Source organism: Dryobates pubescens, chromosome 25, assembly GCF_014839835.1.
Source record: "Dryobates pubescens isolate bDryPub1 chromosome 25, bDryPub1.pri, whole genome shotgun sequence".
NCBI classification, from domain to species: Eukaryota; Metazoa; Chordata; class Aves; order Piciformes; family Picidae; genus Dryobates; species Dryobates pubescens.
In genome coordinates, this window is record NC_071636.1 from 2,691,033 (window position 1) to 2,833,687 (window position 142,655).

General features: G+C 48.5%; 1 long non-coding RNA gene across 1 annotated transcript; it reads left to right on the forward strand.

Annotated features, from left to right (window-relative positions):
- Positions 1–26,718: 26,718 nt before the first annotated feature.
- Positions 26,719–88,513, forward strand: LOC128898530 (uncharacterized). The gene is made up of 3 exons (XR_008462875.1): positions 26,719–26,867; positions 81,671–81,798; positions 88,328–88,513. It is a non-coding gene; the product is annotated as an uncharacterized LOC128898530 (long non-coding RNA).
- The last annotated feature ends 54,142 nt before the right edge of the window (positions 88,514–142,655 follow it).

Genomic DNA, 142,655 nt, shown 5'->3' on the forward strand with positions numbered 1-142,655 from the left:
AAACAGGTCGAGGAAACCACAGGAGCTGGGGCTGACAGGGATAGAGCTGGTGACTGAGGGGAAGCAGACAAGTGTAGGAGTCACAGAGGAGAAGTCACTCAGTGCCTAGAGCCAGAGCTGCTGTGAAATGACTCATTTTCACTTTGCATGTATGATATTTGCATGCAGAACACACTCTGCGACCCGTCACATGGGTATTCTGCTCATGGGTTTTGATCCAGGATGAAATTTCACCCTTTCCTCCAGCAAAGTCGTTTATCTTTTCTTTCAGGGAGGAGGGAGGAAGTGGGAGGGAACTGCAGAGAGACAGAAAGAAGTCATCCTGCAGGCATAAAATTCAGGGACTTATCCCTCAACAGGGTCACTCTGCTGCTTCCTCGCATGGGGACAGAAGTGGGAAAAGCTGGTGAGAACCCAAGGTCAGGACAGAGCTGGTTCTTGATTCTGCTGCCTCCATCTTTCCTCTAGACCAAGCTGGAGCAATCCTAATGCTGTCTATAGGATGGGACTTGGAGACTTTCTACTGCTTTGGCTTAAATTCAGCTAAAAATCTCCTCTGGAATGAAGTAAAACTCCAGAATTAGTCCCATGGTGTGTTCTGGGAGTCTCAACATGTCCAGGGGTGTCCCCCTACTGGGACAGAAGGGCTGATTTGCCTTTGATCTACCATTTGGGAAAGGTTTGCAGCATTTTGCCTGGTCAGTCTTGGCAGATAATTCAATCTGGGGCCATGATGCTCTTCAGTAGGTGAGGACCCTGCCATGCTCTGGTGCTGTATGAGGACAGTGTGCCATGCTGCCTCTGCATATTCCTCCTTGACCACAGAAAAAGTTAGAGGCTTAGAAAGTTCTGAGAGGGATGAACCCAACTATCCCCCTGCCTAATCCTGTCCCTAGGCTGAGCTTTACACCAGGGAATGCTGATCCCTCCGACTTATTCTAGCAGCAGCCCTCACTTTGGCTGCTCTTCCTGTTAATTCCTTCAACACATCTCTTTTACTGACACTTAAAGGGTTTTGCCCACTGGAGATCTCCCGAGGCAGCTGCAGTGTGTGTCCTCTGCCAATGCTGTGGGGCTTTGTGCTGGCTATCTCCACTACCCTCTACTCTACGTGCAGCCCAGGAGGAAAGTAACTTCCTGTTAAGGGATCTTCACCACAGTTCTGGTGTTGTACCCCACTGTCCTTAGTGCAAGATCTGCCCTGGGCCTTAGGGAAGATTTTCCTGCTCATTTTTGGGGTATTTTTGGTGCTGAATACTGCTCAGGAGTACCTATTGAGTAGCATGTTCTTAAGCCAGCATGCTTTGAGGGAGCTTCTGGGTCAGTCCCAAAGACTTCTGTGTGAGAGCAGGTATGCTGGGCCATGTCTTGGACACTGTTGGGCCCAGCCTGGAGTGAAATAAATCCAAGATAATCATGGATTTCAGCTTTTTTAGATGTTTGGTGTATGTTTGTGGCTGTTTCTCCATAGCCCATCTGCAGAAGGAAGGAAGGGGTCTTAGCAAAGTGACTTGGATCCTCAGATCCAGACAAGTGCTGGGATGGGCTGGATGGCCACCGCTCTCATGGGCAGGCTAATCTCTAGACTGGGAATGACTGAAGAGGCTCATGGCTTAAGTAACAGTAAACCTAATTCCAATAAATGGGTTTGCTGGTTTTGGGCACCAGCATTTGGGGCTTGGCCAGACCTCAGTGTCCTTCTAGGAGCAAGTCTGCAGTAACCTCTGCTTCCTTCTGTGCTGAAGGGATGGCGTTTCCTTAGATAAAGATTGCATTCATGAAACCTATTAACCTTCTTCTGACGCTTTTTCTCTGCCCCTGCCCATTTCCACAAAACATATCCTGATGTTAATGGCAAACCTTTGATGCACTGGTGGTGCCAGCAAGTTGGCTGGGTTTGTGGGCAGCTGCTGTTTGCCCTTCCAAGGGCTTCCTAAGCAAAAGGAGGCAGAAGCCAGAACCTGCCTTAGCAGGAGGTGTGCCGCTTTCACCAGACCTCTGTTCTGAGGGTTAATAGCCATTTAACTTCATTTACTATTTACACATGCAAAGGAGTTTCTTTGGCACAGCTCTGCTGTGGTGCCCTGTGCTTATGAGCGAGATCCTGCTGGTTTTGGCATGGCCTGCGGGGAGAGGCACGGTCTGAATGCAGGCAGCTTGCCATCGTGGGCGTTGGGTTACACCGAGCGTGCTTGTGCTGCCGGGAGCCTTCTCCCTCCAACCAACAGCAGCAGCATCTCAGCTCTGAGAGCAGGGACAGGAGGGCTGTGTATCAGTCACCTTGGGGCTGTTTCATCTAGAGAACAGAAGACTGAGAGGAGATCTTGTTAATGTTTGCAAGTATCTGAAGGGTGGGTGTCAAGAAGGGGCCAGCCTCTTCTCAGTGGTGTCCTGTGATAGGACAAGGGGCAATGAGTACAAACTGGAACACAAGAAGTTCCACCTCAACATGAGGAAAAACTTCTTTACTGTAAGGGTGACAGAGCCCTGGAGCAGGCTTCCCAGAGAAGTTGTGATATCTCCTTCTCTAGAGACTTTCAAGACCCATCTGGGTGTGTTCCTGTGTGACCTGCCCTAGCTGATTTTGGCAGAGGGGTTGAACTCAATCTCTGGAGGACCCCTACCATTCTGTAATACCACTTAGCAGTGATGCAAGCAGATGCCTGGTCCTGTGCAGCAGATGATGGGCATCTGAAGAAATTGTGAGGGTGGGTAAGGAGCTACCTTGCAGTTGTTGTCCATATTCAGGGCCTTTACCTGCACAAAATAACATCTCTGGGGCGTACGTCACAGAATTAAATGTGTCCAGTCACTCTTAGGACACACCTGGACTCTTAGGACACACTCCAGGACACACCTGAACTTTATGCTGTGTGCAGACCCAAACCTGTGCTCAGACCAGACTAGCTGTCTCTGTTCTGAGTGTGGGCTGCTCTCCAAATTGGAGAGGTGATGAGTTTTGTGCTTCTCCAGCAAAGGGGAACCCTGAGACCAACATTCCCCTTATTCTGAGCTCAGTTGTGTGGGTAGGGAAGGAGGTTGTGCACAGACTGGGTGCAACCAGCCATGCTGGGTGCATGCTGCTGCTTTTCCAGTGAGGTTGCTGGCATTTTCTAATAACCAAACCAGCATGGTCCTAGCAGAGCATCAGAAGAAACATGGAATCAAATCGCTGCAGCAGTCAAAAAGGCTTTGAAAGGACCTATTTTAGTGCCAAGGTAGAGAAAGGGCATCCCAGAACAAGTAAACAGAGGTAGGACAACAGCCTCTGGCACCATTCTCTGAGCCTGTGATTTTTACAAGGACTTCTACCCTTTCCTATCTGTTGGGGGACCTTGAATCCTGAGTTGGAGGTTTGTGTGGGTAAAGGAGTAAAGCTGCAGCATATCAGTTCATTTCCCCTCCTCATTAAATGGAGTTTTCTCAGAAAGCCAAGTGAAGAAGGAGGGAGCATCACCTGGTAAATAACCCTGAATGAAGGCTGTGCTGCTGGAAGTGTTTATACATTTGGCCCCAAAAAACAGACAAAGGGTATCGATAGCGTAGCGCAGAGTTCAGCTTGTGCAACCAGAGTGGGTGTCTGCCTGTGGTGGTGTGCAAGGTATGTCCTTCCCTGAAAGCAACTTTTGGAAAGCAGCTGCTGGCAGGTGAATTCCCCTTTAGAGTTCCCTGAAAGATCCCATTTTTGATGTTACAAAACCAGGAGGAGTGGCTTACACCCCGTCAGCCTGCGCTGCAATTCAGTGAGACCTGGCAGGGCTGGGTAGCTGGGCAGAAGTGACCCTCATGAAGTTCAGCAAGAGCAAGTGTAACCCCCTGCACCTGTACAGGCAAGAGGCTGACCTGCTGGAAAGCAGCTCTGCAGAGATGGAGCTGGGAATGCTGGTGGGCAAGTTGTTCCCCGTGGGCCAACAGTGTGGCCTCATGGCCAAGAAGGCAAATGGGGTGCATTAAGAAGAGTGTTGACAGCAGGTTGAGGCAGGTTCTCCCCCTTTACTCTGCCCTGGTGAGGCTGCACCTGGATTATTGTGTCTGATTCTGGGTTCTCCAGTTCAAGGACAGAGGACTACTGGAGTGAGTCCATCAGAGGGCCATGAGGATGGTTATGAGAGTGGAGAATCTCTTTTATTAGAAGAGGCTGAGAAACCTGGGGGCATTTAGGGCATTGGGGGCATTTAGGCTAGAAGAGAAGACCCTTTGAGGGTGCTGGAGCACCGAGGAAGGCTGCCCAGAGAGGTTGTAGAGTCTCCTTCTCTGAAGATTCTCAAAAGCCACCTGGACATTGTGATCCTGGGCACCCTGCCCTGGGTGGCCCTGCTTTAGCAGGGAGTTTGGGCTAGATGATCTCCAGAGGCCCCCTCCAACCCCTATATTCTACAATCCATCTATGCTTAGTGACTGGGAACAGCAGTGATAAACCCCAGCACTTGTGTATTTCTGCCTTGGTTTCCTGATGGAATTACCCAGGCAGATGTGGAGGGATGTGTGCATAATCAGTCCAATGAAGATGTGCTGGCTGCAGACATGGTTGGCAACCCAGCATGCGTGTTCTGGATCTTGTGTGTGCCAAAGGAAGGATCTGCTTGGTGGCTCTGTGGAGTTTCCGGATATCTGGGTGTCCAGTCAGAGTGACTGCACAGATCAGTATCCTGATATCTCTGTCTTTGCTGAGACTGATTTTAATCTGTGGTGAAAAACAGAACAGACAAGGACATCTGTGGTGTGGTGACCTTAATTAAGCTCACAATCCAGGGCTGGAGGAGTGTCAGAAAGGCTAGGGCAAAGCCCTTCATTTGATAGTAGAATTTTAATGAGATGATCTCAGGAAATCCTGATGAGAGGTTTTGGCTTGTCCTTTTCATTGTGCCAGAACACCGGGGAGAAATGCCAAATATGCTGCTCTTAAATGATGCCACAGAGATGCATTGGGATGTTGGTGAGGAAATAATAGATATGTAGCGCTGCCCCTCTGTGCCAGCTGCTTGGTCTTGGATGGAGGTGATTCTCCCCCTCTACTCTGCTCTTGTGAGACCCCACCTGGAGTACTGCATCCGGTTCTGGAGATCCCAACACAAGAAGGATACAGAACTGTTGGAGCAAGTCCAGAGGATGCCACAAAGATGATCAGAGGGCTGGAAAAGCTCCCCAGTGCAGATAGGCTGGGAGAGTTGGGGCTGTTCAGCCTGGAGAACAGAAGGCTCTGGGGAGACCTTAGAGCAGCCTTCCAGTACCTGGCTACAAGAAAGCTGGAGAGGGGCTTTTTACAAAGGCTTGTAGTGATAGGACAAGAGGGAATGGATTGAAGGTGGAAGAGTGTAAATTTAGACTGGATATTAGGCAGAAATTCTTTACAGTGAAGGTGGAACAGGTTGCCCAGGGATGTTGTGAATGGCCCCTCCCTGGAGGTGTTCAAAGCCAGGCTGGATGAGGCCTTGAGCAACCTGGACTGGTGGGAGGTGTCCCTGCCCATGTGGGGAGACTGGCACTAGATGATCTTTAAGGTTCTTTCCAACTGAAACCATTCTACATCAATTCAATGATGATGACTCTAATATGACAGAAAGAACTGGGAAAGTTGCAGCCTGGCTGTTCCCAGTGAGCCCTGCAGTTTTCAGCCTTCTCCTTGCTCTGTGTTGCTTTTCTCCCCTCAATCTCTGTTACCCCCACTTCCATATGCAGAGGAGCACACTTCTTATTTGCTGTGCCCTCCAAAGTCATGTGTGTTCCCATCTTCTGCTAAGAGACCCCAAACGTAGCTGTCCCTGCGGCGCTGGAAATCTTTTCAAATGAAAGATTTCCATATGAAAATTCCTCTGTAATTTAGTCTGCTCTGGGAAAAAAAATAGTAGTAATTGTGGAAACGCCTAAAGTCAACCAAGCAGCTTTACAACTTGGGTGGCCAAGGGGTAGCAGGTGGGGTGCCATGGTGAACTAAACCCCAGCCTAATTACAGAAACCTCTGTCAGAGAGCTTCTCACACGCACACGTACGTACATGCGTGCACTTATCTCCTGCTAGCAGGCTTCTCGTGAGGCTCGGAGGAGCAGGGTGAGCTGAAGCACACCAGTTACTCCTCTTGCTGCAAACTGTTTTGCTGACTCAGTCCTCAGGATCCTGGTGTGAGCAGTGCCAAATTGTACTCTGCTGCTGCTCTCGATTCAGTCGCTGCAGCGCACCAAAAAAACCCTAAGTTATATTAGGGGATTTTTCTAGCAGACGGCTGAGAACCTGAACCTCGACTTTCTATCCGTTGCTGTGTTTACTCTCTTGCACCTGCTTGCTTGGGGAAGGCACCTCCACAGAATCATAGAATTGTTTCTGCTGGGAAAAGACCTCTAAGATCATCAAGTCCAACTGTCAACCTAACGCCGCTGCGGCCATTAAACCGTGTCCAGAAGCGCCGTGTCCGCACATTACTCGAACACCACCACACCTTTCCCCGAGCGAGGCTCCTCTGATGGGCAGGAGTAACACAACTGAGTCAACAGCATCATCCAGATTCCAAAGTGTGGGTGGAAGAAAAGAATTGCCCTTTGTTGCCGAACCTAAAATCCCGAAGCTTTCTTCACCGTGTAATTTGTTGGTGTCAGCAGATTCCGGGTGTTTTACTGCCAGCAGTCGGATTGAACTTCCTTGAAGTTGCAACATCAGGAGGGTTAATTATGTACAAAGTGCTGGCCAATGCTGAGGTCTGGCATGCAGGGATCCAGCTGTGCCGGAGAGATGATCCAGAGGTGATTGTCATGGCCAATGTTTGCGTGTTCCTAGGGACTCTGGGCCGGGTTTGTTCCTATTATGGGGTCGGTGAAGGCGGGGGGAGAGCAGGCAGACTCTGGCAGGGGCTTTTCTTTCTGCACAAGGTCCTGCTTCAAAGGAAATCACGTTAGTGTGGGGGGGATTAGCATTCCCAGGGATGGAGCTGCGATCCTTCTGGAGTTAATCTGGTTCCTTTTCAACTCTTCCTAGGGTTGAAAATGCCATTTCCAGCCATTACAGACATTTTCTTTTTAAAAAGGAAGTCATCTCGGGGATGAAAGCAAAACATTTTCATGACTTTTGGGTTGGGTTTTTTTGTATGGCTACATGGTGGCTTTACAGTTGGACTTCTTGGGCATTGGGAAATAACAAGGGCTCGTTGCGATAGAATGGGAGAGAATGGATTGGAGCTTGAGGAGGGCAGATTTAGACAGGGGATTAGGAAGAAATTCTTTACAGTGAGGGTGGTGAGACATTGGAAGAGGTTGCCCAAGGAGGCTGTGGATGCCCCCTCCCTGAAGGTGTTCAGGGACAGGTTGGGCAAGGCCTTGAGCAACGTGATTTAGTGGAAGGTGTCCCTGTCCATGGCAGGGGAGATTGATCTAGATGGCCTTTAAAGTCCCTTGCAACCCAAACCATTCTGTGATTCTATGGACTGTATTCAGCTGAAGTGTGGAAATTTTTCTCAAAGGCATGAAGTGAACTTGGTGTGGAGGAGATTCTCCCTCAGGACTCCTGCAGTCCGTTTCCTTCTTGGAGGACCCAGCTAACTAATTGCTCCTGCTCCTTCCAAACAACCTGTAGCACTGCCAAGCCTCCATCCTCCCCCTTTCCAGCAACACTTAAAATACAGTTTGTGGATTTCCCAATATTTGTAACCTCGTCAGTCAGGGCTTATCTCCCTGATAAATAAAAGGACACAAAGCACACAGAGGTCTTATCGGAGAGCTAACAGAGGGCTCGCCTCGCCTCGCTGAAGGCGAAGACACGGGAAGCGTTCTGTCAGCAATTCAAACAGTGCTGTTAAAGTGCAGATCGATGCCTTTTCCACTTGCACTCCTTTCACACTGGTGCTGCTGAGGCTGGTTTTGACACCCAGCTTAGCCATGATAGTGGTACCCATTCTTAAGGCATCAAATGCTCTCCTGTCTTCCTTCGCCTGGCAAAACCGCAGGTACCAACTCCAGGCACGCTGCTCAGCCACTTAGTCACTTTATCACACAGTCATTTTGGTTGAAAAAGACCTTTAAGATCATCAAGTCCAACCATTCTCTGTCATGGCTGTTGCTAAACCATGTCCCTCAGCACCACCTCTCTGCATCTTTAATTATCCCATGCAAACTCTTCTTGATAGCTCTCAGTTTAAGGTCCTTTGCCTGAATGCCTGAATCTTCCTCTCCTTGCCCTAATAAAGGGCATTCCAATGTCCTCACTGATCATTTGAAGACAATCTTTACTTAATTATGACACAATGGAGTTACGACAACAGCAGCGTTAAATGCTTCGCTGTCCTTTGTCTGCCCTAGGTCAGATGTCAGAGCCGCCAAGTGTCAGTGTTGCCAAACAGGGGTGGGGATGGAATTTAAATACAATTTAAAGCACCCCCCCCCCCCATTTTTGGTAAATTGGCCGTTTTCCTTTGCATTACAGCAATATCTGAGTCCTCTGTCCCCCATTTTCCCAATATAAACACCCAACGTGAGGAAGCACAGTTGTTTGTGCTCCCAGTGGGTGACTTAAAACAGTAGGAGAACTTGACTCAGTTCCTGGCTTAGATATGTGCAGTGCAACCATCTTGCGTCTTCTCCACTCCAAAGTGAATGGCTGTTTAATCTCCATCCCATGAGGGGAAAAAAAGGGAAAAAAGATGATTCAGGACATGCTGGTCCCCTGAGATGGGCTCTTTAATTGCTCTAGCTTGACACTCCAACTTCATGTCCTCATGGCCACTGATTGATTTCAATTAACATTCCCATGCTCCAGGCGCTATAAATAACCCTTGTCTGGCTGGCTGCTTCTCCACTGCCAGCTCAACCTTTCTCCTTTAGCTGCTGCTGCTGCTCATCTTGCTTCTTGGCTTGGCCTCAGGCTCAGTCTATAATTCTTTCCAAACTTCCCTGTATAAAATAATCATGTACATGAAGTAAAACAGGAGTCTCATATACACACTTAATAACTCTTGTGTACTGTATGAGTGGGAATTCCACTTTATAACCCCCAGAGCTTTCAAATGGTTCTCATTTTCGGCAGCATTCCTCCTGCGAGATCTAAAACTTCCCTTTTTATCCCAAGCTGTTTCTTTCCCTTTCAACCTTTCTGTTTCTCCCCTACATTTTGGGGGGGACAGGCAGCTTTGCCTTTTTTCTGAGCTATGGTTGCAGCAGCGAGGCAGCTAGGAGCCAAGAGCACTGCTCTTGATCTTTTAAGCCCAAATGTCAGGGTTCTCTTCCCAGTGCCACATTTTCCACATTAAACCTTCAGCTCTCTTGCAATTCCCAGCAAAAGGCTGCGAGTCAAGATTTAGACCAAACTGATAAGATAAGCTTATGGGGACCTAGAGCTAATATTCCACATGTGTTGGTCTGTCTGCCTACCTGCTATCTCTTTCCCAGTGAAAAGAGAAGAAAGAATATTGCATGTGTTTGGACACATAAGTGCATGTGACAGATAGATAACATCTGTATATATATGGGTGCAGGAGCAAGACTGATAGGCAGAGAAGTGAGAGGTAGCAATCCATGGATTTGTAAGGCCAGAAGGGACACTTACATCAAAGGCACGCAGAGTTGGAGAGTTTAAATTTGAGGGGGAGTGTTATTTTGATGATGTTTTGAAAGCCATGGGTAAATAGACACCTCTCTGATAAAATGCACATGTATTTCTCTATTTATTTCTTTTTTTTTTCCTGCCAGCTGTGGTTGAAGTTTCCCAATCTCGAATTTAAAAAGAGTAACCAAACAAAAACACCAAGTTCATGATTTGTTTTTATTGCATCTGGCTTCTTTTCTTCTTTTTTCTCTTATTTTTTTTTTTTCCCCTCTTACCCAGCAAAATATCCAGGGGAAGATCTCAAAACACCCTGGTCCAGTGGCACTTGAAACCGGGAAGGCTTGCGTTGATTTCAGACTCAAACACAGAATCACAGAACACCAGGTTGCAAGGGACCCCCAAGGATCATCTGGTCCAACACAGGTATGGAAGAGCTTCATGGGGTGATAGGTGCTGCCTTCCAAAACCAAGCCCTTGGTGGTTCAGAGGTTTCCTGACCTGCTTTAGAAAGGGGCAAGATGGAGACTACACCAAAAGCAAAGGCAGGAGCTTCACATCATTTGGTGTGGTTGTCAGAGCCACATATGGCATTGGTGAACCCCAAGAGCGCAGGGGAGTGGGGAAAGCTTGCACGTAGAAGGCAGCCATGGGCAGCCTCCTGCCTGGCGCTGGGACATGCTGCCCATGCCCACGCTGGCGAGGGTGGGCAGCCTTTGCTGTGCCAGCTGCTGTGACTTTAATCTTCCCTGATGTGCCACGATCCCGGCTGCGTGCGGAGCCCATGTGCTCCGTGCATGTCACGCAGTTGCTGGTTACTCATGCTAATTGAAACATCGTTTTCCATGGTACATTCTTTGGCTTTGGGTTGTTTTTTTTCCCTCCCCTTTTTCCACTTTTGGAGCCTGGCCTCCGTCCCTCTGTTGTGTCCCTGACTTTATTTGCTGAGCTCTATGGCAGTGCTGTATCTCCGTGGCAGTCAACGCCTGGCTGAATCGAAAGGACCAGAAACTGCAGAAAGGTCAGGTGGCTGCAACCCCACCAGCTCCTTGTGTTGTCCTATTCACAGCAGGTCAAGAGCTGGAGGCTCTAGTCTACTGGAGTATTGCGTCCAGTTCTGGGCCCCTCAATTCAACAGAGATGTTGAGGTACTGGAAGGTGTCCAGAGAAGGGCGACAAAACTGGTGATGGGCCTGGGGCACAGCCCTGTGAGGAGAGGCTGAGGGAGCTGGGGTTGCTTAGCCTGGAGAAGAGGAGGCTCAGGGGAGACCTCATTGCTGTCTACAACTACCTGAAGGGAGGTTGTAGCCAGGTGAGGGTTGGTCTCTTCTCCCAGGCAACCAGCACCAGAACGAGGGGACACAGTTTCAAGTTGTGCCAGTGGAGGTTCAGGCTAAATATTAGGAAGAAGTTCTTCACAGAGGGAGTGATTTGCCATTGGAATGTGCTGCCCAGGGAGGTGATGGAGTCACTGTCCCTGGAGATCTTTAAGAAAAGACTGAATGAGGCACCTAGTGCCACGGCCTAGTTGATTGGATAGGGCTGGGTGATAGGTTGGACTGGATGATCTTGGAGGTCTCTTCCAACCCGGTTGATTCCATGATTCTATGAAATATGGTCTCAGCAGTGCTGAGTAGAGATGGATAATAATTTTCTTTCATCTGTGGACCACATTCTTTAGAGGCAATGGTTTGCCTTACATGATGGAGAGCACACTGCCAGTTTGTGTCCAGCGTAGTGTTCACTGCAACCCTTCTGTCTTCTTCAGCAGGGCTTTTATTTGCACTGTGGTTTGCTGACCATGCTGATGCTTGGGGTGATTCCAGGACGTTCTGCTTTGCCTGCTGCAATGACAGATGTTGGATCCCTGACCCATGTCTCAATCATAGAATCCTTTTGGTTGGAAATGACCTTTAAGATCATCAACCATTAACCCAGCACTGCTAGGTCACCACTAAATCATCTCCCTCAGCACCACATCTCCATGGCTTTTAAACTTCTCTAAGGATGAATGTGGACTCCACTACCACCCTGGGCAGCCTGTTCCAGGGCTTGACAACCCTTTTGAGAAAGAAATTATTCCTCATGTCCAACCTAAACCTTGCCTGGTACAATTTGAGGCCATTTTCCTGTTCTCTACTACTTACCACCTGGGAGAGCAGAACAACTCCTGCCTTGCTTCAACCTGTTTTCAGGGAGTTGTAGAGAGCAACAAAGTCTCCCCTCAGCCTCCTTTTTCTTCAGACTGAACAACCCCAGTTCCCTCAGCTGCTCCTCACCAGACCTGTTCTCCAGACCCTTCACCACCTTCACAGTCCTTCTCTAGACACACCCCAGCACCTCAGTCTCCTTCTTAGAGTGAGTGGCCCAAAACCAAGCTCAGTATTTGAGGTGCAGCCTCACCAATACTGAATACAGTTGGACAGTCACTGCCCTGGTCCTGCTGGCTAGACCAGGGCTGACACAAGCTAGGAAGTAGCTAAGCTGTCCCCTTGGTGATGGGATCACCTGCCTGGTTTACTTCTGTTGAGGATGTGGTATTAATAGCAGTGCAACACACTTATGAAGGTACTGCTCCACATTCTTAATTAAGGTTCATTTTTCTACCTGTTACTTTAACAAACTCAGGGCTCAGCACCAAATGCCTTCAGCTTCTGTTTTATAGCTGGTGTAGGGCAGCACCAAGCAATTAAAGCTTCATATTAACAAACCTCTATATTAATATAATGGTGATTGAAAAGAAAAGGAAAACTTGAGCAGTGATTAATTTGGAATTAAAAAGAAGCAAAAAAAGAGTGAAATTTCATTTGGGCCTGGTACAGTGGCATCTTGACATTTTAATTCTATTTAATGCTATTCAAGGGGAGAAAAAAAAATAGACAAAAGGAGAAGTCTTTAACCAGAAATCATCATTTCTGAAAGTGCTGAAATTTGCCAATTTGATGGTTTGGGATTTAGCAGAAAACAATAAATGCCGAGCCCCAAAGTCATCGACATCAACGTGCATTTGTGACACATTGTCATGCTGAAAGACCTCTCTTTCCCTCCCACCCCTCCCTAAAAAAGCAGTGTGGAAAAAAAAATTCACCCAGGTCTAATCACAGGATCTCCCAAAGCTATTAGTGGATATGCTCAGAGATAAACAAGAAACAAAACATCCTGAGACCAGTGGGAGAAATAAATAGATGTTCTGGAAGGGAGAGTTGAGTGTGAGAGCAAGGGGAGTAATGGGGCAGATGTGTGGAAGGTTGAAAACTGGTTTTTGCATTACAGGATGTCATTTATTTAGCTTGAAAAAACATGTTTTTACGGCGTTATTCTGTGCCTTTCCGAGTTCTCATGTGCTGGAAGCTGACTTCTGTGTCAATGGGCACTTGGGGACTCCAAGCCCTGAGTTATTTGACTGTCAGATGCTGTTACTAAGTCAATGGAAATCACTTCTCTCTCTCTCTTTTTTTCTCTCTCTCTTTTTTTTTTTTTTCCCCCCCCGCCTCTTTTTTTTTTCTATTTCCTCTTTTTCTCTCCTTTTTTTTTTTTAAACACCATTAATTTGGTTTACTCTGAGATGCCCAGAGCAATCATTTCTATTAGAAAGCTGCGAGTGGCAGGAGAACATCTAAAAATAGCACATTCCAAAAGCTCAGATACTAGAGAAAAAATGATTTCCCCCTTCTATTCTGTGTTGTTTCTTAACCTGAAAACTCCAAAATAGGTGAAATGTGGCAAAAATCAGACAATATGCAGCTGCACATGCAACAGTCGTGGCATTTCTGTCACATTAATCACAAAATGTTGCTGGGCTGGTTCCTTTTTCACTGGTGAGGCTGCATCTCAGGTACTGGGTTCAGTTTTGGGCCCCTTACTCCAAGAAGGACATTGAAGCATCCTGGCCACATCAGCAATAGAGTCTCCAGCAGGAGCAGGAAAGTGATGCTGCCCCTGTACTTGGCACTGGTGAGGCCACACCTCGATACTGGGGTCAGTTTGGGGCCCCTCACTCCAAGAAGGCCATTGAGATGCTGGAGTAGATCCAGAGAAGGGCAACAAAGCTGGGGAAGGGTCTAGAGAACAGGTCTGGTGAGGAGCATCTGAGGGAACTGGGGTTGTTTAGTCTGGAGAAGAGAAGGCTGAAGCGAGACCTTATTGCTTTGTACAACTCCCTGAGGTAGGGGTTGGTCTCTTTTCCCTGGTATCAGGTGATAGAGCAAGGGGAGGGTTAGTTTGAACATGAGGAACACGGGTTGTCAAGCCCTAGAATAAGCTGCCCTGAGCAGTGGTTGTGTCACCATCTCTTGAAGGATTAAAAATCTGCATAGATGTGGTGCTGTGGATCATGGTTTGGTAGTGAGGAGCACCTCGGTGTCCTTCTTGGAACGAGAGACCCAGAACTGAACTCTGTATTTGAGGTGCGGCCTCACCAGTGCCAAGCACAAGGTGACAGTCTCTGCTCTGGTCCTGCTGCTCACACTACTGCTGATATAAGCCAGGATGCTCTTGGCCACCTGGGCACACACTGGTTTATACTCAGCCAGCTATCAACCAGCACCCTCAGGTTCTTTTCCACCAGGAAGTTTTCCAGGCACAATGCCCCAAAGACCAGGTCTGATCTGGTCAGACTGGGTTGAATGGGCTGCTCTTCTCTGGCCCTCTGATTACAAAGGAAAAGTATCAGTCTGTCTGTTGGAATCCTCTAGGGAGGAACACACCTCTGTGGTTATCCTCAACAGGCTTTGGGTTTGTTTCTGAAGGTTCATAAACCTGGCTTTTCTGTTGGAATTTGGAGGTGGGATGAGCTCTGACCTTAAACTAAAACTTGGCCCCAGACCTCTGGTTTTGCCTGGCTTGAGGGCTTGCCCCTGGTTCATGGGGACCTCTCCCCAGGCTCTCAGAAATGTGGCCATGCCAAGCTCACAAAGAGGCGTGGAGATGGGTCTATATCCTGACCCACTTGCCCTGGGTTTCCTTACATGAATACTTCTGTTATGGCCTTCACACAAATCTAGATAAAGTCTGGGCCCTCTTCCAACACCTGGAAACCTCATTCAGAAGGAAAAGAATTTGACTTTTTGTCTCTGGTTATGGACTTTCAGCATCCCAGTCTTTCTTGGCCAACTTCATTCTGGTCATATAAAGCAATATCAAGAGCCTGACTAGACATTGCTCACTTCATGCCATGCTTCATTTATAAGCCTGGATTATGAGTTTGTCCTGGACATCTTGCCCTACCCTGAAATACCAGCACTCCAGATGAGAGGAAAATCAGATGAAATGTTCCCACAGCCAGAGGGCTGAGACCTGGTGCGAGGAGATGCTTCCGGTAACAGCCAACACCACTGCCAAGCCAGCAGCTGAGCAAGAGCATCCTGAGCAGTCAATGCAGTCCTGTGATCTCATCTCCAGTCTCTGCCCCAGCTGCCTGTGTTGCACCACTGGCTGCTCCAGCATGAGGTTTGGCTGGCATAGGTTGCTGGGAACCTCCTTAAAGCCAGAGGTCATAAAGGAAATGTCTAACAAAAGTTCAGCTCTAGTAGTGAGGCTGCTGAGTAGTGAGTCTCTTGGTGGAGCCTTAAGTCTGTGACTCACCTGTTTTAAACTGCTTATGACTTTGGGGAAGCTAACTACTATCTGCACAGCAAGGGAGCTGAGAACTTTCTTAGCTCCCCATTGAATGGGATGGGTGCTTTCCCTGCAAAGCCAGGCTGTGGGCATGTTTTTGGGGAGAGTGAGATGCTAGTGTTCTCCAAAGCAAGGTGGTGCCTGAGCTTTAGGAAGAGCATAGCAATTGGATTTGCCAGAGCAAAGTTTTGTGGGCATGCTCTTGGGGAGAGCATGGCCTTGAGAATTGCTAAAGCAAGGTTGTGGGCATGCTGTTTGTGAGACCACGGCATGGGAACTGTTAAAGTGAAGCATTGGGAATGCTTTTGGGAAGAACACAGCACCACAAGTTGCAAAAGCAAGGCTGTGGATGTGCTTTGGTGGGGAGAGTGGTGCTGGGAAGTGCTAAAGCAAGGTTGTGTGCATGGTTTTGGGAAGAGCACTGTTGCTGTTGTTCACCAGAGCAAGGTGTGCACTTGGGACCTCAGCTTTGGCACCAGGGATTCCAGGAGCAAATTTGTGGATCTGCTTTTGGGTAGAATACACCCTGGGAAGTGCTGAAGCAAGTTTGTGGACGTGCTCCTGGGGACGGTATGGTGTCAGGGACTGCTGGAGTAAGACTGTGGGCATGCTTCTGAGGAATGAGGTGCTGGTGTTCTCCAAAGCAAGGTGGGGCCTGCAAGCATGGCACTGGGAATTGCTAAAGCAGAGTTGTGGGCATGTTTTGGGGAGAGTGCAGTGTTGCAGCCTGCAGAGTGCCAAGGCTTTTCCTTTAGTTGTGAATGATCTACTGCTATGAGAATACCAGATTTAGTACCTGAGGCTGCACTTGATGATCTCAAGTGGAGGAAGGTCCCTGTGGTGGTAAAGGGGAGAAATTCCAGCAGGTGCCCTGGTCAGCAGGGTGCAGCTGGTAACCTGTTGCCAAGGTCAGGTTGGGACTCTGCGAACAGTACAATGAACTTTGTGAAATGCTGAGCATTGTAAAGAAATCTTCTTGGTCTTTTTTGATGCTAGCATGAGTCACATCCCTTCTTCCAGGCAGGAGAAAGGGAAAAAAGGAAAGTTTGGTCTAGTTGGAAAGCACAAGTATGGGGAATAGGGACATGCCAGTGTTGGAGTGAAAAGGGGGAGACCAACCCACCATTGCCACCCTTTGTGTAGCATCAACCCTCCCAGCCCCAAAGGGAGGAAGAAGAGAGACAGCCAGACCCAGCTTTGCTGCCCAACCCCGCTGGGCATGGCACAGTGTGAGCTGCCTGGTTTCTGATGTCAGGCATTTTCCTTTGAACCCACAGAGGAAAAGTTTATATAGGTTACTGGACCATTTTGACCTTTTGTTTGCTCTATCAAAGGTCAGAGAAAAGATTTTGTGGTTTATTTTATGTAGGGCTAGAGACTGCCTGGCCATACACATTCATGGCTTTGATATAAACTGAAGTCCTAGCTGAAGCAGTTAGTTAGTTAATTTTGACAGCTTGGGTACATATTGCTCTTCTCATTCAGTAGCAGCTGAGTGACTTTTCCACTTCCAGCTGGGTAGTGGCAAAGGGAAGCTTCAAGTTTGGGCAGTGCTGGTGCCATGCCTAAGCACAAAGCCACTGGGACATGCCACCTCCATCCTGCAGCAGGACAGGGCTATATTGTGGAGCAGACCTAACAAGACTTTGCATGACTGGTGGCGTGGATGCAGTCTGCAGAACACCGTAAAGCTGCATTGATAAGTTGCACCTCAGAAGGTCTTTCTGATAGGTTGTTGTATTTCTGGAAGTGAAAAAAGCTTCCTGTGAGCTTTGGATGCCTTGGTGGTACCTCTCATGCACCATGTGCAGCCCTGTTCTCCCACTGTCAAGACTCAATAGGTGCAACAACAAAAAATCTTTACTATTTCAATTTCTCCTTTTTGATTGATAGTGAAAGTATCATTTTAACAGTGTACAAATATTTCCTGTTTTCCTGTGTATTAATCTTAAACTTCTATGTCTGTGGAGGTGCCTAAAATATTCAGCAGACAGACTTGTGGTCCTCTTGCAGGGAACCATATTTTACTCTCTTCATTCCTACCTTCTGCCCAGTTACTCACCATTACCTGTGAGCTTTTTTCACCCATCCTCTTTGATGGTGATTTCAAGCCCTTTGCAAAACCAGTCAGCTTTTCTATACCCAGGGTTCCTCCCATGTTCCTGGAGGTGGTCCCCATATTAATCTGGCAAAGTTTTCCCTTTCTGCAGGAGTTTCCTCAGCTGACTGTCACCCAGCTCTCCTCTAAATCCCAAGGCACATTGGCTGAAAGGAAGAAGAATCTCTTCATTTGCTGACAGGCATGTCCTTAACTTCCCTTCAGTGTTCCAGTACATGAAGTGGGCCAACAGGAAAGCTGGGGATGTGAGTTTAACAAGGGCTTGTTGTGGTTGGACAAGAGCAAGTGGATTTAAGCTTGAGGAGGGAAGATTTAGACTGGAGATTAGGAAGAAATTCTTTACAGTGAGGCTGGTGAGACACTGGAACAGGTTGCCCAGGGAGGTTGTGGATGCCCCCTCCTAGAGATGTTAAGGCTGGATGAGACCTTGAGCAACTTGGTTTAGTGGAAGGTGTCCCTGCTCATGGCAGTGGGGTTGGAACTAGATGATCTTTAACCTTCCAACCCAAACTATTCTATGATTCCTGGGCTGGTCAGGAGATGTGATCAATCACATGAGGTGTTTTGTTATCACAGGCTGTGTCTGTTTCCCCTTTCATAGGATAGTGCATGTAAATGTCATTTCACTGTAATTCTCTCATAAGATTGGATGAATTCTTGGCTGGTCATGAGTTGAGTTGCTGAGAGTGTTCTCTCCTGGGATGTGCTGTGGATTTGGCTGACAGTGACTTGATGTGCCTGTCAGTGATGGAGATGCTGGCAGGCTGTAGCCATCATTTCTTCCTGTGATGTGTGGTGGTGGGCTCGTTCTTGTGCTTCTTCTGTCTCCAGCTGCTTATTTATTGTGGTCATTGTGTTTTCATGTTCTGAGTTTTGGTTATCATGTAGTCGTGGAGACCACCACTGTGCTCTGCCTCCCGTTGTTGTGGCTTCCTGCTAACCAGTGTTTGCTGTGGGAGATAATATGTGGTGGTTTTTATGGCTTGTTCCTTTCCTCTGACTGCTTGATGTTTGTGTTGTAGCCATAGATTTCCGTGGTAAACCTTTGGGCTCAGAAGAAAAGAGAGAAAAAAATAACAAATGAGCTTTCCCTTTCTAGTCATTTGTGTAACTCAAACATGCTCTTGTTCAGTACGACCACGAAAACTTGGAGATCAAGCTCAGTAAATTGAAAGTGTCCCACAACACACAAATCCTCTTCTTCTGCTTTTCTCCTCTTGTCTCTCCACAGCCAGATTCCTCCTGCCAATTCCAAGCAGAAGGGAGATTTGCCTACTGCTGAGAGAGCTTCTTGTGCTCCTGCTGAGTGGGGTGGGATAGGAATGATGGATCATCACCTGAGCAGATCTTTATCTTTGGCAGTAGAAGATTTTAGGCCCTAAATGCCTTTGTCATCCTTATGACTCCATAAATCCATTATTTCTATCGTGGAAGAATAAGGTCTGTGTCAGGGAGATGAAGACCAGGGATGGTGGGGCAGAACTGGGTGTTTATATCAGGTTTTCCCATGAAAAGAAAGATGTCCTTTGTCCACAAGATCCATTCCATTCCTCTTGCTTTCCCTACTGTTCCAGGGCCAAAAGTGTCCCTTTGCCTGTACAGACTGGGAGGAGGGGGGACAGAATTCAAACTTTTATGAACCTAGTATTTCTCCTTAAAGTTAAACCTACCTGGATAGCCAGGGTGGGAGAGGAGAATCAGGAGGGGGAAATCGGAAGGTGCAAGATATTTAAAACTAGACATTTGAAAGCTCCTTGCTCACTTCTACCAAGTTGTTTCTTTCTAAATACTTTGAAAGCCCCACCCCCCACCCCCTCCTTTTCCCTTCCCTCCAAATCTGATCAACACCACCAAAATTCAGACAGTTGTAATCAGCTCTAATAAGAGCAGAGAAGCCAAGTGCCGTGTGTTGTTATGCCTCAGCCTCTGTAGTGCCGGTATCCGGAACCTCACTTGTGCTGGGCTAACAGTAACCAGATGTGAGGGCAGTGGTTGTGATCCTGAGTTACCCTTTAAAAATCCAGCTTGCCCCATGGATTTTTGCAGCTCTTGTTAAGGCCCCTTCTTTCTGAAAGCTTTCTCTCTCCCTTTCTGTCTCCTTTCCTGCAAGGTTACTTTATTTTTCTTGCAGGATCAGCTCCCTTGGCTGATTCACCGTGTGGCTCCATAAATACTTGGATTGGCATAATTGAGGGGTGGATGGGATTTGGAAGTGAGTGGCTGGTGATTGAGAAAGGAGGGGGAGTGTGATGGCATAAGCTGGGCTTACCACTGAGAGCAATGTTTGTGGAACCACGGCTTTTCCACAAGGAGCCACAAGTCTATCGGAGAAGCAGAGGAAGGCTACAATGGCTGGAGGAGTGAAACCCTGCTCTCTGGGCCAGATGCTGATATCATCATTTTGGGCCCCTCTCTACAAGAAGGGCACTGAAGTACTGGAGCATGTCCAAAGAAGAGCAGCTAAGCTGGTGAAGGGCCTTGAATATGGGTCTTACGAGGAGCAGCTGAGGGAGCTGGGGTTGTTTAGTCTGGAGAAGAGGAGGCTGAGGAGAGATCTCACTGCCTTCTACAATTACCTGAAAGGAGGTTGCAGTGAGGTGGGGGTCCGGCTCTTCCCACATGAAAGGAGGAAACTGCCTCAGGTTGTGCCAGGGGTGGTTAAAGTTGGGTATTAGGGGAAAAAATCTTCACAGAAAGGATTCTCAGGCATTGACACAGGCTACCCAGGGAGGTGGTGGAGTCACCATCCTGGGGGGTATTTAAATATCCATAAATGGGGTGCTTAGGGACATGGCATAGTGGTAGTGGCTTAGCAGTAGTGGTGGTCTCCAAGATCTCTTCCAACCTCAACAGTTCCATGATTCTGTGATCATTGCTGCAACAGGACTGGCTTTGGCTTTGAGTTGCTGCAGATGTGCTTACCCATAGATTAATTCATGGGGCAGTCACTTTGGAACAGGAATAGACACAAGGATCCTGTTGAAGTATGCAGGGTGATACTGCTCTAAATATCTTTGACATCAAGGCAGAGAACCCCACTGGCTGCTTTTGTGTGTGAAATACCTGCCTAAGGTGCTATGGAATTCAGACTTCACTCCAAAACCAAATCTATTGATTTAGAAGAGAGGTAACCATTTTATCAGTGGTGGGATCAGTTCCTCACTTCACACTGATGCTTTGTCTGTTGGATGCTCGTGTCAACAGAAGAAAAAGGGTGAAAAAAAAGTGCTGAGAGGAGGAGCAAGCGATGGGAGAACAGATTCCAGACCATTTTTGGTCACTTGTGAGGTGCAATCCCAAACATTTGGTCTCTCAAGATCCAGTTTGGGGTGCCATGTCCCCACACACTCCCACTGTCTCCCTCATGTTGTTGTCTCTGCCACAGAGTGAGCAGCTAATCAGTAGTTAATCCCACGAAAAATTAGCCTGAAAATGATCCAACTTCTCCTGTTGGATCAGCTTGCTGATCTGATCCATTCTGCACCTTCACCACTGCCAGACCTGACCCTGGAGAGCTCTTCCCAGGCAGAGTAGTGGGAAGGTGAGCAGACAGTGGTGAGCTCTTCCCAAGCAGGGACAAGTTATGTGTGCTGTGAGCAGAGCAGGGTGAGCCTGGCCTTTCCTGGTGACTAGCCCAGCAGTCAGCATGCCAGCACTTGGTTCTTGGCAGCTTCACTTCAACGTTGTCATCAGCTCTGCCCACTTCTTTGCAGGCATCCTAAAATGTTGTAATTTGTAGGTGTAGTATTTTTAACCACAAAAGCAGTGTCTCCAGACACACCGTGCCCACAGAGCGCCTTCCGACAGAGCCACGCGGACAAACACCAAGGATTTGTTTTGGTTTGCGAGGGCTATTGAGGGGCTTCCTCCCTGGAGGGGGAGGGCCACTGTTCCTGTCCTGGAGCTCACTCAGCCGTGAGTCCACAGGGAGAAGCTGGGGAGCTGGGGCTGTGTGTGTGGCTGTGGGCAGTGACGCATCGCTGGGGCATGTGCAGAATCCCCGCGAATGACCACAGCACTTTGCTGAACAACTCTCAGAAGGTTTCTCACCCTTCCTCGAGGGAGGATGCTGTGTTTCCAAAAAAGACTCCCAACGGATGTAACCGTATTCATCCGGTTCTCTGACAACTGGTGCTCTTCCTGTGGCTGTTTTTGCTCTTCATTATCTCCCTGGGAAGAGGTTGTACTCTTGAGCAACAATATCCCCGAACCAGTTTAGCTTCTGCCGTGTCCATATTTAGTGAGACTGTTTCTTATTTAGAAGCAGCTTTTGCATGGGTGTGAAGATGCTCTGCACCATGTGAGCAATGTTACGTGGGATCTGCCCCCCTGGTCTGTAGCTGGAGAAAATGTGTGAGAGATTTCCTCGCTGCTAATGAGCATTGTGTTTGCCTTCCTCTTTGGGGGTGGGATAAATTTGGGGAAAGAAGAGAAGAAGAAAAAAAAAAAAAAAAGCAAAGGAAAAAATCAAAAAAGAAAAAGACCTTCCAGTGGGACGTGAATGTTTCTGCCTGTGTTCCCACATTGTTCCCAGCCTTCTGCCAGAGTCCAGCTGTATGACACAGGCCTCCAAAATGTAAGCGAGATTCCCCGATGAATGACGCAGGCGATCGCAACTCGCCGCTTGCGTGGACGCGGCGGCAGCCTTCTCGTTGGGTGGCAGAGCACGTTTGCCGGTGGGGAAGCGGGTGCCAGGGGCTGCATGGCCTTAACCAGCAGCATGAGTTGGACCCTGGGCTCCTGCAGATGTTCGACTCGGACCCTTCTATGGCTTTGAGTGCTTTCGTGGAAAGGCTTTTAACTCCCTGACAGCCTTTTGAGAAATGTTTGCTCCTCTGTAGGTAGCTCCTGGAGGCCGTCACGGTCTGACAGGTACCCAAGGGTTTCTTGAGAGGAGACCAAGGGGAGAACTGGGCTCCCAGGAGGTGGGAGTGGAGGAGCAGCCTCCAGCAGGAGCAGGGAGTCTCCGCTGCTAATGCTTCCAGGGAGGGATTTTGAGGAAATGCTTGGATAGGAATAAGCAGAGCTGGCAACAAATGTGCATTTCATTTTATGAACATTTCATGGTGAAACTTAAAACTTCCACAAAATTTGGGGGACTGGATAGCTCAGGGGATTAGTAATGGGATACAGAGCCTTTCATCTCACCAGTGCCTTTTCAACTGCAGCTCAAGTCAATAGCAGCAACTGAAAGTTGTTACCATCTGATGGCTTATGTGTAATGAGTTGATGGTCTCACTCCATTTCCTGGTAGTCAGGTATCTGCGGCTGACGCACACAAACACACCATAAAGCCTGGCTGCTTGCCAGCCTTGTTGGCAGCCTCTGCTGGTGACTGGATGAGTCCAAGAGTGAAATATCCCAGTTGCTTCTAGCTTGGAGCTTTATCAGGTAGTGTCCTGGCATGTGCAGCATGTGAGAAACTTGTCAAGTGGGGAAGCAGTGGGCCAGTTTAGAGCACTGAGTTCATGTAAACATCTTCCATCTCTGCTGAGATGGAATCGCCTTTTGTTGCAAGGATCGTGGAATTGTTTCAGTTGGAAAAGACCTCTAAGATCCAGGCCAACTGTCACCTAAGTCCACCAGCTGTCAACCTAAGGACCACCTCTACAGATGCTCAGCCCTCAGCAAAGCTGTGATGTACATGAGACATCATGGCCCAGGGCTTTCTGTTTGAAATAATGTCACTGCCTTTCTCCCCCACTGCTTCCCGAAGTGGTTCTGAGTGGAACTTGGAGCCCATTTGACAAGCATTAGGTTATTAATGTGTCTGTGATGTGACTCAAGTGCATCGTTCCCTTTTCCTAGTTGGGGAAACTGAGGTAGAGAGAGAAACCAAATGAAGAAGCAGATATTCCAAGATAAAAGATTCAGGAGTTTGTGGGTGCTGGCCCTGTGCCAGGTCTGGTAATGGATTTAGACCATCAGAACATTTTCTGCTTCTCCCTCTGGACATCTGCCCTTGTTTTTTCCATTGTGGATCTAAAAATGGCCCTTCAGATGAAACTTAAGGAAGAGGCTGTTGCTTGAGAACTGTGTTCTTTGACCATTTTGTGCCCTAGAGACCTCATAGTGAGGACACAGTTTGGAATGAGGTGACTCCTAGTGCAAGTGTCCAAGTGTAGATTTTGTTGGTTCCGTTCAAAGCCATGGTAAGGGATGGTGATGAAATGAAGAACCAAGAGATGACTGAGCCATGGGAGTCTCTCTCACCCCAGTGATCCACGGAGGGTACTGGCTCCCCCATGGGGCTTTCATGACTGAGCATCCATCAGTACATTTGCAGGGATTACTAACCCTAATAGGAGGCTTGCCTGGCCCTGTCCACAGGGAACAGGCACAATCTGGCTGTCATCTGTCCCCTGCAAGAATCTATGGACCAAAGTGATGGTGGAGTGAGGCCCCATGTGCCCTGCTGGCCTTTCCACAGCTAGACAGATCCAGGTCCAAGCAGGCCATTAGTAAACAAGTGATGTCAGCTCCCAGTGGTGTTGTTTTTAAGCACTTTGTGTATATTACTTGTCTGTATGTATCTCTGGGCTGTTCTCTCTCCCCCTCCCACTGCCTCACAATCACCCACAGAGCTTTTTTTTTTTTTCCCTTTTGGTTACAACCAACATCTGTAGGTTTGTTCTTAACAAAAATAAAGCCATCCATCTCCTTTGGCCTGCAGTCGTGTCATGTGAGCTCAGGAAAACTGGCTGGGTCAAGGTTTACAGTAGCTGTGGCAGCCCATGGTGGGAAAGGCACTTATCTGTCAAGGGAGAGTGAGCAGTTCTCAAGAAGGCATCCTTCCCTTGGACCGAGGGGGTGGCTTTTGTTTATCCTCTGGCACACAATGAAATGATGGGAAAACATGCTTGGATGCACTGCAGTAGTAAGGTGGGGCAGGGCAGCGGTTAAAAATGGAACGGAGCCTTTGATCCCTGGCCAGAGCAGATGACTCCCAGGGTTTGGGGTTTAGGGTGGACTTCATGTTCTTTCTCTCCATCTCCATGTACAGACCGAAGAGTTCCCCTCCTACCCAGAGAGAAGAACAAAGTCTCCTGGGCAGGTCTGGGGAAAAGAGGGGTTGCAAGTGGGGATGGAAGGAAGAAGGGGAGTTTGGAAAGCCCAGCTGGTTCCACCATCACACCTGGTTTAGGTGGGTGCTGGAGGAGGCGGTGCAAGATTGAGCCAGCCAAGGAGGGGAGCCTGCAGCTAAGCACGGCTAGCATCCTAAAGATCCCCCATGGAAACAGGCTGAGAGAGTTGGGGCTGTTGAGCCTGGTGAAGAGAAGGCTCCAGGGAGACCTTAAAGCAGCCTTCCAGTACCTGAAGGGGGGCTACAGGAGAGCTGAGGATGGACTTTTTACAAGGGCTTGTAGTGATAGGATGAGGGGCAATGGCTTTGATCCTGAAGAGGGCAGATTTAGAATGGAGATAAGGCAGAAATTCTTTCCAGTGAGGGTGATGAGACACTGGAACAGGTTGCCCAGGGAGGTTGTGGATGCCCCCTCCCTGGAGGTGTCCAAAGACAGATCAGATGAGACCTTGAGCAACCTGGAGTAGTGGAAGGTGTCCCTGCCCATGGCAGGGGAGTTTGAACTAGATGGTCTTTAAAGTCCCTTCCAGCCTAACCCATTCTATGCTTTCAAAGCACCACAGCAAAGAGCATGAGCTGAGCTTCTGAGCTGTTGCCTTGTTGGGGGACGCTGGGGCTTGCTGGGGCCAAGCAGTGAGTCATGGCAGCGGCTGGGGTTTGTGACAGCATTTTTCCTGCTAATCTCCCCCACCATCTCCCCCAGCAAACACAATGGAAACTCCATAATCCAGGAGATAGCCTGGGGCATACCGCAATTCCAGAGGGTCCTCACAGGAGTCCTCCCCAGACTTCCCAGCAGCCAGAGCAGGTAGTAAATAACCACACAAGTCCCAAAGATGGAAGGGGAGTGATAGAAGTATTACGTGCTTGCACTGAGTCCTGCTCCATGCCGGCTCTGGAGCGGGGCGCTCAAAGACTCCGGAGTGCTGACTCCTCGGAGCCAGAGTATATCATCTGTTAAGTCTCTGGCACGCCAGACTTGCTTCAGAGTGAGCAAATTAAAGGTCGTCTCTCAAAATCTGCTTAATGCCACATGCCAAAGTAGACAGAAGGAGAAACAGGGGGATGATAGATACTTCAATGTGCAGCTCAATCTATGGCTCAAGGCGTGTTTGTTTCTTCCTCAGGTTTGTCTCTGCAGTCTTGGTATATTGTTTGCATTATTTATAGTGTCGAGGGAGAGTCATCCTCTGTGTTTGAATGTATTTGCTGTGCTATGTGGCTGATTTGGATTGTGTCCTCTTGTGGGGGGGGGGGGGTTGGAGTTTTGTTTTGTTGTTTTGTTTGGTTTGGGTTGTTGGGTGTTGTTGGTTGGTTGGTTTGGTTTCTTTTGGGGTTTTTTTTTAGGGGGTTGGGTTTGGTTGGTTGTTGTTTTTTTTTCCTAAGGAGCTTGGCAAGCATTTGGCACTGAGTACAGGAAAAATAACACAAAGTCCCAGGTTTCTGTTAACCATTTATCACAGAATCATAGAATGGGCTGGGCTGGAAGAGACTTTAAAGATCATCTAGTTTCCACCCCCTGCTATGGGCAAGGACACCTCCCACTAGACCAGGCTGCTCAAGGCTCTGTCCAACATGTGCTTGTACACCTCCAGGGAGGGGGCATCCACTACCTCCCTGGGCAACCTGTTCCAGTGTCTCACCTCACTGTAAAGAATTTCTTTTTAACATCCAGTCTGAAACTCCCTTCTTCCAGCTTCAGTCTATTCCCCCTTGTCATATCCTTACAAGCCCTTGCAAAACTCTCCAGCTTCCTTGTAGTGCCCTTCAGGTACTGGAAGGCCACTATAAGGTCTCCCAGGAGTCTTCTTTTTCTCCAGGCTAAACAAACCCAACTCCAATTTACCTTTGCAGCACTTAGCCACTGCACATGTGCTGCAGATAGCTCAGGGACCCTGTGTGGACTTGATTTAACAGGTCCTTGTTGGAATTCAAGTGCATGCCTGAAGCTCAGAATGATTTGCCAAGCGGTGGACACAGGAAGGATGGTTCTGGCAGAGGCAGCCAGCACTGCCCCGGAGATGGAGCACAGCAGCTGCTGAGCAGCAGCACAGGAACCTCAGCCAGCACTGCAGAGGGAGCCAGCACAGAAAAGAGGATCCATTACATTGCAAGTTAGCTTGAAACTCACTTCAGTGCTTTAACATGAATCATTCATTCCATCAGTGAGATGACTGAGGAGTCTGGGTGAAAAAATGAAAAACAACACAGAGCAGTGCTGCAGAGGAACATCTGAAGGGATAGGGGGGTGGGACTTGGACCTAAGGACTTCAGTGGCTCAGGGGCATCCTTCAAATGCTTAAGCAGGAGTCTTGCTTTTCTCTTGAGTAAGAAACTCATGATTCTGTGCTGGTTTTCTCTTTGCAGTAGTGTGTGTCTGTATCCCTGTGGCTGGCAGGACCCAAAATGATACCCAGGGGCTTTACTTCTGGGTTGAGCCACTGCTTCTCTGCCTGGAGCTGTCTCCACATCTTCAGCAGCTTTCATCTGTGAGACTTGGGAAGTCCCAGGAGGAAGAGCACAGTGGTAAGGCAAGGAGGGAGGCAGTGCGAATTCTATATTTGGGGTACCAGAAGCAGGGAAAGCTGCTTCTGTAACACTCTGAACAGGGATTAGAAAGGTCCCAGTGCAGATGTTAACATGGTACTTGTCCCTTTGGTTGCACAGTTGAACTTGAGTCAAGAAACTGGAGCACAGCATGTGTGAGAATATGGCTAGGGCAGGAAACTTGTCTCTTCTGCAAATGTCCTAAAAATTCAGGACTCTGGAGGCACTGAGCACTGAGTCGTGTGGCCCTGGACAGAAGACAAGGGTCATCCTCAAAACTCAGAGCCCCTCAGCAATTCAGTTCTCTAGTGAATTCCTCCTTGCACAGTGCCACGTGCCAGGGATTTCCCTGGTCACGTCTCCTCTCTACAACTTAAAGGAGCAGCTCAGGCTGCCCAGCCAAAAGCCAAATTGGACACATGTCCTCTGAGCACAGGGGACAGTTCTGGCCAGTTTACATTTGCAAAAGTAGCCGAAATGCAACATGAAGGCCAGGAAACCCAAGCCACATAGCCTGGAAGCTTTGCATTGTAAATGGGCTGAGGCATCATTAACTCAGCTGCTTTGCTCGCCCGTGGGATTAGCTGCGCTCGTTTTCCTCCTGACGTGTAAAACTTGACACTTGGCTATTTCTGACTTTGGAGCTGCACTGAACCTGAGACCCAACCTGCTCCAGACACATACAGTTTGGCTGGGTGGATGCTTCAGTAGAAGCTGGAGTTTGTGGGGTTGTCAATGCTTATAAATATTTCAAGGTTGGGTGTCAGGTGACTGGGACCAGTCTGTGGTGCCCAGGACAGGACCAGGAGCAATGGGCACAAACTTGACCATGGGAAGTTTCATCTAAACTTGAGGAGGAACTTCTTTATGTTGAGGGTGGTGGAGCACTGGAAAAGGCTGCCCAGAGAGGTAGTGGAATCTCCATCTCTGGAGTCATTCAAAACTCACCTGGACACCATCCTGTGCAATCGGCTCTAGGCGAACCTGCTCTGACAGGGGGGTTGGACTAGATGATGATCACAGAATCATTTCGGTTGGAAAAGACCTTTGAGGTCGTTGAGTCCAACCATTATCTAACTCTACCAAGTCTGTGTCTAACCTATTTCCCTCAGCAGCACATCTCTGCAGCTTTATACACCTCCAGGAATGGGGATTCAACCACTTCTATGGGGAGCCTGTTCCAGTGTTTGATCTTCTGAGGTCCCTTCCAACCCCTTTCATTGTGTGACTGTGAATTGTCCACCTTAGTGTGATTTCTTATAAATTGGACTTGGGGGATTTTTATTTTATCATTACTGTGCATTCAGGGCAAAGATACTGCTGCTGGTTCCTTCTTTATCTCTTGTATTGCCTCATCTCAAAGATATTGGAGGGGAAGCAAGTACCTGGATGCTGGGGTTTAAAACTGTGCAACATTGCCCTTCCTAATGAGTTTTAAGGTGTGTGACTGTCAGCATCACCACGTGTACTGGGATTATTTTCAGCATCTAATTGTTGGAGACAACAAAATTCCTGCTGATTTCATTGCTGTTGTGCAAGCAAACTATCTCCATGCAGGGTGGTGCAAGGAGGCAAAAGGTGCCCCTGACCCACTGCAGACTTCGTGGATGTGAACCTACTCGGTCATGGGCAGAGGAACTTGGGGCTGTGCACCTTTGTTTTCATTTGGAGGTACCCTCCAAGTTGTATTCATGTTTCTGTGGCAGTACCCAGTACTATGGGTCTCTGTTGAGTGTGTTCCCAGTGAAACTGCTCCAGCTTTTCTTCCCTCTCCACTCTGTGTAACAGGTTACACTGAAAAGAACAACCAGATTTGGGCTAAAATCAAAATGTTTTCCAAGACTGTCAGCTTCCACTAAATTTTCCAGCAGACAAAGTTGGCATGGCTTCCTGTAGCTTTCATGTTTTGTTTGGATAACTTCAAAAGGCTCTTGTTTCAGTGGACTGGGATCTTGTCATTTCAGCACTAGCATTTCACTTCCTCTTGCTTTCTTTATTATAGTAAATAAACTTTCTGGTGTTACAGTAAGCAAGGGTGACCTCACACGAGGTGTAACAGACCTTTAAAGGTGATGGATGTTGTCTGTGTACCTCTTCCCAAAGGGACTCAGAGACAATGGCTTTGTAGGGTGACTAGAGGTAGGGTAGAACTTCCCACCACTGGTGGCTTAGAGAGAGAACATGGAGGAGGAGCTGGTTGCCTTTACAGCCCTTAGTATTCAGCACCAAACTGTAACTGAGATGTTCTCATCCATGGGAGGGCTTTGGTTTTGCCAGAACAGTCAAGATGTGGTTTTCTTCCTAATGAAAAACTCTGGGATATTTTACTTTGTAGAAAACTTCAAAATCTTGGCTGCTTTTCTCCAAAAGGGACTCTGAAGTGAGTTTTGTCACACTGGAGGTTGTGACAGATAGGGGACATTGCTTTCTGCCCAGCTGCAGTGCCCAAGAGCAGTTGGTGTTGAAAACCCTGACATGCTCCTCGGGAAAGCTGCCTTTGACTACAGCAAATGGTGTTTGTTTGGGTTTAATTCCACAGAGACATGTTTGGAACAAAGATACTTCCAAGGCTTTGAGAAGCACAGCTCCCCCAGCTTCGGGGATGTTGAGAGTCCCGTGGGTGATGCTGAGCATCCTTTATTTCATCCTAACCCTCTGCTTCAAGGGGTTTCTTTTAAATGATGCTTTTTTAAATGCATGAAGTTTCCTTAGGAGAATAAAGAAAGATTCTTCCCCCATGTTCTAGATGGGGGTGGGGGGAAGACAAATCTGCTTGAAGATCAGGTGAAGGGTCCTGCATGAAGTTGGAATGACTTATTGTTGCTCACTCTTTCAGGCTCATTGGTGTTTCCAAACTAAAGCCCAGAGGATGATTTTCCCATTTATGAAGCTGAACTGCTTGTCTGTGATCCGAAATCCATTCATTATATGCCTTTGCTTCTAAGCTATCAATGTTTCTCAGCAGGTACTGCTGGTTAAACCACAGACCTGTGAAAGCACAGGCAGTTCTCTGGAGACACTTTATCTCCTTCATCTGCTGGTGGGGAAGGGGAACTCCACTGCTCGCTTTCTTTCCTGGCTTCGGTTCCAATCTCTTCTCACGGCTGTGGGCCATTAAGCAGGACATGCTGCCTTCCCTCCATGTCTGAGCTCCAGGGTTGGGTTTACTCAACCCAAAGATGTATGGTTGCATTTTGAATGAGAACTACATCTGAAACCAGTTTTATCAGTTTCCTGGAAGATGACAGGGAGAAAATATGTGAAAAATGTCTTTTCACTGCTGTTGAGGGCTTTTCTTTTTTTTCCAGTCCTTTGTAGCCCATTGCTTCAAGCTTTCCTTATCATTTGACCATGAGAAAATGTTTTCACCCAATAAGAGAGGCCAAACCCTCACAGGTTCACCAAGGGGTGACTGGAGGTACCTGAGGCAAGAGGAGCATCAGCTTTAGTCCAGCTTTTATTTGCTTGCTAGTGATGTTAGACTGGATTTTGGGGGAAAATTATTTCCTGCAAGAGTGGTCAGGCTGTCCAGGGAGGTGATGGAGTCATTGTTCCTGGTGCCATGTAGACATGGCACTTCAGGATGTGGTTTAGTGGAGCTGAGTTCATGGTTGAACTCCATGATCTTAGAGGTCTTTTCCAACCTTGATGATTCTGTGATGCTATGTTTTGGGACAGGGATAAATAGGTAAGTTTCTCCTGCTGAAGCCAGGTATGGTTGGGTGAGCTCAGGTCTGCTTGCAGATGAATGAGAGGATCAGCTAGCACCCAGATGAGCTCCTCCTTTCCCCCATCACAGGGACAGGAAAGAGCAGCAAGCTTTGTCTCTCATCTGCACAGGAGCTTCTGGTATGAGGAGCCACGCAGAGGGACAAGGGGCTGTTTCACAGCTTGTAACTACCTTGCACAAAACCAAAGCAAGGAACATTCTCACTTTCAGTGAGGACATTCCAGTCCCCACTAGGCAGTGTATTTTTTCCCATTTCTCCCAGTGGATGCAGCTTTCCTATCTGCATAACAACACATTAGTTAGGTCACTTCACAACTATGAGGCAGTTGTGTGGCTTCCCTCTCTTCTAGGAATACTGCTGATGAATCATCAACACTTAAGGCCATAGTATGATGTCTTTATTCACACTTAATGCTAGTACTTGGCTGCAAAAGTAATCCCATGGAATCCAATGGGACTAAGTGTGGAGTTATATACTATTAAATCTTTGGCCTTTTAACAGAGTCATGGGTTACAGCCAGATTTGTGAATCAAACTGAAATGCAGTCCTGGCTTTGGGAGGGGTTAGCAGTAGTACAGGGCAACATTTTTCATGAGGAAACCTAGACCCATGTGAAAATTCCCTGTGAGCTGGCTTCGCTGTAAACCCTCAGATGTGATCCTAGGGGAGGGACAAGCAGTCAAGCCCACCTGGCCTTGCTTCTCAGAGCAACCACTCGAGTTGGGAGCAAATTACATCCCAGGTTGGGACTTTTTGCCAGGGTATTCAATTTATCCTTTTTTTCATCTGTTCCCTATTCTTGTAATTAAGATGTTTCAGGGCATAATAAATAATTGTCTTTCCAGAATTACAGCTTTTTAATGCTGGATGTGATGGGGCATCATCACATTGTGGGCTGTTGGGAGATGCAGTCCCAGGAGATCAGAAGAGGTTTTGGATCCAGTGGTGCCATTGGTTTGTTATAAAAGAGTATTGCTCAAGCCTCCACTCAAATTTGAGGTGGATTTGCTGGAGCCTTCTCTTTTCCAGCCTGAACAGCCCCAACTTTCTCAGTCTGTCTTCACAGGAGAGGTGCTCCAGCCCTCCAGTCATCCTCATGGTCCTTCTCTGGACACCTTCCAGCACCTCCAGATCCTTCCTGTAATAGGGGCTCCAGAACTGGACACAGTACTCCAGGTGGGGTCTTATCAGAGCAAAGCAGAGGGGGAAAATCACCTCCCTTGACCTGCTGGCTATGTTATTTCTTCCTAACCTCCAGCCTGACCTTCCCATGGCACAGCTTGAGACTGTGTCCTCTTGTTCAGTCACTGATTGCCTGAGAGAAGAGACTGACCCCCACCCGACTACAACAGCCTTTTAGGTAGCTATGGAGTGTGATAAGATCCCCCCTGAGTCTCCTCTTCTCCAGGCATGATTCTATGATTATGAAGAATGTTGCTGCAGGAAAGAAAGGCATGAGGAGTGCTAAGCATGGACTTTAACTTCCCATGGAGCTGATGAATCCATGGAGGAGAATGCTTAGCCAGACCTCCAAAGGGAGGAATGCAGCCATGGCCTTGCACTGCTCTTACAGCCTAATGGATCAGAATGAGAGCTGCTACCTGTCCCCTGCAGCAGAGTCTTTATTCATGTTGTAACCATGCAACAAGGGGAGCATCCCTGCTTCTCCAGGCTCCCCAAAGGATAAATTCACTCTTGGAGAATCTTTTTTTTTTTTTTTTAATTAAAACTTGCTATTTTGATCTGAAAAGCACAGGTTTTTCCCACCAAGCAAAATGATAGTGATGGAAAGATTTCATTGTAAGAGCCACCCCTGTGCTTTATTTTATGAAGTATGGATGGGTTTGCTCTTTTTGCATGGAGGCAAAGCAAACCACGAACTGCAGCTGTGCATTAGGAAAGATTCTTGGGAAGTAAAGTTATTTTAAAATCCCCTCCTTTCACCACCACCTCCCCTTTCCCACCAGATCTCTCTCTTTTCCACCCCACCTGCCCCGTTTTCCCCCAAATCCCAAGCACCTGGGCTCTATTGGAGTCTCCTCCCACCCCAGGTGTGGCCACTTTGCCCTCCCTGCCCACTCCCCTTTATAATGCCCTTCAGAAAAGGCAGCAGCCCTAAGCTGAGCCCATCTGGGCTGGAGGATCCTCCTCTCATCACTGGTGAGTGCCCCTGGTGCACACTGGGTGTTGGTGGTGGTGACAACAAAGGCCGGGGGGCCTGGTGGCCCCCCGGTTGTTAGGGCTCTGATTGATGACTCCTCCGGTATCACCCACAGGCTCTGGCTGGGGCACTGGCTGGGGGGAGCAGGAGCTGCATTGGGAAGATGAAGGCTGGTGGTAGCTTGGGGTCATTCCTCTCATCCTATCAGCTGCTACTAGGGAGAAGCATCTGAAGCAGGCCAAAGACTGCCTGCTGGAAGTCCAAGGTGGCATTTCAGCTGACCTTTTTTTCCACTCCTCCAGCAATTGCAAATTCATCATTTCGTGGTCACTGTGCCCAAGACAGCCTCCAAAACTTTAGCTCATCCCCAAGTCCTTCTCTGCTCAGAAACAGCAGGTCCAGCAGGGCACCTTCCTTACTTATCTCCCTCACCAGCTGTGACAGAAAGTTCTCCTCCACACATTCTGGAAACTTCCAGGACTGCTTCATCTCTGTTGTAATGTTTCCCCATGAGAACAGCTGGACATGGGAATCATCTCCCAAGGGAAGCAGTGGATTTCCCTACACTGGACAGTTTAAAGGCTCAGCTTTGCAGGGTGCTAGGACAGCTCAAGTCAATTACACCATTAGCTAGAAAGGTTGGGCTAGGTGATCCTTGGGGTCCCTGTGAAAACAAAACAAAAAGAATAGTTGTTTGGGAAAGCAGCAGTAGTGTTATTGGTCTCAATGCTGTAGTGATAATCTGGTGCCTGATGTAACACTGCTTGAGGTTGGGAGTGCTGGATGGAGAGTTTTGCTGGAAGAAAACCCTTCCAGCTTAGCCCTTATCAAAGCAGGGATGCAGTTGGTGACAGATATTGATTGTGTGCTTTCCAGGGTGTCAGTGGGCCAAAAAGCACAGGAGTCCTGCTTCCAAAGAACACATTTTGGTTTGTTCCTTGCCATCAGCTGCTCCACTGAGGAATGGGGAACAGCAGCACTCCCAGCCTTGTCCCCTCAGAGCCAGGGAGGATCAGCTAGTCCTCTTCTGTGCAGGTCAGACTGTGAGCAGCTTTAACACTGCAAAAAGCAAAAGGGACCCAGTCCTGGAGAGCGATGCTGTTCCTGTGCCTCAGAGCTATCTAAGGAAAACAGAACTAATAAGCAGCTGTGGATCACAAAGCTTCATTCAATGAGCTCTTAGGAGTCAACCTCAAGAGCCTCAGTGAGGGAAGGGAGGGATGTTGTTCACCAAGCTGTGTCTTGGTGCCACCAAGTCCTGCCCAGCCCTGCTCAGCTGTGAGCAACAGCTTGAGTACAGCCCTGCCCCAGGCACCACGAGAGCCCTTTTCAATGTGCCCGAGAGGAGAAACCCCAGCGAACAGCAGAGACACTCCAGTGCAGCTGTAGAAAATTACCCTGCAGGGGAGGAGGGTGGGGAAATTGGGAACAGCCATACATCCTCCCTTGGACAGAGCTTGCTTTACCCTGCTCCACTGAGGATTTGTTTTCTTTTATCCTATATTAGATCATGGCAATGGGGGCTGTACATGAAAACATCACCCAGCACAGCAGCCCTGTGGCTCACAGTGCTGTTTCTCCCCTTGCCTGAGCTTCTGCAAGGACCCAATATGGAAGCCTTGAAGACTCTCTCTTCCTTCAGCCTCTGCCTGTCCTTCCCCCCCGGTTCCCCTCCCAAGGTGCTTTTAATCCCTTCAGTTAATGTGAAATTAAGATAATGAGTCAAATAGAAGAGAGGACTGGGAAGGGGGTTGGCAGGGAGCAGGGAGGAAAGGGGAAAGAAAAGAAAAGAGAGATTCTTCTGACAGATAATTAGGGAGATTGGTTTACCAGCCAGGGACTAATGCTGGCTTCCCAGCTCAAACAGTCCCTCGTGACTCATTCTGTGACTTTAATTTCTGTGGGGTTCCTTAAGCAGGTGCCCTCTGACAGGTAGTCAATAGAGGACTTCTGGCTGAGCACCAGCGCCTCTTTGGAGAGGTCACATTCGGAGGTCAGAGAGCAAGGCCTGGGAGGTTGGCAGGTCAGGAGCCATCACGGTGACAGATGAACCTAAACGTGTTCCCTGCTCCCGGGCTGTCCCTTGCAGAGCAGCAGCGCTGGCGTCTCTGGACACCAGCCCCCTCTTTGCTAAGAGACGCTCCTGTTCGGCTCGGGCTCACACCTCTCAACTGCTCTTCATTAGCCGGGGGATAGGGCTTGTTCGTGGCACTCCAGCCGATGGCAAGAGGGTGCTGTCTCCATACCTCTCAACTGGTCCTCATTAGGTAGAACAGTCCCCTTTTGTCCTGCATGAAGCCCCCTTTGTTTCTCAGCCGCAGCAGGGCTGCGGGAGCAGAACCTGATACAAAACAATGCAGCATTATTTAGCCGGAGCCTAAAGTCAAGGAGGGAGCAGTGTTTCGGGAAGCTCTTGCTGCCTTCTCATGTGTAAACACCCACAGATTCAAGCTGTCTGTCCTCCCTGCTCTGAGCTTGGTTCCTCTAGCTGCAGTTCACACCATCTCCCAGCAGCCCGTGTTGCAGGACCCCTCCAGTAATGTATTTCTAAGGCGGTGGAGCTATGAGGAGTCCCTTCCTTTGATTTTTCTGCTGTCAGAGAGCGGCTTTTATTCTTCATCTCTGCACTCTGGGGAGGGCTCAGCGCTCCCCCCTTTCCTCCAGCCATTTGCATGAGGTCCTCTGCTCTGGCAGCATCTCCCTGCTTGGTGGGGGAAGATCCATGAGCATTTTGCTTTGCTTTCACCCCTCCCAAGCTGCCTCCCCTGCTGCCAGCAGCTGAGGTTGTGTTGGCTGGAGCCTGATTAGTCATTCTGTCTGAGATTTCTTTCAGATTGAGGATAATGATGGCAAAAAAAAGAAATTAATTTTCTCTGTAATTGGATTCCCACTTTTCCCTGAAGAGCTGCTGTCTTTCTACAAAGCAGCATCTCTCACCTCTGCCTTGGTGGCTGCAGTGCTGCTGTAAAGTGGTATCACCACAGGAGCGTCTGGTAGGTTATAAATCGGGTGGCAGAATTAAATGCTTACATGCTTGGAGTGCCAAGGTCGAGTCCCTGATCCCATTAGCCACTTCTTTCGCCTCGAAACAGCTGGAGCAGAGCTCAGCATCAGCTGCAAGATACCTCCTTCAAATCCAGACTGCAGAGGTAAACTGCAAAGAAATGAACACAACTGTTGTGCTTTTGGGTCCCATCCACTGTTTAAAGGGGGGGGGGGGGGAGGGGGAAGTGAGAGGACTGGGATTGAACAGTGTCAAACCTCCGAGAAAGGAAACAAAGCCTGATTTATTTATTTCATTTTCTTTTTGGAGCAACTGTGGAGCCAAAGTGCTGCTTGCAGTGAGTAGCATTTGCAAAATCAAAGTCATCTCTAAGCTTAAAAAGAAAGAAAACCCAAGGTGGATCAAGCCCACAGCAGAGCTTCACAGAAGCAGGAGTGAGGACAAGGAGCTCATTGTCCATGTGCCAGTGATCCAGAGAGAGGAACTTCTCTGTCCTGTGCCAGAGCCTGGATACGAAAGTCCTCTATAAATCCAACCTGATTTGTGAGTTAATTGGGGTGGGGAAACCAGGACAGCAGTATGGAGAAATAGGGCTTTGTGGGTTTCCTGGTAGACCTCTGCCAAAGAGATCCTCCTTCGTTTGGGTAGTGTTTCTGTGGCCTGCAGGGCAAGCATTTGCCCTCCCTCCCAGCTCTGTGCCAAGCCGGTTGCGTCACGTTGGTCAAGGTTTGTTTTGACACAACCGCAGACGGCATCACGTGTTGCACAACAGCCAAACCCACATTGCAGCCACCTCGGGAAGCCCTTTCTTGGTGACCTCAAGCTCTGCCACCAAGCACAAAGGGCACTGTGGGAACTGAAGGGATGCCTGTAGGTATGCATTCTGTTGGGTCCTGGATGTTCTCACCCTGTTGTGCATTCAAATTCTCTGTGAACTATGCAGAGAAACTGGTAGAGGTGCCCAATGGGCTGCAAAGGTGATTAGAGGATTGGAGCACCTCTCCTACGAGGATAGACTGAGAAAATTTGTGGGTTTTTAGTCTGAAAAGCAAAAGACTTGGGGGGGATCTCATAAATGCTTGCAAATACTTCAAGGGTGGGTGTTAAGAGAATGGGACCAGTTGTTCTGAAGTGGCACCCAGTGACAGGACAAGGGCTAACAGGCACAAACTTGAACATAAGAAGTTCCATCTCAATATGAAGAGGAACTTCTTTACGGATGACAGAGCACAGGCTTCCCAGAGAGGTAGTGAAGAGATCCAAAACTCACCTGGATGTGTTCCTGTGTGACCTTCTTTACGTGAGTCTGCCTTAGCAGAGGGGTTGGACTAGATAATCTTCAGAGGTCCTTTCCAAGCCCTGTATGACACCGAAAGCAGTGACACACATGGGATCAGATGTCTCTGGCAAGCAGATGTTTCAGTGGGCAGCTAAGAATTTTGTTGTGGGGTGGGGAGTTGGTGTTTTTCCTGCAGAAACCTCCAGCACTGTTTGCAGAAGGGTTGGAAGTTCTGCTGAGTGGCTTGAGCAAGTGTCATATCCAGCAATTTGATTGCAGGCTGGTGCCTTGCTTGCATTTTGTGCCCCCCTTGTGCCACCCAGATGACAGATGACTGTTTCGGCACCATCGGTGCAGCTTGTGTCAGAATCTCAGGTCTTGCCATACCAGCAGCAGGGTGATGGTCCCAAGAGGACTAGAATCATAGAAATTTTTGTGTTGGAAAAGACCTCTGAGGTCATTGAGTCCAACTGTCAGCCTGACACCACCATGGCCATTAAACCATGTTCTGAAGTGTCATGTCTGCATGTTTCTAGAACACCTCCAGGGATGGTGACTCTACCACCTTGCTGGGCAGCCTGTTCCAATGTCTGACCACTCTTGCAGCAAAGAATTTTTCTGTTTTCCAACTTAATCCTCCCCTGACACAATTTCAGGCCATTTCCTCTCCTCCTACCCCCTGATACTAGAGGGAAGGCTGATTTCATGCAGCAAAATGGGAACTGTTTGCTCCTGGCAGCTGAATTTGCTGTGTGCTCAAGGAAGGCAGCTAGCACAGCCAAGGTGGAAGTCCAGCAGAATGCTGGGCTTCAGGACTGCTCCCACTCCATGGCTCTCTCTGCATTCAAATGCCATAGCAGGGTGGGACTTTCAGCCCTGCGATGGAGGGGTCTGTGTTTTGTTTCGAACTGTAAATATAACACAATTGTGTTTATGTAATGCAGTTGTGCGAGATGCTGCATGTGGGTTTTAAATAGAACAAGGGTTAAATTTAGCCTCTGTATTTTCCTCTTTTTTTTTTTTTCCTCCCATTGATTTTGCAGAGATAGATTTGTGTTTGAAAGACTTCTCACCCTCCAGTTTACCGGCCTCTGTTCTGCATGATCTCATTGCTAGTATCTCACCCTTTCTCCACCCTTCCCTCCCGTTGTTTGCTATTCCGACTGAAGATGAGACACAAAAAAGTTAAACAAACTCTTTTTAAAAGCAGGGAAGGCATCATCCAATGTGTTTATGCAGTATTAAACACAACAAGATCATTATCTGGAGACACTGGAGACCGGATTCACTTTGGTTATAAATGAGCAAAGTTCCCATCGAGTACATGATTTACACCAGCGAGGGGTTTGGCGCCAGGGTGGATAAAGATGAGCAAGACAAAAACAATTCAGCTTTGCAGGCATGTAGTTCTTAAGCAAGCAGACACTTCTTACTACCCTCCAGTGAGGGAGGAGGGGGAGGAGAAAACACTATTGGGAAAATAAAACAAATAGGCCAAACATAATGCCAAGAGCAAACTTTCAAATTATGAATGTATTTATACTTTATAAACCTGACCTCGGTTCTTTTCCAGCCAGCAGCACACTGATGGCCTCAATGACCGGCTCTGAATTTCCCCACTCCTTGGAGGACAATGCTTTGGAATTTGCTTCCTATGAAGAGCTGAATCACTATCTGGGATGCAGATCCAAAAGCCAGAGATGCAAAGGGTTATGGAGATTGTGCTGGCTTTGTCATGTGGGATTTTAGAAGAAGCTTTGACCTCTGCTGAGGTAATTTTGAAGGGTCCATTGTGATCTCCAGGTTTTAGGATCTTTGCAGAAAATTACTGTAATTTTATGCTTGGAGGCAAACCCTCAGTTCAACTAACCCAACTCTAGCACAAGCAGCACTCCATGCTTTTAAGGCTCTCAACCAGCAGCATCACCTCAAAACCACTTTGCTATAAAGTGACTTCAGGTTTACAAAAATATATAGAATCATCAAGGTTGGAAAAGATCTCTAAGATCATCAAGTCCAACCATCAATCCAATACCACCATGGCTACTACACCATGTCCTGAAGTGCCATGTCTAGGGATTTTTTTGAACACTTTAAGGGATGGAGACTCTACCACTTCACTGGGCAGCCTGTACCGATGCCTGACCAACATCTCTGAGAAAAAGAGAGCCTTCCAAAGGCAGGCACAAAATCAGAAAAGGATCCCAGCCCACAGCTGTCCTGTCCAGCTGCTTCTGACTTTTCCAGCCAAACAAATCTTCAGGCCTTCTTCTGGGACACCATAGTCACACTCATAAGAAATTCCCTTCTTTTATAGCATATAAAAGAAATACATTCCCTGCTTAACAGGTGAGGAAGCTGGGGAGTTGAGGTTAAGCCAGAGATACTTCAGAGGAAGAGGAGAAGGGATGGGACAACCTTGTGCCTGCACCTATGTGCTTGACCTATGATGGATTCTGTGATCTGGAGCACACCTCAAGTGTGCTGCTGGTCAGGTTGTCATTAAGCAAGGAGAGACAGCAGAACACCATGTCCCCATAATGTTGTGCTTAGAAGGTGTAACCTGGGTGCCAGGAGGCAGGAGCTCTGCTCCTACTGAGCTTTCCTTGCACTCTCCTGAGTGATTTAGGCAAAAATAATTTGCTGAAGGATTGGGGAAATTCTAATTTCTCAAGGGTTTAAAGACTGGCCTTGTTTAAAAATATTCACTTCTCATCTCAGATAATCAACACTTTCAGTGCTAGAGACAGTGGGTCTAACCCTACCAACTTCTTTAACCTGCTGGCTCTGATATCCAGTTGAAAATCAAGGTGAAGTGAGGTTTTCTGCAAGCTGATAGGTCCTTCTGCAAAAAAAATACATTGAAAAGCAAAATGCTTTGTTGGTGTTTATTCTCTCAGAAAGCAGAATAATTATCCAAAAGAGACACTCTTGAAGGGAAAACTGACTGGTCAGCCAAATTTCTGATCTTAACTCATCCACAATTCCCTACAGCCTGGAAGTGTCTTCCAGTTTGTCACTGGTCCTTCACTCAGGTTTGTTAAATACGTGCCGGTGTGAACTCTTCCAGCTCTAATGAGGGTGGGAGATACATTAGGAACTCAAGCAGGCAGCATGAAGAAGCAGATTTTTTTATCTAGTATGGATGCAAGGCTTAAAATAACCCATCCACCCTGAGGACCTCTCTGTTATCTCACTCTTCCTTCAGGAGAGATTTGCCTTTGGTATCTGGCAGCAGAGATTTGATTTCACAAAGGAAACCTGAATAATTTCCCCTGTTGTGGGATCTGGAGTGGTAGCCTCCCAGCCTGTGGGTGGTTTAAACTTGTAGATGGTCTGGCACTCACACAGAATCATAGAATTGTTAGGGTTGGAAGGGACCTCGAGGATTAGCTAGTTCCAACCCCCCTGCCATGGGCAGGGACACCTCAGACAGCAACACATGCACAGCAACACCTCAGGTTGCTCACAGCCACATCCAGCCTGGCTGCAAAATCCTCCAGGGATGAGCCTTCTGCCACCTCCCTGGGCAACCTGTGCTAGTGTCTCACCACCCTCATGGGGAAGAACTTCTTCCTAACATCCAATCTCAATCTATCCATTCCTATGTTGGTTTTTTTTTCCATTTCCCCAGTCCTATCCCTCCCTGACACCCTCAAAAGTCCCTCCTCAGCTTTCTTGTAGCCCCCTTCAGATACTGGAAGGCCCCAATAAGGTCTCCTTGGAGCCTTCTCTTCTCCAGACTGAACAGCCCCAACTCCCTCAGCCTGTCCTCATAGGAGAGGCGCATCCTTCTCTAGGCTCGCTGGTGGCATCCAGCGCGTACGTGACGTTGGTTTCAGGCATGGGCCATGCTGGGTCTGAAGCTGGGGTTATTTCTGGCGAGGGGACGATGCTGTGGTTGAGTGGCACGTAAGTCGATGCCCCCTTCTGCCGTTTGCACTGTCCGTGGTCTCTTCCGTTCCTCCCTTCCAGGGCTCCCTAACGCCATACTAATTGGGTGCTGGCTCCAGGCTTTCTATTTTAATGTCGTTTGATGATAATCATCATTCCCGCAGGATGAATGGTTGAGAACAAAGACAGGAAACGTCCCCCTGATTAGATAGAGGCAGGGGAGCCACTGGAGGAAAAAAAACAAATGACAAACATGACAAATGAGGGTCTTGGAACTTCTGCCATCCTCCTGGGGCATGTGGAAGGGCCTGGAAGGATACATGAATAAGACCATAATTTACTGGTTTGGCAAACCATACATTGGAAGTCTTCAAGTATCATCTCCATCTGCAAACAAAGGCCAGCAGGAGAGGTAAGACCAAGCAGCTACCAGAACTGGGCTGTTTTGGCTACAGTCATGCAAAGCTTCCCTCATTCCAGTCATGTTGGAGCTAATGGTGACCTTTCCTACTGCACTGATGCTCTTCCTGGATATGAGGGGGAGAGGCAATACTCAGATGTAGGCTTAGGTGATGGACAAGGTATGAGCTACACCTAGAATGCATTCTGAGTGCAGACTGGTTGGAGTCTGACCTTGTTTCATATTGACTTGTGTTGATGAGGGAACAGGGGCTGTATAGTCTGCAGAGGAGAGGCTGAGGGAAGGCCCTATTGCTCTTTACAACTATCTTAATGGAGGCTGTAGAGAGGTGGGTGCTGAGTGATATGGTATGGCACCCAACATGGTGGAGTTGGATGGTGGTTGGACTCCATGATCTTGGAGGTCTTTTCCAGACAAGACAATTCTATGCAAGGCTATGCTCATGCTAAACTCTGTGCATGCTCCTTGGGAAACCCTGAAGAAGAGAAACAAGCCATGCTGCTTCTCCACAGTGACCCAAATGTATATGTTTCTGCAGAGCAGGTGGTCTGTCATCTTAATTTCAGGGTAAATCTGTCTTTACAGTGTTAGCAAGTATTTCCAGGGGGCTTGAAGGCCTTACAAGTCTCTTGGTGTAAGGTCAGGAAGGTTCTGCAGGAGCCTGTGTTGGGCTTTAGGTGTCAGTCCACATACAGAAACATGAATGCATGGAGCTTGGACCAGGTAGCAGTGCTCAGCTCTACATCCTGGCCAGGTACCAGAGATTCTAGATTTACTTGGGTCTTTTTCTTCCTCCAGAAGTGCTCTGTAAAGTGGTCAAGAGCAGCCTAGTATTTCTGGGGGGAAATAATTAAGAAAAGCAAACTCTGACTTGAGTCAAATGGTTGTCAGAATATTGTAGCTTCATAAAACCAGGAAGGTTTTCATTTCCAGTGGTTGAAAACTGAGTGGGAGCTGGAAGAAGAGGGGAGCTGGTTCTGATTAGCCCCGAGTCCCCACATGCTGTTGTGCTGTTTGGTTGTGTTTTTGTTTGTTAAACTTTGCTTCAACTAATTCTATCTAGTGCTAGTGTTGAGAGCATTGCCTTAGTTTTGTTTATGGGGCTGTTCAGCCTGGAGAAGAGATGGCTCCAGGGAGACCTTATAGTGGCCTTCCAATACCTGAAGGGGGCTACAAGAAAGCTGAGGAGGGTCTTTTTATAGGGGCTTGCTGTAATAGGCTGAAAGGATTAAAGCTTGAGGAAGGTAGAATTAGCCTGGATATTAGGAAGGAAATTTTTACAATGAGGGTGGTAAGACACTGGAATAGGTTACCCAGGAAGACTGTGGATGCCCCCTCCCTGGAGGTGTTCAGGGCCAGGTTGGATGAGGCCCTGAGCAACATGGTCTAGCGGAAGGTGTCCCAGCCCATGGCAGGGGGGTTGAAATGGGTATCTTTAAGGTCCCTTCCAACCCAAGCCATTCTGTGATATGATTCTCTGATTGTGCACTGAGGGGATGAACAGAGTATGGCCATCCCTGCCAAGCCCCCAGAACTGGAGAGCTTGGGCTAGATGGGCTCCAAGGTGCCCAGGGAGTTTGATGGTTCCATGCCTTGTTAAAACTTTCAGAAGGTTTTCTGAGGATGAATGAAACATCAAGGTCTGTCTCCCTTTTTTGTCACTGTTTTGACTGTAATAGAGAAAAAAACCTGGCCTGGGGAACAGCCCTAGGGCTAATCTGTGGTGCTCCTTGGCCTGCTCCTTACAAGACTCTCTTAACAATGAGTGACTGTGGTTCTTGGTGATGCCCAGGTTTGAAACCAGTAGAAATCTGCTGGAAATGAATGACAGTACTCTGACTTGAATACCTTAAACTGAAGCTCTGGGATAAAACACATTTTTCCAATGCTGCAAAGTTTTCTCTGATGGCACTTTTGATAGAGAGGATGACTTTTTTAGGTGTGCTCTTCTAAAAACAAGACTTCTGCCCTTGTTTAGTGATAGATTATAACTGCTCTCTTAGACCTGTGCTGTGAAATAGATGAGGGAAAACACTGCCTTGGGTTAAATGTCCTACAGAACCTTTTTAGTCTCTTTTATCCCACAGTTTTACATTGAAGAGCTGTGATGATTCAAGGTGTTTGATCACTCAGTGTTGCAATTTCTATCAGCACTTGTTTCCAGTTGTGTGTTTTCCTGGCAATTGGCTTGTGGAACCTTTCACCTCTAGATCTCCTCTGCTGTCACGTGCATTGCTCAGGTCCAACAATCTGGCCCTTCTCTCCCACCACTGAACAAGTGGGGGGTCACTTTTTGTCTGCAAAGGGAAAAGAACAAATGTTTCTGCAACCCTTGCTACTTGGCAGCTCTGTTGGATGCCCTCAGCAGGGTCAAGGACTAAAAAAATGGCAGAGTGAACTCCAGGTCTCTTTCTAGATAGGATATCTCAACCCAGGACTCAGATGTACTAAGTTGCTGGAAGGTCTGCCAAGCAAATCAGCCTAATGCATTATTTCAGTTCTGAATCAGACATTTTACCCTTCCTACTTCCTTTGGAGCATCTAGTGAATCAAGATGGGACTTCAAACCACTCATTTCAAAATCTGGCAGATCTTTCTTCCCCATCTTGAGGCCAGTCCAAGATCTGTTAGGAATCACACAATTGTTTTGTTCGGAAGAGACCTTTTAAGATCATGAAGTCCAACCATTAGCCCAGCACAACCAAATCCACCACTAAACCATATCCCTCAGCACCTCATCTACAGGACTTTTCAATCCCTCTAGGGTTAGAGACTCCACCACTGCCCTAGGCAGCCTGTTCCAGGGCTTGACAACCCTTTCAGGGAAGACATTGTTCCTCGTGTCCAACCTAAACCTCCCCTGGCATAACTTGAGGCCATTTACTCTTGTCTTGTCGTGTGTTCTTCGGGAGAAGGTGCCACCCACCACCTTGCTCACAATGTCCTTTTGGAGAGTTGTAGAAAGTTACAAGGTCAGGTCCCTGATGTTCACAGGTACAGCTGAACAACTGCCCCAGAGCAATAATGTGTGAAGAGCTGCTCTAACTTTAGGAGAGAGGTTTTAAGAAGGTTGTTGAAGTGTAGAAATCCCTAATAATTAATTTTTATCAGGGAGAAACACTTTCAAAAACATTCCTCCCTCACTCCCATTCCCCTTCTACCTTCACAGATCTATGAGGACTCTGTTTCTGACCAGTAGACTGCACTGCCCTTGAGCCGCATTAGACCGCACAGCTCTTGAGCTGCATTAGACTGCACTGCTCTTGAGTTGCATTAGACTGCACAGCTCTTGAGCCGCATTAGACTGCATGGCTCTTGAGCTGCATTAGACCGCACTGCTCTTGAGCCGCATTAGACTGCATGGCTCTTGAGCTGCATTAGACTGCACTGCTCTTGAGCTGCATTAGACTGCATGGCTCTTGAGCTGCATTAGACCGCACAGCTCTTGAGCTGCATTAGACTGCATGGCTCTTGAGCTGCATTAGACCGCACAGCTCTTGAGCTGCATTAGACCGCACAGCTCTTGAGCCGCATTAGACCGCATAGCTCTTGAGCTGCATTAGACTGCACGGCTCTTGAGCTGCATTAGACCGCACGGCTCTTGAGCCACATTAGACCGCACAGCTCTTGAGCCGCATTAGACTGCACAGCTCTTGAGCCGCATTAGACTGCACTGCTCTTGAGCCGCATTAGACTGCACAGCTCTTGAGCCGCATTAGACCGCACAGCTCTTGAGCTGCATTAGACTGCATGGCTCTTGAGCTGCATTAGACCGCACGGCTCTTGAGCTGCATTAGACTGCACGGCTCTGGAGCAGCAGCAGAGTGCACAGCTCTTGAGCTGCATTAGACTGCACTGCTCTTGAGCCGCAGCAAAGTGCACGGCTCTGGAGCTGCATTAGACTGCACAGCTCTTGAGCTGCAGCAGACCACACTACTTCAGTTGCTCTTGTATGTGCCAGATCTCCCTGTGAAGACTCGGCTTTTCCCAGAGTGCCATCCCCTCCGCTCTGGAGTATCCCAGACGAGCTCCCCACTTGAGCAAAGTGCTGTTGCCTTTGTAAAAAGGGGGAAAGATGTAATTTGGATTAAGCAGACCCAGCTTTGGGGCTTGGATTGCTCTCCCAAAGCCCAGGCTACGATCCCAGCCTTAAACAGGCCCCGTAACATGTCGTTCCAGCCTCTGTGTGTGCGCGCGCCCTGGTAACTGCTTCCACGTTTTTGACAGATGGCTTGGTGTACCTCGCAGCGAAGCCAACATCCTGTTGAACAAACAATGAGGAGAGAGGAGGGAGGAAGAATGGGGTGTGGGAGAGAACACAGGATGCCATTTATATTTTTATTTATGCAAGTGCTGAGGGGTTTTTTATTTACTTTTCATTTTCTTTTTTTTTTTTTTAATGTTGTGTATGCGGCCGACTGAGAACTGGGGAGAAAATGGAGCTTTGAGGCTTTGGTTATGAGAAGTCTTCAAAGAGAAGACTTCTAAACCTCCCTCTAGAGACTGAGAGACTTGTCATTACTCGTATTTGTACTGAGATCGTGGGGAGTCGTGCCGCTGAATGAATGGAGTTACTGGGTTGTAAGTCGTTCGTAAGGCGCTCTGTCAGAGAAGCAGAGAATTACTTCAGTTGGAAAAGACCTCTAAGATGCCCAAGTCCGACCATCAACCTAACACCACCATGGCCATAAAACCATGTCCTGAAGTGCCATGTGTGTTTAACAGCTCCAGGAATGGTGACTCCACCACCACCCTAAGCAGCCTGTTCCAAAGGCTGTTTGTGGTGTTTCTTTGGGAGGTGCAGTGTTTTGCTTTCAAGGGTTTATGTGTGAGTCTGAAATGTCAGAAGTCCTCAGCAGGCTTCATCTTTCAGTGAATTGCCATGCTACATACCCCTTATTCCATGCCCCTAGAGCTGCCCTCTGTTGTAGAGCAGATACTTGGATAAGAGCAGGCTCATACAAGCTAGAGGTGATGTTTCCTTCTGGTCAGAACACTTAACATGGATTTGGACTTAGGTCTGTAGGACGATCTTGCAGAAACCAGGGCAGAGTCTTGTCGATCTGTAAATATGAATATTTGACAGCTTTTGAGATGTATTTTTGAGATCAAAGCATCAGAGACTGGTTTGGGTTGCAAGGGACCTTTTAAAGTCATCTAGTCCATCTTTCCTGCGGTGAGCAGGGACATCTGCAACTAGAGCAGGCTGCTCAGAGCCCAAAACAACCTGACCTGGGATGGTTCCAGAGAGAGGACATCTACCACCTCTAGTGGAGGATGATCTAGAGCTGCATAATGCTTGGAAACCTCTGCAGATAGCTGATACCTCTCTGTTACTGTGATGGCCATGAGAAAACTTTCTCAGTCCTGTAGGCAAGCTGTATCAGTGGGTACTGGTGCCCACTCTTGGAGGTATAGTTCTAGGTCAGCCAAAGGAAGGGGCCCAAGTGGAGGATGCTTGTTTGATGAATGACTTGAGAAGCAGTGCAGCTTATTTTCTGTGATTAGGTTCCTCATTAAGCTGTAACTCCTGTTGGATTCTTCATAGCAGAGCACACAGCAATGGTTCTGGTGGCTGCTGTAGGAGCAGGTCCTGTCTCAGGTGTTTCTTCTGAAGAACGTGGCTTGCTCTTTGCAGGACTTCAGCACTGCCCTCCCTGGTCAGTGTGATTGATTTAACTGAACACAGAGTTCAGCTGACCCCAGCTCCTCAAGGAAAAGCTGACTCTGCCTGACACCTCATCCTTTCATCTGTGCCTCTGTCTACACATTGCTCTGGTTTTTGTCTACTGTGACCCAGCTTTTCTGTTTAGCTTTTGTCAATTTTTCTTTTCCTCTCATGTGAACCATATGCAAATTTAATATCTTCCTCTCTTTCTTTTATGTTTCTGCATCCCTCCCTCCTGTCCTCTTGTCCTAGTTTATGACAGAGTTCTCCCAGGTCAGATACCGTGCAAGTGGCTGTTTAAAACAAATTGCCCCCATCTGGGGTTTTCTTGCCACAGAACAAACTAGAATTTGTTCCTGAGTCTGGTGTTGTTGGGTGCCTGTTAACTTCTCAGCACATCTCTTCAAGGTATGAAGGGGTCTTCAAGAAAGCTGGGGAGGGATTGTTTAGGGCATGTAGCACTAGGACACGGGGCAATGGTTTTAAACCAGAGAAGGGTAGATTTAGACTGGACATTAGGAGGAAGTTCTTTACTCTGAGGGTGGTGGAACACTGGAACAGGTTGCCTAGGGAGATGGTGGAGTCTCCATCCCTGAGACATTCAAGGTCAGGCTTGATGGGGCTCTGAGGAGCCTGACCTAGCTGGGGATGTCCCCGCTTACAGCAGAGGGGTTGGGCTAGATCACCTTGCGAGGTCACTTCCAATCCAGAGCATTCTATGATTCTGTGAAGTGGAGCTGGTAATATCTCCCACAAGAGCTGCAAATGCCTCTGCTTCCACATGTTCTCTTCAGTACCTCCAGCCAACTGCATGTGTAGGATCCCTTCTGCAATGTATCGAGGGTCTGCTGAACCAGGCCATCAGGCTGTTCCCAGAGACAGTTGGACAACAGCATCCTGCTGCCAGTATATCAAGACTCCCTTTCTAAATTACAAAACCACAGAATCACTGGTTGGAAGGGACCTCTGAATATCATGAAGTCCACCTTCCTCCCAGAGCAGGATCAACTATAGGAGGTCACACAGAAACACATCCAGGCGGGGCATGAAAGTCTCTGGAGACAGAGATTCCAACATCTCTCTTAGGTAACTTTAAGCATTAAGAAGATGCCCCCTCAGCCTTTTCTTCTCCAAGCTGAGCAGCCCTTCCTCATATGAGAGATGTTCCAGTCCCCTCAGCACCTTAGTGGCCTTGTGCTGGACTCTCTCCAGTAGTTCTTTGTCCTTCTTGAGCTGGGGTGCCCAGAACAGGACTCCCAGTGCCACCTCCCCAGCACAGGATCTCCCCATCATCCCAAGAGCAGCATATGTCACTACTTCCCCCCAAAAAACCTGACAATTCCAAGATCAAGAAGCCACCATGAAACCCTCCAGATCCACAGGCATTTGCAGGGATCCCAAGTGATCCCCTGTCCCCAAAATAGCATGGCCCCCTAAATGCTAGCAGCTGAAGAAAACCCACGCGCTGTGGCAGGCGCTTTGGGAGGCATCCCTGTGCCAAGTCCCTGTTTGCAATACATCATCTCCCTTTCCACACATTTCCCAGGCGATGGGAATGTTTTTCCATCCTTCCTTCTGGCTGGTAAAGAAGTAAAGTATAAAGTGAGTTATAAAGATGTTTAAAGGAGCTTTTGCCCTGGCCTGGCTTGGCCTGGAAGATCTGAGGTCATTCACAGTGCATGTTAGTAAATATGAGTAGGGCCTTTGGTGCTTTCTTCCAGGGAAACAGCTAATAAAGCTGGCTGACAGGGTTTGTTCTTCATGCCAAGACACATTCCAGCATCTGATTATTTTATGTCATTACTTTAATGTGGAAAGAAAGAGAGAAGCATTAATTTTTCCAGGTGGATTGGCCTGTTTTGAGGAGGTCACAGCTTATGGTCAGTGGTTGGAAGGCTGAGAGAACTCAGGCTCTTTAGCCTGGAAAAGAGCAGCCTGAGAGGGAATCTTCTCAATGCTGATCAATACCTAAAGGGTGGGGGGCAAGAGGATGTGGCTGGACTCTTTTCAGTGGTAGCCAGTGACAGGGCAAAGGGCGATGGACACAAAGTGGAACCCAAGAAGTTCCGCCTCAATATGAGGAAAAACTTCTTTACTGTAAGGATGATGGAGCACTGGAGCAGTCTGCCCAGAGATTGTGGAGTCTCCTCCTCTGGAGACTTTCAAGACCTGTCTAGATGTGTTTCTGGGTGACCTGCCCTAAGTGATCCTGCTTTGGCAGGGGGGTTGCACTCTCCAGAGGTCCCTTCTAACCCCTACCATTTGGTGATTCTATGAACATGAGGAGAAACTTCTTTGCTTTGAGGGTGCTGGAGCTCTGGAGTGGACTGCCCAAGGAGGTTGTGAAGTCTTCATTGGAGAGATTCCAAACTCCCCTGGCCATTGTGATCCTGGGCAACCTGCTGTGGATGTCCCTGCTGCATCAGCAGGACTGGACTGGATGTTGTCCAGAGATCCTTTCCGATGCCACCATGCTGGGATTTGGTGATTCTGTGTTTGGATTAAAGCTGACTCATAACTTCTATGTTGGTCATAAACTTAGCCTAAAAAACTCTACAATTTAGGGTACCTAAAGCAGGAGAAGGAAGGGCATGGCAGCTGAATTGCTGACATCCGTTCTGAGGCATTCCTGCATCTGCAGATTTGACATGGAGCTGGAAAAGGAAAGAAGAGACAATAGCGTTGTAATTGCTTAAGTGGCTCAAACTGCAAAGGAAACATCAGAAACTCATGGAAGAGACCTCCTTGTAGCCATATGCAGCACAGAAGATACCAAAGAGAAATGTCTACTCCCTCAGACATTCTGCAGTCAGAGAGGGAGGCAGAGATTATTCTCATTGGGAACAAAATCCTGGAGTTGCCATGTTCTGCAGGCCAGCTTAAAACTGGATTTCATATTGCCAAAACACTTTGCCAGGGGGATTAGTCACTTCAGCTTTTTTATTGTGGTAATAATGCAGAAACATAACAAACCTTCTGACATTTCCACCAAAAAAAAAACATGTCAAGTCATCAAAATCAATACTTCTCTTTAGATCTCTGCTCTTTTAAGGTAATTACCCTGTTTCAGCTCTTTTAAACCAGCTGTGCTCTCAGTCTAAGGTCTTGGTCCTTAGATATGCGACCAGTCTTTACTCGTGGGAGTAGGGGATAATGAATTTTGTGAAACTGGATCCATGAGTGTGGACTCTCTAAGTCAGAAGCCATCCCAGATTCGTGTTCTCTAGGTCTGGTTTAATTTTTCACTTTTGTGTCACTTCATTGGCATTTCTCTTAATTCTCCCCAACGTAGCCAGAATTGAAAACAGGACATCTGAAGGCTGGGAATTTTGTGGGTAGCTTCTTATCTCTCCTTGGTTTTCCACTACTCCAACTTCAATGAGGGATCATCTTTTTTTGTTTAAACATTCTGGTGTGAGAGAAACGAAGACCAAAGGACTGTGGATAGTTTATGATGGGTTACTGGATGTAAGTGCAAAATCAGAAGTGATCCATATCCGGCACGTTCGACTCCTCTATCCATTCAATCACTGTAATTCCAAGCACTGGGGGTTTTGAAATGTTATTTGAAAATAAGTGGCTCGTTGCAACTGAATGTTGCTAATCCTTCTGCTGGCAGGAGGTCTGCTGCTGAAATGACATAATTTGTGACTCGCAGTGATGGGTGGTGGCGGGCGTGGGTTAAACCTAACCCCCCAGTTCTCAATGGCTTTGCTCATATCTGACAAGACAGTTGTTAACTGCTCCATGTGGCTGTTATGTTTGATGTGAGATGGGGAAGAAGTGAAAATAAATATTTAAGTCCCGGCGATGTGTGGTCCTGCCAAACAGAAGGGAGATAGCAGGCTGGTGTCCAATACTCTTAACTGGAACTACATGGCTTTTGCTTCGAAGTGAATGGGGAAATTCCTGGGTTACACTGTGCATTATGAGGGCTTTCTGGCTTGTGGAGGGTATTACAGAGAGAGAAGTCATTCATTTTCTATGTCTGAGGATAGACAAGAACTCATAAGCCTCATCTTCAGCATGCTAGGGAAAACTTTTCTCTGTAAGCAGCAGAAAAAGCTTAGCTGTTCCCAACAGCTGAGTCTGGTCTATATTGTAGTACAGGATTCCTGTCCAGAAGTGATCTGTGAGTGAGTTTTCACTGAAAATTCCTTGAGATCCCATATTCAGTATTTTCCCAAATGTCTGCTGGAGATACATTTCTTTATTGCAGCAGCTGCAACTATGAGGGTCATGAGCAGCACTTGCCCAGCTTGGTAAAATGGGTTTCATAAGCAGGGATGATGCTTGATCAGCCCATTTTTGAGCTTGGTGTCTTAAATACAGATTAATTTGTTTGAAATCTGCGATATATTGATTTTTAGCATTTGGTGGCATACTGCAGGGGTAAGCCCAAGAAGATGCATGCTTTGGATCCTGATCAAAACTTCAGATTGAATTTGTCCCAATCCTGAAACACTGGGTCTAGTGTAGAAGGTGGAGCATCATTACTGGTCTGCTGGTAGGCTCAGTCTAATTAATCCCACTGTGTCAGCACCACCTTCAAAAGTAGTGTTTAATACAACTCTCGTCCCTCTAAACCCCGCCTTTGGTTCTGTTCTGCTCTGTTTCTTAGCAAAAAGGAAAAATGTCAAGAACTGTAGGTCTGTTTCCAAAAGGAAACTAAAAGCCTTGGCAAGGCGAAAGAGATCTCTCAGGTTGGTTGCTCAGCTTTCTTAAGCTGCTGAAGTTGAAGCATGACCTTGCCCCTTCAGCCCAGCTTCTCTTTCTTCCTGGCTTCAGCCACAGGGGAAAAAAAGAATAACAATAAACCCCTGCATTGTGATGCAGAGTGTAACGTTCCCAGTGTCAACACTCATTGCCTTCACCCATCACAAGAAAAACACTGCCGTGGTCTAGATCTTGGATGGGCTCCAGGGCTTGGATATCGGCAAACCCTATGGGTCTGCTTGGGGTTGCTTTGTTTTGTTGGCCTCTCATGCAAAGAACTCAAGTTTGCAAAAACGAAAAAGAAGTGTTCTCAGAGCCTCAGAAACTGCTTCACACCCATCACCAAGCTGTGAGCACTGTGGCAGCTCAACAGAACAGACACAATAACGTGGGGCAGAGCAGAAAATCACAAATGACCTGCAATGGTTTCTCCTGCTGGGCAGCACAAGCAGTTGATCAAGGCCTGGGGATACGCAGCACGTTATGAAAGCCGCCTTGGAAAGCCTTCAAAACCTCCAGGGTTGGACTTGCCTCCAGATATTTGTGAAACTGCTAGAAAGTGAGGAAGGATGGAATTTCTTATGTGCTGGAAATTGTAAAGCCTTTGGTTGCCCTCAGATTGTTTCAGTAGCGCTCTCTTGAATTGCCCTGAAATCTCAGGGATGAGTGGTGAAGAAATTTTGCACAACTTCACATTCCAGGAGTGTTTAGCTTTTTTTGGTAATGTGATTGGTAGAACAGGAGATTATTCAAGGAAATAAAAGCTTGCTCCTTTTTGTAGCCTTGAGCCACTTCTGAGCTTCTGTGGTTGCTGCTGAAGAAATTCCTTACACCCTTCACGGTTTTCCCACAGCTCAGAGTGAAAGTGACCTTCTAACCAAGTGTGCTCACGTTTAGTGAGGCAGTTGCTTCTGAAACAGAGTAGGTATTTGACCTAACTAATTTCACAGAAGTTGGAATCATCTCCCCTGTGACTGTTTGCATGGCCAGGGGAAAAATGGGAGGGGATAAAAAAATCTTTTGGTTTCCTTATTCCAAACACCTGAAGTGCACAAGATAGTTTATTTCTTGCAAAAAATACCTTTATAGGCTGATGTGGCACCAGCAGATAGTATGTGAAAAGTGCTGGTTCAGAGTTCTGCGCAGCCACAGAAGCTGGGAAGTTCAGTGAGACCATGGCCCATGGTGCTGGGCAGTACTTACAGAGCACTGTAAGATGTTTTGAATGGACAAACCAAAAGGTACAAAGCAGATTCTTTTCCCTTGGGTTTCTGATTATTATTGTTGTTGTTGTTGAAATGAAGTTGTGTTCTCAACTTCTGCAGGTGTTTCCCTCAGCTCTATACTCACCTTCAAAGGTGGCTTGAGTCACAGAATCATTTGGGTTGGAAAAGACCTCCAAGACTGAGTCGAGCCACCAACCCAACACCACCATGGCCATTAAACCATGTCCCAAAGTGCCATGGCTGCACATTTCTTGAACACCTCCAGGGATGGGGACTCTACCACCTCCCCGGGCAGCCTGCTCCTATGCCTGACCACTCTTGCAGTAGAGAAATTCTTCCTCACATCCAACCCTAACCTCCCCTGGTGCAACTTGATACTATTTCCTCTTGATACTAGGGAAAAGAGTCCAACACTCACCTCACTCCAACCTCCTTTCAGGGAGTTGCAGGGAGCAATGGGGTCTCCCCTCAGCCTCCTCTACTCCAGACTAATCAACCTCATTTCTGTCAGCTGCTCCTCACAAGATCTGTTCTCCAAACCCTTCACCAGCTTCAATGTTCTACTCTGGACACTCTTTTGCACCTCAATGTCCTCCTTGTTTGCGAGGGGCCCAAGACCAAACCCAGCATTAGAGGTGGAGCCTCACCAGTGCCCACTACAGGGGCATGATGGTCACGTGCCTTTGGTGAAGCTGCAGCAATGAGTGTGTTATGAGAAGAAAGGATCTTACATACACTCAGATCTGCCCCACTAAAGTATGTCCAGATGGACAGATGACCTCCAGAGGTCCCTAAATTATTCAGCCTAAATTATTCAGTGGCTCTGTCTCTAGCATTCCAGAGGGAGCATTAGGTGAAACTGGGACCATCCCATATGGGGAGGAAGATAGAGTTATATCTGCAAGTCCTGTATCTTGACCCCATCCTCTGCCCTGGCCATCCATCACTGGGCACTGGTATTTTATTCTACCAGGATGTCAATCACCATTTCAATTAGTGTGTGGGAGGAGAGAGTGTGGATGATGCCACCCGATCTTCCATTTGATTTAGGATGAATCACACTTAAGAGGGCATCTGGGGTTAAAGAACACAGGATTCTGGACACATGTATAAATCAACAGCCTTGAGGTTTTCATTATTCACCTTCTAATGTATGAAGTGATATGACTCATTGGATCATAAAAGAGATCAAATAGCTTTGTTGCTAATAATTCTTTCCTTGACCCATTCCCTGGCACATTAGGTTTGTAAACAGAGTTTTAATGGCATCCCTTGAAAGTAATAACCTCACGCCTTGATAGCACCTTGGTCGACTGGATGCTCCTGCCTCTAACTGTGCTTGGGTTTAATCCTCAGCCCTTTGTGGGAACTAATGCGCTTTCATAGCTGAAGCCTTCAGTTATTGCCTTTTGGAGATTGATCATCTCCAGTTACTCTGCCTCCCACCTTCCTTTTCCACAGCATGACATTTGAACCCTCCTGGGAGCCCCCAGCTCAGCTTTCCCCAAACGATAAGGGCTGGCGATAACATGGGTGAGCTTCAGTGTGGTGTTCATAGCTAATGAGCTGATGGCGCCATTTATTGCTTTATGGCCAAGCCATGATTGTTCATTAACAAAAGTAGCATTAGCCCAGGTGCCAACTTTGGACAGAAGAAAGGGAAAGCAAAGTGGGATGATGGAGGGCAATAAGAATATGGTACCTATGGTAGCAAAGACAGCAAATTTCCTGCTGGCTTCTGTGCCACTTCTGTGCAGCAGCTGCTGCAGAGAAGTCTCGAGTGGAGACAGAGTATCTCTGTGGTACAGGGCTTTGGTGTTGGGAGCAATGTGGTGCCAGAAGTCTCAAGTGGAAACAGACCATCTCTTTGGTACAGGCCCCTGGTTTTGGAAGCAGTGTGGTGCCAGGGCCACAGTGTGCTGGGGCTTTAGATGGGCACAGTGGTGAACAAATCCCAAATCGTTAAGTCTGATTCTATAGCAGTCTTGGTAGAATCCCAGACTGGTTTAGGTTGGAAGAGCTCATCTAGTCCAATCCCACTGCAGTCAGCAGGGACTGCTGCAACTAGAGCAGGTTGCTCAGAGCCCCAGACAACCTGATCTGGGATGGTTCCAGGGATGCAGCATCTCCCACCTCTCTGGGCAACCTGGGCCAGGGTCTCATCACCCTAAGCATAAAATGTTTCTCCCTTCTCTCCAGTCTGAATCTCCCTCTTTAATCTCAAACCAATCACAACAGGCCCTGCTCAAAAGATTGGCCCCAGCTTTGTGATCAACCCCTCTAAACACTAAAAGTCCACAAAAAGTTCTTCCTAGAGCCTTCTCTTCTCCAGGCTGAACAACTCCAACTCTGTCGGTCTGGCCTTGCAACAGAAGGGTTCCAGCCCCCACATCATTGCTGTGGGCTCCTCTGGCCACAATCCAACAAGTCCATGTCTCTTCTGTGCTGGACCAAGCACTGCAGGTAGGGTCTCAGCAGAGCAGGGGGGCAGAACCACCCTCCCCCATCCTCCTGACCACCTTTAGAGGTCCCATCCAACCCAGTGCATTTTATGCATCCTGTGACCCATCAGGCTCAGTATCCAGAAGAGGATCCTGGCCTGGTATCCACTGATATAAGTCTTTTGGTAGTGGTGATGGGAAAGATGAAAATGTTCAGGGAATGTTTGCAGCCTTCAGGACTTGGGTCTTGGTCCCAGGTGGCTGCAGACTGAGAAAATGCTAAGAGAAGGAGTGTGGTAGACAAGGTGTGTGGATGACTAAGAGCTGTTGCCTGTCCTGCTTGAGGCTGCTGAAAATCTTTGTGTCCTTTTTTTTTTTGCCACTTGTGGGCTCCTCTGTCCTCAGCACCTACCAGAGGGAGCTGAAAAGCATCAGTTTGCACTGTAGAGAGAAAAGAATAGCCCTGTGTCATATTTTCTGTTGGTTGTCTCTTCCTTCCATAATTTATTTTGAATATCAGAAATAAGTAGATCAAGAAAATAAAAAAGTAGCTTTCTACCTGCCCATCCCTTTTATCTCTACCCTGTTCAAAGAGACAGAGCTATCTGGTCTAGGGAGGGAGGAAGAGGCTAAAAGGCAGGAAAGAAAGGGAAGAAGGTTGGGAACTGTCAGTGTAGAACTGTGCTGCTTGATCACAGAATCACAGAATTGTTAGGGTTGGAAGGGACCTCAAGGATCACCTAGTTCCAACCCCCCTACCATGGGCAGGGACCTGTCACACTAGATCAGGTTGCTCAGAGCTACATCCAGCTTGGCCTTAAAACCTCCAGGGATGAGGCTTCTACCACCTCCTTGGGCAACCTGTGCCAGTGTCTCACCACCCTCACAGGGAAGAACTTCTTCCTAACATCCAATCTGAATCTACCCATTTCTATGTTGTTTTTTTTTCCATTCCCCCTAGTCCTATCACTCCCTGACACCCTAAAAAGTCCCTCCCCAAATCATTTATTCTCAGGTTGTTGCTAAGCCCACAGCAGATACAGACCTTTGTAGAGATAAAAACTGAAGCAAAGTTGCAGAAGTTGAGAACTTCCATTAGTTAGCAGCTTCTCTGTTCATGGGATGGTGGACACTCAGAAGGAGCAGTGAATTCCATAACTCTCTGGTGATCACAGAAGAAGGGTTTAGCTGTGCTGCAGCTGAGAGCCTCTAATTACAGCCTGGAATCCCAATGTATGGACTTAGGAAGAGTGCTAGAAAAGGAAAACATCATGAAACAATGAGCAATGGGTAGACAATTGGGGTTGTTCCACCTCATCCTAAGGACATTCTGTATCAGCTATTCATTGTTTTGATCTGTTCCTATCACTAATGCACAAGCTCCTGCCTTGAAGAAGACCAAACAAAAGGCTGCTCATGCCCCATGTATAAATAGCTTTTGGACTGCCTTATATTTATACATATATATATATATATTGGTTAAGCAAACTTAGATGAATAAACAATAGCAATATAATGTCCTTTTTATAGATATTGCTCTGCACATGCAGCAGAGCTGTCTGGTGTGTTTATTCCAGCTCATAAACCATGCATATTTAGTACAGGATGTGTACTCTTCATCATTTACAGTTGTTTAAATGGAGCCTTTCGTGGTGGGGCTGTCATGCAAGAAAACATGACAAGCCTGGGGCAAAAAAAGTGTTAGGTGTCAGGGGGTGGATGTATTAAACAGGAGATTTGATTAAAAGACTGTCATGATATGTTCTAGCTAAAGACTGTGCTGTATTCAAAACTGATTAGAGCTGAATCACCACCTGAAATGCAGACAAAACTTCAGGGTGCAGGCTGGGATAGTTAGATACCCAGTACCCACGATGGGATTTTGTACAACAGGGGTATTTAACTCCAATCAAAGCCTCTGCAGTGGTTAGTAACAACCTGTAGGCTGAATTCATCCCTTCATAGAATAACAGAATGGTTTGGGCTGGAGGAGACCTTGAAGATCATCTAGTTCTAAACCCCCGCCATGGGCAGGGACACCTTCTACCAGACCAGGTTGCTTAAGGCCCTGTCCAACTTGGCCTTGAATGCCTCCATGAAAGGGGCATCCACAACCTCCCTGGGCAATCTGTTCCAGTGTCTCACCACTCTCACTGAAAAGAATTTCTTCCTAATGTCCAGTCTAAATCTGCCCTCTTCCAGCTTCTATCCATTCCCCCTCATCCTATCACTACAAGCCCTTGTTAAAAGTCTCTCTGCAGCATTCCTGTAGCCTCCTTCAGGTACTGGGAGGTTGCTTCTAAAATCACTGTTCTTTGCCAGGAGTGGACTCAGCTCAGGGAAGAAAAACTGCTCTCTGATGTGTACTAGAAAGCAAACACTGGATTTGGGATGCATGCAGAGCTCCTGCCAGCTCTGCTCTGGAACAGTATGGCCCAGAGAGCAGGAATGAGCAGCCCTCACAGTGCTGGGGTGGGGGATTTTGCCCCACATCTTGTAAAACTCTCATAAATACAGCCTGGTTCCCATTCTCTCTGCTCTTTCTTGTGAATATGGATGGGAAACACAAGAGCATCTCCAGTATTTAGGAATGCAGGAACCTCGTGTGTGAGGACAGATAATTAAGTTGTTTATGTTGAGGGTTTGTCCCCATGGGTAGTTTATTCTAGAACTGCACATCCACACAGAGCCTGATCAGTAATGCCCAGCTCTTCCCAGCCACTGGATGCAAACTCTTTCCAGAGGAGCAGTTGCCTCTCTGTTTCCACATGAGGGAAAGCAAAGCAGAGCAAAGTAGTCGATTTACCCAAGCCAGAAGTTGAACATCAGGCTTCAGAACCCATCTGGGTGTTAGGATATGGTTATGTTTGCCTTAAGCAGCTACTAGCTTGGACGAACCTCAAGTTTACTTTGGCTTTAGCTACTTCCAGTACCTGAATGAAGCCTACAGAAGAACTGGAGAGGGACTATTTATAAGGGCCTGTAGTGATAGGACAAAGGACAATGGTTTGAAACCAAAGCAGGGTAAATTTAGATTGGACATTAGGAAAATTCTTTACTGTGAGAGTGGTGAGACACTGGAGCAGGTTGTCCAGAGAAATTGTGGACACCTCATCCCTGGAAGTGTCAAAGACCAGGCTGGATGAAGCTTCAAGCAAGCTGGTCTAGTGGGAGTTGTCCCTGCCCATGGCAGACAGACTGGAACTAGATGATCTTTAAGGTCCTTTCCAACTTGAGCCATTCTATGGTTCTGTGATAAGGTCCTTCCACGCAGCTGACACACCCTGGAGCTGCTGTTTGCTCAGCCATCAGCACTTTGATGCCTGAATGATGCCTACTAAGAACATGCAGTCTTCATTTTCTGAACTTCCATCATGCCCTGTGACATTTCTCCGTCACAGTAGTTTGTATCTTCCCTCCTCCCTGGCTCCTTGCTTGCTGCCCAGGACAGCTGCCTCCAGGACCAGAAAGGCCCATTATAGTGTTATTAGCCTCTTCTTTGGTATCCTATGGAACAAGAGTGACTGCTGAGCCCGCTTTGTCTTCAAACATTTAACAGATTGGCCCAGGTCTCATTTCTGCTGCTGTGTTTACAGAAGGTGGAGGATGGAGGGAGAGGGGGGCTGCTGCACGAGGGAGGAGGGCACAAAAGAAAAAGAAATTACTAACCCTCCATCAAAGAGCTGCTTTCCTACTTGTGGTTTCAAAATGCTTCCTCCTTCCTCAGCTATCCTGTAATCACTCTCCAACATTCACCAGAGCAGTGTTTACATCCAGCCCTATTACCGGCAGGGGAGACAGGAGAAATTAAGGGCCCCATGCCCCATTATCTCCCCCTCTTCCCCTCTCCCACAGGCAGCCACGCTTCTCTCCCCTTACCCCTTTTCATCAAACGCCTCCAATTCACGAAGGAGTAAAAGCCCTTGAATGGGAGTCTGCAGATCTGAAAATCCAGGTGGTTTGTTTAAAAAAATATAAAAGAGAAGAGGGTGAGGGGAAAAGAAATTCCACCAGCTCACTCTTTTTTGGCTTCTTTGTTCCTTTTCCACGTTGTCTTGAACCTCTTTCTCTTCCACAGCTCTGCCTGGCAGCCAGGGTGAGCTGCAGTTGGAGTTGGATGGCTAGTGGGACCACACAGAGCTCACCCTGGCTGGATTTAATTTCCGATGTACAGCTGAGGAATCCCATGCGCGCTCACCAGCGCCGCCAGCCCTCGCCTTTCCTTTTGATTTCCTTCTCGGCCTTCCTTCCCCAGATACCCTTCTTTATCAGAAGCAGAAAGAGCTGCAGTGCCAGCGTCGACACCGTCAAGGCAAGAGGCTCTGACCCAGCGTGGCAGCAGGGCAGGGGAGGGAGGAGGCTCTTTAGATGTCGGGCAGGCAAGCGGACGTGTGAAAAATGGCCAATGTTGGACAACAATCAGTGTGGATTATGACTTTCTTTTTTTTTCTTTTAATGAAGGGAAAAAAAAGGATAGTCATCTGGTACTGGCACTTGATGGGGACTTGAGGTCTGATTCCAATTCCTTGTTTAACCACAGATTTCCTCTAAATAATTCTCGTAATCTCTTGATTCCCCAGCTGAGGTCAGGGGCCCATTGTTCTACACCCTGTAACAACACAATGGGACACAGTTCCTGCCCCAAAGAGCTTACAGTGAAAACAATCAAAGAATGAGAAAGAAACCCAGGCTTGCCTGAAGTTACACCCTGGTGTTAAACTGAAGATTAGAACCAGACCTCCTGACTCTCTAGGTTTTGAGTCTTCTGCAATTGTAACATTTTTCTGGCTCCTATCTTTAGGTGTGAAAGACCATCAAAATAGAAAACACTGAGTGTCTTCCTCCTGGGAGCAGAGGAGTGGGAGCTGTACTGGTGATGGGCAGCTGTGCTTCTATGGGAAGGACAGCCTTAGTTTTCTGCTGCTTATTGGTTCCTACTTAGCACCACCAGCAGACCTAGAGAGGTTGGGATGTCTGGGATGCTGGTTAACCTTTGGGGTTAGTAGATTTCCTATGAGCCAGTCTGACAGAGCAGCACCGTACGGGCCTTGGCTGGTGAAGGCATTGCGTCAGGCTGTATTGAAGTCCCTTCCTCAACGGGAAGGGAGATGGCTGTGTGGGCATATGGGGCTATTTAAGTGGAGAATATTCATTCACTCCCACATGTAGGAGTTGCTGGAATAGCTCTGCGCCCGGAACTCGCTCTCCCCTCCCAGGGCACGGCTGTATTGAATGCATGGGGCGGCGCACACGCGTGTGAACTGCGCCCAAGTCCTCGCAGTGCTGGCACCGCTGCTCTCGCGCCGCGGGAATGTTCATAGCGCAGCGGCCCTGGTGAAAGATGACAAACTGGGACGGGGTTCTGGCTGCACTGGCAATGCTCTAAAGCATTGACATGCTCTTTGTGACTGAAAGATTCAAACTACAGCAGGCTGGGCAGATGCCACCCTTGGTATCACTCAACAGAGGATTTCACTGTATGTGCTGTTGGAAACCTTGTGATGTTATTGCTTTGGTTGAAGTTTCAGCATCTAGAAGGGCCTGATAATATGGGGAGTGATGGTTTCATAATATGGGGAGTGATGGTTTGTGTCTGCACAGCCATACATACACTCTGCACGTTCCTTTTTCTTCCATGAGCAGCTTCCTATCTCCAGAGTACTTCAGTAGCACTACTTCAGCTGTGGAGATTGAATATTATTAATGGGGGAAAGTATGAGTGTCCATGTCCTGTGTTTTCCTTTTCCTACTTACCATGAAGCTACTTAGCATGAAACTTGTACTCACTTTGAGATCTTCAAGGTCACCCAGATTCAGTAAAAGTGTAGATACCAGTTTCCAGACTTACCAGAGGGAGGGACACACACATGTCAAGGGACTGCAAGATTCATCATCCCTAACTTAGGGCATTACAGGGGTCATAGGTGTAGACATGACATTCTGTGACATGGATTAAGGGCCATGGTGGTGTTGAGTTGGTGGTTGGACTCGATGATCTTATAGGGTTTTTTCCAACCCAAACAGTTCTGTGGTTCCATCATTTTTTCCCCATGTACATAAACTCAGAGATTACACCTCAAATGTGTTGTACATCTGCTCAAAGACATCGAGGTCTACATTTTGGCCTGCCTTTTGTGGTCAAGGGAAATGACTACTTTGAGGGCCTGATTCAGCTGCTTTGTTTCAGATAGCTTCAGTAGGATGAGAAGTGTCATGTAGCGGAGCCACCGCTGTCTGCAAATGAAGCTGATTTGCTGGCACAGGAGGAGATACCTACAAAGTGCTGATCTCTCACTCCATATCTTTATGGGTCACCAGAACCACTTGCTTCTTTTGGAAGGAAGTTACTGGTCCCATGTGATTGCTACCCTGCGGGCTCTGCAGACCCTCTGCAGAAGAGGCTGTTAGACATTGGAATTGTAACTGGGAGGTTTGCCCTTCCTCACTATGTTTAAGTTGTTGAATAAGACTTTATTCTTCAGTCTTGGGGATGACAGGTTTGATTGCACATTGAAATCAGCTTCATTCTCTTCCTACTCTTGAATTTATTTTCTTTGTTTCAGAAAAAAATGAGGGGAAATTACTTGATTTCCAAACACACCTTCCAAAGGGAACTGCGCTTTAGACCTCAATTGAAGTACTGGCAAAGGGTAAGGGGAGGAGCAGGAAAATGATCAAAAGGGTCATATTAAGATTCAGTGGTTCATTTCTGCTAGCAAGAAACGCTCCAGAATCTCAAGATAGGCATCAAAAGCTGATAAGATTTTAAAACATCAACTGTTGTATTTATTTGGCTCCTGGATTCAATGTGTTTGGGATGTCCTTGGGTCACACTTCTAAGATTTCCCTTGCAACAGCAAAGAAACTTTAATTTCTTTTTGTATTTTTCTTTTCTTCTAATGAGAAGTGAGGCTCTCATGTAATTGCCATTTTCCTGGAGGTGGAGCCTTTAAGTGAATATCAAATATCCAGAGGTGTGTGTTACAGTGGTGAGTTGGAAAAATCTGGTTTATTTTGTTTTAGAGAAGACTTTATTCATGTGCAAGACCAAGACAGCTTTGAAATTGCGATGGAAAGAGAATTATCATCGGTGTTTGTTAGTTTTGCTAATAGCTACTATAACAGCAGTGGGAGGGTGGTTGTTTTTTTCCTGGGAGAATTTATTTTACTGGGGGAGGAAAAAAAAATAAAAATATCTGAAACATGTCAAAATGTTTCTTTTTGGTGAAGTTGAAAAGCTTCCTCTTGACTTAATTCTGCCTTCCATTATACTACACGTTATTTATACTACCAAGGATGAAAGAGCTGAGCCCCATTTGAAATGCTGGAGTGGAAATTAGACAGTCAGTTCTTATTGAAAAGAAAGACTGGGGTGGGGGAAGAGAGCGGGGGGGTTGGGCACAACAAACTATTTTGGTTAGTTTTCATCTCCCTCAGAGTCTGAGGGCTTGGGCTTTTCATGCCAATTTGAAACCAAGCCAGTTATTTGAAATGGAGATATCTCAGAAATGCTTCTTTTTTTTTGCCATGCAAACATTCAACTTGTGGCCAATCCCCCTCCTCCTGTTATTTTGGGCTGAGAATGTAACAGAAACACCACGGTACAATTTAGTTGGTAATAAATGTATCTCTTATTCTCTTATTTCCTTCTGCTTCTCACTTTTATTGGTGACCTATTTCAAAAACAGTCGCTGCAGGCCAGTGGAGAACATACCTTGATGCAACATTAATAAGAACAAAGAGGCTTAAATTATAGAAATAGCTGTTAGTGTCACACATTAGTAGCTTTACTCTCTCCATTTGGCAGATCTATGGTGGATAAAACTGTGTGTGAAGGGATGAAGAGGGAAAGACTTGGATAAGAGTAGCAGTATCTGATCCAGGATAATGAAGAAGACAGATCTGTGCAGAGATTTATTTGATTTGCCTTTTTGGCAATTAGCATTAGTAATATTGCATCTGGGAAGATGGAACTGCCAGGGATAATAACATTATGGCTTTTGAGATGGTTTCTCCAGCCCTAATAACAAGGGCTGGAATCAGTGAGGGCTGTGGGGACTCAGCACCTCTGGAGACGCTCTCGTATGTGCTTCTAGTCAACTAAACTTTGAGGCACCCAATGTGAGGAGTCCAGGGCAAGAAGAGTTTGTTTTGCAGTGCTGCAAGGTGGAAATGGACCTGCTTTGAGTGTTCCATAGCAGCATTGCTCAATACGTCTGTGCCTAGGTGGGACTGCCAAACCAAGTCACGTGCTGCTGGTGAGATACCATCTTGTCTGTCATCTCTGCCTTCATCACCTCCCTCTGTGAACCAGTAATTGGGATGGGACCATGTGACACCAGCCAGTTGTGACCAGTCCCTCTTTTTGTTTTTCAGAGAATCACAGAACTGTAGAATGGTTTGGGTTGGAAGGGACTCCCTTGCCATGGGCAGGGACACCTTCTACCAGATCAGCTTACTCAAAGCCTCATCCACCCTGGCCTTGGACACATCCATGGAGGGGGCATTCATGACCTCCCTGGGCAACCTGTTCCAGTGTTTCACCACCCTCACTGTAAAGAATTTCTTTTTAATACCCGGTCTAAATCTGCCTTCCTCAAGCTTGAATCCATGCCCTCTCATCCTATCATGACAAGCCCTTTTTGGACTAGATTGTCCAGGCATTACTCAGGAACTTAAAACCCCTTATCAGTTCAGGCAGCCTTCCATTACCCTAGCCCACATTTGCCTGCCTGCTTTGAGGGGGGTTGGAAGAAGAGACCCCAATTCCCCCAATGCTTCAATTCCCAGCTCAGGTTCAAAGCTCAGACCTGTCTGCTGGAAGGGCTGCTGGGGAGCTTTATGGTCTGTTCTGCCAAGCCCTCTTGAGAGGGAAGAGACTACTGAGGGCTACAATGTCTTAAATCACTTGAAGCATCATCTTGCAACAGCTTGAGTGCAAACCAAGATGATTTGTCTTACATTTGTCCTAAATATCTATTGAAGTATACAACAGCCTGCATATTTACACCAGAGTTTCAAGTAAACAGGGTTTGATAAGTTCATTACCATGGATCAGCTGATACATGGTAGCTCAGAGCACTCTGGGCTGGTCCATCTTCTTTACCCAGCTACATAATCCCAGCTAGTTCTTGCTTTGACAAGAGACAGAGAACTTGTTTCTGGTCTTCCTGGAATTCAGACAGTTTGGCTCTGATGCAAATTCACTGGCTGTCAGCAAGCTGCCCTGATTTGACATAATGCAAATGACACAAGGGATGGGACTGAAAGGTAGGAACAGCCTGATGGATGATGCTTGGCCAGTGTGGCTGCTGTGTGCTGGCTGGCCCCAGCTCAGCTTGTTGCAGCTGTGGTTAGAAACCCACCAGCGCTGGTGGCATTTCATGTGTTTCACAATGCTTTGCCACTTGTAATGGTTCTGGTGGCAGCCTTGCAAGGAGAGCAAAGCAAGTCTTTGGATGAAGTAAGTGAGGGAAATCACAGCAGGGGTGCTGTGAGCCACAGGACAGGTCAAAGGAGGAGCTAGGAGAAAGGTAGTGATAGGATGAGGGGCAATGCCTTTAAACTGGAAGAGGGCAGATTTAGTCTGGAGATTAGGAAGAAATTCTTTGCAGTGAGGGTGGTGAGACACTGGAACAGGTTGCCTGAGGAGGTCGTGGATGCCCCCTTCCTGGAGGTGTTCAAGGCCAGGCTGGACAGGGTCTTGAGCAACCTGGGCTAGTGGAAGGGGCCCTTGCCCATCATGCCAAGAGGATGGAGTCAGGCTCTTCTCAGTGATGCCAAATGATAGAACAAGGGGCAATGGGTGGAAGCTGAGGCATAGAAAGTTCCATGGAAACATGAGGAAAAAAATTTCACTGTGAGGGTGATGGAACCCTGGAACAGGCTGCCCAGGAGGGTGTAGAGTCTCCCTCTCTGGAGGTATTCAAAACCCACCTGGATGTGTTCCTGTGTGACCTGGTATAGTGGATCCTGCTCTGGCAAAGGGGTTGAACTAGATGATCTTTTGAGGTCCCTTCCAGTCCCTAACATTCAGTAATTTAAGGTCCCATCCAACCCATTCTATGAAGGTGGATTTCCCATCTGCTTGGGTCTATGCTGCAGCTCCTGAACAGGCCATCCTGAAGCCCTGCCAAGGCAGCAGAGAGCCAAAAGGTGTCTCGATGCCCTGAGCTAAAGCTCACACCATTGACTGAGATCAGAGCAGCAAACATGGGTGGCAGGTTTGAGCTGGCAGAGCAGTGGCATGCATAGTGCCGCCAGCCTGTGCCTCATGGCACCGGTGACGCAGAGCTGCACCATCAGCCGAGAGCTCGCAGAAGCTGTGTCACACATCCCTGGGAAGGTGACTGTGTGGGAATGTTGAGCAAGATCCCTACGCCTAGGGGAATGTAAAATCTCTTCCCTTCCTGTCTGTGCTCTTTGTGTGTGTGTCTGGGAAGGAGAAGCGAGCTCATGCTGTCTCCATTCACTACCTCTCAGGAAGGTTGGGGAGCTGGGAGCCAGGGACTCGCGCGCCCCATTCTGTCGCAACGTCCCAACATCAACACCCTCTGATCTATGGTATCTTGAAGAGTTTGCAGCTCTTGTGTGGAGATGGAGTATGAATAAGGGCCCCCCAGTGTATTGGGAATCGGGCCTGTGGGTCTCCCGTGTCAAGTGAGTCATAATGTATTAGATCCGAGGACTTCCCCCACGGGTGTTTAGTCTCAACAAACCCAGCTAATTCAGATTTAACTTAGCTCTTAATATGCTACATTGCTGAGTCTTCTAATTAATGCCACATGTTGCAGTCAGCTGTCAGACTGAATAAATGTTTACAAAGCTATTAATGTCCTGTATTTGTAAACCAGACCAGCTCCTTTTTGGAAATCATGTGGTATGTGTTTTCCCCTCAAAGATGAAAAAAAAAAGGGGGGGGGGAGAAAGATTTTTAGCAATAATGGATACTTGATTTTTTGCAGCAACAGCCACTTCCCAAGAACTCATTGCTAGCTTTCTTTGGCCTCAGCCATTATCCCAGGAAAGGGACACAGGGAAAGGCGCTGCCTTCTAAAGGGAGACACCAAACTAAAGGGAGACACCAACATCTTGCTGTGGTGGGGCTGGTAGGGAGCAGCGAGCCCTGTGCTTGGGTGCTGATGCCAGGGATGAAGCAGAGCCTCTGCATGGGGTGCAGCTCCCCTGGCCCCAGCCACTGTGATCCCAAGGCGTGTGCGCGCGAGGACCTGGCGCTCTCCCTCGCTTCTGCTGCCACATGAGCGAGTACAACCAGCCACAGCTGAGAAAGCAGGGAAGGAGACGTGTCATCAAGCAGTCTGCAGGCCATCTGCCTTCTGCTCAGGGGCCCTCCTGGGGATGGGGACACGGGCTGGCCACCGCCATCCCCACATGGCCAGCACTTGCCTGGCACAGGGATGGGGTGGCTGAGGCAGTGGGATCATGGGGGTGGGAGATGCTTTCTTCTCCCCGGAGCTGCTTCTGAATGCCTTGCTCTGCACAAGTTCAAGTTTTCTGTCTTCTTTGGGGGGGTTTGTTGTGTGTTTAGTTCATTCCTGGGACTCCAGATTTCTTCTGTGCAACCTGTGCTAAATTACATGGTCCTGCTCTGGCAGGGGGGGTTGGACTCCAAGACCTCCAGAGGTTCCTTCCAACCCCTAGCATCCTGTGATCCTGCTATTCTGTTGGGATTTATACTCTTCTGTTGGGATTCATACACTTTTATTTCATCTCTAATTTGCTGCATAAACCATAGCAGATGCCAAAGCAGTTGGAAAGCTTAAAGAGAATGAATCTGGGATCTGCACAATGCCACCAGCTTCTGTGTCCCTCTAGGCAAGACATTTGGCTCAGGGATTTGGGCACGTTGTCCTGGTTGAAGTCTGTGGGAAGTGATTATCTAACCCTCAGCTGGTTCTCCAAAAAAAAAAAATCCTTGTGGCATTCTATGCATCTCCAGACCTTAAAAGAGGGCTAATGACAGAGGAGCTGTGGGGGGAACACATCAGGATAGTGTAGGGGAGCAGGACAGCTATGACAGATGTTACAGCAGGGATCCTGCCCTTTGGAGCACAGCTGAAGATGCCAAGCCCATGCAGTGAGGTGGCCAGGACAGCTGCTGAGCTCTCAGCTCATGTCATATGCAGGTATTTGGGGATGAAGGCTCACCAGCTCAAGGAAAGAGTATGAAATGGGAAATGGGATTTGGTATCTGCAAGAAGCAGAAATTGATCTTGATGTGCTGGTTTCCTTCCTGCCTTTTTACATGGTGGAAAGAAGAGGGTGTTTAAGGTGGAAGATGAAGCCATGGACTATGGCCATCAGACTGGACTCAGCTACAGCGTGCTCCAGCTTGTGTGTAGTGAACTAGGAACTGAAATCACACAATCACAGAACCAGAGAATGTTAGGGGTTGGAAGGGACCTCTAGAGATCATTGAATCCAACCTCCCTGCCAAAGCAGGACCACCTGGGGCAGGCTTCACAGGAACACATCCAGGTGGGTTTTGAAAGTCTCCAGAGGAGTGTCAATATTGCCTCTCCTTAGGAGCAATACCCCTGCTAGTGGGCTAGCACTGTGTGCCCAGGTGTCAGCTGCTTCATTTCCCAGCTTGGTGTCCCCCCAGTAGAGGCAGCAAGGGACCTCTCAATCACATCCCAGAGCCCCACACTGGTGGGGAGAAGAGAGGCAAAACAATCTGGCTTTTAATTTAGAAGAATGGCTTCAGTGTAGCATCCCTTCAGGACCATGGTTTGAGCTGCTTCCCTGAGTTACAAATTTGTCTTGCCCTCACCTGAGTCGTTGCTGAAGCCAAGCACACACCTGCTCCTGCCATGGAGTCATGTCCTCCACATCTTTAATCCCCTTCTTCCCAGCCTGCCTCACCAGTGGGAAGTGTGTTCACAAAGTTAAACTTCCCTCATTAGGTAGAACATTCCTCTTTTTAACCTCTTTAACCTGCAGCATTCCCGTTGGGAGGACCCTGTCTCCATACTTCTCAACTGCTCTTAATTAGATTGGGCATTTCTTGCCTCCACTGTATATTTACAATTTAGGAACAGGAAAAAATACAGCATGCACTTAAGGGCTTTCTTCCCTTCATTTGCTTCCCGTGCTTGATAAGTTGGACAGCAGGAGGTGGAAATTTTAAAGCCCAGAGGAGCAGAACTTGTCTGGGAGGAGAATCTGATGTGGTTTAGATCATTCTTTAGGCAGGACTGATTTCATATCTTGATGGATTTTTACATCAGCTCTCTCACTCTTTTGATTTCTTTCCTCTTCTGTGCACACACACACACACCACCCACTACTCTGTTGTCTGCCTTTTGCTCTTCTTCTGCCATCAGACTTTTAATATTATTATTGTTGATGTCTTTTCATTCCTGATGCCAAACTTGATTTGAAGATCACAGTACTGAGGGTTTCATTTTGAGCACCGTAGATGGAAAACTGAAGTCCTAAGTGACTGGAGCCCTTGGCCAATCTAATTGTTATTGACATTTGTGTCTGATTGTTCATCAAGGGGGGTTTGACTCGCAGGCCAAATCATTCTATTACCAGCGTTCCTTTCAGCCTTTTCTCTAACAAAAATACCCCAACCCAGTCAGCAGCAGACGAATCAATGGCAATATCTTTAGATGTCCATCTAGCTGGGCGTGAGAGTGGGGGGAGCAAAGACAGGGGAGATCATGTATGTCCTGTTTGTGCCAGCAGTGGCTTGGTGAACCGGCCGTATTGCGTTACAGGGGGAAAAAGGATCTCATTAAAGGGCTCCCATTTTCATGGCAAGGTGAAGGAGGCAGAGGAAGGAGGGGCTGGCAGGGCTAATTATATTAAGGTCATTTCACCTGTCAAAACTTTCCCTTTAGTGGTGTCCCTGGTGCCCTGGGATAACATCCAGATTTGTCCTGAATGGCGTCTCTGTTCCTGCTTCGGAGCCTTGACTGGTGGATCGTGAAGTGAGCTGCATGAAAGGAGCCCCGAAGGCACCCTTTTGCCTTCTTTTCACCTCCTGCTCTCCTTTGATTTTGCTTTCCCCCCCCTCTTGAGTTTCACAGTGGGTAATGATGAAGCCCTGCTGTGCTGCTCACTCAGACTCATGTTTTCTCCAGGAAGCCACGGAGGCAGCTGGCACACCAAGCACCACAAGTCCTACAGCTCGTGTTCAGCCAGGTTCTCGTCTCCATGCCTTTCAAAGCCATTTACACCCTGCTGCAATGCCAATTTATCCCCCTTGAAAGCTCTCCTCTGGAGCAGAGAGGGATGAAGCGAGGCTGATTTTGCTCATTACTCTAATGATGGAAACCAGAACGATGCAGACACAGGGGAATCAAAACAGAAACAAGGGAAATATTCTGTTTATTCCTTTGAAAGAGGCGAGGGGGTGGCTGGTAAACCAGAGTGGCCTCATCCCAGTGATGAACCCTAGCATTACCTGCCCTCCTTCAGGGAATTGTTCCATGCCATTAAGTTATTTCATTTTTCAGGAGCTGGGGGACAAACACACACAAAGGCAAATTTCTACAGTTAATCTTTCTCTCAAGGTGGGTGGAAGCTGTGCAGATGGCCTTGCTTTGCTCACATTAGCAGGTAGAAGTAATTGGGGGAAGGCGGCGATGAGAGGAACACAATAGGTCCATTCACGATCACGCAGGTTATAGTTGTCTCCACGGAAACAGAGCAGAAATTTCAGAGATCAAAGGCTTCTCCACCAAAAGTTGCTACCTAAGTGCATTGTGTAGAACAAGAGAGAAAGCAGGTGAGGAGGAAGAGCACCAAATTCATGTGGCCTTCAGCAGCTGGCTCAGTGAGTCAGATTTATCCTGCTGAAGAAGCATTGCTGGAGTCGAGATGGATTTGGGCTAACAAATCCATCTGCCTTTGAGAGATGCTCAGGAGGAGCAGTGAGTTGTGGACACTTCTAATGTATGGTAGAATTTGATGAGTTTCCCTAAACTGAGGCATATTTGGATCCTGGGATTGGCTTTTGAGTAGGAAAATAAGCAGAACCACATAGTTACCTCTTTAACTACCTCACTGGAAAATGAGCGAGAGTGGATGCAGAGTAGAACTCCTTGTTGGAAGGTGCTGCCAAGGTTGAACTGCATTTGGTCTTGTCAAATGTGTTAAATGGCCCCTAGTGTTAAGACGTATTCTTAGAAGGAAAAATCCCTGCTGTTTGTAGTTCTGGGAGCACAAGAGGGAGTTGTTCAAGCTGAGAGATATGTGTAACTACTGTCACACAAACCTCAGCCATTCTGGGCTCTTCCCATAGCTTCTAGAATACGAACAACTGCATCAGCAGCCTCTCTCCTCTTTCTATTTCACTGCCTGGTGCTGTTCTTCTACCCTCCTGTCTACTGTGCCAACTTAATCCAGCAGGAACATAACTGACCAGATTTGTCTTTGACTTTCTAATCGAGTTACATGGTTTTAGTGATGTCTTTTGGGAGGAAGTTCTGAAGAAAGACTGCTTTCTCCTTGGGAGAGGCAGACAGGTACCAGATGATCCCCTGGCCCTAAAGAAGGAAGGAAATACCCAAATGAGGAGAGGGCTGTGCATCCCTACTCTTGCTAAAATATTCCTTTGGAGCCAGCCCTGCTTGTTAGCACAAAACAATCTTGCAGAGCAGCCAAAATATTGGAGATCTCTTCCTTTTCTTCTTGCATGATCTGCAGCTTTGGCCTTGGGAAGGATGAATGAATGAGTTGAAATGCTCTTTTAGAAAAGGACATGCCAGGGTGGTGATCATCTCAAGGGCAATGGGAAATAGAAATATGTGCTAGGGCTGGCACTTGAGTATCCATCCTTGGTCCTGCTTCTGCCAGGTGTTCCCTCGGTCCCAGTGAAACAGGGCTGGAATCAAGCCTCCTGAGGCAGTAAGGTTTCCAGTGCAGTAACCCGAATCATTTTAAAGAGCAGAAGTCAGAGACAAAGCAGGGCATTGTAGGCAGCAAAGGTTGAATAAGAAGACCCTTGGGAGCCCCACCACTTCTCCCTTTAATCTGATCAGCAAGCAGCATTCTTGTAATTCCCTCCAGGTCACTCTGAATTCCTGCAGTTTTTCAGCCAGGTTGAAACCTTCCTCTGCAATATTAAATAATCTACAGGCTTAGAAAAAGGAGCCAAGCAAGAGCAATGCAAGGCTCAGCTTAGTTTCTATCAGAAACCAACAGGAAACTGCTGCATCCTTCTCCCAGTGTCTCTAAAGCTCAGTAATTTTAAGTTACTTTGTGTTGTGTTCTCTGCTTCTAAAATCCTTTGCAGGGTCGTTCTGAGAGGATGTTCCTGTGGTGTATTTGACATAGCAGTCACTGAATGCAACACCCATGTGATAAACCTCATAGCTTTATTTTTTTTCCTGGCTTAATTCAGGTGAAGCAACAGTTTCTGCTCTCTTTTCCAAAGGGAAGAGAAATACACCGCCTGAGGCAGCTTGGAAAATCTTGATGTCTCTATTTGGTCAAGTAGACAGGTCTGGCATTGTGGCTGCTGATGGCTAATCACAGCCTCCTCTCTGACTGACTGCTGTAGTGCTGGCTTAGAGCTGGGTGGTTTACGAAAGGACCTGTGAAGAGGGGAAAGGAACTTTATCTATGCATGAATCCAAGGCATTACCTTCAGAGAAATGCACCCTGAAATCTGTCTGAGAGCTGAGATTTAAAGGTATCTAAGGATAGATTCCCTACCAGAGTCATAGAATCACAGAATGCTTTGGGTTGGAAGGGACATTCAAAGGTCATCCAGCCCAAACCCCTGCAGTCAGCAGGGAGGTCTGCAACTGGAGCAGGTTTCTCAGGGCCTCATCAACCTGACCTGGAATGGTTCCAGGGATGGAGCATCTCCCACTTCTCCTGGCAACCTGTGACAATGTTTCACCACCCTCACAGTAAAGAAATTGTTCCTCATATCCATTCTAAATCGTCCTTCTTTCCATTTCAAGTAATTCACCTCTAGTCCCATCACTACCTGCACATACGAAAAGGTTGCCCTCAGCTTTCTTATCACCCCTTTAAGCACTGAAATGCCACCAGAAGATCTTCCTGGAGCCTTTGCTCTCCAGGCTGAACAAATCCAACTTTCCCAGCCTGTCCCCATGGCAGAATCTACCTTCTTCTCACCAAGCAGAGGAATTACTGCCTGCTAGTAGTGCTATTCCACAAGGAAAAGCCTTCTGCTGCACACATTGCTCTGCTTGTACCCACACAAGTCTGCCAAAACCTCTATTTGGTGAGTGAAGGTCAAGCTACAAAGAGGATTTATTCTCATGGGGGTAGGCAAAGCTTTTAAAGGCTGGGAAGGTGGATGATGGCACAGGGAAGGGGACAGGAGAATTGTAATGCTAATGAAGGCAAGGTTGGCTTTGTTCACACCTCATCTGTGTTGCATCTCAGGAGCACAGTACAGCCCATGGACACAGAATGAAGCAGGAAGATGAATCAAGAGAGTTAAAGCTGCTTTTCCATCCCTCAGTGGGAAATGAAAGTAGGGAATTCCTTGTTCCCAGTGTCCCAGGAAGACAATTCCCATTGACTTCAGTGGTTGGCAACTGCAGCCTCATGTGAAACTCTGCAAAACTTCACTGGAGATTTTCAATTATGCTGAAGTGATGAGAATAGTTAGAGAAGTGAAGTGTTACTGTGCTTCTGAGAATTGTATTTGGGAAGAGAACACATTTTCTTCCAAAACATAAAAGAAAGAAATCTTCTCGCTGTGGAAATGCATCGCCTGAAAACTCCAATGACATTAGGTCACTGCCTTCCTTTTATCAAGAACTTTGAAGTCTTGTCCTAGTTTTCTAATTTAGATTCTTGTGATAAGAGGTTCTCAGCAAGCCTGGGCAAAAGCCAAGACCCTCTCCCTCTAATAGGCTGGGAACGCAGCTACCGGTAGCCATTCCAGTTTTGAAGATGGGCCAGCTCTTAAAAGCAGCTGTGGGGACTCTGCAGAGACAAACCTCAAGACTTTGGGCTGCTTGACATCTCACCCAGCTCCTGGACCCAAATGTGTGAGCTGTACCTTGGACTTGGTCTTTAAAAGCATGGTGCTGTTGCTCTTTTCCTGGGCTCTGCTGTGCCAGCCTGGACAGCATGAGACAGGTTTCAATGCGGCGTGCTGAGTTCTTCAGATGCTTTAATTCCCCTCCTGGTGCAGTGTGGTCAGGTACCAGTTCCCACCTCATCTGCTCACAAAAGCTTGTGAAAGTTTCAAAGAAGAAGATGGAGAAATGAATGAATGGCTTACAGTTGGACTTACTTTTGTGTAAGTGCCCCTGGGGATGAGCCAGCCCTGGGCAAACCCCAACCTGGATCTCATCCAAGTCTGAATGACATGGCCATCTGTGGCCAGGAATGGGGAACTGAACATTTGTAGACAGTGACTGGTTTCCACTAGAGTCCAACACCCAAGAGTAAGTAGTCTTGGGGAAAGTGAGTAGGTACAAAGCTTTTCCTGCTCTGAGAGCCAAGGAGGCTGCTACCTGAGTGCTGTACACACACAAAGTCTGCCAAATGTTTCAGCAACAAGTAAAAAGGAGATCCTTGCACTCAGGAGAGCTCCCTGGTAGCCTGCACTATCCCACCTAGCAGAACTGGTTGCTATGGGTGTATTGACCATTCAGATCTGTCATGGAGAATGAAGGTGCTGGGTCTTAAGGAAAAGCATCTTTATTCTGAGGGTGCTGGAGCAGGCTGCCCAGAGAAGATGCAGAGTCTCCTTCTCTGGAGATGTTCAAACCCACCTGAACATGTTCCTGTGCACCTGATCTAGGTAAATCTGCTTTAGCAAGGGGGTTGGATTCAGTGATACCCAGAGGTCCCCAAACCCTGCCATGCTGGGATTCTGTGTGTCATTTGTGATGGTGCCTCAGCTCCAAGAGCAGGAGTGGATTGTCAGGGGGTGCCAGGATGGCTGGGCACTGCCATGTGCCTGAGTGAGCCATCTGATCTCACATGCTGTGTGTGCAGAGCAGGCCTGGAGCCCCAAAAGCTACATTTCATTTAGTAATTAATTAGTGATTCTTGACCCCAGGCAGCTTCAGCTTACTGACAATAACAAGATTACAGCCCATGTATCCGTTACCCTCCATGCCCTTACCTCTCTCATTCCATTACTGAAATCCCTTCCAACAAAGACAGAGGCTGCTGGCAGGAAAGGGTTGAAACGTCTTTCTCCTCATGGTTTGGGTCTGTTTCCTGCAGGTGTTCCCTATCCCTGCAGCAGCTCCTTGCTCCATGCCATTGCCCCCAAAGATCACCTCACCTAAACTGTCCTCCCAGCCACTGAGACGTGAATTATCTGAGACTCCTCCACTGCCTTCCCACAATGCCCTCTGTAGGCTCCAGAGGAATTAGAGTACCAACTTCCCACAGTGGGAGGGAAGTGGGATATGGCTGTGTGGGACCCAGTAAAATGGGCACAGCGTTGGTGAGGACCTGGTTGTGGTGGTTCCTCAGCAAGAGTGGGTGCACCTGAGCAGTGGTACCAGCTGTGCCAGCTGCCTGGGGAAGCTTGGCAGCAAGGAGGCAAGCTGGGAGCTGCTGTTAACCTCCTTTCCATCCCAAACAGGGCTGCTTTGACACTCAGAATGTTTTTAATTATTTGTTGGAAGATTTTGAGAGCTCCTAGGGTAATGGAGAGGCCTCAATCAGAGTTTCCTAGCTGAAGGCATCTAGGGATGTGCCTTAGCCATAGCTGAACCTTGTGTCAAGAGCAGAGCTTGTGCCAAGTGCTCAAGTGGTTCCTTGGTGACTCTGGGTCTTGATGGCTGGCAGCTCCAGGGATGTTGGAGTTTGCACCAAGTGCTGTGAAGTTTGGAGGGAAGTGGATGTTTCTCCTAAACTATCAGTTATTATCTTGTCTAATAACAGTGGGGTGCACTTCACCTTTCAGGGAAGGCATCACAGCTTCTTCATGGGAGTAACAAAGCAGCTCTAAAAAAACCCACAAACCAAACAATGAAAGGGGCTTTGGCTTGCTAAGGTGAGTTGGTGGCTGTGGCTGCAGCCCTGTGCTTGTTCCTTCTTACACTGTGCAATCCCTAATGGTCTGGAGTCATAGGCTTGAGCAGGGAATGAGTCCCCACTGCTTCTCTTTGCTTGGAAGATCAGCAGATGGTCCTGAGAAACCAAAATCCCTCTTCCAAGTAGGAAAAACTGGAAGGAAGAGATTCACCCCCCTGCTCGGTCTGACCTAGGTGAACTGTGTAAGGAATTAGCCCAGAATTCTTTTAGATGTTGTCATTGCCTCTAGGATTCCTAAAATCATGGCTGTGGAGGAAGCTGGGAGGAAGGATCAAAAACAAATGACCTGGGGGGTTGAAGCTCTGGCTGAGGGCATCTCAGCTCTGACCCGACCCAGTTGCACGGCATCACTGCTGGGTAATCTACCTATCTACCCACCAGGTTTTGTTGCTCAGGTCCAAGATTCATCTCTGTTCCTGTGGCCCACAAGAATGTTGCCAGAGACCCCACGTAACATCTCCTCAAAGCTGTTGTCTCCTCCCCAGCCCAGTGCAGCCGGGAGAGCCTGGAGGAGTGCAGCACAGTGCGGTCTGGGACAGCACAGAAGGAAAACACAATAGAGCAGGGCCAGATGTTGCCACATCAGTGGTGAAGCAGATCGGCCAAGAACTGTCGCCAGGACAAACATAATGTTGTTGTATCAGTCCAACCCTGTCTCCTGCTCTTGGCAGCTGCCTTCCCACCGTCAAACCGCCTTCATCTCTCCCATGTCCTCTCTCACCCATTCCTCACGTCCTCTGTGAGAGGCTGAATCGGCTGCAACAGTGCTGAACCCCTGGAGCAGGTTGCCCAGGGAGGTGGTGGAGGTCCCTTGCCTGCAGATATTGAGGGTCAGACTTGATGGGGTTGTGAGAAACCTGATCTAGTTTAGGATGTCCCTGCTTACTGCAGGGAGGTTGGACTAGATGAGTTCTAGAGGCGTCTTCCAACCCAGTGCATTCTAGGATTCTGTGAACAGGGCAAATCATAGAATGGTTTGACTTGGAGGGGACCTTAAAGTTCATCTCATTCCAATCCCCCTGACACAGGCAGAAAGCATATTTCTCCAAACTTGCTGCCCAGTTAATCACTGCAAGAGGCTGTTCCCACCGCTCTCGATCACCCATGGGTATCATGAGGGGAAGAAAGGGAGCAATTCGTGCTATTTGGTGGCTTGGACTGCATGTGTTCAGTGAGAATGGGCTCCTCTTCTCTTTCCTCACACCCACCCTGCCAGTCCTCCCCCCACCCCACCCCCAGCATGGCACTTCATGAGAGCATATGGCACGATGTGATCCGATACTGTGCTGTCCTTGGGGGGAAAAAATGTAGTGAGTGATTTCTTTTGTTTTAAGCTGTGTAATTGGTAGGGAAAACATATCCTCTTCTAGTGGCTTTGCTTTTATTGTCGTGTTTAGGAAGTTTCTTTGCATGTCATAACATTTTGTCTGTTTTTACTGAAATCCTTCCACGAAGGAATGATTGTTTGCACAAACAGACTGACATGTTGATACAGGCTGACAACTGCATGGCTAAGACCAAAATAAAATGTAAAGTAAACACATTTGCATAAGTTTATAATGGAAGCCAGTTCTTACCAAGTAGAGGAAATGGGGAGATGTGAACCTAAGCAGCTTATCTTGCATCTCCCCTTTCTGCTGTGCCCCTCATTCTTAACCTCTGCTCCCTGAGTGCCATGGGAGAGTTGTCTGATTTTTCCATTCAGATTTGAAACAACAGGTCCCTCTTGTAGTTCACTTCTGGTTTTGTTTTGCTTAGAAGGGAGGGCAGGGAAGGAGGGAGCCCTCCCTGCTTTCCCCTCATGTGAAACTGGTTGGTCTTTCCATCCTTTTTCTCCTCAGTTACACTTTAAAAGGCTTCTGTCAATGTATTTTCCATCACTTGGAAATCACATTGACATCCTGCTGCTCTGTGTCATGAGCATGTAGCATCGCAAAGTGCTGATTTGGTGCTATCTATTTCTTGAGCTGCTTGTGGCATGCTTTGCTTAAGGATTTTGAGAGCAGTGCCTCCATTCTCCAGATGAGGAAACCAGAGGGGAGGGCAATGATTTCCTTCTGGGCATCCTGCAGCTTTCTGGTAGAGCCAAAAGCAGGACCTGGATTATTGGCATCCTGGCTGACTCCAGGGAGGTTTGTTAGTGCCCAGCTACCTGGAAGTAATACAGCTTCCTGTTGTGTGTGTGTGAGACTAGCTGGAGATAAGAGCCCTTGCCCTGCACCCATGGGTATCACAAGGGGAAGAGATGGAGCAATTCATGGGGTTGGGTGGCTTGGACTGAATGTGGTCAGGTGATGAGAAGCTGAGGGAGCTGGGGGTGTTTAACCTGGAGAAGAGGAGGCTCACGGGAGACCTTATTGCTCTCTACAATTACCTGAAGCGTGGTTGCAGCCAGGAGGGGGTTGGTCTCTTCTCCCAGGCAAGCAGCACCAGAACAAGAGGACACAGTCTTAAGATGTGCCAGGGGAAGTTTAGGCTGGAGGTGAGGAGAAAGTTCTTCACAGAAAGAGTTGTTAGCCATTGGAATGTGCTGCCCAGGGAGGTGGTGGAGTCACCGTCCCTGGAGGTGTTCAAGAGGGAATTGGATGTGGCACTTGGTGCCATGGTCTAGTAAGCATGAGGTCTGTGGTGACAGGTTGGACTTGATGATCTTTGAGGTCTTTTCCAACCTTGTTGATTCTATGATTCTATTCTGTTCTATGATGGGCTCCACTTCTCTTTCCTTATCCCCACCCTTCAAATCCTCCCCAATGAAGAAGTCCAGGAGTGTTTGTCCTACACACCATGGCATGTGCTGTGGCATCAAGCAGGACTATGTTTTTGGCTTTCACAAAGTAACTCCTCAAAGACTTATCTGAATCCTGAAAATATCTTTTGAGGGGCTTCCTAAGCTTGGTTGTCTCAGAAGGACCTGAAAGAGACCTTACAATCAAAACCACAATGAATCCATAGTTGGAGAGAGGGAATGAAGGATCTTGTAAATTATTTGGTCTTGTAAAAATCATGTTAAGTCCCTGCAACAGAAAGATGCTTAAACTCAACTGAGATAGTAAGGATAGACTCTAGATCTTCAAAGACTATTTCCTTGACTTGCACAATGCCCTTTGGCCACTGGGTTTGGCCAGGTGATAGGAGAAGATCTGCTAAACTGGACACAGCTGTGTCACCTGAACCTCAGAAATCCCTCAGCAAGGCAGTCCCATCTGATGCTCATGGCCCTGATCTTTAAAGTGGGTAATAGAGGGGCAAAGTTATCTCTTGTAGCAGCTTTGAATGTAGCCACTTTCTTTTTGAGAAGGAGGAGCTAACTGGTGCCAAAGCACCAAGCAGAACCCTTGTGAGCAATTCTTAGAATCATAATCATTCAGGTTGGAAAAGGCCTATAACATCATCATGTCCAACCTTCTACCTGACCACCAGACCATGTCCCAAAGTGCCATGTCTACACATTTTTTTAACACCTCCAGGGATAGTAACTCCACTACCTCCCTGGGCAGCCTGTTCTTGCTATGGATGGAAGAGGATAATAGCTTCTAAATTGCTGAAGGGACCTTGAAGCCCTGGTCTCACAGGGCATGGGCAATCTATATGCATGGTCATGTACTGTGTGAATTTGGGGAGGATAGTGTGGTTTGAGTGTTTCTGAATTTGCCTAGTTTAGGCAGGTTTGGGACTGGTGTGTTAGCTTCAGTGCCTTCCTTGAATGGTCCTTATTTTGGGAACTGGTGTTCAGTCCTTGGAGCTGTAAGGTCTCACAGTGATCCTCACGTCAACCTCATTTGCAGTGCAGCTCTATCTCACAGGCTGAAGCACTGAGGATGTTTTGGTGCTGGAGCAGGTCCAGAGAAAGACAATGAAGATGGTGAAGAGCCTGGAGAACAGGCCCTGTGAGGAGCAGCTGAGGGAACTGGGATTCTCCGAGGGGCTGAAGGGAAATATCTCTCTCTACAACCCCCTGCAAGGCGATTGGAGCCAGGTGGAAGTTCACTCTTTTCACCCAAGGAACAAGTGATAGGATGAGAGAAAACTGCCTCAAGCTACACCAGGTGAGGTTGAGGTTGGATATGAGGAAAACTCACTTTGCTGCAAGAGTGGTCAGGCAGTGGAACAGGCTGCCCAAGGAGGTGGTGGAGTCATCATCCCTGGAGGTGTTCAAGAAACATGTGGCCATGGCACGTTGGGACATGGTTTAGTGGGCATGGTGGTGTTGGTTTGACAGTTGGACTTGATGGCCTTGGAGGTCTTTTCCAATCTTAGTGATTCTCTGATTCTGTGAATCCCTACAGCTTGCTCAGCAGCCCATGCTCCTCCAGAGCTGCAGAGCCAGTCAGGAAAGCAGCTGTTTTCCTGCTCTGCCTTTAGCTCTGGGTATGGCCCAAAAGGGACCGCAGGGTCAGAGCTCAGTTTGTTGCGCATCTGACCTTGTGGTCATCTGGAGGGACTTTGCTGATGACATTGCAAATAAATAGAGTAGCACAAGGGTGCTTTGTCATGGCAATGTCATCCTGGAATAGCTTAGTGGAGCATTATTTAGGGTGGTTTTTTTTCCCCTACAACATTACATATCCTGGTGAGAGCCTAACAAGAAAAATATGTGTTTAGGAGAATCTTAGACACAGTGTCCCCACAGCCAGACCCTTCTCGTGTCTTTCTTTTGTTGGATTTAGAGTGTTTCTTTCTCTTGAAGGGAATTGTGCACCAAACTTTCATGAGCATCAAGATATGAGGATTACCAGCCCTGCTTTTGATTTCCAAGAGCCAGCGATGGGACTGTGACATCTAAATGACTGATGCAGTGTGTTTGACCCATAGCTAGAGCTGGATCTGCTGAACCAGGGAGGTTTGGGCAAATAATCTAGAATAGTTAGAGAAAAAACTATTGAGTTTGGAAGGGCAAGAAGAAACATTGAATCACAGAATGGTCCAACCCCCATGCTAAAGCAGGGTCACCCACAGCAGGTTGCCCAGGGTCCCAATGTCCATGCAGGTTTGGAATCTCTCCAGAGAAGACTTCACAGCCACTCTGACAGCCTGCTCCAGGATCCTCAAGTGAAACACCACTCACTAGACCAGCTTGCTCAAGGCCTCACACATTCTGGCTTTGAAGAACTCCAGGCTTGGAGCCCCCATAGCTTCTCTGAGCAACCTGTTCCAGCACCTCACCACCCTGATGGGGAAGAATCTCTTCCTAAAATGTTGTGGCTAGAGCTGAACTAGCTTATGGAAGCACCAGATCCTCTTCCTGGCCTTGCTCTGAGTTTTCTGAGAAACTATAAACCAGTCACATAGTTCCCTTCTCTGCCCTGGTATTGTTATTTGGGAATAATTAGCTGTTTTCTGACTGCTGCATCTGTTCAGACTGCAGCTAACTGGAACCTGACTTTAAACTACGTGACCAGACACAACAGCAAGATGTTAGTCAATGTTTGGCTTGTCTGATAATTTTCATAGCTAATCTATCAGATAAAACCAAGCACAAGCTGACCACATCTCCTTCCCAACCATAGTCTAAATGGTGGTTTGACAGTTGTGTATTTCTGGACCACTGCTTCTTTTTTAAGCCGATACAATCGTGCTGCTGGCAGTGTGGGTGGCACTGCTTTTGGACTGGAGATGTTAATAGCTCAGACATGATGGAGGAGCTAAAGAACAAAGAATGTGAAAGCTTGATTCCCAGGTCAGAAGATGATGGGAGTATTATTTGAGTCCTCTGGATAACATCTGATATATATTACTTCATAGAATTGTTGAAGCTGAAAGAGACCTTTGAGATCCTCAAACCCAACTGCTTGCCTAGAGCTCACAATCCCACCACTAGTGCCACTAAACCATGTCCCTCAGCACCACATCCAAGCACCATTTAAAAGCCTGCAGGGATGGTGGCTCCACCACCTGACTGGGCAGCCTGTTCTGGCGCCTGAGAACCCTTCCTGTGAAGGCGTTTTTACCAATAGCCAACCTGAACCTCCCTTGGCACAACCTGAGGCCATTTCCTCTTGTCCTGTCACTTGTTGCATGAGACCACCCCCCACATCCCTGCAATCTCCTTTGAGGTAGTTGTAGAGGGAGATGAGCTCTCCCCTCAAAGACAAGGGCCCAACTAGTGGTGATTATGCTACCCCAGCTTCCAAAACTCACTGCTCGTGCTGATAGATAAAAAGATGTTAGAGATGTGTGCTGCTGCTTAAAAATCCCTACTTGCTACCCTGTGTCTCACAGGTCAGCTGCACTGGTTTTCCATGTCGTTATCTTGAGGAGGCAGAGAGGGCTTGAGCTGTCATCTGCTGCTGGGAACTGCTGGGAACCATCATCCTCATCGTGCTCAGGCTTCAGATGGTTTACACAAGGTTTGTAAATGCAATGCTTCGGGAAGATGCTTGTCCTTGCTGGGGTATGCTAGAATAAACGAAGGCTGCTGCTTCCACAAAGTGTGGGAGCAGTGAGTCACGTTACACAGATGGACTTACGTAGAAAAACTCCCTGCTAGGTGTCAGAAGAGAATGTGCTTTGTGCCTGCAGCCTCTGCGGTTGACCAACACATGCTGTAAGAATGTCCTGGATCCGCAGCGAACCAGCTAGAGCTGGGAGCTCTGACCAGCTCACAGGGACAACCAAATCCTACACAAACCACTCAAAAACTTCCCAGTGGGAGAAGGGGATGCAGAGTAAACTTAGCCTTCTGGCAGCACTTGACAGGGCTGTGATTTGTACCTTGTAAAAAGCACATTTGTTAGGGACAACCTGGTGCACGTTGGTCGCACCACAGGCTCGGATGAAGTTGCTGCTGCTCGTGGCAGGACATCCGAGATCGTGAACTCCCTCCTTTTCCCTATTCCCATCACAGAAACCTTTGAGGAGGGCAAGAGCCTGTTACTGGAGCTGCCTGAAGGCTGCTTAGAGCAGCGAGGGCTGTTGGATAATATGTGTACAATTATTTTTTTGTGTTGGTTTTTTTTTTTCTTAATGGCTTTTTATGAAGAAGGAAGTCAGAGCTGGGCTGGTGAGACTGAAAGAGCAGGGAGTGGAGTGGCTGTCAAGGGTCAGCCTCCCAATAGCCCTGTGATCAAAGGCTGCTCTCAGCAGCATGAGTTTATAGGCAGCCAAGACAAACAATGAACAACTTTATCTCCTTTCAGGGGGGGGAAAAAGAAGGGGAAAAAAAAAAAGGAAGGGAAAAAAAAAAAACTAAAACCCACTTTAATTCCAGGAAACCACTTCTGGACCAGACAAATTTGGGTAGTTATTCCTCCTCTCTCTCCTATAATGCAACTGTTTCTAGATGAAGGATGATAACAGGGAGACAGCAGAGTGAAGCCCAAACGCAACCCAGGGTTGTGCCATGTTCTCAAGCGGCGTAAATTGGCCCGGGTCCAGGGAAGTTGAAGCAGCACAACCAGTTTACCCCTGCTGAGAATCTGGCCTTCACCAGCAGCTGTCACAGCGGGGAAGCTCGGGATTGAATCGTGGCCATTTCCCTGAGTTCGATCCCTTCTCCGAAGGTGTTGCCTCATTTGTTTGCAGCTGGAATCTCGCCCGTTTGGCTGTCCCAGCTGTGGCCTCAGCTGGTCAGAGCACAGCTGGCCGGTTTTAAACATGTTGGCTTCAATGTCAACTGGCTGACTCCAGCGAACGGAGGGGGAAAAAAATGTTTTGGGCTCCTGTGTGGTTGATTATTTGTTTGGGAGGGGAGGAAGAGCTGAGAAGCAAGGCTGTTATTCCTAAAATGGAAAAAGCTGCAGAACTTTGAGTTGGGTTCGGATCTGAGGGAGAGGAATCTTCTCAAAATGCAGCGTGTTCTTGATTTAGGATTTCCTGTTGGATCCATTTCAGAAAACTCTTTGAGTCCTAAGTGGCCAGATTCTCAGCTAGAAGCAATCTGTGAAGCTCAGCTGATATGAATCATTCAGCGCACTGACCCCAGCTTAAGATCTTGAGTCGAGGTCCAGTGGCGGATTGCAAGGATCTGTCCTCCTTCAGGGGTTCACAGAGGACTAAACTGAAAGTGGTAGTCCTGAGGTTCAGAGCTGCATGTGGGTGTTTAATCCCCCTGCAGTGCCTGCACACAAACACACACATGCAGAATAATTTGGGGGTTGGACTGTGGCTGGAAGATGTAAACATCTTTGCTCAGCATGGGCTGTAAGGTTTGGTTTGGTGTTTATGCTAGATGGGCCTGGTCACATCAGCCTAGGGGGAGGCAGGAAGCCCCCCAACCTTTCAACCAAACAGCTTTGGGGATTCTTGTAGCCACCACTGCTCCTTGTGCTAAATATTTCTACCCTTCTACACGCTGAACATGGAAAATACTGTGAGAAAAGCTTGCTGAGCCAGAATTTAGTGCTGAGAATAGAGGCAAAAAGCCCTGGGGGCTCACGAGAACATGTTTCCATAGCCTTTCCAGATGTCCCTACAAAAAAAAACACCCAAGTATTGGAGAGCTGGAAGAGCATGGGGATAGGTACTCCTGAAATGGTACTGGGGATCATTGTCTTGAGGTGTAGGAGTAGAGCCATGGGAAGAGAGCTGCTGCTGAAAGGAGTGGTGAAGGACACAGGATTATGGCACCTTCTCTTCTTTCCACCCACCTCTGATCTTCCAACTTCCATTATGGATTTAGGGAGAAAATGGGGAAGAGGCAGGTAAAGTTGGGTCCAGACGTGAATATTGAGGCCGGTCACATAATCAACAGCAGGTCAGGTCTTTGAATTCTCTGTCCCAAGGTCTTACTACACAAAGTTACTGAAGCTGCAGAAGTGCAACCAGCCCAGGGAAGAAAAGCATTCACGAACCTGTTACTGTCCTCCAGCAGAAAGGTCTGAGCTGCAGCAGAGACTTGGTGGTGGTGGGGTTTTATTCTGTGGACCTCTTGATTTTATTACTGTTCTCTTAACCTTCCTTCCACCACAGGAAGGAGCAGCTACTGGAGACCTGCATATAAGGAAAGGATTCCAGAGCTGGGATGGGACAGGAGGTCCTAGATCTTCTTTTCCTGGCTGCAAATATTGGTCCAGGAATATTCCCTAATCCCTGACCTTCATTCCATGCCTGACAGCAAGGGCTGGACTGTATCCACTGCTGCCATCTCCCCCTTGATGTCTCATTCTCTGTTCATACACTTTCTATTCTTCTTTCTTTGTCAGAGTCAACACTGCAGCTGCTTGTCAGTAACAGCACAACGTGGGTGACTTTATTTTGTTGAACTTTTTTGGCCTACAGGCCTTTGTTTTAAGCCCACAGCATTCTGCTTGCTGCTTGTTGCTCCTGCCTCATAGGAGCCTTTGGGCTCCAGAAGCACAGAAGGGACAGTCTGGTATTAAGGTGCATGGCACCTTCAGCAGGTCTTAAGAGAATTAGGTGCCCACTTCCCCAGGGCTTTTAGTGAGGTTCAGCTCTCCAGTTCCTAGAAGGTGCCTGTGATTCCCTCAGCCAGAACACGCTGCATTTCCATACCGTGGTTCATTATTTATGTAGAGTATTTCTGCATAATTACCAGACTCTCATGAAGGTCTCAGGGTGGCTCTGTGGATGCCAAGGGATGACCTCATCTGTAGTTAATGAAACTCTGGTGACCGATAGACCTGTGACTTGCTCTAAGCACCGGGCAACGTGAGCCAGCTCCGTACCTCGCCCTGATGAGTTACCCCCATTCTGCCACTACAGAGAAGCTGGAAATCCAGTTTAACCATCTGCTTGGGAATTCCCCAGTAGCTGGAGGGGATTGAGCATTCTCACACCCCAGCATCGAGGGTGCGGTTGAGATGAAGGACGCATGCGTGGGACTCGTGCATGCTGCCTAAGCCAGGCTGACCCCCAAAAGCTGTCCCTTTGGAACTGGGACCCCTAGTCAGGACCCAGCACAACACTTTGTACTGTCTGTTCTTTCCAGGGGTTGGACAGCGTGTCCCTAGCATCCTGAAAGCTCAGTGGCTGAGTGTTGGGATATAGCTGAAAGGAGGATGTCTGATGGGCAGGTGTTGGGAGTCTTCCCCATCTCACTGCGTTAGAGGACCTGCAGAAACCTGGGTGCTATTTGTTCTGAAATCAGGCAGGAGGTGCAGAATGCACTCGAGTAGAACAGACTGTATGGGGGAGAACACTCTCAAAAAGGGCAAGAGCTCCCCCTACAAGTCAGGGCCTTTCTGAAATGTCTGCGAGCACCCTCAAACACTGTTAAAATGGTCTGCAGCACAGCCCTGTTAGGAACTGGCCCTCCAGACTCTTATTGGAAGTCGTGTCATCTTCCATCTTGGCAAGCAAGATGGAAAACCCCAGATGTTGAACAACATGTGGCAGCAGCACACACTCCAAAATCAGGGAGAAACCAGTGACTTACCAGCCAGAGCCTGGACCACCACTGGACTGCAGGGTTAAGGGGTCCAGGGGTACAGACTGGACTTTTCGTTCATCTTCATCTCTTCACATGGGAAGTTGTTTAAGCCCAGTGGGGAAATGACTTGTTGATGGGGGAGCTGGTGGTTCACTCTTGACCTTTGCAAGTCCAGACGCCTTGCCAGGACAGGGGAGCTGGTGGTTCACTCTTGACCTTTGCAAGTCCAGATGCCTTGCCAGGACAGGGGAGCTGGTGGTGCTCTGCAGTGGTACAGTGTGAGCTGAGAACATCACCAGGAGAGAGGTGACTTTTTGTTTGCAAGGATGGTTTACTCTGTTGCCAAAATCTGTAAATTATTACACAGGAGGACTTTGGGAGGCCAACAACAAGGTTAAGCGTTGCAGCAAGGAGGTTTTATTTATTTCTCTGGCAAAGCTGCCAGCAAGAGCAGCACAGTGGAGCTGACTGGGTCTCAGTGGGACGTTGCTGTTCGAGAGGACAGCAGCTAGAGGCTGGCTCTGTGCTGGGTGTGAAAGCTGTTCTTATGACCCAGTGGTCAATATATTGGAGAAATCTGCAGCCCACAACCAAGCCTGGATTGAGTTAGAATTGCCCAATGACCTATTAGTGCAACATGCTTGGGTTTTTTTCCCTGGCATGCTCAGATTTTTCTCTACCCTGAAACTTCATTAGTGTTGTGTTGGGCTGTTTGGGTTTTTTTTCCCTTCACTTCACACATAGTTAGGAAAATGTGCTGCCTTTATTTGCTGTGTGGAAGAAAATATCCTCCTCTTTTGCAGGGTTGTTTTTTTGTTGTTGTTTTGGGTTTTTTTTCCAAGCTTAATTAGAAAAATTGCTTTCAGGTTCTGTTTTTCAATAGGCAAAAATACAAACTGGTTTGGTTTGGGGTTGGGTTGGTTTGGGTGTTGTTTTTTTTAATGGCTGAATTTTGGGACAGAAGAATGAATATTACCTGCTTTTCTGTCATGGGTCAGAACAGAAACCTTTACATGAAAACTGACTGACTTGATGGTATTTTTTTATGGGGAGGATTAGGGTAAAGAGCAGAAAGAATAGCTCTAGTTAAAACTCCTTTTGGCAAGTCACTGCGGCTCAGCACACTCAACAAAATTCCACCCTGCCTCTGTTCTTTGCTGGATTTACTCAGACACTGTTAACCTCCCAACTGCAGTTTTCTTTGACAAATATGGTTTTCATTCTGCATGTTTTGCTGCTGTTTAGAGCCTTATCAGTTCCCTGCTTGACCAGAGACGCTTCTGTGTTTTCCTCTTGGATGTACTCGCCGTCCGCAGTGCACACCCAACCTGAGCATTGCTGTTGGGTTGTTTCATTGCAAGCCAAACACTTTTTCTCCCAGTTCCCCACCCCCCTCTCCCCTCCTTGCTGTTGAGCTCCACGATGGGGAGTGTGGAGGAAGGGAAATATAGAGCTCATTTATTTTTAAGTAACTGTAACTAATGGCTTGATCAGCTAACGTAGTGGAAAATATGCAAACTGCTCGGAGGAGAGTGGATGTTAAAAATGTAACTTCAACATTATTGAGACATCTTTCAGCTCTAATGACAGACTGAATAACAAACATGTCAGAAACTTTGTTGCTTCTCTAAGCAAAACCGAATAATTGGATTTATTTCCAGTGATGGTTTTGCATTTTACGTCTTCGGCTCCTCATCCATTTTCCTGTAGCTCTGTGTCAGATCTCGTTGCTCTGAAACAGAAGAGGGAGCAGGGTAAGAGGACTTCTTCATACCTCCCTCTCTGCTCTGCCATGCACCTTTTTTTTTTTTTTGGCTTATCCTCATAAAATTAATTCTCAAACACTTCTGCTCTGACAGGTGCATTTGTTGGCTGTGGCTGTTTCTGCTCCCTGAGCAGATCCTTGGTTGAAATGAAACTGGTGCCAGTTTATTAATTTCTCAGCAGCAATATTGCCTTGATGATCCGCTCCCCACAGTCTGGAGCTGTGAAATATCTTTCCCAAGCCTTCGTATCAATCAGGGGCTGATTCTACTATGGATGGTGGCCCTGGCCTCATCTCTGCAAGCCTCCTGTCATGCCAAGGGCTGCAAATAACACGGTGGAGGCTATGGTGGGATCCTTTTTCACAGCTCTCATAGGAAATAGTGTGATAAAGTCCATTCTCTAACGAGACAAATGTGGAGAGGGTGTATTTATTTCCTCTTAGAAGTTATCCCCGCCAATGCCTGTGTGAGACAGGTTCATATGATTGCTGTCCTTCCCTGACAGAGGGGCTTGGGAGGACCTTCATGGCATTCTGCCACGCCTGCCAGCCCCTGCAGATCTCTACACCCAAGTTGCTCCTTGCCCTTCTTGCCACAAGGAGCTACATTTGCATTTCTCCTTCTCTGGAAGGGAAATTGGACCACAGAGCTGGCCCACAGCTTCCCTCCACACTGCAGTGGGGACAGAGCAGCTCAGACACATGGGTTTGGGTTTCTTTCTTTTTGCCTGTGCCTTTTCTTTTTAATTGGATGCAGAGCTGCAGCAAACCATTCCACCCACAGGTGAGATCTTTGGAAAACTAACTGCCCAGAGCTCTGAAGCTTTCAGCCTTCACGCTAACGCACGGGCCCAGCTGGCTGGAGATTAAAGAGCGCAGTTGAAAACCAAAAGAGCATTTGAAATTGCACCACTGAGCTGGCAGGAAATTCCAGCTTTTTGTAGCTGTCGGAGGCGTTGGAACGGCGAGGAACCAGAAGGTAATATTCAGAGGTGAATCGCATCATCAGCAGTTCGGCGGCGAGCATCGCCCCGCCCCGAGCACGGCCTCGGCTGCGGGAAAAGGGGGGAGACCCATCCCCAGCCTTCCCACGTTTGGGGAGGGGGAGAAAAAAGGAGGGGAGAGCGCCTTGGCTTGCAGCCTGGCTCATGCTTCAGCTATCTTTCTGCGCAGAAGAGGCCTCTTAAATGCTTGGTGTGAATCCCAGCGCGGCGCTCGGCGCTTGCGTTGCGGAGGGAGCTCCAGCGAGCCTCGGGCGTGCCAGAGATCTCCGGGGCAGATTGGACATTTTTGTTGTACCCAAGATAAACGCTCCCCCCTTGCCACTTGGACTGAATTGCTCAGAAGATAGCTCGCAGATTAGTGGGCTTTTTAACTGCTCTGGAAGGAGTCAGAGTTTTGTGTGGATTGATGATAGAGAAGATTTTGCCTGGAAGGAACAGGGATAGGAGACCAGGAGGACTGGGTGGTTTTCTGGACCTTTATCCTTCATTAGTGCGGGCGTGTGTGGGCCTGAAATGAGACCGTTGGTGAATATTGGTCCTGAAATTGTCTTGAGAATCAGTGTGGCCACTCATTCCCTTCCTCCCCTAAATGAGCTGCCAAAGATTATCACTCCGGTGACAATGCTTAGAGGCATCTGAAGAACTTGAGGCCTCCTGTGAAGCCACTGGCACCAATGGGAGACTTATGCTTCCTCTTCTCTCATCCCCTTTCCTCCCCCCTACACCGAGAGTGGCAGATCTCGGATCAAGCCCTGCCAACATGAGCGGTGGAGAACAGAATCTGCGTTGACGACAGACGGAACGAATGTTATGGATGCATCCCAGGCCCCGAGCTGTTGTGCCACATAAATCAGTAGCAAAACTTTGCCAACTCAGAATGCTTCGCAGGAGAAAACTTTCAGCCAGCTTAATGTCTGGCTTTGCAACCCCAAAATTGTATGGTCAAAAAATAAGGGTGAATATGCATGCCCTCACTGGAACTTCCAGCCAGTGGAGCTAGTTTTGGTCGGGCTTGTGGAGGTGAAAGTGTCTTCATGATAAGCCACTTCTCAAAGATAATCTATTGCCCAGAACTCAGTTGTTGCACTGTACCAACAGGCTGTGGATGCTGCAGATGAAGTGTGAGGTTCCAGGCTGCAGAGATGCTGTCAGAGCTGCACAGGTGGCTGGATGCATGCGACATGGCCAACCCCAGCCGGTCAGACATGAGTAGATACCAAATGGCCAGGGGATCCAAAATATTCCATCTTGCTCTCTCTGCTCTTGTGCTGGTTGCTGGACCTGCTGCTTCCCAGAGAAGGACTTAAACCACACAAACTTTGCTTGTTTGCTCCCATTATGAGAGCTGCATCCCAGACATGGCACAAATCCCAAGTGCTTGGGATTTAAGACAAAGCAAAAATAAGGCAAATAAAAATATTTGTTGTTGGGGATTTGGCAGCCCCATAGATGGGGGGGGGGGGGGGGGGGGGGGAGGTGCAGGGAAGTGCTTGTAACCTTTTTAGAGGCATACTTGCCCTTTGGAAAATGAGCTTCCATTAGAGTAAAAAGGCTTCACCCTTCTTGGCGGGTTTTTTGGCAGCATGAAGGGGAAAGGAAAAGCTGAACCAATCCCTTCACCTTTCTCACTTGGGTTCAGCAGTGATAAAATGAACCCTTTTAGAGCAGCACTTTGTATCTCCAACAGCTGTGGTAGCCTCATGTTTACAGAAGACATCCTGTTGCTCAAGGGAGACACTTCAGCCTTGCTGAAATGAACATGGTTCCTATTTTTTTCCTCCCCTAACTGCCATTCCATGCCATTCCCACTCCAAGAAGCTGTTACAGCAATGACTCTGCAAAACCTGAACTTTGTAACAGCAGGTTCTCCACTGAAAAAGCAGATCCAGCTTGTGGGAAAACTTCCCCAGTACTCACACAGTGCTGGACATCACTTGGAAGAGGAAGAAAACAAAAACCCTGATGGTCTTGGAAACTCGGTCAGCGGTGCTCAGGCCAGCACGTGAGCATGTCCTTTTGGTATTAGCATCCCAGCCTTTGTGCCTGAGGCAAAGCAGGATGAATCATGAGGAAATACCACCCCAGGGAACAACTTGGTCATTGTTTGAAAGAGCTGATGGCTCTTGGACAAGCCATGGGATAACTATGAAAGCATCTGCAGAGAGAGAGGCTGCTTCCAGCTTGCTGCATGCACAGCAAGCACGCCAGCGAGGCTGGGCATGCTTTGCTGCCCTACCAAGAGAAGAGGGATTTGCTTGTGTTTGTTGGTTCCTTGATCTCTCTAAGTAAACAGTTTCTTTGTACTGAAAAAGCAGAAGAAAATTGCAGCTGCTGCTGTGCAGCCAAGCTTTCTAGGGGAAGTTGGGGCATGGTGGGGACCTCCACCTGCTGGCAGCCCAGTTGGGGCTCTGCAAGGGCCATCAAAGCCTTCATCCTCAGAGCAAGGTAATGGAAAGAAAAGCTCCAAGCCTTAGATAGCTTTCTCAGCTTTGGATCTGCAAGCCTGCCTCACAGCAGGATTTTCCCCAGACTCGTGGGGCTTTCTAGCTTTGTTTAGCTGTTGCTTTGCCTCTGGAAAGTTTTGTGGGGACTCAATGATGGTGCTCAGGGACACCAGGCAAATCAGCACTACAGCCAGAATTAGTAGCTCACAGTCTGACTACTGTGTGTGGTGAAGGAGCTGAAGAAGATTAGGTTTTGGTGTTTGGGTACTATTTTCTTTGGCAAAGGGTTTCTGTGATGTTTAAGACCCAGGGGTAAAACCTGGTTTCCTTCTGCAGAAGGCTTTCAGTGAGGAATCAGGTGAAGATGACAGGTCTTTCTGCAAGGGAAATCCTATGAACATGGTCTCTGGTCCTGGGCATCTGTTTGCTGCATGCTTCTGTGTGTGAGGTCACCAGAGCTGTGACCTCAGAGGCTTATGGTGTGACTAAGGAACAATCTCGGTGGATGCCAGGGCTGATGCTCACATGGGTTCAGCTGGGTTTGGTGGAATAAAGGACGAGGCGAGTCATGCTTGCTGATGGGTATCTCACACCTCCAGCCACTAGCTGAAGGGGAGACATGTCCCCATCCTCCCATCTCCTTGCAAAAGGCCTTAGATGGAAGAAATGGAGAGATCTTGTAAGATCTCTATCAGTGGGCTTGCTTTCAAGTGACAGCCACATCTTTAATCTGGTGAAATCTTTCTGTTGCTATTGATGCCCCACAATAAAAACAAAAGTAAAGAGGGAGAGAAGAATTAAGATCAGGCAGACTTGGTTTTAAAAGGCTTATAAAAATACATATAAAGCAAGAGAGGAGGAGAACAAAGGGGTAATGGAAGCCGACAGACAGTTCTCATGCCATTAAAACTGCATCTCAGGGAAGGAAGAAGAAAAAAAAAGACACAACAAAAACTCTGTCTCTCAAAAAAAAGTTAATCATTATTGGGGGGGGTGTGAGGGGGTGAGGAAAGTGTTTTTATTGTGAACATGTGCATATGGAGGCTTCAGCCATATAAACCCCGTGGTCACAATAAGTACATTTGTGTAGCAATTAATGTGAGATCAGAGGCTCGGCTTTTGCCAAGCCGTCGTGTCAGCATGGGGTATATTATGTGTGTCAAGAACCCAGTTTCCAAATGTGGAAGACACTGGGGCTAGTGGTAATTAACTGTTTTGTCATCACAGGGCACAGCCGCGTGCGCTTCGGCTTCAGCCTGGAGCTGAGCACCTCCAACGCCACCTCCCAGAGCTCGCCTTTTTGGCAGCTCTTGAAGGAAACTCTCTGCAGAAGGAATGTCAAGACACTTGTAATAAGATCTCAGTCCCCCTCCCCTTCCCCTTCTATTAATCCTCCCCCCCACCCCCTCTACTAAAATGTGGAAGGCAGTTTTTATTTTCTCTCACAAGTAAAGGAAACTCAGTTTAAATCTCTCTTGATTGCAGCAGGGCTTATCTCCCTGCTTCGCTGCCATGATGCATCGTTTCCATCAGGTTTCTCTTCGGGTTTCTAGTAACACTTCTGCAAATCCAAGACTTTCTGGGAAGTTTATTACAGCAGCTGCTAAAGGCGGAGCAGGGATGGCCAAAGAGTGCAGGAACCCACATTTACCACACTTACAACTCCAGGAGATTTAGCTACAAAAACTACAGCAGTTTTTCTTTTCTCCTTCTTTCCCCCTTCTTTTTTTCCTCCTTTTCTTTCTCCTTTTTTTTTCTTTTCTCCTCTTTTTTTAACCTCCTTTTTTATTTTTTACTTTTTCCTTCCTTTTTTCTCTTTTTTCTCTTTTTTCTCTTTTTTCTCCTTTTCTTCTCTTTTTTTCTGTCCTTTCTCTATCCTTTTCTTCTCCTTTTTCTCTCCTTTTCTATCCTTCTCTTGTCCTTTTCTTCTCCTCTCTTCTTTCTGTGTCCTTTTCTTTTTTCTACTTTTCATGTCCTATTTCTCTGCTTTTCTTCCTCTTTTCTCCTTTTTCTCTCCTCTTCTCCTCTTCTATATTCTCTTCTTTTTTCTCCTCCTTTTTTCTCCTTTCTCCTTTTTCTCTCCTCTTCTTTATTCTCCTCTTCTCCTTTTCTCCTTTTTTCTCCACCTTTTTTTTGCCTTTCTCCTTTTTTCTTCTCTTTCTTCTTCCTCTTCTTTATTCTCCTTCTCTCCTTTATTCTCTTCCTTTTTTCCTCCTTTCTGTTTTTCTCTCCTCTTTATCTCCTCTTCTCTTTTTTACTCCTCCTTTTTTTCCTCCTTTCTCCTTTTTTTTTCTCCTTTTTCTTCTCATTTTCTTCTTCCTTTTTTCCTCCTTTTCGTTTTTATCCATTCTTCACCTTTTTTCTCCTTTTTTTCCCCCTCCTTCCTTTCTTTCTTCCTTTTTATTTTTTTCTCCTACATTTTCTGCCTTTCCTTGCAGTCTTACCTATACTCACCAAAGATTGTGCTCTCTAGTACTGCATCTCTCAATCAACTGCAAACAAAGCAGGGGCTGGAGTGGAGTGTGGGAAGGTTCTTGGCGTGGATGGACTTGGCTGAAGTTTTCAGAACAGACACACTGAAGGGAGGCAGGGAGGGAGAGAGGGAAGGAAGAGGAGCCATGTGTGTACTTTTGGGAGGGGGACAAAGACTTTTGTACACTCTCTGTGCACAAAAAGCTATCTACAGACCTATTGGGCTTTCATCACCCCCATCTGATCCAAGGGTGTTCAAAAAGTGAAACACATTGTAAACTTGGAAGGCTGGCTGGAACTTGGAAAGCTTTTAAAGGCACTGGAGGGTGGAAGCATCCCGGTGGGAATGGGCTGGTCAGCACAGCCTGCGGCGGGGAAGCACCTTTCCACAGCTTTGACATTCTGTGCCTGTTTTTATCTTCGTGCTAAATGGTTATAAAATCAGAGGATGATCTCCTAATTATTTCACCCTCCCCCTGCCTCTTCCAAGGAGATGGAAACAGATGTGCCCTGCTGTAGAAATGCTGAGAAAGAAGCTTAGAGAGTTTAGAGCAGGGGGTTCATCATGCGCTTTAATTCCTTGATGGTTTTCTTGGTGGTGATGTGAATATCACTTTAGAGTGAAGAATGCACAAGTTGGTCTTTGTTTCAACTTCCTCAGTGCTGCTTCCTTGGTTGGACTTGTTGATCTTCAAGGTCTTTTCTAGTCTAAATGATTCTGTGGTTCAAGTTGTACGAAGTTTAACAAGGCCAAGTGCCCAGTGCTGCACTTGAGTCACTGCAGCCCCATGAATGCTCCAGACTTGGGGCAGAACATCTGGAAACTGCCTGGGAGAAAAGGACCTGAGGGTGCTGGCTGACAGCCAGCTGAACATCAGCCAGCAGTGTGCTCAGGTGGCTAAGAAGGCCACCAGCATGCTGGCCTGGGTCAGCAATAGTATGGCCAGCAGGAGTAAGGACAGGTACGTGCCCCTGTGCTCAGCACTGGTGAGGCCACACTGCAAGAAGGACATGGAGCAGCTGTTACCAGAGGGGTAACAAAGCTGATGAAGGGTCTGGAGAGCAAGTCTGGTGAGGAGTTGCTGCATGAGCAGGGGTTATTTAGTCTGGAAAAGTGGGAGACCTTCTGATGGCCTTTCAGTGCTTAAAGGGGCTGATGAGAAAGCTGGGGACAGAGTTTTGAGCATGGCCTGTTGTGACAGGACAAGGGTGCTGATTTAAACTAAGAGAGGGAGATTCAGTCAATATAAGGAAGGAATTTTTGATACTGAGGCTGATGAGACACTGGCAAAGGTTACTCTGAGAGATGCACTAGCCCCAGAACCATCCCAGGTCAGGTTGTCTGGGGCTCTGGTGGTTTAATGGTGGTGGCTTAGTGTGCCCTATCCTAGAAGTAGTGCTGCTCTTCACCCTTATGCTGGCAGTGCTGTGCAGCAGGGGCTCCTTTCTGCATATCAGAAATCCCTTTGGACCAGAGAGGTTGCTGTGATAGCTGCCTGGAGCAGCCCAGCAAGAAACATCTCCTTTCCCTTCATTCCCTAACAAGACAAAGCACCCACTGTTGAACTGGAGGGCCAGGATGGATCCTCACCATTGAATCTTGAGCATGGGAGTTGTGGCTCAGTAACACCTGTGGGAACCTATCTGCCAGCAACCCTGACCCATGCTTCCTGTACCCACGAGGATTTTCCCCCTGCCCTTCCCATCACTTGTGGTTCCTCTCTGCCTGCAGAAGCCCTGGCTTTCTGCTTCCAGGCTGAACTCTTGAACCTCTCCCCTCCAGCCTCAGCCAGGTTATTTTTGACACTCTTTACCTCAACTTGTTGCAGAGCTGAAAAAGAGCTTGGTGCTGGCCTGGTGATGGTTCCAGCAGAGCTGGCATGTTCCTGGTGACAGCTCCAGCAGAGCTGACTTCTCCCCAGTGCTGGCCTGGCAATGGCTCCAGCAGAGCTGGCATCTCCCCGGCGATTGTTCCAGCAGAGCTGGCATCTCCCTGGTGACGGCTCCAGCAGAGCTGGCTTCTGCCTGGCGTGCACCACTCACTCCCTGCCAACTGCTGGCACCCATTCAGGTGAGCTCAGGGCGGTGTGGGATGTGTGAAAGGGTGATGGACAAGTGCCATCAGTGGGGAAAGTAGCCTGCCATCTGCTCTTGCTACTTGAATGAGTCCACAAGTGTATTTTTCTTGACCTGGATCCCACTTTAATTGTTTCTCAGAATATTTTGCTACACCAATGTCATGCTTCTGTCTGCTTGGCTCTCCCCAAGCTGAGCAGAGGTATTTATGAGTGGGGCTTTTGGCACATATTTGTCACCTTTTTTAGATGCTTGGCACTGTGCTGGATACTGGAACAAATCCTTCCTGTTGGAAATACAGAACCGAGTTAGGCTCGTTGGGAATGGGAGGGAAAAGGTCTGGATTACCTACTTGGCTCAGACGTAGTGATGCTAAGAGTTGTGTGGAGCCCTGTGCTCCCTGCAGAGGTCAGGTCTTCTTGCCCATGCTGGTGTAATTCAAGAGTAATCACATTAGAAGAAGCTGCATCCTCCCCAAAAGCAGCATCAGGGAAACCTGGGAAACCTGGGGCCAGCTGCAGGGTCAGGTCCCAGGTGACAGGGCTGTGTGGGAGCCGGACATGGACTGGAGGTGGACTGCTGGATTCTCCCAGCAAGTCCCTCCTCAAGGAGCAAAACCATTGCCCCTTAGTGATAGGACAAGAGGCAATGGCTTTAAACTACAGCAGGGTAGATTTAGATTGGACATTAGGAAGAAGTTCTTGACTATAAGGGTGGTGAGACACTGGAACGTGTTGTCCAGAGAAATTTTGAGTGCCTCACAGAGATTAGTTCTTCCTAATTCCTATCATTCTGTGATTCATCCCTGGAAGTGTTTAAGCCCAGGCTGGATGAGGCTTTGAGCAGCCTGATCTAGCAGGAGATGTCCCTGCCCACAGCAGAGGTGGTTGGAACTAGATAGTCTCTAAGGTCACTTCCAACTCAAGACATTCTATGATTCCTTCCAACATACACAGGCTTCTTCTGCTTCTCCCCACACATGAAGCTCATGATGGTCTTCAAACTGGATTCAGTCACAGAATCAAGTTACTGGAGCTCAGCTGCTGTGCCACAGGGCCACTGGCACACAGGAGTATTCCTGACCTGGGACGAATGCAAGGTAAAACCTCTTAGTCTGAACATCTTTCACAGAGGTTTAAGCAAGACATCATTTGCCCTGTATGTGCAATTAGCAGGACTCAGCCTTACCTCAGAGTAAGCCCCTCATTGGGTTAAAAAAACCCCACGCTGTGTGAGTTCTGATGCTACTGATCACTTTGGTTGGGCCCAGGATGCTCCCAGAGAAGCATCCCAAATTTATTTGGAGCCAGGAAGAAATGTGCAAGCTTTGAACCTGGAGAAAGAGCCTTTGTAAGGAGTTTGCTTAGTTGAACCAAACAGGCTTCAAACCCTTTCTCTGCTGGGACTTTCTGGCCTGGACTGGTCTAGGGCCCCATCTAAAGGAGCAGAGAGCTGGCACAGCTCAGCCCATTTGGAAGTACAACTCCATCAACACAGGTAGCATTGAGCAGGACAACCACTGTGCATTGTGTTTCCCAAAGCAAGCAGCAAGGGGAGAGTGGGAGAGAGGTGTTAATTTTACTGGATTGCTACACCTTGTCCACGTGCTGATGGCTGGTGGGGAGGAGCCAGGCTGATGGTTGTAATCACAGCCACAGTGTGTGGACCAAACCATGTCCACACCAGCTTCTGTCCACTGATGACATCCCCATGCTGCAACCCTGCTGTGTCTTCTCTCTTACTGGGCCAGGAGTAGCTGGATGAAAGTTAGCTCAAATATATCTGTAGGAGAGGAAGAGGAAAAGAGAGCAATAACAGAGCAGGTGGTGTGGTTGGAGCAGGTCCAGAGGAGGCCACAAAAATTGTCTGGGGCTGGAGCACCTCTCCTGTGAGGCCAGGCTGAGAGAGTTGGGATAGTTCAGCCCAGAGAAAAGAAAGCTTCAGGGAAGCCTTGTAGTGGTCTTTCAGTGTTTAAAGGCATCACATAGAAAGCTGGAGGGGACAGACATTTGAGCAGGGTCCACTGTGACATGATGAGGGGTGATGGTTTGAAACTAAAAGGAGATTCACACTAGAGAGAAGGAAGGAATTTCTTCAGTGAAGGTGGTGAGAGCCTGGTCCAGTTTGCCCAGAGACGTGGGGGATGCCCCAACCCTGGAACCATCCCAGGTCAGACTGGGGCAGGTGTGGGGCTCAGAGTAACCTGCTCTAGTTGCAGCTGTCCCTGCTGGCTGCAAGGAGGGTAGACTAGATGACATCTGAAGGTCCTTTCCAACCCAAACCACTCTGGGTTTCTGTTAAAAGTTAGTGTGAAGGATTCCAGATATGGTACATGGACAGTGATGAGGAAGTAGGCTGTGGTGTGGATAAAGACATTCCCAGGGTTGCAGTCTATTGGGAATCTCTGTAAAGAAGCTTCTGGCAAGAATTAGCCAGAGCCAGTGCTGGTGGCATCCTTTGCTGGGTGTTGGTCAGCTGGGACATGTGCTGCCCCCTCAATCCGCCCAGGCACTCCAGCTCTGCCCAAGGCAGCACGGGGGGGTGTGCTGAGGGAGATGCCAGCAGCCATCCTGTTCCATACCCCATTACAGCCTTGAACTGGGGGCACTGGGCTGTTGTGGTGGCTTTTGGGTGAGCTGCAAGACCAAGGCTGCAAGCCTCCCCAGTCAGGAAGGATTCCATGGCTCCCGTCCCTCCAGAGCAGCGCCAGCCCCCACAGCTTGGCCAACCTCCAGCTGCAATAACACGACACGTGGCTTATTTAACCCCTGCCACCTCCCTTGCCCTCTCCTGCCATTCCCACCAGCCGTGTGAGCAGCAGCAGCTCTTTGTGCTGCTATTTATCCATCTGCCTGGCATGGCACTGGCAGGCAGTTGCAATAAATAGAAGGGCCACAGCTTTTCACGTGGGAATGCAGCTGGGCGCTGCGGTGGATGGCCCAGCTGAACATGTAGGTGGCTTACAGCCAGTCCTCAGAGGCCAGTAGATTCATGCCCCCTTGGAAGGTGTGGGTTTCAGACCCCAGTAAGCTCTTCTTTCAGCTCCAGCAGGACTTAGGAGGTTGATGGTGGGCATTACTGACAGGGTGACAGAGCACTGGAGCAGGCTGCCCACAGAGGTTGTGAAGTCTCCTTTTTTGGAGACCTGCAAAACCCATTCCTGTGCACCCTGGTCTAGATGTGCCTGTGTTAGCATGGGAGTTGGACTAGATGACCTTCAGAGGTCCCTACCAATCCCTACCATTCTGTGATTTAGTTAGGCTGTAAATCCTGATGGGAGCAAGAAAGAATCTCTGAGGATCCCATGGCTGACTTCCGAGAGATGTTCCTTCTTTTGCACCTTGAAGGTGTTTGGACATTGAGGTGTTTAAGAAGAGACTGGATGGAGTGCTTGGTGCCATGGTTTAGTTGATCAGATAGTGTTGGATGATAGTTTGGACTCAATGATCTCGATGGCCTTTTCCAACCTGGTTAATTCTATTCTATTCTATTCTATTCTATTCTATTCTATTCTATTCTATTCTATTCTATTCTATTCCATTCCATTCCATTCCATTCCATTCCATTCCATTCCATTCCATTCCACTCTATTCTATTTGGAGGGAGTTCTTCACAATGAAGGTAGTAAAAGAGTGGAACAGGTTGCCCAGAGAAGTGGTTGAAGCTCCATCCCTGGAGACATTCAAGATCAAACTTGATGGGGCCCTGGGCAACCTGATCTAGTTAAAGATGTCCTTGCTCACTGCAGGGGGATTGAACAAGATGACCGTCGAGGGTCCCTTCCAACCTGATGCATGCTGTGATTCTGTGCTGGAAATGGGAATGTAGCACAGAGTGCTGGGTGTAGGGGTAAATTTTAAGGCTCCAAAATTAGTCAGGAAGCAGGAACTATGGTTCCTGAGAACCATGAGGTGTTTATAGCTCAACAGCTCCTCTCCGGTGGAAAGTTTCCAAGCCCTCTGTCAATCAAGGCTCCAAATTGCCCATATTCCCAGCACATCAAGGGCTTGACTCTGCCCAGGTGGTGGGACAACTGTCTTCAAGCCCTGTTGCAACCCCTTCAGCTAAACAGGAGCTTAACTGTGTCCCACCGCGGGCCAAGGGCTTTAGATCTGGCATAGCGAAACATGGTTTGAAGATGATTAAGCATCTGCCTACCCTGTCTATTATTGGAACTGCATTGTAGCTGAGGCTGGGGAACCATTTTCTGAGCAGCTTTCCTGCCTTCCTGAAATCAATGGTGCAAGTAAGCAAAACAACATGTTTGCATTCCTCTGTGCGGCTTCTCAGGTGCCACCTTGTAATTTATCATCTGCTGTCTTCTGCCAGATCCTCCACACTACCAAAGAAGCCCTGAGATAATCATTTTCCTTCATTTCTGAGGGTATTTCCTTCGGTTTTGCAGAAGGAGGAGGCTCAGGGGAGACCTCATTGCTGTCTACAGCTACCTGAAGGGAGTTTGTAGCCAGGTGGGGGTCGGCCTCTTCTCCCAGGCAACCACCAACAGAACAAGAGAACACAGTCTCAAGCTGTACCAGGGGAAGTTTAGGCTGGAGGTGAGGAAGAAGTTCTTCCCAGCAAGAGAGACTGGCCTTTGGAATGTGCTGCCCAGGGAGGTGGTGGAGTCCCCATCCCTGGAGGTGTTTAGGAAGAGCCTGGATGAGGCACTCAGTGCCATGGTTTAGTTGATTAGATGGTGTTGGGGGATAGGTTGGACTGGATGATCTCAAAGGTCTTTTCTAACCTGGTTAATTCTATTCTATTCTATTCTATTCTATTCTATTCTATTCTATTCTATTCTATTCTATTCTATTTTGTCACTGGTGGCAAACAAACAAACCAAAAATAGCCCCTTCTTGCAAAAATGTGAGTGATGTTTGACTGGAATGCTGCTTGCTTGTTCCCATGATTTTAGGGAGTGGTGGTTAGGTTTGATTTTCTCTTTTCGACTTCTTCCTAACATCCATTCTGAATCTACCCATTTCTAGGTTTTTTTTCCCATTCCCCCCAGTCCTATAACTCCCTGTAACCCTCAAAAGTCCCTCCCCAGCTTTCTTGTAGCCCCCTTCAGATACTGGAAGGCCACAATTAGGTCTCCTCAAAGCCTTCTCTTCTCCAGACTGAACAGCCCCAACTCCTTCAGTCTGTCCTCATAGCAGAGCAGCTCCAGCCCTCTGATTATACTCATGGCCCTTCTGTGGACATGTTCCAACACATCCGGATCCCTCCTGTAATGCAGGCTCCAGAAATGGACTCAGTGCTCCAGGTGTGGTCTCACCAGAGTGGAGTAGAGGGGGAGAATCACCTCCCTCGACCTGCTGGCTGTGCTTCTCTTGATGCAGCCCCGGATTTTCCAGTAACCACCCATAATATTAGCAGTGAAGAAGTGCTATACAGGATCAGACAGATCAACTCTTGCCCCTCACTAGCTGGCATAAACCAGAAAGCAGCAGCAGCTCACCTAAAGTTGGGGGGAAAAGCCTCAGGAGGAGGTTTTGCAAATGTAAATGACCACAGGTCCCATATGAACATCCTGCTAGAGGGCCCTTGCCCTGGGAGGAGGTACCCCCATGCAGGCTTTTCCCCACAGGGATGGGAATCTATCATTTTGCATTTTCTGAGTCCTAACAACCTAACACTTTGCAGCGTTCAGCCAACAGAAATGTTATGGCCTCCAGAGTAAATCAGAATGTCAGCTTTGGTTTCCAGGGAGGGGGAAGCAAAAAGGCTGATCAGCACAAGGAAATTTGGAGGTGCTCTCAAAGCCACCCCCTGAAGCCTGTCCCCTGCTGTGTTTAGTGGTATTCCCCAGAGAGTGATACTAGAAATACAGATGCTGGATTTGCCTTTCATGTCTTCCTAGTAAATATCTGAATAAATATTTAGCAGTAAACAGAGCAGAGTTGTTTCCACAATGTTCTTGGCTGAGTTTGTGCATAGTTTTGGAAGAGGGGGTTTTAGGAGCAGGGAAGGGATCATAAAAATCATAGAATGCTTGGGGTCAGAAGACACCTTAAAGATCATCTAGCCCCAACCCCCTTCCACTAGACTAGGTTGCCCTGAACTAAGCCTCCAGGGAGAGGGCTTCCATGATCTCCCTGGGCAACCTGTTCCAGTGTCTCACCACCCTCTTTCAAAAGAATATATCTCTAATCTCCAGTCTAAATATCCCTTCTCCCAGCTTCAATCCACATCTTCTCATCCTGTCACAACAAGCCCTTGTAAACAGTCCCTCCCCAGCTGTCCTATAGGCCTCCTTCAGATACTGGAAAGCTGCTCTAAGGTCTCCCTGGAGCCTTCTCTTCTCTAGACTGAACAGCCCCAACTCTAGGGAGGCCAAGTCCAGGGGCTGATTTCTGTGGAGAAGAGAAATGCACCAGAACTGGGGTTCCATCAGAAAATATTGTACTGGATTTTTCCTCACAAAATGTCACTGCTGATGACACAACTTTGTGTAACAAAAAAACCCTCATCACACTAACACTGAAAACAAAAAACCCCAACCCAAACAAAACACTGGTTTGCAAAAATATCCTATTTGGAAGTTTTCAGACTGTAAAAGCTAGTTTTCATTTAATTTTGGAACTAATTTTAGGGAGGCATCTGTAGAGAAATAATCAAGCAAGAGGCCCTAAAACCAAATGGAAGAGTCTGCCCTCACTGAACTGAAACATTTTGTTGCACTGGGAGGTATTTGTGTGCTCGGGAAGCAGCTCATTCTGTGTCCATGGGGCTTGTTTGGGTGCTCCACAAAACATTTGTGAGGTTTATAGGACCTGATGGTGACTTGGAAGTCAGAGAGTGGCTTCTTGGAAGCAGCTGCAGCCATTTGTGTTCTGTGTGTGCACAGAAGGGTTATTAAACCAGTAAATAAATGGGGGGGTTGGTGGGAAGGGGAGGGGGTGTCTGTGCATCCTGCAGCCTGTGGAAGAGGGATTAAACACAGAGCAGCGGGGGATGAGTTAACTCACTTCTATCATCTGTACTACACCATTTGAAAGAAGATGCCCCAACATTCTGATCCCATTTTAACCTCCCTGAGGTGGGTATCATCTTGACCAGTGCAGAGCCAGTTGGCTGCTGGTGAGCAGGGCAACTATTCAGCCCCAGCAAGCTGGGCTGCTGCCTGTACTCCCTGAGTTTGGAGGCTTCCCCCAGCCCAGTAACCCTTACCCTTTTGTGTTCCCCTGGGAACACAGAGCAAAGAGGTAATCTCCAGCCCCCCAACCCCTCACACATGTACCAAATGCCAGCTTACCCTTTGGGGACATTGCACTCTAGAGCATGATTGAATGTCCGTGGTGATGTTAGGTCAGCAGTTGAACTCAATAATCTTAGAGGTCTTTTCCAAATGAAACAATTCTATGATTCTAAGTAGGATGCCCACAGATGCCCTGATCCAGTCATAAGATGAATGTCCCCTCTCCCCTTTCCAGGTCTCCCAGTCTGAGGTGTGGCAGTTCCTTTGCTGGAGCCTGACTAGAAGGTGATACACTCTCAAGTCTAATTTTGAGGCAAAAGAAGGCACCAGGGAAATATGTAGGGCATGGTGTTTATAGGCTGGTGTGTGATCCTCCATCCAAGGAACGTGGCAGGATTCAGCTTGATTGATTAAACCAAAGGGAGGGACACAGCTAGAAGAGGAGGAAGCACAGAGTGCCCTGCTGCTTTCCCAACCATGAGGCCCATATTGGCCCTTCTGCAGGCAGAGCTGGAGAAGTGCAGCAGGTAGTGAGTGAGAAGGATGGAGGAAATACCTGACTTTATGGCAGTGTTTACCTTGGAGCACTTGGGTGAAGGGCTGCTGGTTAAAAGACACATTTATCTCTGCACAGATTTATACATTCAAGCCACAGAGACCGAGTGGGTAAATGCAGAGACCCAGGGGCTGAGTTGTGTCTGTGTTTAAGGCAAAGGGTTTTCCACCTCTTTAAAAGGAAGTGTTGGGCTGAAAATGTTGAAGAAGTCAAATATTTCCACTTCCTTTAGCACTTCAGCGAACGACAGAGAGAAAAACTTTCAGGGGGAGAGGCACAGCTCTGGGCTGAGCCTTGAAATTATTTGCCTTGAAGTTAATTCCCTTGAAATGAGTTGTCTTGAAGTTAGCTGTCTTGAAATTAGTTGTGTTTAAATTAGATGCCTTGAAATCAGTTGCTTTGAAATTAGGCAATGAAATAAGCACAGGAATAGGAGAGGGCATCCCAAAGGTGCTATGTGATGACATGGACATTGTCCTGTTCCTTCCCTCTCTCCCTGCCGGAGTTCCTGAGGGGGTGGCATGTCCCCAGGGTGTGTGGCAGGCTGAGGGAGCGCTGTTGCTGCTGCCTGGTAGTAGCACCGGTGGAAAACGTGTGACCCGGGGTTCACATCACTGCTGATGCTGATCAGAAGGAACTTCTCTGACCCTGGGAGCCTGGGCTTTCACCCAGCACCTATCCAACACAAACAGAAGAATTCAAAGCTACTGGATTAGTTGCTGGTGTGGCTTCCATTAACCCAAGGGTTTTGCTGAGCTGACTCCTGGAAGAGCTGTGCATCAAACGCAATGAATCAGAAGGGAAGCCCATACATCAGACGAGCCCGATGACCTCTGGAGTTAGATAGCATTACTGACAATCAGCGTGCTGGGGAAGGGGGGAAAAAGGCAGAGAGAACCAGGCTGCCCTCATCTTTATTAATTTCTTTAAAGTCCTGATGCACTTTCAGGTCCAAACTTGTTAATTTCCCCCAGTTCTTCTTTCCCACTGGCTAACTATGTGTTTGTCAGCAGCGCTGAGCGGCTGCAAGCATTCAAAACAAGAAGAGCAGCCAGGGGAGGAACTCTGCCTTGTAAGCAGGGAAGGTTTTACTGCTCTGCAACAAAATAAATAAATAAATAAACAGAAAATGCAGAGCCCTTACAGGGAATTCGAGGGCTCTTTGTTTGCTCTTTGCGTGCTGCAAATAGACACAAACACTGATGCATTCCTCGAGCATCCAGCTAAGCCTGGAAATGCATTAGGGAGCCCAAAAGCAATCCACGGGCGCCTGCCTGTGTGGAAATGGATATTGTTGTGCTGAGAGCAAGGGGCAGAATCTTTCCTCAGTGGAACCAGATTAGTTTCATGCAGTGATTGAGTTCACTCGCCGGCCAAGCATCATATAAACTACTTGAGGCATTTCTTTTTTTAACCTTGGGGGGGGGGGGGTGGGAAGCAAAAGAAAATCCCTAAAGGAACTCCAGCAATAGTTAGGTGAGCCCCTGGGCAGCTCAGATGTGTGTGCACGTATGGACACACAATAACTTGGTCCATTGCTGTCATAAAACTGAAGGCACTCCTATGAGGGTGAGAGGTCAGGGGAGGCCTTGATTTAATAACAGGGGAAACATTATTTTTCTGTTATTAATTATGCATTATCCCATAGTACATTTGCTGCACTCACTTTAGATAAGGTTACATCTATATTTTTTTGTTAGGGGAACTTCTCGGGTCACCTAAGGGAAGTTGGCTGGAAGGCAGGAAGAAGAAATCTGCTTGGAAAAAAAGATGGGGGGAAATGCTGTATTTCTGTACAGCCTCCCCCTTCTCCAGCCACTCTTCTGGGGACTGATCCTTGACATTCCTCAAATAGTTCATTTCATGCATGCTAAATGAATTGAGGCTCCCAAAAAAACACTTGGGGCAGCATCAGTTCTGAGTTCCCAGAAAGTCCAGAGGAATGGATACATCCCTGACATGTGTGTTCTTTCTCTGTAGCTTATAGCTACTGGATCAGTCAAATTCAAAGTGAAAAGTCATGCTCAGTGAAAGGGAGACTTAAAAGTTCAAATCCAGGGCTGGTTCAGTGCATTCCTTCTCTGTTTCCTCGCCTTCAGCTGCTTTGGAAGACTCTACTGTGAGTATTTATTCCATCCCTGCATGGGGGAGACTCACAGCCCATGGAGATGATGAACCGTGGGTGTTGTTACAAAGGGAAATGTGAGGGTCATCTCCAAGAACTGGCCCAAACTGAGAAGCACAGGTGCTGCTGTGCTCCCCTCCCACCACAAACTGGGAGATAAGGGTGTTGCCTTTGGGGATGTGTCCATCTCCAGTTTCCCATCTGAGGCTTTGCATAAGAGCTGGGGGAAGGGACTGTGCAGCTGATGTGAAAGAAGGGAAAAGAGGTGATAGAAAATAAACAACCTTCAAGGAAACCACTCCACACAGATGGATGGTTTGTATTGCAGGGAAGTGAAGAACCTCTTCATGTGGTGTCAGCACTTGGGAATTCTTTCCTCTATATGCAGATTTGTATAGGTAAAAAAGGGGAAGGTTTTGCTTTTTCAACATAGCAAGTATTGGGATTTATCCACTCAACACCTGAGACCTCCATCCCTGGGAGTGCGAGGGACTTGCCTCTTCTCTGGGACAATAGACTGTTTTCCAGGCATTTAATCCCATGGGAAAGGGCTGCTGTTTCTCAGTGACCCAATAGAGATTTGTTAAGGTTGGCAGGCCAGGCATTACAAGTGCCTGATGGACAATCCAACCCTTGATGCCATTCTCCAGCCCTGCCTCCATAGTCACACCAGGGAAATGGGTATCAGCAACTCATAGAATCAGAGGTAGTCATAGAATGGTAGTAGGGATTGGAAGGGCCCTCTGGAGATTATCAAGTCCAGCACCCCTGTTTTTATTTCTCTGGGGCTTGTTTTATTCACAAATGCACTATTTCTAAGGGTAAATCTTTTCAAATCAGAATCTCAGGACAATGGACTCAGGTTGGTGGGGTGACTGCTGGGTGCTCTGAAGGGTGATGAGACCCTCAGTGTTTTTGCATGCTGTGTTGGGTCTAGGATATCCATTTCTATCCTATAATTCAGATACCCATTTCATCACCTGTACACTCATAGCAGAATGCTTTGTGCTTTAAAGTGAACTTGTCTTAAACCATTCATAGAATCACAGAATGGTTTGGATTGGAAGGAACCATAAAGATCATTTAGCTCCAACCCCTCTTCTGTGGGCAGGGACACCTTCCACTGTATCATGTTGCTCAAAGCCTCATCCTGCCTGGTCTCCTAGGGATGAGGTTTCTACAGCTTCTCCAGGCAATTTGTTCCAGTGTCTCACCACCCTCAGAGTAAAGAACCTCTTCCTAAAGTCCAATCTAAATCTACCCTGCTCTAGTTTAAAACCGTTGCCCCTTGTCTTGTCACCTTATAAACAGTCCCTCTCCAGCTTTCCTGTAGCCCCCCTTCAGGTACTGGAAAGCTTCTCCAAGATCCCCCTGGAGCTTTCTTATTTCAGGCTCCCTTAAGGTCTGGTTGTGGCATCTACCTACTTGAAAGCACTCATGCCTTATATCAGGGGTTGGATTTTAGCATGGTTCTTAGGTTGACCCTGCTTCAAGGAGCATTCCCACACTACTCTTCTCCCTCAGAACCTCCAAGCTCTTCTGCAGAAGTAAGTAAAAAGAACAAGCCCTCAATGGCAGGGCTAGCGCTCCCACACAATGTGGAACCATTGGAATAGAGAAAGAAAAAGGATGCTTTTGGCTTAAGTGTAGAACCAGTCGTAAGAGGCACGACAGGGAAGTACTTAATAGGGTTTCAGCTTGCAAAACAGTAATTAGAAATGATGTTCCTCTGATTGCTCAAGGCTGCGTTTGTGATGGGTCATTCCTCAGCCGGGGCTGGATCTATGTGATGTGGAGGCCCATACTTGCAGCGTTACAAGGCAGGCATGCTTTTCTTTAATCATTATTATTTCAGTTACAACCCAGATGAGTGATCCCAGCTGGTAGATAAGAATCAAACACACACAAATATGGCTCATCTTTCTTAACATATGGAAACCGGAATTGCAGAAGTCGTCTCCATCTCGAACCCTGCTCACCACCAACCCCCTCCCCATCCCAGATGGTGTTTCTGTCCCCTTTTAGCTGCAGTTCATTGATGAGCAACTATCTAACCCAAGCACAGCTTTTTACTGGCTTTAGGGGAAGGGATAACTTCAGCTGTAAGTCCTGCCTGGCTCTTCCCTGCTCTGAGAGTCATAGAATCATTGAATTGTTTTGCTTGGAAAAGACCTCTAAGAATCATCAAGTCCAACCATCTTCTCCTGGCCACCCCAGAAACACGCTGTTTTCTGTTTGCTTCTTCTTGATAACATCTTCAGGCCCCAACTCTCAGCTATCCAAAGAGGTTTTTTTTCTTTAAATTCAGGTGGAAGTTGGTCTTGCTTGTATGAGTTGTTTCCTATGAATGTTTTGTATGGGATTTGCCTTCATTTAAGAACATTACCTGTACGGTCAGAGCAGAAGTAGGATGGTCTCAAGGCATCTTCCATATGTCAAAATACTTTGCCTTCTCTATTAAAGAGTAGAGGGGGTAAAAAAATCCCTGATGAAGAGGAAGGGGTAACAATGTCTAATCACTGCAGACCCATCTTGGGCTAATTGAGTTTGTCTAAAACTCATCCAGCCTTTAAGGTTTAATAGAAGATGATGGTCTTAATGCATCACATGCCTTGAAGTAAGTGGATACTCTGCTTTAAAGGCTCTGTTGATGTTATGTGAAGGGGAACAACAGTTGTTATGATTCTGAAACTCAGATTGAACCCAATTAATCAATGCTGAGATGATTTGAATCATGTGGCATGCATGGTCACCTCTCTGATATTCTATCCTTATCCCTCCCTAGACTGAGACATGATTGATGTCAACTGTACACCGAATTTTCAGGGGGAAGGCTGAGCCAAGTCATTTGGACAGAGAAACAAATTAGATCAAAAGTGTGATCCAGGGGGAAGGAGATCGGTTTCAGGGCAGAAGCTTACGTTTCTGTTTTGTACCCTGGGTGCTCTGTGAGGGTTCACATGCCTCGGGGATCGCGCCGTGTGTGCCAGCAGCGGGGCAGGCCGTGGAGCGGGAGGTGACCGCAGATGCCTCGGTCAAACCCCAAAGCACACAACTCATCAGAAGGCACGTTTGCATCTTCAGGAGGCTCTGAATGTAAAAATAATCTCCCAGCCATCCTCCCTTCTTAGGTTACAGCCAGCCGTGGTTACCTTGTGACTTGCCTTGGAGAAAAGGGATCTGGAGGAGGGAAGTGGGGGGGACACCGCCAGGATTAGATGCCTAGAGTCAGGGAGAGCTGCACTTCTGGCCCCCAAAATGCACTTCACACCTGCTGGACACCTTTCACTCACAGCTTTTACACCCTCCCCAGTCTGACAAGCCTTGGCCAGGGGTAACAGGAGGAGTTGGGGGGTGTGGGGGGGTGTGGTATTTTTGATCCTGCCTTTTATTGCCTTGGGCTTCTCCTGGATCAGAAAGTGGTAGGAGGACTGGGCAGCTCCATCTGGCAGTTTCTAAGGGCTGGAGGTTCTTTGGAGTTTTCTTTGCATTTTTTTCCCCTTTATTTTGTTATTTTCTTTATCCTTTTGTTGTTCTTCTTCTTCCTTCTTTCTTGTTTTTTCTATTTTTTATGTTTCTTGGTTTTTTCCACACTTCTACTTTTTCTTATTTTCTTGTCCTTTTCCTTTTTTATTCTCTTTATTTGTTCCTTTTTTTTCTTTCTTCTTTCTTTTTTCCTTCTTTTTCCTTTCTTTTTATTCTTTCTTTTTCATTCTTTTTATTCCTTCTTTTTGTGTCTTTTCCTCCCTTTTTCTTTCTTTTTTTCTTCCTCCTTTCTTATTTCTTTATATATATATATTTGGTTCTTTCCTTTTGCTTTTTACTTTCTTTTCTTTCTTGTTTCTTTTTTGATGGTGATGGTTTTGTTTCTTTTCATGTTTCTTTTCTTGTTTGTTTCTTTATTTATTATTTGTTTGTTTGTTTTGATTGAGGTCGTTTCTTTCTGGGCTTTTATCTATTGTCCTCTCCCTCTGCTCCAAATCTTACCTGACAAGTTCATAGGTGGCCAGGCTGTCCTTGCCATGTGTGGGCACCCAATTTTTCCCCAACCACGAATCTCCACAGCCCCCCTGGCGAAGCAGGGGGTTGTACAGCTGCTGCCCCACTGCCACATCTGGTTCCAATGCTGACCTCGAGAGTTTTATTCCTGCTGGGCAATAGAACATCAACTCCACGGTTCCACTCCCTGCAGTCCCTCCCCAGCTCCCCTGGTAGCTTCACAAAAACTGGGGGGGCTGAAGAAAATTTGTCCAAACCCCTGTGATCTGAGCAAGGGAGGAGTTGGAGTGGTCCAGCTCTCTCCTTGTCCCGTCCGGGTTGTGGGGGTCACTCTCCGCGATTCTGTGGTCCAGTCTACTCCCTTATCTTGTCCCGGTCCCATGCCAGCGGTAGTAGGTCACCTTCCTTTCCTCCAAAGACCTAGAAATCACTTTCTCTTCATCCGATACAGGCTGCGGGAAGCGGGAGGACCTCGGGGGAAGGGGAGTGCCAGAACCCCGCGGAGACCGGCACAGGCAGCGGCTGCGCAGCTGCGGAAGGTGGAGGCGAGGGAACCCCATCGGGTTCTCCTTAACGGGGTTTAAAAACCTTTGTGGCCACCGATTTTTCGGTGTCTCCAGCTGCCGGCGCTGGGGAAGCTGGAGAAGAGGGGGCTGGTAATGCTGAATTTTGCTGATGCTCCGAACTAATTAATTTTTCTCTTTTTTAATTCTTTTTCTTTACATCAGAGCTCGCCTTAATTATTATTTTAAGCGATTTCATCTAATTTTGATTAAATCCAACGCGGTAAGAGTTCAATACGAGCCCATCTCATCTCTTTAATAGCTTTCAGAGCATCTGCGGGGCAAAGATACCTTCAGGAAGTTAAGGGATGTCAAGATTGTTTTTCATTACCGCAGTTTTTGCGTAGTTAGAAAAGCAACAAATACTGTTAATCTGGTTCAGTGAGGGGGCAAAGCCTTTAACTACTCTCTTTTCCCCCCCTTTTTTTCTTTTACTCATTAAGTTCATTTGTGCAAAAAACCCTCTCGGAGTCTAATTGCCTGTTTATGCTACCTTTGCTCATTTCCCTTGATTTTGTTGTTGGGATTGGTTTTTTTCTTAACCCTCAATCGAAAGAAGGAGGAAAAAAAAAAACCAATCCTGCTGAAAATGGTTGATTATCCTGACACATTTCCACCCCCCCACCCCGAGGTGGAAACGGTGATGGGCTAATGCACAGGGATAGGAAATTCTGACGGGAGATCCATTGTTTTTCCCAAGGAGCTAAACAATAAGTGTCATGTAAAGGCTCCGCGCGTGTGTATGTGTTAATTAGAGGCTGTATAAATAGGTGCACAGAAGTATATAAGTAGTTTCCTTACGTTTCCAGAGCCGGGCTAGAGATTATATGACAAACAAAAGAAAATTTGGCTCCTTTTTTGGCTTCTTTTCTTTTGTTATTTTAATGCCAGCGCCTAAGACCTTCTCACTTCTCTCAGTAGTGGCCATCCAGCCCTTCCTGTCTCCCGAAAATAAATGTGAAAAAAAAAAAATAATAATAAAGAAAAGAAAATAGAAGAAACGAGGCGAAGTGTGGTGTCTGGAAAGTTTGGAGAGTTTTCATTCCTTCCCACATCTTTCCCAGCCGAAATCCCGACTCTGTACCTGGAGCGCAGAGGAAGGGCTGGGACCAAACCCACCGTTTTCCTTAATACCTGCGAAAGGGGGAGGGGGGAATATCCTGGAACTCGTGAATTTGGGGCTGCCACAATGGTATTTTCCCCACTTTCTACTCCCTGTCTGAAGGGAGTCGCGGGGTGCGAGGGCTCCATCCCGGATTCCCCAGCATCGGAGATTCCATCCCACAGCGCATCAGCTATTCGTTCCCCCCTCCGCCCCCCTCCCGTCCCCACCCCCACCAATAAATAAACAAACAAATAAATAAATAATTTTTTTAAGGCGCTTTTGTCTCACAAACCAGGCAGTTTACCTAAAAAAAAAAAAAAAAGAAAAAAAAGAAAAGGGAAAAAAAACTAACAAAAAACCCTCAAACCCCAACCCTCGGGATGAGGGAAGCGTCGCATCCCGCATTCCCAACCTTCCCGAGTTGCCATCAATTTATTATTCTTTTTTTTCCTTGCCCAGAGCCTCCTACAAATCGCATTTGCTGGGGTGGTTTGTTTGGGGTTTTTTGTTGGTTTTTTTTTTTTCTTCTGCCGCAATCTGCGTATTGTCACTCAGCGGCAGCGCTCCCTCCATCCTCCCTCCTTCTGTGTCCTTCCAGCCCTCTGCCTTAATTGTATTCCCAATTGCATTTGCTTTGATGGATTTACTTCCTCTTATAATTTCCCAGTTATGGACCCTGGGGTTTTTTGTTGTTGGTTTGGTTTGGTTTGGGTTGGTTTTTTTCCCTTCCCAACACTCAGTGCGGGAAATATGTCCCTTCTGCGCTCAGTTCGAGGAGAAACAGCTTTCTTTGAAGGTCTGGATGGGGGTGTATGAGGGGGCTTCCCCCTTTTTTTTCCTCAGGTCGTGATGGTTTTGCCCCTGTTCTTCGGGCTCTCCCCTCTCCCTGCTTGATTTTACACAGCTGTAAATCCCCAAAAGTGCAAAAGCTTTAAGGAGAAAAATTAATCCAGAGGAGAGACTAAAGTGGAGAGCAAGAGTTATTGAGATGGCAAAACCCAGTCGCTGCTCTCTCTGTAGGTGGCTGCACACGCAGTTCTCTACGGTGTGTGATGTATAGACGAGGTTGTCTGCAGCCTGCTGTAAGCGGTGGGGGGAAGGCGATGCTCGCCCTGGGCGCTTAGAGAACGCTAAAATACTGACGGAGATGGTACGAGTTGAAGGAAGCAAACAGGCAGCTGGGACTCACTAGGCCGAGAACTCTGGGGGTTACTGGGGGCTGCCCATGGAGCTGCCGCCTCTCCCCCGGCTCCCGGGGCAGGTGCTACCCCGGCGCCTCGGAATATCTCCGGAATGAGTCCTCGGGAGTATCCCGAATCCCCGGGAGCATCCCAAGCCCCATGTGCCCCACCTAGGCTGTAGCTGAGGTCCCACCGTGCAATTTCACCGAGGAAATGGCTGCGGCGGCGGGGAACGGGGCAGAGGAATCATTACCATCATCCTTCAGAATAATGGCCCCTAACGCTGATGCTTAGGAGATGCAAACCCTGTACGGAGCCCCGCGGAGCTCCGGATTAGGGCAGCGAGGACAGAGGAGGGACCCGCCCGGGCACAGCCACCCTTCCCGGGTGGGACGCGAGAAGCAGGCTTGCGCTCCACTCCGTGGGCTGGGGGCTGTTTCCAGTGGCTTATTTCCAGGCCATTTGAGTGGCTTTGCGGGAGAGCCTCCAGCCCTGTCACGAGGAAAAGGATGGATTTTCAGTCTGGGGCAACCTCGGCGCTCCCTGTCTGTAGGTGGAGGCAGGACACGCAGCGCAGGGTACGAGGAGGTGTGGGCAACCCCTTCTTCAAAGGGACCTCAGTGTCAAGGGACACCAACTCTTTTCCACCCGGAAAGGAGCCCCGGTTATATGGAAGCAGGGACCCGGGAAGGGTCCCTGCCCCGGCACCCACAGGCGGGGGAGCGCTCCCCTCACCACCTGGCGGCGGGTGGATTTCGTTTACAGAGGCGACAAAAGGTGTGGTGGTCAGCTGCTGTGTGGCTCTTCTGTTGACCATCCCCACAACACCTCGTACTGGTAGTTGGGGAGAGGTGTGGGATGAGGTGACCTCCGGAGACCCTTCGCCATGGTGCAGGGTGGAGGAGCTCTGCTTGTGCCTCCTCAGAGCTGCTGCTTCTGGGGAGATGGGTTTTGCCCCCTCCCAAGCCCGGCGCCGTCCTGCTTTTACACTTCTGCAACGTTATAAATCCGTGACCTTCTTAGGGGGGAGCAGACGAGGGTTAAGGTGAGATTAGGGAGGAAGGGGGCCGGTGGGTGCCAGAGCCCCCATCCTAGCTCACTGCCACCTTCTCCCCAGCCCAGGAGGGAGTTTTCCCCAGCCCCCACACACCACCACACCCGTGGTCCCTGCACATCCCAGATATAGAAACAAAGGATCAAAGAACGCTCGGGTCGAAGTGACACGGGGCTGGGACTCCCCACTAGTAGGGTGTGACTCTAAAAGAGGCAGAGAACAACCCGAAAAGCAGAGCTGGGAGATAAGGAAAGGAGATGTAGATGCTCCGCGGGTGGCTTGAAGGGGGACGGACACTTCGGCGGGGCGGGAGGGAAGCGAAGCTTTGCCTGATTTCGGTACCGGGAGCAGAATAAAAAGAAGTCATTCCTTCTCTTCCTCCCTGTCTTTCCCTATCTCCTTCGTGCTGAGTTGGGATGAGCGGGGGCTAGAAGTGGGCTGCACCTCTGTGCGGGGGCTGAGCCCCTTTACTTTGTGCCACCCCCTCCCCAGTTTCACAGGCAGAGGTGGATGCCACACGTATTGGATTTGGAGGCGAAAGAAGTTGTTAAAAACCCCTCCCAGCACCCTTTTTCCCTCCCTCCTCTCCTGATTGAACAGCTCTGGCAGTGGCCAACCCACCCCCGGTGAGCTCGTATGGGAGAAAAGGGGTCAGGCAAAAGGTTATTGAGGCTGGAAATAAATCCCAACACCCTGTTCCCCCCTCCAAGTCCTTTCTCCCCCCCCACCATGTATCAACAACAACAATAGCAGCCAGGCTGACACTCCAGCCGTTTGGGGAACAATCCTTTTAATCGGGGAATAATCCACAGGACACTTTAAAGAAAAGCTGGAGCATTAACCCTGTGCCCCAGTATAATTCTTCCAAGAAGCATCTGGTACTTATACCACAACATGGGATTAGCTTTCTCCTTGCAAGTACATGAGATCAAAGGGGTTTTCCTGTGCTCTGCAGGGACTTTAGTGAGGTGCCACTGCTTACAGTGTCCCAGGGGTGTCCCCATGAGCCACGGCAGCATTTCTTTGAGGAGCAAACTTTGATAGGCCTGGATGAGCTTTCTGCAGGGTCAAAAGGGAGGTTCAGGACTTGTCTGGGTGGGAAAAGAATGTGGAATATTTTGGGGGTTATTCCTCCCCGTTTCCGTGTCACCAAAAGTCCCTTCTGGGCATCATGACTCCAAGCTTCACAGCTTTTCAGTCTAACAGGGATCATGGAGAGAGAGAGACCAGTGCAAGAGTTGCATTTCCCCTGTCCTCACTGACTCATCCTGCTCTAGCTCCAGTTTAGGCCTCATTGGTGTTCCTGGGCTGGGTCATAAAAAGATTTACAAGACACTGTTAAACCAGCAATAAAAACAATTAACTTTAATGGCACCTTGGTTGGGTTTTTCTCTCTTCTCCTTTTCCCCCAGAGCCAGCAGCAGGCCAAGGGCAGTGCAGGACCTGCCTGCTCCTGGCTTCCCAGAGAGAAAGCCAGGGGGAGGAAGGCAGCACCCAGTACCAGGCGCCCTGCTTTGGGTATCTGATGTGCGGGGTCGACTTAGCCAGCCTGGGATTTGGGAGGTTTGGGGTGTCCACTGATCCTGGCATCTCTGAACACTCCCAGTACCATCAATGGGACCATTCCCCTGTACACCAGGGCAACCCCATAGGGCATCCTGGCCCTTCCTGGGGCAGGGATGGAGGAGGAGAAACCTGCTCCTTGTCCTGGGACTCTGCCCTTCCCTGCCCAGTGGGGCCAGCACCACTCCTGCCCCACTACCTTGGCCAAGATGCTATGGGGCTGTGGGCCTGAAACTGTCTCTTTGTCTAGGAAGTGAATCATAGACTGTTTTGAATTGGAAAGAACCTTTAAAGCTCTTCTAGTCCAACCCTGCTGCAGTTAGCAAGGGTATCTGCAACTAGAGCAGGTTGCTCAGAGCCCCCAACAACCTGACCTGCAATGGTTCCAGAGATGAGGCTTCTATCTGATCTCTGGGCAACCCAGGCCAGTGTCTCACCACCCTCAGCATAAGAAATTTCTTCCTTTTATGTAGTCTAAATCTAGACTAGAGTGTGTGGGAGATGCTTGACTGGTAACCTTCTTGGTTGAGTGCTGTCCAATACTCCTTTCCCAACCAGTCAGGGCATTTTTCTTTCTTTCTTTCCAATAAGGGAATTAATTTCTAAGAAACTGGAAATGTCAATGGCAGATATAAATCAAAAGTGGCCAGAGGATGAACATTATCCAAAGTGCAGCAATTTAGTAAAATCATCTCTTTCCTTCCATCTCTTCCCTCCAATGGAAATACAACAATTAGCCCAGTATAAATGATAGGGCAGCACTGGTTGGAGATGCTGCTTGGGGTGAGCTCATAAGAGAGATGGCACTGAAAAACAGCTACCAAAATACAAATAAAAATTGATGGCAGCTTCTGCTGATCACCAAAGGGGAGTTATCTGTCAATAGTATGATAGCAAATGTATTTCTTTTGATGACAGAAGAGAGTGCCTGCCTTTCTTGGAATACTTCTGTATTGGTATTTGAACATCTGGACAGAGTGTTCCAAAGATGCTCTGAAAAACAGCATTGCTTTGGTGAGCTCAGAAGTTATTAAATATAAAAGAGCTGGCAACAGGAACGAATCATAAAGCACATTTGGGTTTCATATGAAATTTCCACCCTGAAGTAGAACTCCAGTGTTATACAGAAGGTGAGAGATTCCCCAACCAAGTCAGACAAAGAAAAGGGAAAAAAAAAAAAAATCAGCAAGCCAAATGTTTCAACTGTTCCTAAATAATTTGCTTCTCCCTAATCTTTTGTTGGTGGAGAAAAAAAAACCTTGTCCATAGAAATTTGGAATGGGCTGCCCAGGGCGGTGGTGGAGTCACCATCCCTGGAGGTGTGCAAGAGGGGATTGGATGTGGCACTTGGTGCCATGGTCTAGTCATGAGGTCTGTGGTGACAGGTTGGACTCGATGATCTTTGAGGTCTCTTCCAACCTTGGTGATACTGTGATACTGATACTGTGAAATAACTCCATCTCAGGCAGCAGCCTGGCTCAACAGCACTGGCGAAGGTGGCACTCCCATGCCGATGCCATGGTGTTGGATCCCAGGACTCCATGAATATATGTCGTGAGGTTTCAGCCCTAAGTTCACCTGCAGGAGAGAAGGGCTTTGACAGGGGATGGATTAACCCAGGTTGAGTGGGGATATTCATACCCCTGGGACAAATGGGGAAGATCATAGAATCATGGAAGGGTTTGGGTTGGAAGGGACCTTAAAGATAACCTTGTTCCAAACCCCCTTCCACTAGACCAGCTTGCTCAGGACTTCAAGATGCTTGCCCTCTGTTCATCCTCCTGCTTTTTCAAGCCCAGCCAGCTTATTTCTCACGCTCTCAAATGCAGAGGCACCTTATTAGCATGCAGATGCCACCATGCAATTTGCTGTAGGTTTGTGCCTCCAGCTTTGCCTCAGTGCAAATGTCCAGGGAGAGAGAGAGAAGTATAATTATCCAGCTACAGCTTTGCTGACACAGGGCAGGGCCACGCCAACGTGCCACAGCCTGCCAGCTGCTCTGCACTAACTGTCCATGGGGCATCTCTTACCCAGCCAAAAAGGGAAGTCACCCTGAGCAGAGCCTCCTCCTTCCCTTTTCACCTCGCATAACTTCTTCTGCCTTTCACCTTCCTTGAAAACGTTTGCTGTGCTTCAAAAATGCTTTGAGCACATCAGGGTTTGCTACAAAGAGAGAGTAAAAATAGCTGGAGCAGTGTTTTTTCCTCTGGAGTTTCCCTCAGTTCCAGCACTGCAGAAACATTCCTCTGAAATGGGTGCAATAATTGCTTGCTTATTTATTTCTCTTTCTCTTCGGGTGCCCTTTGTGCTACCTGTAGAGCAGAGAGTGGCCGCTGAGGTTGGCACCATCTCAAGGCACTCGGGGAATTAAAGCAGGGACAGGTAGTTGCCTGCAATTAAACATCAGGAGCTACTGCTTACCAGCGAGGCTGCCTTAACCAGCTCAGTGCCTGCTCCTGGCACGCTCTTGCCCCAGTGATTTCCATCTCAACCAGCCCTCTCATGCTTTTTCTCTCCACTGGGTGTGGATCTCGGAGTTAGCGGTTTAACCCTGGTGACAGGGTTTTAGTCTGGAGAAGAGGAGACAGAGAGGAGAGTTTATTAATGTTAATAAATATCTGAAGGGTAGGAGTCAAGAAGGGGCCAGTCCCTTTTCAGTGGTGTCCTGTGATAGGATGAGGGGCAATGGATACAAACTGGAGCACAGGAAGTTCCACCTCATCATGAGGAAAAACTTCTTTACTGTGAGGGTGACGGAGCACTAGAGAGAGAGAGACTTTCAAGACCTGTCTGAATGCATTCCTGTATGACCTGTATGATCCTGCTTTGGGAGGAGGGTTGGACTCGATGATCCTCAGAGGTCCCTTCCAACCCCTACTGTTATGTGATTCTATGATTCTGTGACAAGTGCTTTGTTTTCCAGTTACATTTGCAAACCTCTTAGAAACCAGCTGTAGGTTTGAGGCTGGAAAATGCTGTCCTAGCCCATTCCTGATGCAAATCAAAGGAGTTTGCCCCAGCTATCCATAGGGAGTACACACACAGGCAGTTAATGCAGGTTGGCTAACGAGCAGTAACTCGTTAAGTTTCAGTGACTTAGTCCTTTATGTTCTCCTGTCTGTAAGGGAGACCACACAGAAGCAGAAAGAGCAGCCAGCTCTCAGTGGCCCTGCTAGCCAGAGTCAAGGGGGAGGTGATAATTATTTGTTTGGGCTCTCCTGTTTTAGGAGAGTCACCGTTTGTTTATTTTGAAGCTGATCAGAAGCTGAGCCCTGTTTGTCTTGAGGCTTTTAAGGCAGGCCAGAGCAGAAGCCTTGAGCAGGGTGAGGAGCATGGAGAATGCACGGGATGCAGGGATGGGACCATGCTGGGAGCTGGCTGGGAATCCTGGCTAATGATAATTGTGTCTCAGAGGTGTCACATGCATGCTGCCAGTAGGCTGGGAAAGACAGGCACTCCTGACAGCCCTCTCTCTGGTGGGAGGGGGATTAGGGGATGGTTTAATGGCATTTAAGCTCCCTCCTCCCCCAGCTTCACAACAGATAGCTAAAGGGAAAAAGAAGTATACTGTTTCCTCACCCTGCTCTCACTACAGCTCCCAGCAAAAGGGAGACAAAGCCCTGGCTTATCTCCTAAGTGTTTCCCACCGCCTTGCTTAGCTCTTGGCCTCCTCTAATTCCAGTTATGGGCCCCATAATTCTCCTCTGGTGTCGTAGACAGGGTTGAAGACAAAGCTGGGCACTTCACAGGACCCACACACCAAGAGATCCCCCAGCTTGACCCACATCCTCATCTCCCACTCTGACATAGGGAGTTGCATGCAGCAAGTCAGGAGGAAACTGACTGCTAGAGCTGTGGGTCAGTGAAAGTTCGGTGTTAGAGGTGTGGGTCAGAGAAAGCTGAGTGTCAGAGGTGTGGGTCAGGGAAAGCTGAGCATGGGAGCTGTGGCTCAGGCACATGGTTGCTCCTCACTAGCAGGACAATAAAGGTCTTCTGTCACCAACCCAGTGCTTCTGTGGGTAACCTGAACCCAAACTTTCTTATCACCTCCCACAGGAAGGCAATAGCAGCATCACACATAAAGGCTTGGGGCAGGAGAACAACAACAGTGAACTGCTACTTGAAAAAGCCAGCCCCAGATAGGCTTCTCTGCTTTTCCTGTGCTGGTTCTAGAAGAGCTACTTAGAGTAGGGGGTGGAAAGCAAAACAAAACAAACCCAACCTTGGAGACAGGCTTGAAAGAACTGCACTCTGCTGGAAGAGCATGCATGTGAGATATGGGCTAGATTACAGCCTGACATGGCACGTAAAAACACTCTTTCCTTTTAACACCTTTATTGCAAGTTTTAAAGGGTAATCAGAATCTGTTCTTAGCTGTTTGCTTCCCTGCTATAAAAGGACACTCATACCTGTGAAATCCTATGACCTACAAATAGTAAAAATAGTGCTTTTTTTTTCCTCTCTCTTTTGTGCCAGTGACCTTTTGAGAGAGGCTACAGAAAGAAAATGTAAGCAAAGTGTTGTAGTTGTGTTGTATGCGAGGAGTGCAGTGAGGATACTGCTGGTTTCCACCAAAGTGAGTGGAAAAAAGAAGTGTCATCAGCATTTGCTTAAGGAAAAAATCTGGTCTCAAGGTAGCAAAGGTTCCTCTGAAGTCAATGGAATGATGCCAGTGTGTGTTGGGCCTCAGAGAAATGCACAGTTCTGCTTGGAGGAAGACACCTGTGCATGTATTTAGGTCCTTCCCTGCCTCCCAGATCTCCATCCCAAGATTTTCCTTACAGCTTCTTTTCCAGGAGGTCTGGATAGATGGATGCAGATCTGACAGCCTTCAAAAGGAGTGGTGGAAGTTTAAAACAAAATTAAGCCCCGGTAGCAGCTACCGAGGCTGCAGCCACCACAGCCCCTTGGCTGCAGCCCAAGGGAGGGTCTGCGTAGCAGCGGGGTGCAGTCACCCCCAGTTTGCCCACTCCTGCTTCCCCTCAGTGCTTGGCAAATCTCTCACTGCCCATTTTCCTGGCATCTTGCTCATGAGCCTTTCCATTGCTTGCAGTGGCAGCTCATGGTGTCGCCAGCTCCCCAACACCTGCAGCTGCAGGTGGGAGAGAAGGGCAGCGAGATTCCAGTCCCTCCAAACTTTGTTCCCTTTGGTATCATGTTTATTACTTGATGGTTTGTTGGTTTTGAGGTTTTTTTCCCCTTGAGTCAAACTCAATGAAAGTCTGAGAATGAAGTCAAACAGGTGAATTTTGTGGCCTTGGCCACACCAGGTCACAAGATTTTGCAAGAGGCCAGGGGCTGGAACGCTTTGAGCTCGCAACGGCAGCGCCGCGCTTTGATTCCTCCGGCTCACTGCGGCTCGGGAGGGTGGCTTGTAGCAAGCAGGGATCCTACAGGTACCTGGCCCTGGCTTTGATGTGGTGCTTGGCTGAAGGTGCAGGGAGCAGTGGTAGCACTGGTTCAGCCGGATGGAGTCTGACTCCATCCCTCTGTCTGGAAACGAAGCAAATGCTTCTGCCCCCACTATCAGCTCTGTGCATCATATGATTCATGCTCAAGGAGTCCCAGAATTACAGCTGTAAGGCACATTGTGTTTAGGCTCACTAAAATCATTCTGTCATAAAAGGGCTGGCCTTGTGGGCGTGCTGGGGAGGCAACCCAAAAAAAATAGGAAGGCTTCACCCAAGAGGAGGCAGGCAACCAGCCACCTTGTGCAATCAATATTCCAGCACCGTTTTCTTACTCAGAGTCTGGTTCTGCTAAAATGCCAAGCACCTTCTGGCTCAGAGCAGCTGCTTTGCTCTTCCCCAGGGGCATGGGGAGTACACAGATCCTCTGTGAGCATCCGTGCCGTCCTTCATGCCCATGCAGCAGCCACATCCAGCCCTCCCTTGCCCTCAGCATGCTTAAAATGTATCAATTTTCATTTCTTTCCAAATTATCCTGCGACTGCATGACTTGATTAAAGGCTGCTTGAAATGTGCTGTGCAATCTGGTTCATCTCCACACTGCTCTTCTGGGTTGTTTTTTTTTTTTGGAGGGGGTAGTCATGGATAACAAGGGGCTGGGCTTGGTGTGAAGGATCTTTTCCAAGCCTGCACCTCAGGGTGGAGATGCCAAGGTGGGGGACAGCCAGTGTGTGTGGGAAGCATCCCAGGTAGTTGATGTTTTTCCTGTGTTTAGGAAGTGGTTAAAAAAAAAAAAAAGGGAGAGAGAGAAAAGCATTTCACAATCATCTTCTTTTGACAATCATCTTTTCTGCACCTATTTTGGTAAACAAAGCCCCAGGTTTGTTGGTGTGCCCTGCGCCACGCGTGGCACCTGCAGAGACTCAGCATCTCCTTACAGCATTGCAGGAGAATTGCTTTGGTCAGGTAAATCCCCATCCTCGCTCTTTGCAAAGCACCTTTCCACTCTGCGGGGCTCCTGAGCCAAGTTGTGGTCTGGTCCTGGTCATCTGAGTGGGTGAGGGGCTTAGGCGGGGCTCCAGGAGGTCAACAAGAGCAGGTCTTAAGAGGCGGCTGGTTTTAAGAGTGGTTTTAAGAGGACCACTTCTCCCTTATCCCTTTCCAACTCAAGGTACTGACTTAAGAAAGTCCAGTTATGGTTGATCTTAGCTGCTGCTCAGCTTTCTTTGCTGGCATCCCACCCCGGGTTTGCTTTTGGGCCCCTCACTACGAGAAAGACACTGAGGTGCTGGAATGTGTCTGGGGAAGAGGAACAAAGCTGGTGAATGGTCTAGAGAACAGGTCTTATGAGGAGCAGCTGAGGGAACTGAAGTTATTTAGTCTGGGGAAGAGGAGACTGAGAGACCTCATTGCTCTCCTCGAAAGGAGGTTGGAGCGAGGTGGGCATCGGTCTCTTCTCCCCACTATCAGGTGATAGAATGATAGGAAATGGCCTGAAATTGTGCCAGGGGAGGTTTAGGGTGAAAATTAGGAAAAATTTCTTTGCTGCAAGAGTGGTCAGGGATTGGAACAGGCTGCCCAGAGAGGCAGTGGAGTCACCATCCCAGGAGGTGTTCATGAAATGTGTGGACATGGCACTTTGGGATACAGCTTAGTGGCCGTAGTGGTGTTAGGTCAATGGCTGAACTTGATGATCTTAAAGGTCTTTTCCAACCCCAACAATTCAGTGTTCATGTGTAATATTACTGCATCTCCACAATGTTTGCGAGTGTTCTCACCTAGGCCCAGCTTAACTAAATCATTGTTGCTTGCCAGTGAAGCACGATGCTTGCATCCTTCCACAGGTGTTTCCAGGCAGTGGGTCACAGCCTGTAGGAGCTCAGGAAAGGCAGTGCATGAAGGGAGGCAGTGCGTGAAGGAAGGCAGTGTGTGAAGGGAGGCAGTGTGTGAAGGGAGGCAGTGCATGAAGGGAGGCAGTGTGTGAAGGGAGGCAGTGTGTGAAGGGAGGCAGTGTGTGAAGGGAGGCAGTGCATGAAGGGAGGCAGTGTGTGAAGGGAGGCAGAAGTGAGGGGGAGGCAACTGCTGAAAACTTTACTACCATTGGAAGCCAAAACAAATCCTGCTCCTCCGCTTTGCCCGTGCCAGGTATTCTTTGTCAGCATGCTCTGAAATGTCTGCCCAAGGAGGGAGTGTGGGAATGGAGAGGTGTCACTGAAATGTTTCTTTTCTTGCTTTTGTAGGGAATGAATGGGCATAACAACACTTTACTATTGTTATCATTATTATTTATTATTGTTATTCCCCTAAAGCAATTAAAACAGAGCAATGATTTGTTGTAGATCAAACTCCTTCTCTGCAGCACATGCAGGCAGCGAGCTCAGGCTCAGCATTAGTATGCTGCTGTTTATTATTCTACCAGGTCTAACTGCTGTTAGTCATAAAGTCATCCTACAGTTAACCACTTTCCAAATTCATCCTGGGGACACCTCTCCTAAATTATTTCCATGCTGGTCATTTGCCATTTATTTCCTTCTCCTCTGTTTTCTGTCTCAACAAGTTTTTAATCTATGACAGCACTTTATCTCCCAACCCCATGATTATAAAATTTCCTTCAGAGACTCTACTGAAGGGCTTTATCAAAAGCCCTTTGAACCTCTCCATAAATTAGAATCTCTGCTCTCCTTTCCCTACTATTTTGTTAACTCTTTCAGGGGTGCAGAGGGATAAGGAAGGTTTCAGTCACCTTTACCAGAACAAGGTTCCCCTCTCTTTCCCCTTACTCAAGGCAGTTAATTTACATCACTATTTTGGTATTCTTTCCTCTTTTCATCACCCCTCTCTCTCCCTGCCCAACACATCCAGATGGTCTTGGGACCGTATTTTGGTGCTTTCCTGACCGGAGTATGGCCTTGGCTGAGCTCACAGCTCCCCTCTTCTCTACCTGGCACCAGTGAGGGAACCATGCTGATGTACTCCAGCCCACATGTAACACCCTGACATTTTTGCTGGCAACAGACACTTTATTCTCATGAGTATTTGGCATCTCAGATGGTCTTCTGGTGGTATTTCTCCCTTTGCTGCTCTTTGGCTGCTGCCTGACTTCTCAGTGTGATAGGAGGTGGCCCTTGCTCCCTGACGTTCCAAACAGATCAAAGAGGGAGGTAGGAACAACCTTGTCTGAAAGACAGAGCACTGGACTGGCACTCTGGAGTCTTGGATTATTTCTCCCTGCCTCTATTCTTGACCAGATAAGTAACCCTGGGTGAGTCACTTCAATTCTCCTTAACCCTCCCATTTTCCCTCCCACACTCTCTCTGTCTCTGTGGCTTAGATTTTAATATATCTAGTGCAGGAAATTGTCTCTCACTGTGTGCACAGTGCCTATTGCAATGAGATCCTGGAGGACAACTCATAATTCAGCTTGGAAATCTCTTCCCTGCATATCTGAATCTCTTTTCCTTCTTTGATGGATTCTTTCCTGTAGCTTCTTCTCTGGCTGCTTGTGGATAACAGGCACTTACTCCTAGGGTTTGGTTTGGGTTTTTTGTTTTGGTTTGGGGTTTTTTTCAGACAGTTCCTAAGAAAAAGAAATTTACACAGAATGTTAGGGGCTGGGAGGGACCTCAACAGATCATTTAGTCCAACCTCCCTGCCAGAGCAGGATCACGTATACCAGATCACATAGGAACACATCCAGGCAGGTCTTGAATTTCTCCAGAGAGGGAGACTCCACAATCCCCCTGGACAGCCTGTTCCAGTGTTCTGTCACCCTCACAGTGAAAAAACTTTTCTTCATGTTTACATGGAACTTCCTGTGCCTCAACTTCCACCCATTGCCCCTTGTCCTGTCATTGGGCATCACTGATAAGAGCCTGACTCCATCCTCTTGGCACTCACCCTTCACATATTTATAAACATTAATGAGGTCACCTCTTAGTCTCCTCAGCTCCAAGCTAAAAAGACTCATCTCCCTCAGTCCCTCCTCATGGCTTTAACATTCCCCTACTACATTTTGAGTGTAAATGATTGTTTCAGTTGACCAAAAGGTGACAGTTCCCTGAAACTTCAGTGGAAACAGGCAGCAGTAGACTAGAGGAGGAAACTATTAGTGACTCCCACTGAAGCAGCAGGAATTAGAGCTAGCACTCATCTCTGAGTAGAGGCCTGAGGAGTCACACTGGCGACAGCTGCTTGGTAAGTAAAGTGGGTGACAAATCCATCACTAATGTCCACATGTTTAGTGAATGCTGGAGAAGCTCTCAACAAAGAGCCCATCCCTTGTGCAGAACCACTGGGAACAAGCAAGGGATGAGTTTGGGAGCCTTGGTGTAACTTAAAGTGGGCAATCAACCATGGGTGTAGATATGCTAGAACCCAGGGCACGCTCCTTCTGTCCTGGAGCTCGTGGCCCTACGTGCTTCTTGTGACAGAGGTGTCTCCTGGCACCTGGCAGGCACTGAGCCTCCTCTGAAGCTGTTTGGAAATACCTTCCTTCCTCCCATCCTTTGCCCACGCACTGAGCTCTCAGGCAGAAGAAAGGGAAGACGTTACCTGCTTTCCTATTTTCCCCTCTAGATATCTCTTCAATGAAAGTGCAGAAAGGTTGAGATTTGGGGCTCATTAATAACACACCCTATTATCAGCTGAGGGTAACAAACCACCAGTTTTGGATGCCCTGATTTCTTTCTGAGTGGGTGGTTTTGGAGACGATGGAGTTGACTTTCTGGAGCGCTGCAAAATCCTTCCACCAAGAATTTGGCTGCTCAGCAGCCCTGAATACTGAAGCCTTTAGGGCATTTTTGAGTTGGGAGTGTGGAAAAGGAGGAAACCTGAGTGAACAGACTCGTCAAAATTAGAGGTTCCTCTCTGCCATGCCTCAGTTTACTCATAAGTAAATTGGGCAAAGTATTCCCTGGGCTTGTGCCTCAGGGGCCCCCAAGTCAGAATGCTTCATGCTTCAAAGTCCTTGGAGGCACTTGAATGAAAGACTCTGGAGCTGGTAATTACAGAGCATTGTGCTTTCATGAGGCTGTGAGATAGGGAAACCTTTGCCAGGCAAGGTTTGGAGAAGCAAATCAACCCTGTGCTGCCAAACCCTCCGAGGGGAAAGTGGCAGATTTACTGGTGCAAGCGTCAAAAATCAGCTGTTGTCATTGAAGGCCGTTGCAAATGGATTTGTGGCAAGACTCTATCTGCACAAAGCTGGCTGCCAGGAACAGAAGGCAGCCTCGGCAAAGCGAGACAGGGGCTGGGGCTGGTGGTGGGATTTGCATAGGAGCAGGTTAGGAGGCAGCTCCTGCTTGGCTGAAGTCAGCTCAGCCCGACCAACCCAGCCAAGCTCTGCTCATTTCCCTAAGCTGGATTTTTGGCTTCTTTCCTTGAAAAACATCTTCTCAGGGAGAGAGAGGGAGAGAGAAAGGAGGTCAGCTGTGTCAGAGGATGTTTTGCCTCTCTCCCTTAGGACTCGGTTACGGATTTAACACGAGATTTCCTTAAAGCCCTGGGAAAAAAGCAGGCTTCCAGTTGTAGGTCAAAGCTGTGATTCACCTCTCCATTTCTGCTTCACTTCAGGAGTGAGAGGAAGTAATTTGGGTCACTTCTGGCCTGTGCAGGGGCATCTCTACACCGCTCTGGCTCCAGCCTGGGCATGGGATGGAGGAAGGAGATAGGAGCAGGGGTCTCCTGCCCATGGTGCTGTGTCTCATCTCTCTTTCCCTTGCAGAAGAGGGAGACGTGGTCCTCAGAGGTTGATTTTCATCCTCTATGCTGTGCCTGGCACTGAAAATGAACTAGAGAAGTGTCACTCTTACCTGCACAAAGGCATAAAATATGCCTCAGGTCTTCCTTTTGCTTGACTATAGTAAAAGCTCCAAGACCCCTCACGGCTCATTCTGCTGAAATCTCTTTTAGAAGTGCCAGTCAGGAGCTGTCTGCATCAGGGAAGGTGTCAGAAGAAGATGATAAATGATGAGGTGCCTGCATTATTGCTAAGGGCCCATTAAAAATGAGACACCTTTGAATTCACCAGGTAATAACAGGCACGGGGTATGGGTTATTGGGCTCTTTTTCAGCAGGGAGATGATAAATGTTCCTGTGGAAAGAAGTGCCACACCCCCTCCAAGAAGACATCCTTCCTTCTCCCATCAAAATTCCTGGGTCAAAGGGAAGGATTTGGTTTCACTGTTAACACTCAGCCAGGGGAAATATGTGCTAGGTGCGAAAGCCACCTGTTCTTGGTGCAAACCTGGCCGGGGAGATGTGCAAAGAGCAAAGGCTCCAAGGCAATTTGCCTGTCACTCATCTTCTCAGGAACTTAGGGGTGATGGGGGGGTGTGGATGTGTGTGCAAGGCCCCCAGGAAAACTATCACTTGTGGTGAAAATTGCAAACAACCTCTTTCACCGTTTTGTTCCTTTGTAAAACAAAATCAGAGTTGTCTCGTTGCAAGCAAAACAACAAAAAAGGAACTCTAAAATCTTGGGTCAATATTTTTGTGTCCATCTACTTACAAGTGGCTTAGTGTGGCCCTTGGAAATCCCACCACTGATGACTTTGCTCAATGCTAATCTCCAGGTCTTTTGATCTTTATACATTTAGGCCTTGACCTGAGAAATTAATGGGAGCCTTTCTCTTGCTCACTGGGCATCCTCTTAGGGACTGACTCATTGATTTTTAGGTTTGTTGACTGTGCCTCTATCATGGACACAAAGTACACCATGAAAGTTTAATGAAATATTAAAATAGGATATTTGTTGACAAGAGTGACCCTGTGTGTCATGCAGGAAAAACTGCATGTTCAGAAGGGTCTTCTCAATGTCCTTAACTTCCTCCAAATCTGATGTTTCCCAGCCATGGGCTCCATCTTCAGGACTTCCTTGACTGGACAAACTACCTGATGGTGGCACATCTTGAGTAGATTTAGAAGGTGTCTGAGCACACCCTTTGCTATGCCTGGAAATCATGTCTAGGGTGAACACATCCAGACTTCCCAGACATGGTCATTGCATATATGCAGATAGGCTATGGCTCAGAGAGATGCTCCTGGGATGGTGCCTTGGATGTGTGCTGTGCGCTCTGCAGAAGGGGAGCAGTAGTAGGAAGAGAGTAGGAAGGAAATCCAGCATGTTTGGGACCTGACAGGGCAGCAGGGCAAGACATGCACGTGCCTCCATCTGGGAAATCTTCAAGGAGAAAAAAGTGGATCTCCACCAGGAGATAAGCACAGCCAGGCTTCGGTAAATGGAGGTGAGAAGTGGGTTGTCTTGCCGAGGGGCTCTCACTGAGCAAAGCCTGCTGTCAGCAGAAGGGAAAGTGCTAATCAGCCCCAAACTTTTAAACATTCCCAGGGATTCTTGGCCTCGTCTCTTCTTGCAAGCTCTTCGCTGGAAGAGTCATTCCTGTAAGCTTCAGCCTCCAAAAGAGAACCCAGTACAGAGAGGCAGCCCTGCTCCTTCCAGGCTGCAGAAAGTTTAGCTCCTCTTCCCTTCTGCTGTGCCCCTTTGTGGTATCCTTGTCCACCTTCTTCACTGGAGTGAAGGAACTGTCTGCTGTTTCCTACGCAATAGCGGTGGGTATTGCAGGTGAAACGGTGACCTATTCGTCTTCATTCAGCTGCTCTGACATTGCACAGCCTCTTTTTCTGGCCAGAGTCTCAAAACTCAGCTATTAAGAGGAAGCAAGCTGTGAAATCTCTCTCCAGGCATCTGAAGGAGCTTTAAGAGATTTTCAGAAGTGCCGAACCTTTAGATGTTCCCAAAGATTTTAGAGGAATCTCAAGTGCTTGCCCCTGGCTATAACCCCATCCCGGGGCTTAGGGCTGTCGCCATGAGCAGAGGGGCCTGGTTGCAAATCCCCCACCTCTTGCCTCATGTAGGTCAGGTTCTCTCCACTTTCCTAGCCCCAGGGAAAGCAAGAGTCCTCCTGTGAGGTATTCCCAGTCTTTCTGTTGAAACTGTTTGACTTTCTGTAATTGGGAAATCAGCACTGGAATGAGCCTAAGAATAGGCACAGGGAGATGAGAAACCTTCTCTGGGGTTTTTGTGAGAGCAGGTGACACTGGTGCTGTTGCCTGTGGCAGGAGAAGGATTGCAGCTGGAGATCCTGAGCAGAACATGGCACCTATCCAACTCCAGGTGACGAAGCTTAGAGCAGCTCAGGACCTGGTGTTTCTTCTGTGTATGGCATCCTACCTCCTGTGCATCCCATGTCTGAGCACTTCGCTGGGCAGGAGCTCCATCCTGGGGGTGTGGGCACCCAGCATAGGGGTGTGGGCACCCAACGTGGGCACATGGAATTCATCAGGAAACCTCAGTTACATGCTGCCACGTCATGTGGCTTTTAGATTTGGCTCTTTAACTATAACTGAAGGCACTCATACTGGAAAAGGACATCCAAAGGTGGGGCTCGCATGAGGCCAGGTGATGTGCTGGGCAGCATTGCTTGCTCACAAGATGTTTTTGGCTAGGGGCTACCACCACTCATTCCACCCCTCTCTGCAGTGGGGACAGGACCCTCAGCAACACCCCCAGTGCCCTCAGCCCGAATGGCTGCAGCCAGCCCTTTGTCCAGGAGTGCTGAATGCAGGGTTGAGTGGTCCTGGCTCCACCAGACGCCACACTTGAGAGCTGGCTTTGAGGAGGGCTTTCAGCAGGCACTAGGAGGTGGCAACAGGCCCTTGGGTTGGAAGATGGGGAATGCAGCCTTTGTCCTTTTCACAGATGAAGATGGCAGCCGGGTCCAGCCAGATTCCAGAGGCATCTGGACAGCCTCTGTCATCGAGGTGGGATGATTGAGGTGGGGGGGAAACAGGACATAAGGGGAGTTATCTCCCCTCTGCCTTCTTGGCTGAGAGGGGTCAGCTGAGAACTGCAGGAAACCAATGATGAAACAGCAGTGTGGTGGGAGGCTGTAGTGCAGTGGCCACAGAGCTTGGGCACCCTGGGCAACCAAGGAGGTGCCGAGAAGAGGCTCCACAGGGTTGGCTACAATATTTGTCTTTCTGGGGCAAAGGGTGGCCAGGGGGAGTGTATCAGAGGAGGTGATCTTCATGCCCTGTCATAAGAAAGAGGCAAAAGGGAGTGAGAAACAGGAGGAGGGGGGAACAGAGAGGGGCGGAAACTGAAAGCCAAGTGAACCTGCTGCCTTCCCCAGACTCCATGGCACCACTGGTCATTTCTGTAGGTTAGAGGGGTTGTCAGCGAAAGCTGTAAGGACAGGTGTAAATCTGTCTTGTCATTCCACCCTTCCAGCGTCTTCTCACCTGAAGGGCTCCCATTTATTGCAGAGTGCAAGCAAATAAAGCCAGCCATCACTCTGACTCGCAGAGAGCTTGAAAAGACAGCCCATGCCACCAGTTAACCTCCATCCTCTTGCCTTTCCCCTCCCATGAGGAGTTTTTACAGCCAGCCCGAAACTAACCCCCCAAAGCTGTTTGTTAAAGCAAAGCAAATAAGGGCTATTGCAGCCCAGACCAAAATCCACTTGTTTGCAGTCTGATTTTTAACTGTCATTCCCATCAGAAAGAGGGCAGGGGGAGGGCTGGAGGCTGGCCCCAGCCCAGGGCAAGAGAGGCCATTTGTCTGCCAGGAGGAGAGAGGTTTCGGCAGCTTTCAGGGCAGGCAGCGAGGGGGGTGAGGGGGATGCCACAGGCCTTTCTGAATCAGGGGAACATCTGCGAAACGACCCCAAAGTGTGTGTCGGGGTGGGGACATGACCTTTGGATGCGGTTTCCCTGCTCAGCCAGGCAAGGCAGGTCCCTTCACCCAGCTCCTTCCTCGTCTTCTCTTCTTCCCTTGGCAGATTGTGTGCCGCCGAGTTTTGTCCTCAAACCGGGAGCGCAGCTTTTGTCTCGCTCTTTAAGAAGCCATCCACAGCATCAGCCTCCCCATGGTTTTCATTAAGAAAGGGATGGTGTGTTTCCCATCAAGAACGACTTTAATCTTGACTGAGTTCTGAAAGCTCAAGGTTTGCAGTTTTCTTCGGCCACCTTTGATTATTACTTCTTGTTTTCCAACTCAATATTATAGATCCTTCCTCCCGGCTGAAGTCCTTAATGGCCCAGACCATCCCCACTCCCCCAAGTACCCATTCTGTGGATGTAGCAAACTCTAATTAATTATAACTTATCTCATGACTTGTCAGCATCACATGTTTGATCCTGTTTAGAAACCATATTCCCAGGGGATGGAAAGACTCGGGAGTAGGTTGATGCTACTCAACAGTGATTTAATGGACGCATTAATGCCGAGACAGATAACTGTGTAGCCATGTTAAGTAATACATCAAGAATCTTTCCAGAGAGGCAACTTTACAGGTCACTGCAGAACTGCTAACTGATATTAACCCCCTTTGCATTGTGCTGTGCATATGGGCGCTGGGAGTTCACACACTTTCTTTTGTTTGTTTTTTTTTTCGAGCAGCCTCTTCCCATTCCCCCCTGGAAGCGATGGAGATATTAGACGCCTAATGACAATGTTTCACACGCGGGGGTGGGGTGAGGAGGACAACAGGCTTGTTAACCGGGTTGATTTTAAACACACCCAATTACTGGCCCGGAGGAGGCCAGGAGCTGCTGCCCCGTCGCAGAGATGCTCCGGGCTGTGCCGGGATGTCGGGGCAGCTCCCGGGCACGGCTGCGGATGAGGTCTTTTCCCAAAGTGTCCCTTTTCGGCGATTTCCACCTTCCTCTACCCCTGGAAGGCTTTTCTCTATCCCTGCTCCGGTAGGGATGCCCGGTGCAGCCCCCTTCACCGAGCTGCTGTCGTTTCTTTTCTGCCAAGCTGCTTCCCGGGATGGGAAGGGATGACGGGGACTTGTCCGGGTGGCCCTGGAGGCCTGGGAGCTAGCCGGGAGGACGCCGGCAGCTGCCGTGTCCCAGACGGGCGGTTCGCGGCCCTGACGCCGGTTCTCCCTCAACCCCGGCGGAGGAATGCGGTGTACCGGGCAACAGCGGTCCGTCTTTCCGTCCCTCGGGGTGTCCCAGCCCCACACGAAATGATTGGGGAACCCAACCGCACCATCCTACCATCACCATCTCCTGCCTGCCCGCCAAACCACGGTCCCCGGTGCCTCCCGGTCCCGTCCCGTTGGGTTATCGGGGCCTAGGACACGGACCGACCCCTCGAAAGATATCCCCAGGGGCACTTCGCTTTGTCCCCTTCTGTCTGGGGGGTGGACAGAGGAGTCACCTCCTCACCTGGGAGCACTCAAAGCGGCTCGGGGGAGGCACCCAAGACCCAGCGGTGAGTTCCCGTGGGCTGAGGGCTCCCCCTCTCTGCTCCCCTCGCTCCAGCCCGGCCCGGCTACACCGTGGCCCCAGGAAGCACCGGGGGGACCCCGAGTGCTGCTGCCTCCCCTGGAGGGAGCTCGGGGCACCGGCCCGGCAGGGAGTGACATTTGCCTTTGTCGCCGAAATTGTCTCCCTCTAAGGATTCGTACCCCGCGGCAGGAAGAAAGTGCTGCGTATCCCTGGCTTCTTCCCATCCCTTATTCCCTCTCCCTGTTTCCTGCCCATCGGACCCATCAGAACGAGGCAAAGATGCTGGGGAATCACCTTGTTGGAAGGGAAAAACCCTTTTTCCAGCCAGGGTGACGCCCTGGCCAGGGTCGCCGGGGCTCCGCCACCCGCCCTCCCATCACCTGCCGGCGGGGCGGCCCCGGGGACCCGGCTTGTCACCAGGTGACAATCCGCGACTTGCTTGAGGAAAACAGGCCGGGGAGGAGGAGAAACCAGCCGGCGGTGCCAAACTTTCGGTGGGGCGAGCGGAGAGCGGCGAGCGGGCAGTAGGGATCGCCCCTTCTAGCTCCGCGGGGAAAGCTCCCTCCGGACACGGGCCCGGCTCCTTCCCTGATTTTTTGGGAAAGGCAGAGCGTGGAGACCCAACCCCTCTAACAGGGACGAAGTCCGACGTGTCCGGCCGGGGATCCGCTGCTCCCCGCGGGGCCACGGGCAGCCCCGCCTCGGGGGACTCCAGAGGGTCTCCGGGAGCTCCGCCGTTGTCTTCCAGCTCGTAGAAAGGTTTCACCTCCTCGGGAAGGGCATCTCTTACATTTTTTCTCTCTTGTTGGCTGTTTGCAGGGCGGAGGGCAGGGAAGGTGGTACGGTTTGCCCAGGTTGGGAGGGGAGGATGGTGTGCCACTGCTGATTAAACGCTCTCCCCGAAAGATGGTATCCGACATGAGATAATGAGGCTCTGTGACCGGCCCCAGGTTCCCTTTAAGTTTTCCCATGGACTCGAGCTGTCGCCAGTTCACAAAACGACAGTGTAAGACAGCACCACGCTACTCAGATCCAATTTACGGCGCACAAAAGCTGATCCCCAAATCCCCACTAACAAACCGGGACCCGCAGACAATTCCGATAATGTTTAGTTTTTATTCATTTCGCGTCTAATTAACTGGAATCCCACCTCCTCTCCCCCCCTCAACCCCCACTTCTTGACAGCGCCCAATTAATCCGCAATGTATGTCAAAGGTCTAGAACCCACTGTAAACTGCTAAACCTCTGCAAAGATTTCTGTGTCTCTGTATTGATCTGATTAGGACCGGGGTGGTTTTTCCTTGTTCTTTCTGCCTGCAAAATAAAAATGTCATGCTTTTTTTTTTTTTTTGCTTTTTTTTTTTTGCCTTTTTCTTTTCCCCTGTTATCCTCACAGCTTTACTTTCTCCAAGTCTAATAGGATTTCTTCAAGGCGCCTCCAAACCTCCCTGGGTGCCCATTTGGGGGAAAAAAAAAAAGAGAGAGAGAGAGAGAGAAAAGAAAAAGAAAGAAAAAGAAAAGACTTGGGTTGATTTATTTATTTTATTTAATTTTATTTTAAACCAGGAGCTCCAAAGGGAATCAAGCAAAATGAAGTTATGTGCGAGACAGGGAGAGGAGCGAATGTGATGGGTGGGGAGTTTGGGTGAATCTGGAGTCGCTGCGAAACGTCTTGTCTGGGAAAATAAACGGGAGCACGGAAGGATAGGAGTGGGATAAGCCTTTTCGCGGGGGGATAAACCAATGTTTTTTTTAGGGGCTCGGATGGTGCGGATCGCCCCTGCCCGAGGAAGCGAAGCGATCCCCGGGGCCGGGGCTGCCACCGCCTCGCTTCGCTCCGGTGGGGTTGGGGCAGCTCGTTTCTAATCTTCGTAGGGAGCGAATATAAAAGAGGAATTTATTAGCTTTCAGGCCATCAGAGGAATAAACATTGATTTTATTGACCTAATTATGGGCCAAATGACTCCTTCCATCGATCACGTAAAATACTTCATTTGGAGAAAACCAGGCGCGGGCGCCCGGAGGCGGGGAGGTGAGCGGGTGGAGATGGGGGCTGCAAAAAAGGAAGAAGGAAAGAAAAGTAAAAGCTAGAAAATGTATGGAGAGGGTTTTAATGCAGTTAACGTGCCCGTCGCGCTGGAGCTCAAGCCCTGTCTCCCAGACGTTCCAGTGCGGATGTTTTGCAAACTAAAGCTTTTATGTCGAATTCCAATCCGGCCAGTCAATTTGGCTAAAATAGCATTAAACAAATGGACAGCGGTTTATTTATATTCTCTCCCTCCTTCCCTCTATTTTATAGACAGATAAGAATTATTTGAAATGTATTTTACAAGCACAAGACAACACGTCGGTTCAGCCCGAGAGCAGCGATTTCTCGTAATTAGAGTAGGCTCGACACTAATAAAGAAGCAAACAGGCTTTTTTCTCTGCTTCAACCCAGCTACTGTCACCAGCCCTTCGCTGCATGGGAGGGGGGGATGGCCGTGCCACAGCGAGAGGAGGTGGGGCGGGCGCACCTGAAGGCACCTGCCTGGAGAAGGGGCAGAGAGTGGCTCCGGGGCCACCGTCTCCTTTCTTGCTCTCGTCCGTCAGGACACGTAGGGCTCGTGAAACATGATGGATTGGGTTGGGGTTTTTTCCTTCCCTTCTCTATCGGGTGACAGCGAGATCTGACTTTGGATTTATTTGCTTGAGAGGGTTTTTTTGGTGGTGCGGGACGAAAGACGCTTTTGGCAGGGTGTTTGCTCCCTTCTTATGTCACCTGGGATATTAGATCTCGTACACCTTGACCTAGCCTTAACTTGTAAGAGTAGGGGGTGTATGCTTTTCAGTCTAGTTGTTTCGTAAGGTGGAATCTATCCCTTTGAGGTCCCTAAACTGGGTTTGGCGCTTCCCTTGCCCTGCCGCCTTATTCCTCCCTTCTGGCGAGCTTTGCAGATTCCTACGCTCCTAAACTCTGACTGCCAAACTCTCAGAGCCTTGATCTGAACTCTTCCGATCCTTTTTCGCCCCTCTTTCCTCATCAGTCATCCCCCGGGACCGGTTATTCTGCGTCAGCCGCCGTTCCTCGGCGAGGCGGGCAGAGATGCTGTCGGCCGTGGCACGCATTGTCTCCCATCCCATAAACGCCTGACTGTCACTTCTAATAGCTCTGTTACTGCAATTCGTTAAGATGAGCGGGGACACTGCCCCAACACACACCCCCACTCCCCCGACCCCAGCCCCGGGAGAGCAGAGCCGGGGCTCCGGGCTGTCGAGCCGAGCCGGGCCGCCCAGGTGAGCTCCAGCCTGGGCAGGTGAGAGCGGCCGGTCCCGGCGCCATCCTGTGGCCGAAGCCCACGGAGCGTTCGGTGGGATGAGCCCGACCCTCGGTGGGCCCGGTGGCGGTGAAGGGGGGCACCCCAGCACTCTCTCCTCGGCAGCGGGAGGAGCGTTCACCCGGAGTTCACCCCCCACCCCGCCGCTCTGCTTGCCTCCTTCCCTCTGTCTCATTAAGATTGGGCTTTATGCAGAACATCTGTAAGGGAAGGCAAAATAAATGACAACACTTTTACACCACTTCCTACTTAACTCCGCTTTTTATGTGGCTGCGCTGGATTTTCCGACGCTTTGTACTGTTTCAATCTTGTTTGGATGTTTGTACAAGTAACACTCTGCCCACTTCAGCTCTTGGGACGGGCTTCTCTTGTATTTTCTTTCTCATTTCCACCCCCGTCCCCGTCCCCAGCTTGCAGACAGGGTCTTTCACAAGAGGGTCTGCTCACTTTGCTGTCGGAGGGAAGAGGAGCAGGATTTGTGCTGCCTTCTGCAGCCTGCGCCGGGGCAAACGGCTGCACAAGTGGTGGGCATTAATCACGCCCTGTCTTTGCAGAAGGTGAGCTCCGTGCACCCACTTCTTCCCTCTTAAAAATCCGGCCCCCACTCCGCCTCTTGTCCTTTCAGCCCGTCGCCGTCCTGTCTCCTCTGAACAGCATTTTTCCCCTGACCTGGGATCTGGACAATTGTCCTAATGGTATTTAAAGAAAACATGGATTAAACATTCGTTAATGCTTCTCTCCCGTATTTGGACTGTAACCTCAGAAAGCACGGGACGTGTGTCAAGCCTCACTCTAAGCGGCATAAAGGCTTTTTTTCTTCTTCTTTTTCTTTTTTTTGGAGGGCAGGCTGTGGGAAGGGATTGTTGCGAGGGAATGGGGGTAGCTCCTGTGGTCCCCGAGGTGAATTGGGCACCTGAATGAGCTTGATTAAGCGGGAACCGCTTTCCCGACTATATTTTAGTTCCCCAAACCCTCAAGAACCGGTCCCAAAGCGGTGAGAACGTGGGTCTGCTCGCCGGGAGCACATTTTCCCTTCTTACATCCAGAAGCTCAGACGTGATGCCCATGGCCCCTCCACTTATTTTTTCCTATCCCCTCTCCCGTCTAACTAGAATAATTTCCACCGCAGCCGCTCTTCCGAGCCCGCTTGTGAGCTTTAGGTACTCTTTAAATCCGTACCACTTTAGACTAGGCTGCAGCAACAGGTGAGCGAGGGGTTTTGAAGGGTAGGAAAGGGCTGGTGGCCTCAGGGGGGCTGTAGGCACCGAGCCGCCGGGACGTGCATCGACCGCGGGAAGGATGCTCCGCGCCGCAGAGCCCGGCGCCGGGGCAGGGGCGAGCCCAGCGACTCCCCGACAAAACCTGCTGCGAAAAAAAACCAAAACAAACCAAACTTTTTTGCCCTCAATCCCAGTTACAGAGCGGGGGGGGGGGGGGGGTGGATCCGCGCTTCGGATTGCTGCACAAATGTTGTTTACACCTGCAATGCGAAGTTGGCTGGATTCTGCTCTGCTCGGCATTAATTGGAAATCTTTTCCGTCTGCCCCAACTCCCGGATCATCTGGGTCTAATAAATGTTCACAACACCCCTGCTGCTCCAGAAAAACGCTGTGGCAAGAAGTCGGCTCTGGCCCGTGTTTCTGAATCCCAGCAGAAGAGTCATTACGGCAGGAGTAAGAGTGGCCTGGGACTTGTTTTGGGTCCAGGGGAAAAGATGGGGGGCTGGGGTGGAGTGTGCGTGGGGGGAGAACTGAGAGAAAGAAACCTGGATGCGAAGCGGGGGTTATAAAGCTTCTATATGTTGTACACACACACACACACACACGTACAGAAACGCGAGGAGCAAGTGCAAGATCGAAAGCAGAGCTAGTCTTTTCTGCAGCCACGTGTGCCATTAAAAGCAAATAATTCAAAGTACTTTTAAACTATAAAAACATGGGATCTCTCCTCTTCTGTTAGTATATTTTGGGGGGTTGGGGAGTAAGGGGGTGTAGGTAGGGAGAAGGATATAGATCCCGTCTCCCCTTCTCAGATGACCTCGAAGGACCGGTTTTTTCACTTTCCCATGTGTGCGTCTTTACACTTTCCGGAAATCAATCTAAAGTTTGTTCAAAATGTTAAACTAAAATATAACAGCACTGCCAAACCTCCCACGCCCTAAAGACACAGAGGAGACCCTTAATTTTACTTTTTTTCCCTCTGTGTTTTTGGTTGTTGTTTTTTTTTTTCTTACTATTATTATTATTTAATTTCCATCTTGTGCTCCCCATGGAAATGATCTCCGGAGGGTTTTGCCGGGTCGTGGGTGGTTGTGGGAGCATGTAGATGAAGGAGGTTTTGGGGGAAGCGTCGCGGTGCTCCGACGTTCCCCAGGAGCACCGAGAACTAGGGCTGAGGCGCTGGGCTGTCTGCCCCTCGCCTCTTCAGGTGTGCCCCGTGGGGAGTTGTGCTTTTGTAACAAGGGAGAGTTGGGAAGCGGTGGGGAAGGAGGAGAGGAGGGGAGGAATTTTCTCCCTCCACCAACATCTCCTGGAGTGCTGCTGGGATGTAGCCTGTAGCCCCTTGCCCTGCACGTCGGGTCTCGGCTTCAGGCTGGCCGAAGTGACCAAATTCTTCAGCGAAATTTGCCGCAACATTTTGTCTTCGTTTTACAGCCCCCATGTGAAGCCGGGACGGGTGAAGATCTTCCCTCGCCCTGCGCAGGCAGATGCCAAGGGTCAAACATACAGGGGAGGGGTAAAAAACAAACCAAACAAAAAAAAACCCCACACTATTGCAGCCGCCCCCAAGCCTCCTAACTGGAGCACTGGGAAAAAATAAAGCTCTTCCTTCCCTAGAAAATCGGGGGCAGGGGGGTTAAAATTGATTTTTGAGCTCTGGGGATAGTTCGTGCTCTTCCGGGCAAGAGGGAAGGAATGAAATTAAATTACCGGTGACATGGTCACAATGTGGGTCCCCCACCGCTGCGACCCGGAGCTCCTCCGCTGCCCAGATCTGTCGGGAGCCATCCCCCTTGAGCAGTGGTTTCAGTCCTGCAGCCCATGAAGAGCTGCTGCCGGGGAGGGAGTGATGCCCGTGGCAGGGATCCCAGTTCTGCCCCGGCCAGGGCACTAGGGGTCCGAGAAGAATTCGCTCGAACATGTCAGGGGCTCGGGGCTGGTAACAGCCGTCGCATAGAGAGTTGTCCGCTGTCTCTTCTTCTCTTTCATGTGTCTCCTGCCTTGGGGTGTGCAGGGCGGGGGGGCTATATCTCTTTTTAATTGAAACCCAGTAAGGAAAATAGTAATGGATACCAGGCTGCGATGGAGAATACGTGTCCGCGGCTACATGATGAGTGTTAGTTCAGCAGACTTTAAGAAGCTAATTCTTCTTCTCTGTCATTTCGCTATTGACAGCAACCCCTATTAGATTTACCATGTCCTTTTGCAACAGCTGGTCCTTCTCCCCATTCTGCTCCTCCTCCTCCTCCTTTTTTCCAGGACCGAGGTATCAATCGATGGCCGGGTGACTCGGTGGCATCTTGAAGAAAACGGGAGCAAAGTGTGTGCCGGTGTCGGTGCCAGAGGCTCCTGGCTGCCCTGACTTGCTTTGATGCATCCCGGTGTGCCCGGTGGTGCTCAGCACCGCTCTGCAGCCCTGGGGGACGCCGAGGGGGAGGGGAGGAGTGGGACATGGAGGAGACCCTTGGGAGGGGGGTGGAGATGGGAAAGGCTCCCGTTCTGGGTTGTTAAAAAACACGGTTGATGGTCAAAGCAGATAAAATCGGTTTTTTGCCGGGTGCTCTCGAGTGCCTTGTTCTACTGGGTCTGCGAGGAGGGGAGGGGGGGAAAGTGCCGCATCTGGAGAGCTCTGCTGCTGCTGCTGCTGGAGGAACCGGCCCTCCTCGGTACTGTTGTTGTGTTGTGTGTGTGTGTTTAAATAATTGAATAAACGTATCCACTCCTTCCCTCTTTCTCCCTTGCACGCAGGCACACACACAAAGCCAGCATTGAAAAGATAGATCTGTCTGACTATAGGAAATGACAATTAGTGCTACTTCCTGAGCAACAAACTGTATGTATAGGGCTGGCCACTCAAGGGGTGGGGGGGGGGAAGAAACAAAACCAAAACAACCCAAATAGCTAAATGTTATTTACCATTTCTGATGGGCCAAGGGTGGTGGAAGCAGAAGGATGGGTGTAGAGAAAGCAAGGAAGGGAGTAGAGTTTTCATTTGTTCTCTGCCAGGAGCACCCTTGTGAGAGGAGCAAGGTTGTGTGGGCAGGGGGTGATTCTTTGTGGTGAGGAGAAAAAGAGTGGTGAAAAAGCAGCCCAGAAAGGGTAAAAGGGATGAGGGGTGGGGAAGGTGAGGGATCAGCTCTAAACCTTGCTGTGTCTTGTGAGTGAAGCCTGGCCAGGAGGCAGAGGGGAGAGCTTTGGGAAGTGGCTTCTGCGTGCTCCTATATTTTGCTTCTGTGTCGGTGGTGAAGTGGAGGTGACTGGAGAGTGTCAGAGCCTTCTGTGGACAGAGACAAGGTGAACAGAGGCCTAGTGAAAACAGGAAGAACTGAGGCAGTGCCAGTGGTCTGAGCATGAGTGGTGATAGCAAGGAGAGTGAAAAGTTATAATCCTGGAGCTCTATTTGTGCTCCCACCAGAGCAGGCCCCTGGCAGGAACCAGGCCAGGGGATCTCAAGAGGAGCAAGGAGCTGCTTCCAAAAGATGCAGTCAGGGAAGGACAGACAGCTGCCTGCACTGTGGTGACCCTGAGCTGGGGGAACAGTGCTGCCTGACCCCACAGTGGCTCTACCATAGTCAGTGTGACCCTCATCCCCCCAGGTCATGCTAGGGACAACAGCATCCTGTCCCAGAGGGTCGCATCCCAGCAAGGATTGAATGGTAAGAAATCTCTCTAACCGCTTGTTTTCCTCTCTTCCCCGCCACTACTCCAAAGAGGCATGTTTAACTCTGTCACTGGGCTTCCCCTGGCCCTGCAAAGCCCTGAGCTTGGCTATGCTGGGACCTGACCTCTTGCTCCCCCACTCTAATTCTGTTCAGAGAGATGCAAACAGCCCCTTTGTGGTGGGACATGATGGGGCCCAGCCTGCTTGAAGAGAGTTGTGTTTTCCTTTCCTTCTCATTATTTCTAATAGCTCGATGTGGGGTTTTGGACCTGGCCAGGTTATTCTGCAAAGTTTTTGGGTGAGTTTTTCTGTGAATTTCAGCTGGCAATTGAAGGAAGGCCTCTGCCAAAGGGAAAGTCAAAGAGCTACTGTAGTGACCCCCCCCTCACCCTGAAGCAGGTTATATAGTCTGACTGCATACACTCACTTCCCTGCTTTATGACAGTAGTGGACTGCAGTGCCACTCTGGGCTGGAGCTGCATCAACAAGGTCCCCATTTACTGACAACTTTTGCTGGGCTGGGGAAGGCAGGGAAGAGTTTCCCTGGGAAGAAGCGTGTAATCGCCGCTCGCCCCCCGTGCTCCAGCCAGTATTTACTGCAGAGCTGCCAAAGTAAACCAGCCCGCTGCGCTTTATTTGGGATAAACACAGCCCGGCCACAGTGGGGTGTTGCCTTCCGAAGGGCTGGAGACGGGAGCGGAGGCTGCGGCGCCAGGGGGAAAAGGGAGGGAGGAGAGGGATGAATCCTGCCGGGTGCGGGGTGGCTGGGAGGCAGGATGGGGCTGGGCCCCCGGGGATGCTCAGGCCCGGCAGCGCGATAAGGAAATGCATAGATAGGATGCAAAACCTCACTTACGTGGTGCACGTTGGCCCTGCTCACCACGCACCAAGGCTCGTCTTCTCCAGCAAGAGCCTCCAGGCGCGTTCAGCACATGCAAGGGGTGTAAGGGACACCTCGGGTTTTGCTGTTGGAGCTGGGACTGGCGGTGTACCCCAAGGCAGGAATCCCTCAGGGTCACACACACCCACACGGCATCTCCACTTTGTGTAGCACACACAGAGCCCCTTCCACGCACACACAAACACCTCGGAGCTGCTCTCGCAGGCCTGGGAGAAGACGTGTGGGCTCGAAAACCAGGCTGCCTTTATTTTCCCCTTGCCTTCTTCCTCCAGCTGGCTCTTCAGGCCACCGGGAGAGAGCCAGAACCTCTCTCCTCCCACACCTCCAACACACAGGCACGGGGCAGGCTCACTGCGAGCCCCCAGCTCTGCTGCAAACACTAAAAGTTGCTTAGGAGAGTGAAATCTGAGCGAGCAGAGCTCTCCCAGCCGCCCAACCACCGAAGGCCCAGGGTCTGGCCAGCTCCTGCCTGGCCTGGCATCAAGCAGGGAAAAGCCAGTGAGGTGCTGGCATCAGGGAGAGGAGGGGAGCTGGGGAAGGTGGGAGCCGCTCTCCGCCCCTGCCTCGGCCTTTAGCTCTGTGCGCTCCGAGATTAGAGAATCCCCGGCCTGCTTGCTCCTCGGGGAGACAGCGGAGACCTTTCATGCCTCTTTGAAGAGCTAAGATAGTGCCGGCCTTGGTGCAAGCCCAGCCTGCAGCCGGGCCGAGAGGCGCGGGGGCAGCCGGCTATCTCGGTCCGCTATCACCCTGCCTCCCCCCGCCACCAGCCCCATTCCCACCTCCACCGCGCTCCCTGCCCTTCGCCAACCCCGTCCTGATCTCTCTTTTTTTTTTTCTTTTCTTTTTTTCCTCTCCTTAACCCCCTCCCTTTTCGCTTTGCCATTAGTTTCTGTGGGACTCCTTATTTGTTTCTTTCTGCGCACCGCTTATTTATTTATTTCTGGCAAAGAGGAGGCTAACAAGTAGCTGGAAGCACTGGCCAATATTTAACTAAGATGGCTGGCCATCAGGTCCCTTTTGTTTGCTTGCAAATTAATCATCCAGCTCGCAGTCGGCGCCAGGGTAGATTTATCACACACAGAAGGGGGAATGAGGCGGCCGAAGGGAGACAAAGACTGTTCGCACCTTCCCGCTTTTGATCTTAGATTAGTGCAGCCTCCCTTCATAATACGAGTCTCCGGGGGGCTTCGCCGGGGAGGTCACTCGGAACTGGCGGAAGTTTGCACGCCATTAGCCAGACACTGAAATTGGAAATCATAAGCGGCAAACAATTTTATTTCCCTTCCCGCGGGCCGCTGCGCGCTGTGGGTGCCGAGCGCGGTGCAAGGTGCGGGGAAGGCTCGGAGGGCGGTAACGAGTCCGGGCGCTGCCGCGGCGCCGAGGGCGCGCTCCGGCAGGGCGGGCGCGGGGGTCGGGGCGAGGCGAGGCAGGGCGGGGAGCGGCTGCGCTTGTCCTGCGGGGGCCCGAGGGCAACGCCTGGTCCCCGGGAGAAAAACGGCGGCCCGGTTGGGGTAAATTGCGGTAAAGTTCTCGAAGCTGCCGGGCGTTTGTTGTGGGCTCTGTCACGGGGAAGACGTACAGTTTGAGGGTTCCCACCGCGGCTGAGGCAGGAGGCAGAGAACCGGTTGCGAGCAGAGGCTGCAGGAAAGACTCGCTCCCTCCGTTGATAATCAGACGCACAGCCCAGACGAGCGCCGTGCTGGTAGCCCAGCTCCTGGCTTCGTGAAACACATCAGATTTTTTTTTCTCCCTCCCCATGTTCCCCCCCCCCCCCCCCCCCCCCCCCTATCTTCTTAGAACGCATTACTCCCGCTTCCTTTCCTCCCTCCTCCTCCTCTTTTCTCCCTCGACTCTCCCCCCTCACCCCCTACCCTCCCCCCCGACCAAAGGGGAGATATTTTGGTGAATGCAAAGCGATCCTAGACGCTGGTTACTACAGGGACTTCACCAAGCTGGCGCCAAGCGCTCTTAACCATGTGCGTCAAAAATGCAATGTTAGAAGAGCT